The sequence below is a fragment of the Lithobates pipiens genome, unplaced genomic scaffold (genome assembly GCF_037356315.1).
Source record: "Lithobates pipiens isolate NorthernLeopardFrog02 unplaced genomic scaffold, aLitPip1_a1.2 Scaffold_10, whole genome shotgun sequence".
Taxonomy (NCBI): Eukaryota; Metazoa; Chordata; class Amphibia; order Anura; family Ranidae; genus Lithobates; species Lithobates pipiens.
The window spans coordinates 101,192,619-101,319,002 of NW_027507686.1; the positions used below are offsets into that span (position 1 = coordinate 101,192,619).

Here is a 126,384-nt window from a genome sequence, read left to right on the forward strand (position 1 = left end):
ACAGAGAGAGAGAGCGAGGCTGGGTTACACAGAGAGGCAGGAGTATGCAGACTTGCTAGTGTATACAGATGGACTAGTGTATACAGTTGACCGGCTAGTTTACACAGAGAGGCTAATGTGTACAAAAGACAGGCTAGTGTATACAGATAGGCTAGATTATACAGAAGAAGGTCCTGGTTTATGTAAGAGATGGAGGCTAGGGTATGCAGAGAGAGAGGCTTGGTTACACAGACTTGCTAGTGTATACAGACGGACTAGTGTATACAGAGGACCGGCTAGTTTATACAGAGAGGCTAATGTGTACAAAAGACAGGCTAGTGTATACAGATAGGCTAGATTATACAGAAGAACGTCCTGGGTATGCAGAGATGGAGGCTAGGGTATACAGAGAGAGAGGCTAGAGTATGCATACTTGCTAGTTTATACAGGCGGACTAGTGTATACAGAAGACCGGTTAGTTTATACAGAGAGGCTAATGTATACAGAAGACCGGCTAGTGTATACACATAGGCTAGATTATAGAGAAGAACGTCCTGGGTATGCAGAGATGGAGGCTAAGGTATACAGAGAGAGAAGTTGAGTTACAAAGAGAGGCTAGTGTATGCAGACTTGCTAGTGTATACCGGTGGACTAGTGTATACAGAGAGGCTTGGGTATACAGAGAGCTAATGTATAAAGAGATGCTAGTGTATACAAAAGACAACCAAGAGTAGACAGTGAGGCTCGTGTATACAGAAGACCGGCTACAGAGAAGCTAATTTGTACAAAAGACAGGCTAGTGTATACAGATAGGCTAGATTATACAGAGGAAGGTCCTGGGTATGCAGAGATGTAGGCTAGGGAATCCAGAGAGAGACTGTGTTACACAGAGAGGCTAGAGTATGCAGAAGACCGGCTATTTTTTTTTAAAGATAGGCTTGTGTATACAGAAGACAGTCTGGGGAATTCAGTGAGGCTAGTGTATGCAGAGAGGCTGGGACACCGAGAATATTGTAAAAAGAAGGCAGGCTAGTGTATATAGATTATACAGAAGACAGAGAGGCTAGTCTATATTGAGTGGCTGGTGTACACAGAGAGATTATATATACAGAAAAGTATACAGAAAAGCTAGCGTGTAAGGTGGAGAAAAAGAAGTAATACAGTACATGACAGCTGATACTGGTTGAGCAATAAAACTGTTTTATTAAGATGTAAGACTAGTTTTATTCTCTACATATAGGCTTTTCAGAGAGTTGTATAATATAGGCGACCAATAGGAAATTTAAATGGCTTAATATTGTAGGGAGGAAGTATGGCTGTTCAAAGGTAAGAGATTGAAAGCTTAGTTTAAAAATGGCCGAGAAATAGTTGCGTTAGTCTAAATTTAAAGGATATGCCGGTACCAATAAGAAAGCTTATTGATTGACTAGTTGATCTTTGCATTACACAATCCTATTATTATTATTAAGATCATAGTGCAGAGAGATACTCAGTTAATGTCAGAGATACTCGGTCAATGTCAGAAAAGCAATAAAACTGTTTATATCGTTAGAGAGCGATAGTTACATTACTCTTAGTATGTGCAGCATGTCTGGAAGCAAATGGATGGTTTTGTGAACATTTTGCATTAAGGTACAATTAGCGCTAGAACTCATGGAAGTGAATAGATTTAAGTGGATTTTGAGATAGTACTCTCCATTTCTAATAAGAAATAAAGAAAAATAAGTCAGGATGGTGTGTCAGGACTGTCACATACTCACAGTTCCGGTACAAATATGCAAAATAGAGCAAAAGAGTACATGGTTTATTTTGATGTATGATAGTTTTATTGCATGCTTGATGTGGATGATTAAAATCGTGTAGTGATCTATATTTAGCATAAGAATGAAAAGGCATAACATGGCAATGAGACAAACTCCATTAGAGATGTGAGCTAGATGAAATGATGAGATGTCTCTGTATAGCCCAGATTGTCTTCTGTTATCACTTAGCCTACCCTCTAAATTCACTAGCCTCTCTATATACACCAGTATGTTTACACTAGCCGGTCTTCTGCATACAATAGCCTGTCTTCGATATACACTAGCCTATGTTCTGAATACACTAGCCCGTCTTCTGTATGCCCTAGCCTGTCGTCTGTATACATTAGTCTCTCTGTATAAACTAGCATCTCTGTATACCCCAAACTGTCTTCTGTAAAAACTTATCTCTCTTTATAGCCTGTCTAGCCTTTCTTCTGTACACACTAGCTTCTCTGTATACACTAACCAGGCTTCTATATACAATAGCTTCACTCTATGCACTAGCCTTTCTGTATAATCTAGCCTCTCTATATACCCTAGATAGTGTTCTGCATCTCCGTAGTGGTAGCCTCTCCGTAGAAGCCAGCCTTTATTCTGTATTCACTAGCCTTTCTTCTGTATGCTGTAGTCTTCTATATATACTAGCTTCTCTGTACACCCTTGCATCTCTGTAATACACTAAACCCTCTGTATACCACAGCCTGTCTTCTGTATACACTAGACTGTAAACACTAGCTAGAATACACCAGCCTGTCTTCTGTACCCACTAGAATCTCTGTATACACTACCCAGTCTTCTGTATACACTGTCAGCTTGGATGTATACCCAAGCCTGTCTTCTGTATACACTAGTCTCTCTATATGCACTGTCCTATCTGTATACACGCGACTCTCTCTATACACTAACCTCTCTATATACACTAACATCTTTGTATATACTAGCCTCTCTTTAAATTAGACTCTCTGTGTACCCCAGCCTCATTGTTTACTCTAGCATCTCTGTATACTCAAGCCTATCTGCATACACGAGTCTGTATTCTGTATTCACTAGCCTGTATTCACTAGCCTTATATATACTAGCTTCTCGCTTCTCTGTACACCCTTGCATCTCTGTACACTAGACTCTCTGAATACACTAAACCCTCAAGTATACCACAGCCTGTCTTCTGTATACATTAGACTGTAAAAACTAGCTAGAATACACCAGCCTGTCTTCTTTTTTTTTTTTTCAAATATAAATTTTATTAATTTTCAAACAATGCCCAACATGGGCATGGACATGTAATACAACATAGAAGTGGGATACAAAAGAAAAGGGGAGGGAAGAAAAGGGAAACATACATCAAACATATTGCCGAGTTCACGGGAGGGACAGGGTCATAAAAAAAAACATTGTACGTGGCCCATCCATAGCACCTCCAGTGCCAAAGCGTGTTTGGGAGTCTAGATCCCTTCAGTTCCCCCATCTCCGGCTCTCATCCGAACCTCGATACCCCGGTAAAAAACCCAGAACCAAGGCAGGGACCATTAAGTGTAGGGGAAGGGACACTGACAGGGAAGTCTGAGAGGGGAAGGAGAGGGGGGTGAGGTGAGGGGGGGGGGAAGGAGAGGGGGGGGGGGAAGGAGAGGGGGGGGGAAGAAGAGGGGGGGGAGAGGTGAGGGGGGAGGGAGGGGGGGATTTCTGGTTGATTCAGGACTGCCCTACCCCCCATGTAGTATATATCGCCGAACATATTACAGGGTCCTCAGAGATACCCCTTCGGGCGAGAAGATAAATTGGTGCCAGGGTGCCCATGTTTTCCTAAATCTTTCCTGCTGTTGCCTCCCCGTAAGCACCAGGTCCTCCAGTCTACTAATTTCCTCCACCTTACGAACCCAGGACGCCACCGATGGAGGGGCCTGGCTTTTCCAGTGGAGCGGTATACATGCTCTTGCGGCATTCACCAGAGGACATAGAATGGATTTTTTGTACTTTTTAGTGGACATGGCGTTCACGTGCAGGAGGAAGAAGGCCGGGTCATTGGGGACATTATACTCCGTAAATTTTTGAATAACGGTCCTAACAGTGGACCAAAAGTGAGACAACTTCGAACATGACCAAAACACATGCAACAAAGTGCCCTGTTCCAGTCCGCATCTCCAACAAAGCGCAGAGGTAGTCGGATAAAAAGAATGCAAAGCCTGAGGAGTTAAGTACCATCTCGTCAGGATTTTATAGTTCGTTTCCTGTATGGTCGTACAGATGGTAGATTTCAGGGCCAATGCTACAATGTTTTGAGTCTGGCTCGGAGTAAACGTACAGTTCAAGTCCCTCTCCCATTTTGTCAGGAAGGTCAAGTGAGTATCATCCCCGGGTGTGATAAGGAGATTGTACATTGTGGACAGCGTTCTTGGAAGCACCCCGTTGCCAGAGCAACATTCCTCAAAGGCAGTCAACGGTCCGTCAAATCGGAGGGGGGATGGGAGGGTTCGAAGAAAGTGTCTAAGTTGGACAGCAGTCCAGAAGGCTAATTTATAGGGTCCCGATGTATTACAGAGCGCCTCTATAGACGGCCAGTCCCCACCTGTCCGGAAACATCGTGCTTGTGTGCACCCGCTACTGGACATGGCCTGCAGAAGATGGGGGTCCATACCAGGGGAGAATTGTGGGTTCCCCATAATAGGAAATAGCGGGGAGTTAGGCGTAGATAGCGACCCCTTTGAGTAAATCTGTGACCCCACCCGTAGCGTCGTCCCTATCAGGGGATGCCTCTTCATGTGGGCCGGGAGGTGTCTATAACACCAGGCAGCCCCTGATAACGGCACCCGGACCTGGGCCTGCTCCAACCGGATCCACAGTTTCAGATCCCGGTGCCGGCACCAGTCTACAATTCTACCGAGGTGTACCGCCTGATAGTATTTCTTTACATCAGGAACGGCAAGGCCGCCGAAGAGTTTGGGCATGGAGAGTAAATTCCGGGCCAATCTCTGCTTCCTATATGCCCAAATAAAGCCAGTAAACAAACCATGAACCTGTCGAAAATATGGCATGGGTACCGAAATAGGGAGTGCCTGCAGCAGATATAAAAATTTGGGCAGGATGCACATCTTAAGCAGGTTACACCTGCCAAACCATGAATGAAGGCCTTTATTCCAGGATTCCAGAAGAGTCCTGGTTCTGGTCAGCAGGGGAGGGAAATTGAGTTTAAAGACGTGATTTAGATTTGCCGGGACAAAAGTCCCCAGGTACGACAGCGCCGTGGACGTCCATTTAAAATTAAAGCTGGACCGAAGCCCCTGCATGGTCGCTTGCGACAGTGCCACTCCCATGGCTTCCGATTTAGTGTAATTAATCTTTAGGTTAGAGACTTGCCCATATTCCTCGAATTCCCGGAGGAGATTCGGGAGGGATATCACTGGATTGGAGAGGGAGAACAGCAAGTCATCCGCATACGCAGAGACCTTGAAGTGAGCATCACCCACAACTATACCTTGGATATCGGGGTTATTCCTAACCCTACATAGAAAGGGCTCCAAGGAGAGGGCAAAAAGAAGCGGCGACAACGGGCAGCCCTGCCTGGTTCCATTTTTAATCAGCAGGGGCTCCGACAGTATCCCATTCACCTTAATTTGTGCCGTCGGAGTAGCGTATAATTGGGCTATCCACCTAAGCATTTTCTCGCCTAAGCCTATGTGGTGGAGGACAGTGGACATATACTCCCAGTTAACCCGGTCGAAGGCTTTTTCCGCGTCTGTATTAAGGAAAATGGAAGGAGTGGGGCCCTGGTTCGCAACGTGGATCAGATTCAATACCTTGATTGTACTGTCTCTGGCTTCCCTCGTGGGAATGAAGCCCACCTGATCCTGATGGACTAGGGACTGCACATGTCTGGCCAATCGTGTTGCTAATATCTTGGTAAATAATTTAAGATCCGTATTTAACAATGAGATTGGTCTGTAGCTACTACAGGCCAAGGGGTCTTTGCCTTCTTTGGGGATGACCGTGATATGAGCCCGAGTAGTATCAGTGACGAAGGTGGCCGTGTTCCCTATGTCATTAAAAAAGGTCACCATATGAGGGCTAAGGATGGGGAATAACATCTTATAATACGGGAGGGTGAAGCCATCCGGTCCAGGCGCCCTCCCAGGTTTAGCCGTGTTAAACGCCGACTCCAACTCCTCAGGAGTTATCGGGGCCTCCAATTCAGCTACACTGTCAGGTAATAATGTGGGAATCTGACTAGAACTCACATACGCCTCCATCAGAGGTCGTCCTCCCGGAGGGGGCGGTAGATTGTAAAGGGTATTGTAAAAGTTTTTGAATGCAGCCGCTATCTGGTGCGGGAGGCCGACATCCACATTCGCTTCCGACCTAATTCGAGGGACATAGGTCTGTGTCTTAGTGTCTCGGACCGCCCGCGCCAGACTACGCCCGCACTTATTACCCGATTCATAGGCCACGAGTCTGCATTTTTGTAACGCCGCCTTGGCTTTGTAGCCAAGGAGGTCATTGACCTGGCTTCGAAGAGAGGAAAGTTCAGCCTCCACGGATGGATCCAGGGAGGCCTTGTGTTTTGACTCCAGAACCTGGAGTTTGGCCAGAAGCGAGTCCAATTGTTTCCCAGTCTCTTTTTTGATGCGCGAGCCATGTTTAATCAGGACACCCCGAATGACCGTTTTGTGTGCTTCCCACACCGCCCCCGGGGAGGAGTCAGCCGTCGTGTTCGTCTGAAAGTAAAAAGTAAGCTCCCTAGTCACCTCCTCCAGTATCTCAGGTCGCTGTAACAAGCTGTCATTGAGACGCCAAAAACGTGTCCGCCGAAAAGAAGTGGCAGACAGCTTGTAAGTCAGCATAATGGGGGCATGATCCGACCATGTCTTTTGACCTATTGAGGAGGCCCTGACCGCATGTAATTGGCTATGGGGTATAAGAAAGTAATCAATTCTTGTGTAAATTTTGTGTGGAGGAGAGTAGAAGGTATAGTCCCTGTCACCCGGGTGCTGTAAGCGCCAGATATCGACTAGTTGTGACTCATGGAGACACGCGACGATACGCTTACGGGCACTAATAGGTAAGGAGGACGAACCCGCCGAGGTATCCACGTGGGGGGCCAGGGGTACATTCCAGTCTCCGCCCAGGATCAGTTGGCCCTCCTGGAAGGCAGTCAACTTGGTCAAAAGACGCCGCACAAACGCGTCCTGGCCCTCGTTAGGGGCGTAGACATTCGCTAGTGTCAACCGTGCACCTCCCACCAGTCCTTTGAGGAAGACATAACGTCCTTCCAGGTCTATCTCGGAGTCCGTGAGAGTCCAAGGTACATTACAGGAGATGAGGATAGAGGCACCTCGAGATTTAGTTTTATTAGTGGAGTGGTACGTCAGAGGAAAGAATCTGTTCTTGAGGACCGGCAACCGATCCTCTTTAAAGTGAGTTTCCTGGATATAAGCTATATCAATTTTCGCCCTTTTTAGGTCATGCATTAACATACGGCGTTTCTCTGGGGTGTTAAGCCCTTTCGCGTTTAAGGAGTACAGTGACAGGCTGTCCATCCTCAACCAGAAGGGGAGAGAGACCGGGAAGAGAAAGAGGGGGGGGGGGGGAAGGAAGGGGGGAAAGAAGAGAAGGGGGGGTTAAAAGTGGGAGAGGGAAGGACTCACAGCAGGGTGTCCCTTAAGTCCAAAAAAAAAAAAAAAAAAAAAAAAAAAAAAAGGTATTGTCAGGAGAGGTATAGGAAGGTAAGGGCGGGACAACAGGGAACAAGGGGAAGGTACAGAAAAAAAAAAAAAAAAAAAAAAAAAACCTAAGGACAAGCAAAATGCTTGCGTGGCACGTCTCTACCAAAAAGTGGCCGAGAGCGTGCCGGCCTATGTGGGGAAGTGACCTGGGACAGCCAAGGAGTGGGAGCCCTCGACTCCCCCCGACCTCACGGAACCCATGGAGCTGTACGAGCGTGGGTCGTCAGCAGCCACACGCTCCCCCCATCCCGCCCCCCCGACCCCAAGAGGGGTCAACGGGGGGGGGGAGGGGAGGGCACACATCAGGAGCCCAGCAGAAACTCATGCAGGCAAAATTAAAACAGAGAGGTCAAACATAACATAAGAACAGAAAGAATGCAACCCTAACAGCCAGGCGACCATGGTAGCATCAGCAGCAAAACATCCGCGACCCCCACCAGCCGGGGGGGGCACTACCCCAGCCATAACAAGGGGGAGGAGGGCATGGGTGACCCTCTCCTCATCACCCCAGGAGGGCAGCATCCCCACCCCGGGTACCCCACACAAACAGGTAGAAAGTCAAGGCGACCCCTCAGTGGAATCGCAAAACCAGCATGTGGAGCGGCACCTCAATCACATGTAGTCCAGCAGACCCCTGAAGCGCTGGATGCGGGGGGACAACATCCCACAGTCATGGGGGGCCCCCTAGGACAATCCCCGGGGCCGAAAAAAAAGGGAAGGGAAACCAACCCACCCTCCCGGGAAGCCACTCCAAGTCAGCCGGCACCATATATCGGAGTATTTATAAGTCCCCATCAGATTCCCCAGGACTCCCCGGGCAGGCAAATCAAAGATAAAAGTACATTAGCCCACCCCACCACCCCATAGCAGTCCGCCACCTTTACCAGTCTAGAGGGCAGTCAAGGAGGGTCGCCTCTCCGGTCATCAACTTGCGGGGCCCAGAGGGGTAGAGCAAAACCGGGTAGAGAGCAGCAGGAGCATACCAGAAGTCAGGCTGATAAAGTGCTGGAGGCCCACCTCACAATTCACGCACTCCCTCCCTCCGGCGTGGGTGTTCGGGATCCGCGGCGGCGTCTCTGAGGCCTCGGCGGGGCCGACCTCCATGAGGACTGCAGCCCGGACCTTCCCCCCGTTGGAGGGAGAAACATCAGCCAGTTCGGGAGAAGAACAGGGTCAGCGTCCAGGAAAGTAAATAGAGCCGGGAGATCGCCTGGGGAACGGAGGTGGAACGACCGCTGATCTCTCCTGAAGATCACCGTTAGGGGGTACCCCCAGCGGTAAGTAACCCCCCGCCGGCGGGCAGCCTCCAACACAGGGCGGAGCATGGCTCTTCTCTGTAGGGTAGCTCTGGAAACATCAGGTAGAATCTTAACGGGCGCCCCATCAAAATCCACATCACCCGCCTCCCACGCTCTACGCAAGATCAGTTCCTTGTGGGAGTAATGGTGGAGACGGCAGATAACATCTCGCGGTCTATTAATGTCCTGCGACCGTGGCCCCAGAGCCCTATGTATCCTGTCAAATTCCAGGGTCTGCGGCAGCGGAGAGCCAGGCAGCCTGCGGAAGATGGCGGTGGCCGTAGCGGCCAGGTCCTCAGATCCGGTCGCCTCCGGGATGCCTCGCAGCCGGAGATTGTTTCGCCTACACCTGTCTTCAATTTCTTCCTGGTGGAGCTGAAGCAGGGTAGCGGCATCAATGTGGGCGTCCTGCAATCTCTCCAGCGCACTAACTCTGGATTCCAAGTCCGTCGCTGAGTTTTCCCCCGCCACCAGGCGCTCCGTGATGGAGCTCAGTTCACCTCTCACCTCCTGTAGCTCCTTGCGGTGTTGTGTCTCCAGGCGGCCGATAAGAGCTTCGATGTCCGTCCGGGTAGGGAGTGCTCTAAGGAGCGCCCACAACTCCGCATTTCCCTCGGTACCCGCCGCAGACACTAGCGGGGGTGTAGTACATGACCGCAGGGCAGGCGGGACATCAGAGAGCGAGTCCGCACCAAGCGAGACAGCCGGCGATGACGGGCCACTCTCCAGGACTTCCTCTCCCTCTGCACGTGCGGCCGCCATCTCAGGGGTAGCGTGAGGCAGTCGGGGCTGTGTCAGGAATTGATTAATCGGCCCGCCGGAATCCCGCGGTCTAGCCTGGCTGGGCTTCCCCTTCGTCTTCTGCTTCCTTACAGGCATACCACGGTCAGGCGGTGGGTGAGGATATCAACGTAGGCTCCGATAGCAGGGAGGAGAGCGGGAGCTCGGATAGCACACAACCTCACTCCGCCATGTCCAGGCCACGCCCTCTATATACCCTCTCTCTATATATACAGTGGACTGTATCCACTGTCCTATCTGTATACACGCGACTCTCTCTATACACTAACCTCTCTATATACACTAACATCTTTGTATATACGAGCCTCTCTTTAAATTAGCCTCTCTGTGTACCCCAGCCTCATTGTTTACTCTAGCATCTCTGTATACTCAAGCCTATCTGCATTCACTAGCCTGTATTCACTAGCCTTATATATACTAGCTTCCTGCTTCTCTGTACACCCTTGCATCTCTGTACACTAGACTCTCTGAATACACTAAACCCTCAGTATACCACAGCCTGTCTTCTGTATACATTAGACTGTAAAAACTAGCTAGAATACACCAGCCTGTCTTCTTTACCCAATAGACTCTCTGTATGCACTACCCAGTCTTCTGTATACACTGTCAGCTTTGATGTATACCCAAGCCTGTCTTCTGTATACACTAGTTTCTCTATATGCACTGTCCTTTCTGTATACTCTCGACCCTCTATATACATTAACCTCTCTATATACACTAACATCTTTGTATATACTAGCCTCTCTTTAAATTAGCCTCTCTGTGTACCCCAGCCTCACTGTTTACTCTAGCATCTCTGTATACTCAAGCCTATCTACATACACGTGTCTTCTGTATTGTGTATTAACTAGCCTTTCTTCTGTATGCTGTAGTCTTCTATATATACCAGCTTCTCTGTACACCCTTGCATCTCTGTAAACACTGTGTAAACTAGCCAGTCTTATGTATACACTCGCCGACTGTATACGCTAGACTCTCTGAATACACTAAACTCTCTGTATACCACAGCCTGTCTTCTGTATACACTAGACTGTAAAAACTAGCTAGAATACACCAGCCTGTCTTCTGTACCCACTAGACTCTCTGTATACACTACCCAGTCTTCTGTATAGAATGTCAGCTTTCATGTATACCCTTTCTGTATACACTAGCTTCTCTATATGCACTGTCCTTTCTGTATACACTCGACTCTCTCTATACACTAACCTCTCTATATACACTAACATCTTTGTATTTGTCTTTAAACTAGCCTCTCTGTGTACCCCAGCCTCACTGTTTACTCTAGCATCTCTGTATACTCAAGCCTATCTACATACACGAAACCTGTATTCTGTATTCACTAGCCTTTCTTCTGTATGCTGTAGTCTTCTATATATACCAGCTTCTCTGTACACCCTAGCACTGTAACAGTGCTAGGTTCCTGTATTACAGAAACAGAACACCAGCAATAAGGTGTATACTGTGCAGGAGGCACACAACACCGACTCTAACTTCTGCACTGCAGATGCATGTATTGCAGAAATTGAACACCAGTAATAAAGGGTAGCTTCAGCTGTGTACTGTGCAGGAGGCACATAACACCCACTGTAACAGTGCTAGGTTCCCTAGCAGTAAAGACGCTGTCCCTGCCTATCGTCCTCTTTCCCTGACCACCGCAACACACTATACAAGGCCGCCGCGCTGGCGGCCTTATATTGTGTGGGGTGTGTACTAAACCCCCCTGAGCTATAATTGGCCACAGGAATCCTGCCTGTGGTGAATTGTGGCTCTCCTCACAGAGGATGTCACATCTGTTCTTATTATATAGAACCTATTATGCTCCTCGTAAACTTTTTCAGTTTGGCCGAACGGCCGGACGCAAGTTGCCCCCGGTGCGGGAACATGGGGGGAGACATGATGCACATGTTTTGGAGATGCCCGAAGTTGATCCGCTACTGGACAGAGGTGACAGGAACCATTGATCGGGTGGTTGGAACCTCCACCAGGATGGAGGCGAAGTATTGTCTCCTGGGATTAGTTGAAGGAGTTGGAAACCCGGGAAGTAGCCAGATGGCAGTTCTGAGATGCCTATTTCAGGCAAGGAAACTGATTGCTCAACCCTGCTTAGCCTCCAATGTTGGCAATGACTTGGTTTTTTTCGCTTGTTTCCCAAGATGACCATGTTGGCGTTTGTCAAGATGGTTGAGAGTGCCCGAAGAGATTGCCTATGGCCCCATCACCTTGAAAGTGCCTGATCTTGTCTGATCTCGGAGGCTAAGCATTGTCGGGCCTGATTAGTAACTGGATGGGAGACCAACTGGGAATACCAGGTGCCGTAGGATTCTTTTTATGTTGTTGGCGTTGACATGGTTTTTTTTTTCCGCTTGTTTCCCAAGGTGATCATCCTGGCATTTGTCAAGAGGGCTGAGAGAGCCCAAAGAAATCTCCTACGGCCACATCCCCCTGAAAGCGCCCGATCTCATCTGATCTCAGAGGCTAAGCAGGGTCCGGCCTGGATAGTACCTAATTAAAGGTGCCGTAGGAATCTTTTTATATTAATGGCTTTGACCTGTTTTTCTTTCGCTTGTTTCCCAAGGTGACCATTTTAGCATCAGTCAAGAGTTTTGAGTATGTCCCAAAGCGTTCGCCTGAGGTCACATCACCCTGAAAGCGCCCGATCTCAGAGGCTAAGCAGGGTCTGGGTCAGATGGGAGACCGGCAGGGTCTATGTTGTTGGCGTTGACCTTTTTTTTTTCACTTGTTTCCCAAGATAACCATCTTGGTATTTGTCAAGAGGGTTGAGAGTGTCTAAATAGAACACCTATGGCCACATCACCCTGAAAGCGCACAATCTCATCTGATCTCGGAGGCCTAGCAGTGTACGGCCTGGTTAATACCTGTATGGGAGACCATCTGTGAATACCAGGTGCCGTAGGCTTCTTTTTATGTTGTTGGCGTTTACCTGTTTATTTTCGCTTGTTTCCCAAGGTGACCATCTTGGCGCTTAACAAGAGGGTTGAGAGTGCCCAAAGAGATCACCTACGGCCCCATCACCCTGAAAGCGCCCAATCTCATCTGATCTCAGAGGCTAAACAGTGTCGGGCCTGGTTAGTACCTGGATGGGAGACCGCCTGGAAATACCAGGTGCCATAGGCTTCTTTTTTTGTTGTTGGCTTTGAACTGTTTTTTTCGCTTGTTTCTCAAGGCGACCATCTTGGCGTTTGTCAAGAGGGTTGGGCGTGTCTTGAAGAGAACACTTACGGCCACATCACCCTGAAAGCACCCGATCTCGTCTGATTTCAGAGGCTTAGCAGCATCAGGCCTGGTTAGTACCTGGATGGGAGACTGCCTGGGAAGACCAGGTGGCATAGAAGGATCTGGTCTGGTTAGTATCTTGATTGGGAGATCGCCTGGGAATACCGGATACCGTAGGATTCTTTTTATGTTGTTGGCTTTGACCTGTTTTTTTTCCCTTGTTTCCCAAGGTGACCATCTTGGCATTTGTCAAAAGGGTTGAGAGTGCACAAAGAAATTGCCTACGGGCACAACACCCTGAAAGCGCCCAATCTCGCTTGGTCTCAGAGGCTAAGCAGGGTTGGGCCTGGTTTGTACCTGGATGGGAGACCGCCTGGGTTTTCCAGATGCCGCAGGCTTCTTTTTATGTTGTTGGCGTTGACTTGTTTTTTTTGTTTGTTTCCCAAGGTGACCATCTTGGCGTTTGTCAAGAGGGTTGAGCGTGCATTTTATCTCAGAGGCTAAGCAGGGTTGGGACATGGTTAGTACCTGGATGGGAGACTGCCTGGGATTTCTCGATGCCATAGGCTTTAGTTTTAAGCTGTTGGCATTGACTTATTTTTTTTATTTTTATTATTCTTTTATTAAGTAGAACAACATAAATATAACAGTCAACCATACAGCATGACCCAGGGTCACAATTACATGCTAACAAAAAATAGGCAGCCAAATAACTCTGGGTTCTCAGAGGGGAGTCCTACAGTTTCATGCAGAAAATAGAGAAACCCCACCTCCGACATGTAGTACAGTATAACTAGTGCAGCTCCGTTCAGACAAATGTAATCATGGAGAACAACTGGGACCACAGCGAGCCAGCTTATCATGACCTACGTGAACCAGAGTAAAATATGAGCCGGTCATGTCCAGAACCCTGGGGTTCTTCTGGGTCCCGAAGGCTAGTAAGGAGACAAGGCATAGTTAAAAGGGAGGACGGGGGAAGAAGAGAGTGCAAAGACGGAGAGAGAGGAGGTGGGGGGATGGCGGCGGGGAAAAAAGGAAAAATAAAGACAAAAAGGGAGGGGTGGAATGCCACCCAGGGCAGACATGGCCTACGTAGGTAAACGTTAGATGTTCAGTCGTTTTCTGGGACGGAGGCACTGCTCACCTCCCGAATGTAGTCTCGAGTACCAGTAAAGTACCTCCAGGGCCTCCATGTAACACTAAATGCCTCTTCAGTGTTGTGAAGGGTGGCGGTCAATTCTTCCATCCGGAGAATATGATTGACTTTGGAATACCACAGCACCTTGGATGGGGGCTGAGGCTGCCTCCACAGTGCGGGAATGCAGGCCCGGGCGGCATTCAGGAGTTGCATCGTGGGGTTTTTATTGTATTTTCGAACAGGCTGTTCGGTCAAGTGTAGAAGGCACGCTACTGGGAAGCCAAAAGTTCCTCAAGGTTGGGCATGCCCAGAAAAGGTGTCCCATGGTCCCCATATCTGAATTTCACCTCCAACAAACATCCGGGATCGATCTATCCATTTTATTCAGAAGGTATGGGACTCTATACCAGCGTGAGACTATCTTGTATCTTGATATTGGTTTGCGATGGAAGCTTTATGTACTAAGGTCAGGATCTTCCCTATCTGTTGTGGGGTAAATGTGATGCCTAAGTCCCTCTCCCATTTGTGGATAAATGGTGGGGGTCGACTCCTCCTCCTGACTACTCAATAGGTTGTACAGGAGGGAGAGGGTGTGTCGCACAGGTTCCCTTTTGTGACAGATGGATTTATAGGGTGTCAGGTCTCTAGGAGTGTAGGGGGCCCTTTGTATGGCCAGAAGAAAGTGACGAAGTTGATAAGCACTAAACAAGTCAAGCGGAGGGTCAGAAAGCTCGACGACAGTTTGCGTGGTCGGGAGCCCTCCCGTGGACCACACCTCTCCCAGACGCTGTTTCCCCACCACTGTCAACTGTCGCAGATTCTTGTTGGTAAATCCCGGTGGGAAGTCTGGATTACCTATAACCGGAGTCATTGGTGATGGCAGGGGAGCAATGTGTGTGCAGCGGAACAACCTCCGCACAACAGCCAACGTAGCTCCCACTACGGGGTGACCTCTGAGGTCTTTTGGTAGGGAGGATAGGAGCCACGGGGAGGTCAATAGGGGAATGGAACCATCCTCAATCTCCATCTCCACCCACTGCTTGTGTGGGCCATTACAATGCCAATCAACGACTCTCGCTAGCAGAGTCACTCTGTAGTATTGTCTCAGATCTGGGAGACCCAGACCCCCCTTGTCCTTTGGTCTGGCAAGCAATTGCAAATGGGCTCTGGGCGGTTTGCGCGCCCAAATAAAGTCCCGGAGCAGCACCTGCAGTTGTCTGAAAAAAATTGGGGGTAACCGGATCGGTAATGTCTGGAACATGTATAAGATCCGAGGGAGGGCCATCATTTTGAATGCATTACAGCGCCCGAACCAGATCAGTGTTAAAGCATGCCAGTTTCCCAAATCAGATTTCAGTCTATCCAGGAGAGGGACAAAATTAAGCAGGTACAATTGCGCTAAATCCGCTGCGATGTCAATGCCCAGTTAACGTATAGATTTTTCAGCCCAGTAGAATGGAAAAGCGGACCGGAGCCTCTTGGCCTCACCATCCGGGACCGATATATTCAATACAGCCGACTTGGCGCAATTGTTTTTATAGTTTGATAGGCTGCCGTGTCGCTGTAGAGACGCAAGTATTTTGGGAAGCAAAATGTGTGGATTGGAGACGGAAAAAATTAGATCGTCAGCGTACGCCGCAATTTTGTGGTGTGCCGAGGGTTTGGATATGCCAGTAATATTCAGGTCATTCCAAACGTGACACATAAGTGGTTCCAGTGTCAGAATTAAAATTAGGGGAGACAGAGGGCACCCCTGCCTCGTCCCATTAGTGATGGGGAAAGAGTCCGAGCACCCCTCGGTCACCCGTACCGCTGCCGACGGCGTGGAGTAAAGCGACATTACCCAGCTCATCATGTTGGGGCCAAGACCTATATGTTCCAGGGTGGCCTGCATAAAGTGCCAGGCCACCCTGTCAAAGGCCTTCTCCGCGTCCGTTGACAACATAAGCAAGGGCCTTCCCTGTACATGCGCCGCATGGATTAAATTGAGGACTCGGGCCGTATTGTCTCTAGCTTCCGACTTATTTATATTTTTTTGCTTGTTTCCCAAGGTGACCATCTTGGCGTTTGTCAAGAGGGTTGAAAGTGCCTGAAGAGATTGCCTACGGGCACATCACCCTGAAAGCACCCGATCTTGTTTGATGTTGGAGGCTAATAGAGTCGGGCCTTGTTAGTACCTGGATGGGAGACCGCCTGGGAATACCAGGTGTCGTAGACTTCTTTTTATGTTGTTGGCGTTGACCTGTTTTTTTTTCGCTTATTTCCCAAAGTGACCATCTTGGTGTTTGTCAAGAGGGTTGAGAGTGCCTGAAGAGATTGCCTATGGCCACATCACTCTGAAAGCACCCAATCTCGTCTGATCTTGGAGGCTAAGAACAGTCGGGCTGGTTAGTACCTGGATGGGAGACCACCTGGGATTACCAGTTATTGTAGGCTTCTTTTTATGTTGTTGGCGTTGATTCGTTTTTTTTTTTTGCTTGTTTCCCAAGGTGACCATCTTGGCATTTGTCAAGAGGGTTGAGAGTGCCCAAAGAGATCGCTTACAGCAGCATCACCCTGAAAGAGCCCTATCTCTTCTCTTCTCTGAGGCTAAGAAGGGTTGGGCCTAGTTAGTACCTGGATGGGAGATGGCGTTGGAATACCAGGTGCCGTATTCTTCTTTTTATGTTGTTGACATTGACCTGTTTTTTTTTTTCACTTGTTTCCCAAGGTGACCATCTTGGCATTTGTCAAGAGGGTTGAGAGTGCCCGAAGAGATCACCTATGGCCCCATCACCCTGAAAGCGCCCAATCTCGTCTGATCTCGGATGCTAAACAGTGTCGGGCCTGGTTAGTACCTGGATGGGAGACCGCCTGGGAATACCAGGTGCCATAGGCTTCTGTTTTTTTATTTTTTTATTTAGTAGTATATAAATGATCATATTGCATGGATATCAGAGCCAATGGTAAGAAGTCTGATGAGAATAGCACGTGTACAGCTTTGCGGTCATATCAAGATGAGATTAAAGCTCCATCTCGTTGGGATCCTCTACCACTTAAAATATTATTGATACTAGCCCTGCTACCCTCGAAGAGTTTAGATATCCATAGATAGAGGAAGAGTATTGTGTAGTAGTCAAATGGGGTCGGAACATACCATTTTCTTTTCCCTTTTTTGAGTTAAGAAGGGAAATAGTAGAACTGAAAGGAGGGAGAAGGGTAAAGAGAAGATTGGGGAAGGAAATGGCAGAAAAGGAAAAGAAGGGGTAAGGGGGTGTCGTGGGTAGAGTGGATAGGATGGGGTCCCCTACCAGGGAGCAAGAGACGCCCTCGGCTCACCAGCTCATCAGCTGTCCAACGTTTGGAACAGCGATCTCCAACGATCACCATGAGCTTACTATGTCTCGCGGAGGTATTCTTCCGAAAAGCGAAACTGGGTCCAGTAGAACCATCTGTTCCCATGCTCCTCCGTTTTATCCCTCATTGTGGCAGTCAGGTCTTCCATTCGTTCAATATCATTTACCCTTGCGAACCACTGGGTCACCATTGGAGCAGATTGCTCTTTCCACTGACTTGGGATGCAGGCCCTAGCTGCCTTGAGGAGATGTTTAAGTAAGGACTTATGATAACGCTTTCTCGACATAGGAGTTAGATTGAGAAGAACTGCTGCGGGATCATTGGCTAAGGAAATGTCTGTGAACTTGTGGATGAGTCTCAGGACAGGCTGCCCGAATGTTTGTAATTTAGGGCATTCCCAGAAAATGTGGAGAATGGTGCCAGCCTGTTGCCCACAGCGACAGCAGCGGTCAGATTGACCGGGGAATATTTTGGCCAACACCACCGGTGTACGATACCAGCGTGTGATCAGCTTATATGAGATCTCCTGATATTTACTGCAGAGTGACGACTTATGGGCGAAAAAGAGTATTCTGTCCTTCTGTAGTTTGGAGAATGTAGTTTGTAAGTCCCTTTTCCATTTAGCTAGGAAGGGTGGATCCGTGGAGGATTGTGCGTCTGTCAGGATTTGGAGGGAACCACGAATTGGGCCATCATCCAGGCAAAGTTCCTCGAAGGGGTGGAATTGTCTAGAGAAGAACGAATGGTTAGGTAGTGATCCGAGGAAATGGATTAGCTGTCTAGCTCTCCAGCTATCCAATGCAACAGGTACTTGCTCTAGCAGTATGGTCCCCGTGGGAATCAAGCCCGTGGGTCCAAGAAATAGGGCTGCTCTCAGAAGCCCTTTCGGGGCTTGCCTGGTAAAGGCCTGGTCAGACAGGCCCGGAGGGAATCTAGGATGTCCAATAATTGGGGTCATAGGAGAAGGGAAGTTAGTCAGGTGGGAAAGGTGAAAAAAACTATCCATCTCGGCGAGCGAGGGGCCAATTAACGGGTGAGTAGTCACACAGGGCTCCAATGGCCTCCCCGCCCAAGGCAGACCAGCCAGTGGAACCCGCGCCATCTCCTGCTCTAGCTTGACCCATAGCTTCAGTTCCCCATGCCGGTGTCTTATCACATATGGTCCCCCATCGGATAGTGTCCGCTGTGTACTGCGCATGCGCAGTACACAGCAACACAGATTCCGAAAATTGCCGAGCATGAACGGCGCCTGCGCACTGAGTCCAGGTTCTATCCCCACTATCCAAGTGGACATAGAGTAAGAATATAAAAGAGCCGAGCGCAGCGAGGCCGAGCCCGAAGCGTGGCGAGCAAAGCTCGCCTGCGAGGGGCCCTCTAATATTCACAACCCTATGTCCGCTTGGATGGTGGGGCTACCACCTCCACTCACCGCGCAGGCGCCGTTCAGCTTCGGAGATTTTCTGAAGCTTCGTCTGCTCCGTACTGCGCATGCGCAGTACGGCGCGGACACTATATCATGGCCGGACAGTATATGGCAGAACACCGGCACCAGTCAACCACCGGTGTCATGTGCGTCGCTGTGTAATATAGAGCAGGGTCCGGGAAGCCAATACCTCCCCGCAATTTCGGTCGCAATAGCATTGCCCTACCAATACGCATATGTTTTCCGCGCCAGAGGAACTTGATAAAGATTGAGCGAACCGCATGAAAGAAAGTCTGGGGTATTTTGATAGGTAAGGCTTGTAGTAGATACAGAAGTCGTGGCATCGCGTTCATCTTCAACACATTACAGCGTCCGAACCATGACAGAGCTAGTGGGTCCCATCTTTTAAGGTCCGCTGTAAGCCCATAGGCTTCTTTTTATGTTGTTGGCTTTGACCTGTTTTTTTTGCTTGTTTCTCAAGGCGACTATCTTGGCGTTTGTCAAGAGGGTTGGGCGTGTCTTGAAGAGAACGCTTACGGCCACATCAACCTGAAAGCACCCGATCTCGTCTGATTTCAGAGGCTAAGCAGCGTCAGGCCTGGTTAGTACCTGGATGGGAGACTCCCTGGGAAGACCAGGTGCCATAGAAGGATCTGGTCTGGTTAGTGTCTTGATTGGGAGATCGCCTGGGAATACTGGATGCCGTAGGCTTCTTTTTATGTTGTTGGCTTTGACCTGTTTTTTTTAGCTTGTTTCCCAAGGTGACCATCTTGGCGTTTGTCAAGAGGCTTCAGAGTGCCCAAAGAGAGTGCCTACGGCCAAATCACTATACTATATATCTATATCTATAATAATAAATAATATTTTTAGTTATTATATATAAGATACTATATAGGTGATTTGGCCGTAGGCACTCTCTTTGGGCACTCTGAAGCCTCTTGACAAAGGCCAAGATGGTCACCTTGGGAAACAAGCTAAAAAAAACAGGTCAAAGCCAACAACATAAAAAGAAGCCTACGGCATCCAGTATTCCCAGGCGATCTCCCAATCAAGACACTAACCAGGGGGGGCGTGGCCTAGGCATGAAGGAGTGAGGACGCTCTTTTCCGGAGCTCCCGGTCCCTGACCCCTCCGCACCCCTTTACCACAGTCTGGTCGCATATTTCGGCATCGCCGACATCCCCGCGCTTTGGCGGAACACAGCCAGCCGAGCGGGGTCCGCCGCTGCTGCCATGGACAGGTACTTGGTCTCGCTGCAGCCTCCGGCCTCCACGCCGGATCCAGCCAAGATGGCGCCCGCGGCCTCCGGCGCTCCAGGACACGCGGCACAGAGGGAAGGTGAGCAGACTGCTATGCAGGGACACGACATGCCCCCGTTCTCCCCGCCTAGTGACTTGTCCCCGTGTCTCCCCCGCTCACTGTCCATGGCCTCGCTTGACAGCCCGGACCATAGCGGCCTGCCACCCTGGTTCCCTCACAACTCCCAACTGTCCCAGAGACCCTCCTGCAGTGGAAGCCTCATCCCAGGACCGAATGGCCAGGCTGCTCTCGCCTCAGACACACAGGGGGAACCACCGCTGCCACCAACACCGGAATTATTGGGGGACAAGGCCATCCTAGCTTTACTCCAAAACCTTCCCACTAAAGCAGACTTTAGCTGTATGGCAGCCAGGGTAGAAACGACCTTGCGACATGAAATCGCAGGGGTCAAACGTGACGTGTCGGCTACGAACGAGCGGGTGACCACCCTGGCATCGGATGTGACCTCCCTGACCACTGATGTTTCTGGCCTGCAAGCCGCACATGATACCCTTGCTGACAGAGTCGCACAGTTGCAACTCCTAGTGGATGACCTTGAGAATCGCAACCGCAGACGCAACATCAGGATCAGAGACTTGCCCGAAGCCACTGGCCAGGCAGACCTCAAAGCCACAGTTACAGCTATATTTAACGCCTGTCTGGACCGCGCTGTTGACACAGTAACAGCCATTGATAGAGTCCACAGGACCCTGGGCCCCAGGAGCCCCACAGAGAACCGGCCACGTGACGTTTTATGCTGTCTCCACAATTACTCAGTTAGGGAGGATGTCCTGCAAGCGGCGTGGCGCAAAGGCAGCATTGATTTTGACGGGGCCCAAGTCACCCTTCTGCCAGATGTATCCCGCAAGACCCTCCAGATGAGACGCTGTCTGCGACCCCTTCTGGAACACCTAACTGAACGGAGGATTCCATACAAGTGGGGCCATCCGTTTCACCTTATAGTGCGCAAAAATGGGAGGCCCCTTGCGCTACGACACCCTTCGGAGGTCCCGTCCTTTCTGGAGGCTTTGGGCCTGCCCTCGGTTCAGGTCACCGACTGGTTGGCTCCTGTTGTCCCCCAGGGAGCAGTGGCCCCGACGAACAACCCCTCAACCAGGCCACAGAGAGTGAGACGCCACCGTCGATCCCAACTTCAGAGATCGCAGGCCCCTCAAGATCGTGAACCCTGAGAGAGTACAGTAATTTTCCGTTATTCCTGTGTTATACCCTTTTTTTATTTTGTTTTGTTTTCTCTACCAACATGGATGGCTGGAGTATCCAGCTTTGTGTTATTTACCATTCCACGGGCCATTGTTCCCAGCGCCCCCGCTAGGGGAGAGGAAGGACATTGGAAGAACACAGTTGGACACTGCGCTTCCTGGACGAAGCCCTGAGTTATTGGCGGTACTGTTCACCATTCTCGTTACTGTTTATCTACAGGTGCCCTAGTCTCGGCGCTCTTTGTGTTTTTGGACTGCCTGGTGGTGCCCCCCGGGTGCCCCTGGGCGGCGTTCCTGCTCCCTCCCCCTCTCCTCCCCCCCCCCCCTTTTTTCCTTTTTTTTTTTTCCTTTTTTTTGGGGGGGGGGGGGGGGGGAGGGGTGGGTGCCTGGGTGGTATAAAGTTATCTATACTCTGTGTTGAAAAGTTTAATATGTTGGTCTAATTATGCACTGTTCTACTGTTGTTAACTGCCCGATACCTGCTGCAGTGATGTTCTATAATGCGTTTGATGTCGTAGTTAAGATGCCAAAGAAGCTCCGTGCACGCCCGATTGCGACTGCCAGACCCCAGACGACGTGAATTTTTCACGAAACGCGTTGGGTGGCGTGACACGCTGACTTGCCTCATGTGAACTGGTACCAGAAGGGATATCGATTGGTGTTCGCGATCGGCCGACGCTTGCCCAGTTTGATGATATGCCCGATGTTCTTTCATGTTTGTAAGTGCATCTCTTGTTTTATATTTTTGTTTTAATAAATGATTTTACACTATTTGGAGCATCTTTTCTCTTCTTTTTCTTTCTCTCCGATAGGAGCTTTAGCAATTCCCCGATCTATCCCCACCCCTCCTACCCTCCTCCTCCCTACTAACTCCGGACCTTCTCCGCTTCGTTACTGCTTTTCCTTTTTCTCCTCCTCTTCCTCTGTGCTTGAACTCTATTTCTACTACTGACTCTGGTGGGGACCGCCGGCCGGGTACCACTGCCGTCATGGCCCTGAAGCTGGTTTCCTGGAATGTGAAAGGGCTGAATGTACCTGAAAAAAGGTCCAGCTGCCTGACATAATTGTGGCGGATGAAGCCCCAAATAGTTTTCCTCCAGGAGACCCATTTCAGGACAGACCAAATACCACGGCTTTATAGTAAGCACTTCCCCCTGGCCCACCACAGCACGTCCCCTACTTCCAAATCGAGAGGAGTGTGTGTTCTTGCTAAAAACTTGCCGTGGCGCCTGTTAGCTGTCCAAGCCGATAGTGAAGGGAGATATCTCTTCATTAAGGGAACTCTCCACTCGCAAACTTTTACTCTTGCCAACCTATACATGCCGAATGTGGACCAGCTGCCGGCCTTAGAAGCATGCTTGGATGCCCTGGCTGCATTCTCGGAGGGTACTTTGATCGTTGGGGGGGACTTTAACCTCACCTTGGACCCCCGCAGAGACTCATCATTGGGCACCTCTGCGATTTCTGCGAGAACGCGTTCACACATAAGAGAACTGCTACACTCCCACCGACTGATCGATGTGTGGCGTACGCTTCACCCACAGGATAGGGACTATACGTTCTTTTTCACCGCTCATGGTTCTTACTCACGTATAGATATGTTTTTAGTCACCCACAATGCTATCCCGGCGGTTTACAGACGCTCAGATAGGCCACATAGCCCTGTCTGACCATGCCCCGATTTCTTTGATGCTGAAGCTACAACAGGAGTCGCGTGGTCAGTCCTGGTGGAGACTGAACGAGTCTCTCCTGAAGGACCCTGAGACCCACGCAGACCTGCTTAGGGAATTAGAAAGTTACTTTGATCATAACCGTGATTCTGTTTCCAACCCCCTCATGTTATGGGCGGCTCATAAATGCTACATTAGGGGCATTCTTATTAAACATGGTCATAGACTCAAAGTGGCCAAAACTGAGGCTCTCTCCAAACTTATTGCCAAGTTGCATGCGTGTGAACAACGACACAAATCCCAGCCGACTGCTGCGCTGGAGGTGGAGGTGAGAGATCTTAGAGAACAAATCAGAGATTTCTCTCTCTTTCAGGCTAGAACCAGACTCATGTGGGTCCGCAGGACGTATTATGAATATGGAGACAAGTGTAGTAGGTCCCTAGCGAACTCCCTGCGTGCCCAACGCAACGCGTCCTTCATTCCAACCATAACCTCCCCTTCGGGTGCCAAGCTTCATGATTCACGGGAGATAGCGGAGTGTTTCCGATCTTTCTATGAAGCCCTTTATAACTTGCACCCCCGGGACTCAGGAGACGCCCTCCAGGCCGGCACAGCGGCCATTGACGAGTACCTAGCTTCGGCAAACCTCCCGTCGCTGACACAGGAAGAGATAGAGCTTCTCTCGCAACCTATCTCCCCGGAGGAATTGTCGGCAGCGTTAAGAGACTCACCCAAGGGCAAGGCACCAGGCCCAGATGGGTTTACGGTCCCTTATTATAAGGCCTTCCTCTCCCTGTTGTCCACGCCGTTTGTGTCAGCTTTTAACGCCCTATTGGAGGGCCAGACCTTTCCACCGGAGCTGTTGCAGGCAAGCATCTCGGTCATACCCAAGCCGGAGAAGGATCCGCTTCTCTGTGCGAACTACAGGCCCATCTCCTTATTAAACAGCGACCTTAAGCTCTTCACTGAGATACTGGCGGAGCGGTTGGCGCCCATTCTCCAACGCCTGATACCTCTGGATCAGGTGGGGTTTATTCGTAACAGGGAAGCCCGAGACAACACTACCAGGACAATCAATGTTATAGAACGCGCCAGACGCCTTAAACTACTGATTATGTTGCTCTCTGTGGACGCAGAAAAAGCGTTTGACAGGGTGAGCTGGCCTTTTTTGCTAGCCACCCTGCGAAGCTTGGGTGTACCCCCCCCCATGCTTTCATGGGTTACAGCTCTTTACTCGTCACCGATGGCGATGGTTAGGGTCAATGGGTTTGCCTCGTCGCTTTTCACTATTGGCAATGGAACGAGGCAGGGATGCCCGTTGTCCCCCCTTTTGTTTGTCCTATCGCTTGAACCCTTGCAGCACCACATCAGGCAGAACATAGACATCAAGGGACTGGACACCCCCTCACACCACCATAAGGTCGCAGCCTTTGCAGATGACCTCTTGTTCTATGTCTCGGAGCCTCACATTACATTGCCGAATCTCTTAGCGGAAATAAGACGATATGGCACCCTGTCAAATTTTAAAATTAACTTACAGAAATCGGAAGCACTCAACATCTCCCTGTCTACCAACGCCAAGACGAGCCTAAGCACTAATTTTCCCTTTCGTTGGGCAAATGGGGCTATACAATATCTGGGTACCAAGGTTCCCCCGGACCCACATCTGATTTTCCAATTGAATTTCCAGCCGCTTCTAAAATTTTTTGCCGTAGATCTAGAGAGGTGGTCAAAGTTGGCGACCTCTTGGTTTGGGAGATGCAATGTGCTCAAAATGAATGTAATGCCCAGACTCTTGTACCTATTACAAGCCTTACCGATAAAAATCCCCCAATCATTTTTTAAAGCCATGCGCTCCATCTTTATTTGATACGTATGGCAGGGCAGGCCTCCAAGACTCAGCCGAACATTACTGCTCAGATCAAAAGACAAGGGAGGGATTGGCCTCCCAGATCCGGCATGGTACTATACGGCGGTGCACATGAACAGAGTAGTTGACTGGTGCAGACACCTGAAGGATAAGCTGTGGGTTCGTCTGGAGCGTGAATCCGTACCATTTCCAGGTTTGCCCTGGAGTGGACCGGGCTGGTCGGGAGCGACGCAGGCACACCCACTCAGTGAGCCAACGTTACAAGAGCTAGACAGATATTTTACCCTGACGGGCGTGCCCAGTTTCCCTTCGCCCATGACTCCTATTATTGGACACCCACGCTTTGAACCCGGCATGACGGAAAAGTCTTTCCGCCTCGACCCTGACCGGGACCTTGTGCGGGCCTCTTCTTTTCTTGGCCCTAGGACGTGGACAGCGGTCTCCACTATGTACGAGGCGTTAGCAACCACGGCCCTGGGACAGTGGAAGCTTGCCCAACTCTCCCACTTCTTGAAATCTTTGCCAAACAGTGGCGAATTCCGCAGACCCCTAACATCGTTTGAGGAGGTATGCTCAGGAGAGGGACCGACCCGAGGGTCTCTTTCCCTGTCATATCGCATCCTACTGGACCAACTCTCCCAGGGTAACCTGGTGTTCGTGGAAAAATGGGAGCGAGACCTGCATGTCCGGCTCTCGCCAGACCAGAAGAACCGCGCGCTTCTTTTTGCGCACAAGTCATCCCTATGTAGTAAATACCAGGAAATAGCTTATAAAATTTTGACCCGATGGTACAGGACCCCCACTGTCCTGGCGGCTATGTTTCCCGGTCACAGCCCTTTGTGCTGGAGATGCGGTGAACAAGCCGGCACGTTACTACATATCTTCTGGGAATGCCCTCAACTGGCCCATTTCTGGAGACAGGTTCTCAATATCATTTATGACCTCACGGCTATTGATCTCCAGAACAACCCAGCTGCGATCTTCCTCAATCTGACCCCACTCTCGAGCAAGAAGTACCATAAATCTCTCTTAAAACATCTTCTGAGTGGGGCCAGGGCATGTATACCTAGCATGTGGAAACAGCAGGCCGCTCCACTGGTGTCTCACTGGTTTGCAAGAGTTTGCGACATCTACCGTATGGAACAGCTCACATCAGCGTTAGGCGACAGGCAGGAAGAGCACACTGCTCGTTGGTTGTCTTGGAGCCTGTTCAGGTTTTCCGACGCATACAGATCCTATCTGTAGGCTCTGGCACGTGTATAGAGGGAAGGGTCCGGCCGTGGGAACCTATCGGAGTCCTCTTTCTTTCTCTCCCTTCTCGTATACCACCCTGGTTCACTCTCTCCCCCGTCTGCCTCGTAGCACTGTTAGCCCCCTATAACTTTCATTCTTTCTACCCCCATCCCCTTCTCCTGCCCATTTGCTCCCCCCTCTTTCCCTACCCCCTAACTCCCAAGTATAATTAAAATACATGGTGATTGCAAGGATCTTTTCGTCTTGTTCCCTCGATTTCCCAGCCAGGGGTTTGGCGGCCCTCGGGGTGGTCCCGGCTGAGCTCTTTGACCAATAGAATGAAGGTGACCGATGTTAGAGGCCCCTCAGTCTGGGCCTTGAGGGGGATCGCCCCGGGGACTGCCCTGGTTTATAAGTAGACACTGGGGTGCCAGATCATTAGAGTGGGATAATGTGGTGGCCTAGCCACGGCTGGGGCTGCTGCTGACATAAGTTGTTAGGTTTCCCCCGGTCCCCCACGAAGTATTAACTATGTATTTTTGTTAACCTGGAAAACTGAGGGATCTATGTCTTTTACAGTTTGTCTTTGTATTACCTGCAATCCGTAAATAAAGAATAAAAAAAAAAAAAAGAGACTAACCAGACCAGACCAGATCCTTCTATGGCACCTGGTCTTCCCAGGGAGTCTCCCATCCAGGTACTAACCAGGCCTGATGCTGCTTAGCCTCTGAAATCAGACGACATCGGGTGCTTTCAGGTTGATGTGGCCGTAAGCGTTCTCTTCAAGACACGCCTAACCCTCTTGACAAACGCCAAGATGGTCGCCTTGAGAAACAAGCAAAAAAAATTGGTCAAAGCCAACAACATAAAAAGAAGCCTATGGGCTTACAGCGGACCTTAAAAGATGGGACCCACTAGCTCTGTCATGGTTCGGACACTGTAATGTGTTGAAGATGAACGCGATGCCACGACTTCTGTATCTACTACAAGCCTTACCTATCAAAATACCCCAGACTTTCTTTCATGCGGTTCGCTCAATCTTTATCAAGTTCCTCTGGCGCAGAAAACATATGCGTATTGGTAGGGCAATGCTATTGCGACCGAAATTGCGGGGAGGTATTGGCTTCCCGGACCCTGCTCTATATTACACAGCGACGCACATGACACCGGTGGTTGACTGGTGCCGGTGTTCTGCCATATACTGTCCGGCCATGATATAGTGTCCGCGCCGTACTGCGCATACGCAGTACGGAGCAGACGAAGCTTCGGAAAATCTCCGAAGCTGAACGGCAATTTTCGGAATCTGCGTTGCTGTGTACTGCGCATGCGCAGTACACAGCGGACACTATCCGATGGGGGACCATATGCGATAAGACACCGGCATGGGGAACTGAAGCTATGGGTCAAGCTAGAGCAGGAGATGGCGCGGGTTCCACTGGCTGGTCTGCCTTGGGCGGGGAGGCCATTGGAGCCCTGTGTGACTACTCACCCGTTAATTGGCCCCTCGCTCGCCGAGATGGATAGTTTTTTTCACCTTTCCCACCTGACTAACTTCCCTTCTCCTATGACCCCAATTATTGCACATCCTAGATTCCCTCCGGGCCTGTCTGACCAGGCCTTTACCAGGCAAGCCCCGAAAGGGCTTCTGAGAGCAGCCCTATTTCTTGGACCCACGGGCTTGATTCCCATGGGGACCATACTGCTAGAGCAAGTACCTGTTGCATTGGATAGCTGGAGAGCTAGACAGCTAATCCATTTCCTCGGATCACTACCTAACCATTCGTTCTTCTCTAGACAATTCCACCCCTTCGAGGAACTTTGCCTGGATGATGGCCCAATTCATGGTTCCCTCTCTAGGTCCTACCAAATCCTGACAGACGCACAATCCTCCACGGATCCACCCTTCCTAGCTAAATGGAAAAGGGACTTACAAACTACATTCTCCAAAACCACAGAAGGACAGAATACTATTTTTCGCCCATAAGTCGTCACTCTGCAGTAAATATCAGGAGATCTCATATAAGCTGATCACACGCTGGTATCGTACACCGGTGGTGTTGGCCAAAATATTCCCCGGTCAATCTGACCGCTGCTGTCGCTGTGGGCAACAGACTGGCACCATTCTCCACATTTTCTGGGAATGTCCTAAATTACAAACATTCTGGCAGCCTGTCCTGAGACTCATCCACAAGTTCACAGACATTTACTTAGCCAATGATCCCGCAGCAGTTCTTCTCAATCTAACTCCTATGTCCAGAAAGCGTTATCATAAGTCCTTACTTAAACATCTCCTCAATGCAGCTAGGGCCTGCATCCCAAGTCAGTGGAAAGAGCAATCTGCTCCAATGGTGACCCAGTGGTTCGCAAGGGTAAATGATATTGAACGAATGGAAGACCTGACTGCCACAATGAGGGATAAAACGGAGGAGCATGGGAACAGATGGTTCTACTGGACCCAGTTTCGCTTTTCGGAAGAATACCTCCGCGAGACATAGTAAGCTCATGGTGATCGTTGGAGATCGCTGTTCCAAACGTTGGACAGCTGATGAGCTGGTGAGCCGAGCGCGTCTCTTGCTCCCTGGGAGGGGACCCCATCCTATCCACTCTACCCACGACACCCCCTTACCCCTTCTTTTCCTTTTCTGCCATTTCCTTCCCCAATCTTCTCTTTACCCTTCTCCCTCCTTTCAGTTCTACAATTTCCCTTCTTAACTCAAAAAAGGGAAAAGAAAATGGTATGTTCCGACCCCATTTGACTACTACACAATACTCTTCCCCTATCTATGGATATCTAAACTCTTCGAGGGTAGCAGGGCTAGTATCAATAATATTTTAAGTGGTAGAGGATCCCAACGAGATGGAGCTTTAATCTCATCTTGATATGACCGCAAAGCTGTACACGTGCTATTCTCCTCAGACTTCTTACCATTGGCTCTGATATCCATGCAATATGATCGTTTGTTTGTAACTATTTGTATCACACATTCTGTGAAGTTGCCTTTGCATTGTATGTCGCATACTACTAAATAAAAAAACAAAAAAAACAGAAGCCTATGGCACCTGGTATTCCCAGGCGGTCTCCCATGCAGGTACTAACCAGGCCCGACACTGTTTAGCATCCGAGATCAGACGAGATTGGGCGCTTTCAGGGTGATGGGGCCGTAGGTGATCTCTTCGGGCACTCTCAACCCTCTTGACAAATGCCAAGATGGTCACCTTGGGAAACAAGTGAAAAAAAAACAGGTCAATGTCAACAACATAAAAAGAAGAATACGGCACCTGGTATTCCAACGCCATCTCCCATCCAGGTACTAACTAGGCCCAACCCTTCTTAGCCTCAGAAAAGAGAAGAGATAGGGCTCTTTCAGGGTGATGCTGCTGTAAGCGATCTCTTTGGGCACTCTCAACCCTCTTGACAAATGCCAAGATGGTCACCTTGGGAAACAAGCAAAAAAAAAAAAAACGAATCAACGCCAACAACATAAAAAGAAGCCTACAATAACTGGTAATCCCAGGTGGTCTCCCATCCAGGTACTAACCAGGCCCGACTCTTCTTAGCCTCCAAGATCAGACGAGATTGGGTGCTTTCAGAGTGATGTGGCCATAGGCAATCTCTTCAGGCACTCTCAACCCTCTTGACAAACACCAAGATGGTCACTTTGGGAAATAAGCGAAAAAAAAACAGGTCAACGCCAACAACATAAAAAGAAGTCTACGACACCTGGTATTCCCAGGCGGTCTCCCATCCAGGTACTAACAAGGCCCGACTCTATTAGCCTCCAACATCAAACGAGATCGGGTGCTTTCAGGGTGATGTGCCCGTAGGCAATCTCTTCAGGCACTTTCAACCCTCTTGACAAACGCCAAGATGGTCACCTTGGGAAACAAGCAAAAAAATAAAAATAAGTCGGAAGCTAGAGACAATACGGCCCGAGTCCTCAATTTAATCCATGCGGCGCATGTACAGGGAAGGCCCTTGCTTATGTTGTCAACGGACGCGGAGAAGGCCTTTGACAGGGTGGCCTGGCACTTTATGCAGGCCACCTTGGAACATATAGGCCTTGGCCCCAACATGATGAGCTGGGTAATGTCGCTTTACTCCACGCCGTCGGCAGCGGTACGGGTGACCGAGGGGTGCTCGGACTCTTTCCCCATCACTAATGGGACGAGGCAGGGGTGCCCTCTGTCTCCCCTAATTTTAATTCTGACACTGGAACCACTTATGTGTCACGTTCGGAATGACCCGAATATTACTGGCATATCCAAACCCTCGGCACACCACAAAATTGCGGCGTACGCTGACGATCTAATTTTTTCCGTCTCCAATCCACACATTTTGCTTCCCAAAATACTTGCGTCTCTACAGCGACACGGCAGCCTATCAAACTATAAAAACAAATGCGCCAAGTCGGCTGTATTGAATATATCGGTCCCGGATGGTGAGGCCAAGAGGCTCCGCTCCTCTTTTCCATTCTACTGGGCTGAAAAATCTATACGTTAACTGGGCGTTGACATCGCAGCGGATTTAGCGCAATTGTACCTGCTTGATTTTGTCCCTCTCCTGGATAGACTGAAATCTGATTTGGGAAACTGGCATGCTTTAACACTGACCTGGTTCGGGCGCTGTAATGCATTCAAAATGATGGCCCTCCCTCGGATCTTATACATGTTCCAGACATTACCGATCCGGTTCCCCCAATTTTTTTCAGACAACTGCAGGTGCTGCTCCGGGACTTTATTTGGGCGCGCAAACCACCCAGAGCCCGTTTGCAATTGTTTGCCAGACCAAAGGACAAGGGGGGTCTGGGTCTCCCAGATCTCAGACAATACTACAGAGTGACTCTGCTAGCGAGAGTCGTTGATTGGCATTGTAATGGCCCACACATGCAGTGGGTGGAGATGGAGATTGAGGATGGATCCATTCCCCTATTGACCTCCCCGTGGCTCCTGTCCTCCCTACCAAAAGACCTCAGAGGTCACCCCGTAGTGGGAGCTACGTTGGCTGTTGTGCGGAGGTTGTTCTGCTGCACACACATTGCTCCCCTGCCATCACCAATGACTCCGGTTATAGGTAATCCAGACTTCCCATCGGGATTTACCAACAAGAAACTGCGACAGTTGACAGTGGTGGGGAAACAGCGTCTGGGAGAGGTGTGGCCCACGGGAGGGCTCCCGACCACGTAAACTGTCGCCGAGCTTTCTGACCCTCCGCTTGACTTGTTTAGTGCTTATCAACTTCGTCACTTTCTTCTGGCCATACAAAGGGCCCCCTACACTCCTAGAGACCTGACACCCTATAAATCCATCTGTCACAAAAGGGAACCTGTGCGACACACCCTCTCCCTAATGTACAACCTATTGAGTAGTCAGGAGGAGGAGTCGACCCCCACCATTTATCCACAAATGGGAGAGGGACTTAGGCATCACATTTACCCCACAACAGATAGGGAAGATCCTGACCTTAGTACATAAAGCTTCCATCGCAAACCAATATCAAGATACAAGATAGTCTCACGCTGGTATAGAGTCCCATACCTTCTGAATAAAATGGATAGATCGATCCCGGATGTTTGTTGGAGGTGAAATTCAGATATGGGGACCATGGGACACCTTTTCTGGGCATGCCCGACCTTGAGGAACTTTTGGCTTCCCAGTAGCGTGCCTTCTACACTTGACCGAACAGCCTGTTCGAAAATACAAAAAAACCCTCACGATGCAACTCCTGAATGCCGCCCGGGCCTGCATTCCCGCACTGTGGAGGCAGCCTCAGCCCCCATCCAAGGTGCTGTGGTATTCCAAAGTCAATCATATTCTCCGGATGGAAGAATTGACCGCCACCCTTCACAACACTGAAGAGGCATTTAGTGTTACATGGAGGCCCTGGACGTATTTTACTGGTACTCGAGACTACATTTGGGAGGTGAGCAGTGCCTCCGTCCCAGAAAACGACTGAACATCTAACGTTTACCTACGTAGGCCATGTCTGCCCTGGGTGGCATTCCCCCCCTCCTTTTTGTCTTTATTTTTCTTTTTTTCCCCGTCGCCATCCCCCCACCTCCTCTCTCTCCGTCTTTGCACTCTCTTCTTCCCCCGTCCTCCCTTTTGACTATGCCTTGTCTCCTTACTAGCCTTCGGGACCCAGAAGAACCCCAGGGTTCTGGACATGACCGGCTCATATTTTGCTCTGGTTCACGTAGGTCATGATAAGCTGGCTCACTGTGGTCCCAGTTGTTCTCCATGATTACATTTGTCCGAACGGAGCTGCACTAGTTATACTGTACTACATGTCGGAGGTGGGGTTTCTCTATTTTCTGCATGAAACTGTAGGACTCCCCTCTGAGAACAAAGAGTTATTTGGCTGCCTATTTTTTGTTAGCATGTAATTGTGACCCTGGGTCATGCTGTATGGTTGACTGTTATATTTATATTGTTCTACTTATACTTAATAAAATAAAATAAAAATAAGTCAATGCCAACAACTTAAAAAAAAGCCTATGGCATCGAGAAATCCCAGGCGGTCTCCCATCCCGGTACTAACCAGGTCCCAACCCTGCTTAGCCTCTGAGATCAAATGCACGCTCAACCCTCTTGACAAACGCCAAGATGGTCACCTTGGGAAACAAACAAAAAAAACAAGTCAACGCCAACAACATAAAAAGAAGCCTGCAGCATTTAGAAAAACCAGGCGGTCTCCCATCCAGGTACAAACCAGGCCCAACCCTGCTTAGCCTCTGAGACCAAACGAGATTGGGCGCTTTCAGGGTGTTGTGCCCGTAGGCAATTTCTTTGTGCACTCTCAACCCTCTTGACAAATGCCAAGATGGTCACCTTGGGAAACAAGGGAAAAAAAACAGGTCAAAGCCAACAACATAAAAAGAATCCTACGGCATCCGGTATTCCCAGGCGATCTCCCAATCAAGACACTAACCAGACCAGATCCTTCTATGTCACCTGGTCTTCCCAGGCAGTCTCCCATCCAGGTACTAACCAGGCCTGATGCTGCTAAGCCTCTGAAATCAGACGAGATCGGGTGCTTTCAGTGTGATGTGGCCGTAAGCGTTCTCTTCAAGACACGGCCAACCCTCTTGACAAACGCCAAGATGGTCGCCTTGAGAAACAAGCGAAAAAAACAGTTCAAAGCCAACAACAAAAAAAGAAGTCTATGGCACCTGGTATTTCCAGGCGGTCTCCCATCCAGGTACTAACCAGGCCCGACACTGTTTAGCCTCTGAGATCAGATGAGATTGGGCGCTTTCAGGGTGATGGGGCCGTAGATGATCTCTTTGGGCACTCTCAACCCTCTTGTTAAACACCAAGATGGTCACCTTGGGAAACAAGCGAAAATAAACAGGTAAACGCCAAAAACATAAAAAGAAGCCTACGGCACCTGGTATTCACAGATGGTCTCCCATACAGGTATTAACCAGGCCGTACACTGCTAGGCCTCTGAGATCAGATGAGATTGTGCACTTTCAGGGTGATGTGGCCATAGGTGTTCTATTTAGACACTCTCAACCCTCTTGACAAATACCAAGATGGTTATCTTGGGAAACAAGTGAAAAAAAAAAGGTCAACGCCAACAACATAGACCCTGGCGGTCTCCCATCTGACCCAGACCCTGCTTAGCCTCTGAGATCGGGTGCTTTCAGGGTGATGTGACCTCAGGCGAACGCTTTGGGACATACTCAAAACTCTTGACTGATGCTAAAATGGTCAACTTGGGAAACAAGCGAAAGAAAAACAGGTCAAAGCCAACAATATAAAAAGATTCCTACGGCACCTTTAATTAGGTACTATCCAGGCCGGACCCTGCTTAGCCTCTGAGATCAGATGAGATCGGGCGCTTTCAGGGGGATGTGGCCGTAGGAGATTTCTTTGGGCTCTCTCAGCCCTCTTGACAAATGCCAAGATGATCACCTTGGGAAACAAGCGGAAAAAAAAAACATGTCAACGCCAACAACATAAAAAGAATGCTACGGCACCTGGTATTCCCAGTTGGTCTCCCATCCAGTTACTAATCAGGCCCGACAATGCTTAGCCTCCGAGATCAGACAAGATCAGGCACTTTCAAGGTGATGGGGCCATAGGCGATCTCTTCGGGCACTCTCAACCATCTTGACAAACGCCAACATGGTCATCTTGGGAAACAAGCGAAAAAAACAAAGTCATTGCCAACATTGGAGGCTAAGCAGGGTTGGGCAATCAGTTTCCTTGCCTGAAATAGGCATCTCAGAACTGCCATCTGGCTACTTCCCGGGTTTCCAACTCCTTCAACTAATCCCAGGAGACAATACTTCGCCTCCATCCTGGTGGAGGTTCCAACCACCCGATCAATGGTTCCTGTCACCTCTGTCCAGTAGCGGATCAACTTCGGGCATCTCCAAAACATGTGCATCATGTCTCCCCCCATGTTCCCGCACCGGGGGCAACTTGCGTCCGGCCGTTCGGCCAAACTGAAAAAGTTTACGAGGAGCATAATAGGTTCTATATAATAAGAACAGATGTGACATCCTGTGTGAGGAGAGCCAAAATTCACCACAGGCAGGATTCCTGTGGCCAATTATAGCTCAGGGGGGTTTAGTACACACCCCACACTATATAAGGCCGCCAGCATGGCGGCCTTGTATAGTGTGTTGCGGTGGTCAGGGAAAGAGGACGATAGGCAGGGACAGTGTCTTTACTGCTTGGGAACCTAGCACTGTTACAGTGGGTGTTATGTGCCTCCTGCACAGTACACACCTGAAGCTACCCTTTATTACTGGTGTTCAATTTCTGCAATACATGCATCTGCAGTGCAGAAGTTAGAGTCGGTGTTGTGTGCCTCCTGCACAGTATACACCTTATTGCTGGTGTTCTGTTTCTGTAATACAGGAACCTAGTACTGTTACAGTGCTAGGGTGTACAGAGAAGCTGGTATATATAGAAGACTACAGCATACAGAAGAAAGGCTAGTGAATACAGAATACAGGTTTCGTGTATGTAGATAGGCTTGAGTATACAGAGATGCTAGAGTAAACAGTGAGGCTGGGGTACACAGAGAGGCTAGTTTAAAGACAAATACAAAAAGATGTTAGTGTATATAGAGAGGTTAGTGTATAGAGAGAGTCGAGTGTATACAGAAAGGACAGTGCATATAGAGAAGCTAGTGTATACAGAAAGGGTATACATGAAAGCTGACATTCTATACAGAAGACTGGGTAGTGTATACAGAGAGTCTAGTGGGTACAGAAGACAGGCTGGTGTATTCTAACTAGTTTTTACAGTCTAGTGTATACAGAAGACAGGCTGTGGTATACAGAGAGTTTAGTGTATTCAGAGAGTCTAGTGTATACAGTCGGCGAGTGTATACATAAGACTGGCTAGTTTACACAGTGTTTACAGAGATGCAAGGGTGTACAGAGAAGCTGGTATATATAGAAGACTACAGCATACAGAAGAAAGGCTAGTTAATACACAATACAGAAGACTCGTGTATGTAGATAGGCTTGAGTATACAGAGATGCTAGAGTAAACAGTGAGGCTGGGGTACACAGAGAGGCTAATTTAAAGAGAGGCTAGTATATACAAAGATGTTAGTGTATATAGAGAGGTTAATGTATAGAGAGGGTCGAGAGTATACAGAAAGGACAGTGCATATAGAGAAACTAGTGTATACAGAAGACAGGCTTGGGTATACATCAAAGCTGACAGTGTATACAGAAGACTGGGTAGTGCATACAGAGAGTCTATTGGGTAAAGAAGACAGGCTGGTGTATTCTAGCTAGTTTTTACAGTCTAATGTATACAGAAGACAGGCTGTGGTATACTGAGGGTTTAGTGTATTCAGAGAGTCTAGTGTACAGAGATGCAAGGGTGTACAGAGAAGCAGGAAGCTAGTATATATAAGGCTAGTGAATACAGGCTAGTGAATGCAGATAGGCTTGAGTATACAGAGATGCTAGAGTAAACAATGAGGCTGGGGTACACAGAGAGGCTAATTTAAAGAGAGGCTCGTATATACAAAGATGTTAGTGTATATAGAGAGGTTAGTGTAGAGAGAGAGTCGAGTGTATACAGATAGGACAGTGGATATAGAGAGACTAGTGTATACAGAAGACAGGCTTGGGTATACATCCAAGCTGACAGTGTATACAGAAGACTGGGTAGTGTATACAGAGATTCTAGTGGGTACAGAAGACAGGCTGGTGTATTCTAGCTAGTGTTTACAGTCTAGTGTATACAGAAGACAGGCTGTGGTATACAGAGGGTTTAGTGTATTACAGAGATGCAAGGGTGTATAGAGAAGCTAGTATATATAAAAGACTACAGCATACAGAAGAAAGGCTAGTGAATAAAAGGCTGGCTTCTACGGAGAGGCTACCACTACGGAGATGCAGAACACTATATATAGAGAGAGGGTATATAGAGAGGCTAGATTATACAGAGAGGCTAGTGGATAGAGTGAAGCTATTGTATATAGAAGCCTGGTTAGTGTATACAGAGAAGCTAGTGTGTACAGAAGAAAGGCTAGACAGGCTATAAAGAAAGACAGTTTGGGGTATACAGAGATGCTAGTTTATACAGAGAGACTAATGTATACAGAAGACAGGCTAGGGCATACAGAAGACAGAAGTCGGGCTAGTGTATTCAGAACATAGGCTAGTGTATATCGAAGACAGGCTATTGTATGCAGAAGACCGGCTAGTGTAAACATGCTGAAGAAAGGCTAGTGAATACAGAATAAAGGCTGGCTTCTACGGAGAGGCTACCACTACGGAGATGCAGAACACTATATATAGAGAGAGGGTATATAGAGAGGCTAGATTATACAGAGAGGCTAATGCATAGAGTGAAGCTATTGTATATAGAAGCCTGGTTAGTGTATACAGAGAAGCTAGTGTGTACAGAAGAAAGGCTAGACAGGCTATAAAGAAAGACAGTTTGAGGTATACAGAGATGCTAGTTTATACAGAGAGACTAATGTATACAGAAGACAGGCTAGGGCATACAGAAGACAGAAGACGGGCTAGTGTATTCAGAACATAGGCTAGTGTATATCGAAGACAGGCTATTGTATGCAGAAGACCGGCTAGTGTAAACATGCTGGCATGCAAAAGCTTCTGCATGCCAGTGTATATAGAGAGGCTAGTGAATTTAGAGGGTAGGCTAAGTGATAACAGAAGACAATCTGGGCTATACAGAGACATTTCATCATTTCATCTAGCTCACATCTCTAATGGAGTTTGTCTCATTGCCATGTTTTGCCTTTTCATTCTTATGCTAAATATAGATCACTACACGATTTTAATCATCCACATCAAGCATGCAATAAAACTATCATACATCAAAATAAACCATGTACTCTTTTGCTCTATTTTGCATATTTGTACCGGGACTGTGAGTATGTGACAGTCCTGACACACCATCCTGACTTATTTTTCTTTATTTCTTATTAGAAATGGAGAGTACTATCTCAAAATCCGCTTAAATCTATTCACTTCGATGAGTTCTACCGCTAATTGTACCTTAATGCAAAATGTTCACAAAACCATCCATTTGCTACCAGACATGCTGCACATACTAAGAGTAATGTAACTATCGCTCTCTAACGATTTAAACAGTTTTATTGCTTTTCTGACATTGACCGAGTATCTCTGACATTAACTGAGTATCTCTCTGCACTATGATCTTAATAATAATAATAATAATAGGATTGTGTAATGCAAACATCAACTAGTCTAATATAAGCTTTCTCATTGGTACCGGCATATCCTTTAAATTTAGACTAACGCAACTATTTCTCGGCCATTTTCAAGCTAAGCTTTAAATCTCTTACCTTTGAACAGCGATACTTCCTCCCTACAATATTAAGCCATTTAAATGTCCTATTGGTCGCCTATATTATACAACTCTCTGAAAAGCCTATATGTAGAGAATAAAACTATTCTTACATCTAAATAAAACAGTTTTATTGCTCAACCAAGTATCAGCTGTCATGACAAATAAACGTTTCCACTGTTTGACTCTATTTTCTGTATTACTTCTTTTTCTCCACCTTATCTGTCACAGTTAAAACACAGTGACAAAACATTTCTTTTTACCGCAGCAAAATGTGAGAAAAGCAGTGTAAGCCGTCTTTCTGCCATATGCAACCATCTCTCGCTACCTCTATGCAATAGGATTCTCTTTCCAGTGGAAACGGAAAACAGTCAGTGTAAGCCGTCTTCGTGCGTAACAAAATTAATGAAACGATTTACAAGTTGGAATTTGCAAGCTACGTCAATTTACTCTTAAATAATGTACCTTTGCATTTATTTGTGTATTCACTTTATCTCGACCTATATATACTGCCTCAATATTTTCCTAATTTGTTTTGCTATACTTATTATTATTATATTATAGAGATTACTAACTCTAAATCATTGTAAACCTAACCATAGTTATAATGTCTACAGCTAATTTTACGTTAAAGCAAAATTCACACAAAACCATCTTTTTAAAACCTTTACACATTAAGAGTAATGCAACCATCTCTCGCTACCTCTATGCAATAGGATTCTCTTTCCAGTGGAAACGGAAAACAGTCAGTGTAAGCCGTCTTCGTGCGCAGCAAAATTAATGGAACGATTTACACGTTGGAATTTGCAAGCTACGTCAATTTACTGTTAAATAGAGTACCTTTGCATTTATCCCTTGACTTTGCTACTATCAACCTAGCAACACTAGCAACCGGGATAACTTTTACATTTAGAGTAATGAAATGATTTCTCAGTCATTTTGGAGCTACTGCAACTAACGCTTCCGATCTCATTTCGACTGCAATACTTAATCTCTGCTATTGCAGAATATTTAGCGGCTTAGCTCACACTTTGCTGTACGTAGCCGTGGCGATTGGCATTTCAACTCTAATTCATATTCACATTTCTAATGCAGTTTGTCTTTTTGCCATGTCATCCTCTGTTAGTTATTATGCTTTCTCATCCTTGTGCTCCAATATTGGGGTATATTCACTACATGATTAAAGACACGTAATGAACTTGATTGATAAAAACCTACACACGTTGTTGCTGTTATTTCGTGTATTTCCACTTAAACCCGTTATAGTTATTTTGCTATATTTATTACTAGTATAAACAGATTACTATCTCTAAATCCTGGTAAACCAGCTCACACTAAACCATCTAATTTCTACCTTAGCACATATTAACATATTAACATTTAGATCACTCATCTAATATCGTCTTTTCAGTGCTGCCGGAACATATTTTAAATTTAGAGTAATGCAACGATTTCTCAGTTTTATGAAGCTACTGCAACTAACGCTTTGAATCTCTTTCCTGATAAATTACGCTCTGCAATATTAAGCCATGTAAATTGTCCTATTGGTCTGCTAACAATGCTATATATAATAATACAAATCTTTTAAAAGCAATATCGTCTCACTGCATAATATATATGAATAATGCGAATAATGCTAATAATAAAGTCGTCTAAAACTCGGCTATAAGTAGAGAATAAAACTATCTTACATCAAAATAAACCATGTACTGCCAAACCAATAACGGCCAATTACTTAACGTCTATCAGTCAATGACTTAACAAAATAAACTTAGCACTCTTTTGCTCTATTTTGAATAGTTGTAGTTCTCCACATTAACTGTCACATTGATATCACCACTGACAACACACCACTTTTTAACAGCACCAAAATATGAAAAAAGCACTTTATATGTTTCAAAAGTAGTTGCATTAGCAAAAAATAAAGTCCTGTCTTCTTTACACGCTAGCTTTTCTGTATACATGAATCTCTCTGTGTACACCAGCCACTCAATATAGACTAGCCTCTCTGTCTTCTGTATACAGGTGCCCGTAATCTATATACACTAGCCTGCCTTCTTTTTACAATAGTCTCGGTGTCCCAGCCTCTCTGCATACACTAGCCTCACTAAATTCCCCAGACTGTCTTCTGTATACACAAGCCTATCTGTAAAAAAAAATAGCCGGTCTTCTGCATACTCTAGCCTCTCTGTGTAACACAGTCTCTCTCTGGATTCCCTAGCCTACATCTCTGCATACCCAGGACCTTCCTCTGTATAATCTAGCCTATCTGTATACACTAGCCTGTCTTTTGTACAAATTGGCTTCTCTGTAGCTCTGTATACACGATCCTCACTGTCTACTCTTGGTTGTCTTTTGTATACACAAGCCTCTCTGTATACACTAGTCCACCGGTATACACTAGCAAGTCTGCATACACTAGCCTCTCTTTGCATACCCAGGACGTTTTTCTCTATAATCTAGCCTATGTGTATACACTAGCCGGTCTTCTGTAGACATTAGCCTCCCTGTATAAACTAGCTGGTCTACTGTATACACTAGTCCGTCTGTATACACTAGCAAGCTTGCATACACTAGCCTCTCTGTGTAACCCAGCCTCCATCTCTGCTTACCCAGGACGTTCTTCTCTATAATCTAGCCTATTTGTATACACTAGCCTCTCTGTATAAACTAGCCGGTCCTCTGTATACACTAGTCCATCTGTATACACTAGCAAGTATGCGTACTCTAGCCTCTCTCTCTGTATAACTTAGCCTCCATCTCTGCATACCCAGGACGTTCTTCTGTATAATCTAGCCTATCTGTATAATCTAGCCTATCTGTATACACTAGCCATCCATCTCTGCATACCCAGGACTTTCTTCTGTATAATCTAGCCTATCTGTATACACTAGCCTGTCTTTTGTACACATTAGCCTCTCTGTATAAACTAGCCGGTCCTCTGTATACACTAGTCCATCTGTATACACTAGCAAGTCTGTGTAACCAAGCCTCTCTCTCTGCATACCCTAGCCTCCATCTCTTGCATAAACCAGGACCTTCTTCTGTATAATCTAGCCTATCTGTATACACTAGCCTGTCTTTTGTACACATTAGCCTCTCTGTGTAAACTAGCCGGTCTACTGTATACACTAGTCCATCTGTATACACTAGCAAGTCTGCATACTCCTGCCTCTCTGTGTAACCCAGCCTCGCTCTCTCTCTCTGTATACCCTAGCCTCCATCTCTGCATACCCAGGACGTTCTTCTCTATAATCTAGCCTATTTGTATACACTAGCCTGTCTTTTGTACACATTAGCCTCTCTGTATAAACTAGCCGGTCCTCTGTATACACTAGTCCATCTGTATACACTAGCAAGTATGCGTACTCTAGCCTCTCTCTCTGTATACCTTAGCCTCCATCTCTGCATACCCAGGACGTTCTTCTGTATAATCTAGCCTATCTGTATAATCTAGCCTATCTGTATACACTAGCCATCCATCTCTGCATACCCAGGACGTTCTTCTCTATAATCTAGCCTATTTGTATACACTAGCCTGTCTTTTGTACACATTTGCCTCTCTGTATAAACTAACCGGTCTTCTGTATTACACTAGTCCCCCTGTATACACTAGCAAGTATGCATACTCTAGCCTCTCTCTCTGTATACCCTAACAAGTCTGCATACTCCTGCCTCTCTGTGTAACCCAGCCTCACTCTCTCTCTGTATACCCTAGCCTCCATCTCTGCACACCCAGGACGTTCTTTTGTATAATCTAGCCTATCTGTATAAACTAGCCTGTCTTTTGTACACATTAGCCTCTCTATATAAACTAGCCGGTCCTCTGTATACACTAGTCCGTCTGTATACATTAGCAAGTCAGTGTAACCAAGCCTCTCTCTCTGCATACCCTAGCCTCCATCTCTTGCATAACCAGGACCTTCTTATGTATAATCTAGCCTATCTGTATACACTAGCCTGTCTTTTGTACACATTAGCCTCTCTGTATAAACTAGCCGGTCTACTGTATACACTAGTCCATCTGTATACACTAGCAAGTCTGCATACTCCTGCCTCTCTGTGTAACACAGTCTCTCTCTCTCTGTATACCCTAGCCTCCATCTCTGCATACCCATGACGTTCTTCTGTATAATCTAGCCTGTGTTTTGTACACTTTAGCCTCTCTGTATAAACTAGCCGGTCTTCTGCATACACAAGTCTCTCTTTATACCCTTGGATGTCTTTTGTATACACTAGCTGCTCTTTATACATTAGCTCTCTGTATACCCAAGCCTCTCTATACACTAGTCCGTCTGTATACACTAGCAAGTCTGCATACACCAGCCTCTCTGTGTAACCCAGCCTCTCTCTCTGCATACCCAAGATGTTCTTCTCTATAATCTAGCCTATTTGTATACACTAGCCTGTCTTTTGCACACATTAGCCTCCCTATATAAACTAGCCGGTCTTCTGTATACACTAGTCCGCCTGTATACACTAGCAAGTATGCATACTCTAGCCTCTCTCTCTGTATACCCTAGCCTCCATCTCTGCATACCCAGGACGTTCTTCTGTATAATCTAGCTTATCTGTATACACTAGTGTATACAGACAGACTAGTGTATACAGAGGACCGACTAATGTGTACAAAAGACAGGCTAATGTATACAGATAGGCTAGATTATACAGAAGAACGTCCTGGGTATGCAGAGCGCTCAGCTTCAAGGTATGGCCAACGTGAGTAATATGAGGGACACTCCTCACCCCCGCCCCCACCTACCAGATCTGAGTTTCATCCCCTTGCCCTCTCTGCCCCGGTCATCTGGTGGCAGTTTTATGCACTCCCTGGCCCCCACCCATTCATAATCCTTACCGAACTTTCTTTCCGCTGCTCACAGGAACACACTGGATGACTTGTCTAATTAACCAACTTGTACAAGACACCGCTATCCTCCTGTCTGACACCGGTCCCCCTTGGAGGCTTTACCCCTCACTGTTTGGGTGGTCCCTGCCTCTCCCTGGATGCTCCACATATACCACAACGACATTGTCAGAGGGGCACCACTTGACAGGACACGGGGCTTTCATTCCGGTGGCATCTCCCATTGGAGGAAGGGATGATGGCCCCAACCCCTTGGCAGCAGGTTCTTTCATGTACAGACCAGGGCGGCTCATCTTCCCTTCTGGAGTCTTCACCTTAGATGGGGGAGTTGCACTTTGGGGGGTCTGAGTGATACCTAATGCGCTGTACTGGAAGGGCTTGACATTCCCGCATATGTGTCCCCTCCCCCTGGATGCGCCCCTTGTCCCCCCCTCTGGCTCCCACCTACTCTTTGCCGACATTGCCTTCTGCAGCTTTCGGGGACCCTGGATGACTTATTTATTGAGCCTATTGGTACGAGACACTGCTTCCCTCCAGGGTGACTCTGGACCGCCCTGGAGGATTTACCCCTTACTGTTTGGGCGGTCCCAGCCTCCCTCTGGATGCTCTACACAGCCCCCGATGGCGATGCAGGAGAGACACTAATTGGCGGGCCCCAGGACTGCTGCTCGGGTGAAGTCTCCCATTGGATGGAGGGATGGTGGCCCCAGCCCCTTGCCTGCCGGATTTTCCATGCACCGACCAGGGCTGCTCCTCTTTCATCTTGATGTGGTGACCATGGAGGGGAGGAGTTGAAATTTATGGGGTCCGGGTGTTTGCTGGTGGGAGTGCGCTAAAGGACTTGACATTTCTGCATGTTTGTCCCCTCTCCCCTGTTTCCCCCCTCCCTTCCCCCCCTTCCCACCCTTCCCTTCCCTCCTTTCCCTCCCCCTTTCCCCCTTCCACTCCCCCTTTCCCCCCTTCCACTCCCCCTTTCCCCCCTTCCCTGCCCCTTTTCCCCCCGGGGCGTGGACGGGGGAGAGGGGGTAAGGAGAGGACAATCTGCCAAAGGGAGAAATGCATTTGTTCGGGGACTGCATGTACTTTAGGGGTATGGGACGGGGGGTGGTGGATCCTATTCTGTGATGCCTTTTCTGTTGTGACGGGCTCCCTCGTGCATGCCTATGTTTAGGGCGAGCCGAGGAGACCCCTCAGTGCTGACAGTTATATGCTCTACCTCTGTTTTGGTTATACTATTGTTTTTTGTTTCTTTGATGTTACTGATTGTCTTTTATTTGCATACCGGTATCAGACGTGACATTTACCACTGCCGGGACTGGGGGGGACTAGGATTCGGGGGCTCCCTCTCCGACCTGTCTACCCAATAACCCAAGTAGGACAGGGCTTTAAACCCAGTGTACATCTGGTAAGCGCTATAGCATAATTGTGCTGTTTTAGTATACCCTTCCTGTACTGTTGAGTGCGGACAACCCTTAATTTCCCTCTCCCCCTGGGGTTGAGGTGCCCGGCCTCTTTTTCCCTTTACCTTTCCTTCCATTTGCCCTTCCTTTCTCCCCCTTAGTTCCCGCCATGCATTACCTACCCAAAACCTACCTTGGTTCAACTTTCTTTGCTTTTCTCTGACGTCCCCCTCCCCCTCCCCGAGGAGCGATGGGAGACTCAGTCAAGGTCACCTCTCTAAACGTTAAGGGACTGAACTCCCCTGAAAAACGGTGGATCCTCCTGGGAAAACTGAACACATCCTGTACTGATGTGGCCTTTATACAAGAAACACATTTTAAAAATACTAGCCTCCTCTTTCTATGGTCGAGATCCTTCCCTAAGGTCTACCACTCTACTAACCCCTCCTCTCCATTCTGATCTCTAGCAGGCTCCCCTGGGTTCTCCAGGATTCTCTGGTGGACCCTGGGGGCCAATATCTTTTTCTTAGGGGCCACATTGGAGAGCGCCTTTTTACATTTGCCACTGTGTACGCTCCCAATGATCACCAAGACACGTTCCTCAGAACTACCCTGCACAGATTATGTGACTTTCGGGAGGGCCAATTGATATTAGGTGGGGACTTTAATGTCCCCTTTCGCCATCGGTTGACACTTCTGCCTCTTGCTCCTCGCTCCCTACCCCTCACCTAGGTCTCTATTCTGGCACCTTAATGAGAGCCTCATCCAGATACCGGAAGTTTTAGCAGATGTGACCAGGAAATTGGACCTTTATTTCCAAGAAAACTAAAGCAGGACTGTGACCCGGGGATAATTTGGGAGGCTCACAAGTCAGTACTCCGCAGGGTACTTATCAGGAACAGCTTGCTAATCTGTTTCTTGAACTTGCCTCTGTGGAAGCGAAACATAAACATACCCCCTTACGGACCTTAGAGATTGAATTGGGGACACTCCATACCCATATTGCTGTCCTACTCCATTATAAAGCGAAAGCGGCACTCCAGTTTTGTCGTAAACTGACGTAGGAGTCAGAGGACAAATGACAGAGAAAAATCTTAGCCAGGTCGGTAAAGGAGTTGAAATCTGGCTCTTACATACCACAGTTGATAGATGAGAATGGCCAGAGGGCCTCTACCCCAACCCAAATAGTCGAAGTCTTTGAAAAATGTTACTCTGATCTCTACAACCCGCCCCGATTCAGGGTCTGGACAGGACAATATAGACAGATATGTAACCGGTTCTGGTCTACCAACCCTCTCATCGGAATCACGGGAGTACTTGGAGGACCCGATCACACTGGAAGAAGTCCAGACGGCCGTGGGACCTCCGAAGGTGGGCAAGGCTCCGGGCCCTGACGGATATACCGCACAATACTTTAAGACCTTCCTCCCTATTCTCGGCCTGCGCTTGGTGAATTTATTTAATACTCTGAGCTCAAATGGGGATTTTCCTGAGGATACCCTTAGAGCCCACATCTCGTTGATACCTAAGGAGGGCAAAGACCCGGGCCTATGTGGGAGCTACAGACCCATTTCCCTCCAAAATTCGGTCCTAAAACTATTCTCTAACTCCTCGCCACGTGATTGGCACATCACTTGTAGTCCCTTATACATATTGACCAGTTAGGTTTTATTCCCACCAGGGAAGATAGGGACAACACCACTAAGGTGCTTACCCTGATCCGTAAAGCAAAGTCATCTGGGACCCCTTGTCTTTTCATGAGTACTGATGCCGAGAAGGCTTTTGATCGGGTCAAATGGATATTAATGTTCTCGGTCCTTTGCCATATAGGTCTGAGTGAACGGATGCTGGCATGGATAAGTAAGATATACTCACGTACTTACATTCCACCGGACATCGCGCGTACGTTTATGTTGAACTTCCCCCCACCCCTTGTCACTAAGATCCGCAGTTTGCTTCACGGGTGGCATTCTGGCCTCCATTCCTGGTTCAGCAGATGCAATCTCATTAAAATGAACATACTCCCTAAATTTACTTATCTTTTCCAAGCTCTCCCGATCCAGATTCCAGTCCTGTTTTTTAAGCAAGCTCAATCCTTGCTCGCTCAATTTAACTGGGCCCACAAAAATCCCAGACTTAAGCGGTCACAGCTGACATTGTCTAAACAACAGGGAGGGTTGGTTCTCCCTAACTTGCGACGCTACTACCTGGCCTCCCATCTGGGCCGTGTATTGGACTGGAATCGAAACAAACTTTCTAAGCTCACTCCCGAATTCCGCTAAGAAGCGCCATGTGGTGCTATAAGTATTTACCCACAGAATTTATGTCACATCCCACTATAGGGGCTTAGTTGAAAGTCAGTCACCTGATCGCTACCCAAAACTTTGACTTCCCCCCTATTCCCTATACGTGGCCATCCAACCTTTGAACTGGGGACCCACTTAGAAATTCCAACCTAGACAATGCGTCTAAATTCGTCATTGATGGAAAATGGCCTTCTTTCTCAACCCTAACAGATCCGACAGGGCTTTTCCAACTGCCTTTTTGGAGAGCGGCGCAACGACATCATTTTCTCCATTCCATCCCCAATCCTCAAACGTTCGCCCGCCCTCAGACGGAGTTTGAGACTCTATGCAGGAGCGAAGGCCCTTTGGCCCACATTCTCTCTCAAACAGATTACCCACACTTAACCTGTCTGTCCAACTGGGAAAAGGACCTTAATTGCTAATTTTCCCCAGCACCTATCACTTTGGCTCTCAAAATGTCGCTGTGCATGAAGATACAGGAGACGAATTTTAAACTTCTCACCAGGTGGTATTTGACACCATCAAAGCTGCAGAAATGTTTCTCCTCTTCCTCGAACATATGCTGGAGGTGTGGAGAAGAAGAGGGCACGTTGCTGCACATTTTTTGGTCCTGTCTCAGCTTGGTGGACTTCTGGACAGAGATCCAATGCATAACACAAAAATTCACAGACTTCTCCATCCAGGAAGAGGCTGCATTCTTTCTCTTGCACCATTCACAGATTCCCATTAAGAAGTACAAAAAAATCTATTTTACGGCATGTGATAAATGCGGCGAAATCCTGCATCCCTCTCTAATGGAAAAAATGTTCCCCCCCTTTCATTACTCACTGGCTTAGGAAAATAGAGGACATTAAAAAAAATGGAGGACTTGATCCTCACATCACAAGGTATACAAGAATTTTTTAAACAAACCTGAGACATCTGGAATACCTTTATATTCTCGCTGGAAGGATGTCGGCTGCTATCGCCTTAGTGCTCTGAGCTTTCCTTGACTGGCCCCTTGGACAGTGGCTGCCATCGTGTCTCGTCCCCTCTTCTCCTTTTCTGATCTTTCAACCCTTCTCTTTTCTGCCTTCCTCCCCTATCTCTCACCCCCTCTACCCCCTCTCTCTTTTGGAAAGAGTGGAAAATTGGGAATGACGGCCCCACACCCCCCTCTGGATGGATTATGCCGGAGGGACCTGGGGTTTGTGTGACCCTGGATCTTGGTACAGTACTTTATCCGTGCCTCGAATCATTGTGATTGATGGAAGGCAGACTCACAGTTGCGAATATACCTGTATCAAGTATTGTTCAGCTGCTTTTTGCTCTGTATTTCTCTGTTGCATTATGTACTCGGGGGACCGTCTTCCCCTATTTGGAGAAAAAATTATATTTGAAAAAAAAAAGAAGCCTACGACACCTGGTATTCCCAGGCGGTTTTCCATCCAGGCATTAACCAGGCCCGACCCTGCTTAGCCTCCAAGATCAGACGAGATGGAACAGATTCAGGGTGATGTGGCCGTAGCCGATATCTTCAGGCACTCTCAACTCTCTTGACAAACACCAAGATGGTCACCTTGGAAACAAGCGGAAAAAAATAGGTCAACGGCCACAACATAAAAAGAAGCCTACGGCATCTGGAAATCCCAGGCGGTCTCCCATCCAGGTACTAAACTGGTCCCAACCCTGCTTAGCCTCTGAGATCAGATGAGATTGGGCTCTTTTAGGGTGGTGTGGCCGTAGGAGATTTCTTCAGGCACTCTCAACCTTGACTAACGCCAATATGGTCACCTTGGGAAACAAACAAAAAAATCAAGTCAACGCCAACAACATGAGAAGAAGTCTACAGCACCTAGTATTCCCAGGTGGTCTCCCATCCAGGTATTAACAAGGCCCGACCCTGTTTAGTCTCTGAGATCAGACGAGATCTGGTGCTTTCAGGGTTATGTGGCCATAGGCGAGCTCTTCAAGCACTCTCAACCCTCTTGACAAACACCAAGATGGTCACCTTGGTAAACAAACAAAAAAAAAAAACAAGTCAACGCCAACAACATAAAAATAAGCCTTCAGCACCTAGTATTCCCAGGTGGTCTCCAATCCAGGTACTAGCAAGGCCCGACCCTGTTTAGCCTCTGAGATCAGAGGAGATCGGGCGCTTTCAGGCTTATGTGCCCATAGGCAATCTCTTTGGGCACTCTCAACCCTCTTGACAAATGCCAAGATAGTCACCTTGGGAAACAAGCGAAAAAAAAACAGGTCAATGTCAACAACATAAAAAGAAGACTACGGCACCTGGTATTCCAAAGCCATCTCCCATCCAGGGACTAACTAGGCCCAACCCTTCTTAGCCTCAGAGATGAGAAGAGATAGGGCTCTTTCAGGGTGATGCTGCTGTAAGCGAACTCTTTGGGCACTCTCAACCCTCTTGACAAATGCCAAGATGGTCACCTTGGGAAACAAGCCAAAAAAAAACAAAACGAATCAAGGCCAACAACATAAAAAGAAGCCTACAATAACTGGTATTCCCAGGTGGTCTCCCATCCAGGTACTAACCAGGCCTGACTCTTCTTAGCCTCCAAGATCAGACGAGATTGGGTGCTTTCAGAGTGCTCGGACTCTTTCCCCATCACTAATGGGACGAGGCAGGGGTGCCCTCTGTCTCCCCTAATTTTTATTCTGACACTGGAACCACTTATGTGTCACGTTCGGAATGACCCGAATATTACTGGCATATCCAAACCCTCGGCACACCACAAAATTGCGGCGTACGCTAACGATCTAATTTCTTTCGTCTCCAATCCACACATTTCGCTTCCCAATATACTCGCGGCTCTCCGGCGATACGGCAGCCTATCAAACTATAAAATCAATTGCACCTTTGGCTGTATTGAATATATCGGTCCCGGATGGTGAGGCCAAGAGGCTCTGCTCCGCTTTTCCATTCTACTGAGCTGAAAAATCTATACGTTACCTGGGCGTTGACATCGCAGCGTATTTGGCGCAATTGTACCCGCTTAATTTTGTCCCTCTCCTGAATAGACTGAAATCTGATTTGGGAAACTGGCATGCTTTAACACTGACCTGGTTCAGGCGCTGTAATGCATTCAAAATGACGGCCCTCCAGCGGATTTTATACTTGTTCCAGACATTACCGATCCGGTTACCCCCAATTTTTTTCAGACAACTGCAGGTGCTGCTCCGGGACTTTATTTGGCCGCGCAAACCGCCCAGAGCCCGTTTGCAATTGCTTGCCAGACCAAAGGACAAGGGGGGTCTGGGTCTCCCAGATCTGAGACAATACTACAGAGTGACTCTGCTAGCGAGAGTCGTTGATTGGCATTGTAATGGCCCACACAAGCAGTGGGTGGAGATGGAGATTGAGGATGGATCCATTCCCCTATTGACCTCCCCGTGGCTCCTGTCCTCCCTACCAAAAGACCTCAGAGATCACCCCGTAGTGGGAGCTACGTTGGCTGTTGTGCGGAGGTTGTTCCGCTGCACACACATTGCTCCCCTGCCGTCACCAATGACTCCGGTTATAGGTAATCCAGACTTCCCACCGGGATTTACCAACAAGAAACTGCGACAGTTGACAGTGGTGGGGAAACAGCGTCTGGGAGAGGTGTGGCCCTCGGGAGGGCTCCCGACCACGCAAACTGTCGCCAAGCTTTCTGACCCTCCGCTTGACTTGTTTAGTGCTTATCAACTTCATCACTTTCTTCTGGCCATATAAAGGGCCCCCTACACTCCTAGAGACCTGACGCCCTATGAATCCATCTGTCACAAAAAGGAACCTGTGCGACACACCCTCTCCCTCCTGTACAACCTATTAAGTAGTCAGGAGGAGGAGTCGACCCCACCATTTATCCACAAATGGGAGAGGGACTTTGGCATCACATTTACCCCACAACAGATAGGCAAGATCCTGACATTAGTACATAAAGCTTCCATCGCAAACCAATATCAAGAATCAGGATACAAGATAGTCTCACGCTGGTATAGAGTCCCATACCTTCTGAATAAAATGAATAGATCGATCCCGGATGTTTGTTGGAGGTGCAATTCAGATACGGGGACCATGGGACACATTTTCTGGGCATGCCCGGCCTTGAGGAACTTTTGGGTGGAGGTGACCGAGACGATAAAAACTTTTAGAAATGTAGATATCGCAGACAACCCAGCAGCGTGCCTTCTACACTTGACCGAACAGCCTGTTCGAAAATACAAAAAAACCCTCCCGATGCAACTCCTGAACGCCGCCCGGGCCTGCATTCCCACACTGTGGAGGCAGCCTCAGCCCCCCATCCAAGGTGCTGTGGTATTCCAAAGTCAATCATATTCTCCGGATGGAAGAATTGACCGCCACCCTTCACAACACTGAAGACCCTTCACAACACTGAAGAGGCATTTAGTGTTACATGGAGGCCCTGGAGTTATTTTTCTGGTACTTGAGACTACATTCGGGAGGTGAGCAGCGCCCCTATCCCAGAAAAAGACTGAACATCTAACGTTTACCTACGTAGGCCATGTCTGCCCTGGGTGGCATCCCCCCCCTCCCTTTTTGTCTTTATTTTTCTATTTTTCCCCGCTGCCATCCCCCCCCCTCCTCTCTCTCCATCTTTGCACTCTCTTCTTCCCCCGTCCTCCCTTTTGACTATGCCTTGTCTCCTTACTAGCCTTTGGGACCCAGAAGAGCCCCAGGGTTCTGGACACGACCGGCTCATATTTTACTCTGGTTCACATAGGTCATGATAAGCTGACTCGCTGTGGTCCCAGTTGCTCTCCATGATTACATTTGTCCGAACAGGGCTGCATTAGTTATACTGTACTACATGTCCGAGGTGGGGTTTCTCTCTTTTCTGCATGAAACTCTAGGACTCCCCTCTGAGAACCCAGAGTTATTTGGCTGCCTATTTTTTGTTACCATGTAATTGTGACCCTGGGTCATGCTGTATGGTTGACTGTTATATTTATGTTGTTCTACTTATACTTAATAAAAGAATAAAACAAAAAAAAAAAAAATAAGTCAATGCCAACAACTTAAAAAAAGCCTATGGCATCGAGAAATCCCAGGCGTTCTCCCATCCAGGTACTAACCAGGTCCCAACCCTGCTTAGCCTCTGAGATCAACTGAGATTTGGCTCTTTCAGGGTGATGCAGCCATAGTAGACTTTTTCAGGCACGCTCAACCCTCTTGACAAACGCCAAGATGGTCACCTTGGGAAACAAAAAAAAAAAAACAAGTCAACGCCAACAACATAAAAAGAAGCCTACCGCACCTAGTATTTCCATACGGTCTCCCATCCAGGTATTAACAAGGCGCGACCCTTTCTAGTCTCTGAGATCAGCGGAGATTGGGCGCTTTCAGGGTGATGTGCCCATAGGCAATCTCTTTGGGCACTCTCATCCCTCTTGAAAAATGCCAAGATAGTCACCCTGGGAAACAAGCGAAAAATAACAGGTCAACGCCAACAACATAAAAAGAAGACTACGGCACCTAGTATTCCAAGGCCGTCTCCCATTCAAGTACTAACTAGGCCCAACCCTTCTTAGCCTCTGAAATCAGAAGAGATAGGGTGCTTTCAGGGTGATGCGGCTGTAAGCGATCTCTTTAGGCACTCTCAACCCTCTTGACAAATGCCAAGATGATCACTTTGGGAAACAAGCGAAAAAAACAGGTCAACACCAACAACATAAAAATAAGCCTGCGGCATCTGGAAAACCCAGGCGGTCTCCCATCCAGGTACAAACCAGGCCCAACCCTGCTTAGCCTCTGAGACCAAACGAGATTGGGCGCTTTCAGGGTGTTGTGCTCGTAGGCAATTTCTTTGTGCACTCTCAACCCTCTTGACACATGCCAAGATGGTTACCTTGGGAAACAAGGGAAAATAAAACAGGTCAACGCCGACAACATAATGAGAAGCCTATGGCACCTGGTATTCCCAAGCTGTCTCCCATCCAGGTACTAACCAGGCCCATCGCTGCTTAGCCTCCGAGATCAGATGAGATTGGGCTCTTTCAGGGTGATTTGGCCGTAGGCACTCTCTTTGGGCACTCTGAAGCCTCTTGACAAAGGCCAAGATGGTCACCTTGGGAAACAAGCTAAAAAAAACAGGTCAAAGCCAACAACATAAAAAGAAGCCTACGGCATCCAGTATTCCCAGGCGATCTCCCAATCAAGACACTAACCAGACCAGATCCTTCTATGGCACCTGGTCTTCCCAGGCAGTCTCCCATCCAGGTACAAACCAGGCCTGACGCTGCTTAGCCTCTGAAATCAGACGAGATCGGGTGCTTTCAGGTTGATGTGGCCGTAAGCATTCTCTTCAAGACACGCCCAACCCTCTTGACAAACGCCAAGATGGTCGCCTTGAGAAACAAGCAAAAAAAACAGGTCAAAGCCAACAACATAAAAAGAAGCCTATGGGCTTACAGGGGACCCTAAGAGATGGGACCCACTAGCTCTGTCATGGTTCGGATGCTGTAATATGAACGCAATGCCCGACTTCTGTATCTACTACAAGCCTTACCTATCAAAATACCCCAGACTTTCTTTCATGCGGTTCGCTCAATCTTTATCAAGTTCCTCTGGCGCGGAAAACATATGCGTATTGGTAGGGCAATGCTGTTGCGACCGAAATTGCGGGGAGGTATTGGCTTCCCGGACCCTGCTCTATATTACACAGCGACGCACATGACACCGGTGGTTGACTGGTGCTGGTGTTCTGCCATATACTGTCCGGCCATGATATAGTGTCTGCGCCGTACTGCGCATGAGCAGTACGGAGCAGACGAAGCTTTGGAAAATCTCCGAAGCCGAACGGCGCCTGCGCGGTGAGTGGAGGTGGTAGCCCCACCATCCAAGCGGACATAGGGTTGTGAATATTAGAGGGCCCCTCGCAGGCGAGCTTTGCTCGCCACGCTTCGGGCTCGGCCTCGCTGCGCTCGGCTCTTTTATATTCTTACTCTATGTCCACTTGGATAGTGGGGATAGAACCTGGACTCAGTGCGCAGGCGCCGTTCATGCTCGGCAATTTTCGGAATCTGTGTTGCTGTGTACTGCGCATGCGCAGCACACAGCGGACACTATCCGATTTGGGACCATATGTGATAAGACACCGGCATGGGGAACTGAAGCTATGGGTCAAGCTAGAGCAGGAGATGGTGCGGGTTCCACTGACTGGTCTGCCTTGGGCGGGGAGGCCATTGGAGCCCTGTGTGACTACTCACCCGTTAATTGGCCCCTCGCTCGCCGAGATGGATAGTTTTTTTCACCTTTCCCACCTGACTAACTTCCCTTCTCCTATGACCCCAATTATTGGACATCCTAGGTTCCCTCCGGGCCTGTCTGACCAGGCCTTTACCAGGCAAGCCCCGAAAGGGCTTCTGAGAGCATCCCTATTTCTTGGACCCACGGGCTTGATTCCCATCGGGACCATACTGCTAGAGCAAGTACCTGTTGCATTGGATAGCTGGAGAGCTAGACAGCTAATCCATTTCCTCGGATCACTACCTAACCATTCGTTCTTCTCTAGACAATTCCACCCCTTCGAGGAACTTTGCCTGGATGATGGCCCAGTTCGTGGTTTCCTCTCTAGGTCCTACCAAATCCTGACAGACGCAGAATCCTCCACGGATCCACCCTTCCTAGCTAAATGGAAAAGGGACTTACAAACTACATTCTCCAAACCACAGAAGGACAGAATACTCTTTTTCGCCCATAAGTCGTCACTCTGCAGTAAATATCAGGAGATCTCATATAAGCTGATCACACGCTGGTATCGTACACCGGTGGTGTTGGCCAAAATATTCCCCGCTCAATCTGACCGCTGCTGTCGCTGCGGGCAACAGGCTGGCACCATTCTCCACATTTTCTGGGAATGCCCTAAATTACAAACATTCTGGCAGCCTGTCCTGAGACTCACCCACAAGTTCACAGACATTTCCTTAGCCAATGATCCCGCAGCAGTTCTTCTCAATCTAACTCCTATGTCGAGAAAGCGTTATCATAAGTCCTTACTTAAACATCTCCTCAATGCAGCTAGGGCCTGTATCCCAAGTCAGTGGAAAGAGCAATCTGCTCCAATGGTGACCCAGTGGTTCGCAAGGGTAAATGATATTGAACGAATGGAAGACCTGACTGCCACAATGAGGGATAAAACGGAGGAGCATGGGAACAGATGGTTCTACTGGACCCAGTTTCGCTTTTCGGAAGAATACCTCCGCGAGACATAGTAAGCTCATGGTGATCGTTGGAGATCGCTGTTCCAAACGTTGGACAGCTGATGAGCTGGTGAGCCGAGGGCGTCTCTTGCTCCCTGGGAGGGGACCCCATCCTATCCACTCTACCCACGACACCCCCTTACCCCTTCTTTTCCTTTTCTGCCATTTCCTTCCCCAATCTTCTCTTTCCCCTTCTCCCTCCTTTCAGTTCTACTATTTCCCTTCTTAACTCAAAAAAGGGAAAAGAAAATGGTATGTTCCGACCCCATTTGACTACTACACAATACTCTTCCCCTATCTATGGATATCTAAACTCTTCGAGGATAGCAGGGCTAGTATCAATAATATTTTAAGTGGGGGGGGGGGGTGTGGCCGGATGTTGACGGGAGAGAGTGTGAGTGAGGAGTGAGAGCATGGTGCTGCTCTACCCCTCGGTATCCTGCTTAGTTCGATAACCCCGTCCTGCTCCTCCCCAAGCTACCTGATCCCATCGGATGCTGCCTAAAGGCCTCTCGCTATACCTTGTTCGTATGTCTCCCATGCTCGTTCAAGCTGCGGGCTGGTGACTCCGGGGTCGGGTGTGTGTGTGGTTGTTGCGTGGGGACTACCGCTCTCTGTGGGCTGCTGGCTGTCGGTCGGAGCGGGGGGCTGAGAGTCTCGCTGGGGATCTCGCGAGATCTCGAGCGGCCCCAGGGTTCCTGTAGCGCTGCGGTGCTTCTCCCTCCGCTCCGCTAGAGCTTGGCGTACAGACACGTGTGATGCCCTAGGCTCTGAGCGGCGGGCTGCCTGACACGCGTAGCGTAGGTGAGAGGGGACTCCTGTGTAGGGCTCCCTCTCCCCCGCTCACTCCCCTTCGCTCGTTGCTCTTTGCCCCCCCTCCGCTCGAGTTGTCACTGTGGCTGGTGAGACAGGAGGAAATGAACCGGAGAATACACTGACAGCGCTGACAGCTTAGTCTTTTGGGGAAGAGAGAGGAAGACCTGGACGATTTGGATGCCTTGCATATCTGCTTCGTATGGATCCATGGAAGGTTATGTGGACATGATCTGGCAACTAAGATAAGTGTCTCTCTTCCCTTTTTGATTGAAGTGAACTACTACTGATTAAAATTGATGGAAAATTGTTTTGAATATATGCAAATATACACCAACACAAAGATCTTGATTCAACGGTAGATCTGTCGCTGCAGGATTATTGCGGGGGTTGAAGGTTGGCTGCCAATTAGTATTGTCCCCTTTTGATAAGCGAGTAACTCTCATATACATAAGGAGAAAACCATATAACATTTCTGCCCCCCCCCCCCCCCCCCCCCACCCCTCTTTTTTTTTTTTTTTTTTTTTTTGAGTGTGCTACATTACCCTTTTCCTGCTGGATCAGCTAAATAAGTGGAAGCTAACCATTTGCGAGGTGGTTTTATAAGTGGCCAATTAAGATCAATTATGTCAAGAAAAAGATCCCCTGAGGAGCAAATACCCGTAGAGGGTCAACAAATCACCCGAGCCGCTAAGGACAAAACCAATCAAATGGCTGCAGTGTCGGCAGCGGCAAAATTGGAGCGCTATGCCCACTCTGGTCCACCATCACCCGGTAATTCAAGTTCTCAGCAGGGAAACCTACACAATAAAGATACCAAAAACTCTTCCGCGGATAGAAGGAGTCAAGGCCAGCCTCTGGCCAACCCTACTTTATCAGTGGCTAAACTGGGGGGAAATAAGGGAGGGGGGTAAACCAGCAATAGTTACAACAAATTTGGAAACAACACAAAGTAGCTCTTACCTACCGACGCCGGGCAACCAGGATGAGGAGCCCACATTAAGGGACATTTTGAATGCAATTAAGGAATGCAAAGATTCAATATCCAGGTTTGATGAACAGCTAAGATATATAAAGGAGGAACTATTGTCTATGAGGCAGGATTTGAATAGGACTATATTGAGAACTACCGAGCTCGAGGAACGCATGGGTGCGATGGAGGATGAGCTGAGGCCCGTGAGACTGGAAATTGATTCACTTAAAAAAACAGTTACTACACAAGCAGATAAACTCGACGAAATGGAGAATAGGAATCGAAGAAATAATATCAGGGTGCTAGGCCTCCCTGAACATTGCGAGGGGACTAATTTGATAGGCTTTTTTGAGGAGTGGTTCAGGGAACTTTTTGGGGCGACAACCTTCACCCCGACATTCGCAATAGAACGGGCACATCGTACCCCGGTAAAAACCCGCCATATGGGGGAGCGCCCTAGGCCTATAATGCTTAAGATCCTTAATTATCAGGACAAAGTGTCCCTACTGCGAGAGGCCAGAATGAGGGGAGACATTAGATTTAAAGGAGCTAGGATCTCTCTGTATCCTGATTTTTCCCCTGACCTTCAGAAAAGAAGAGCCGAATTTATCCCAGTCAAACGAGAAATGGTTAAATATAGGTTAGAGTATGCACTCCTCTATCCAGCCCGCCTAAGGGTGATTGCATCAGGAAAGACGTTTTTTTTCAATACGCCAGAGGAAGCATCCCAATGGCTAGATGAAACTAAAAAGGACCTATAAATACATATTATAGGGCAGTTAGGTGGATTTCAAGGGATGCGGGGGTACACATTTTTGGGGGGGGAGTGGGCAGGAACAGGGGGTATCCTTGTTGCAACTTTTTGTAGCTGGTATAGTGCACAATGCAGGTGGGGGGTAGGGGCTGAGCAATAAGGGTGTGTGGAGTACAAGTAGGTATTTGTAGTGGGGGACAAAGGGTTCCCATGAGTGGGTGTAGATTTTGGGTGAAAGCACCCAGTAGGATTGGTATGGGTGAGAGGTGGGAGTGCTGTGAGAAGGCCACAAATATACCCCTAGGGGGTAGCCCTATGGGGCGAGGGGGGTGGGGGAGGGAGTTTGGTAAGCGGGGAGGAGGGAGAGATGGGATGGCAAGGTGGGGTAAGGGAAGAATAATAAAAATAACACAAGGATACACAAATTTAGAGATGCACTATTTAGAAGGGGATGTGATAAAATATTATATAGTATATAGGATACACGTATGCACAGTCAAGGGGAAAAAGGGAAAAGATTTTTTGGTACTACTATTTTGTATATTTTTTCACTTCTTTTTTTGGTTAAAACTGCCCAATGTATGGGTCATTAAGTAGGGATGCAGGCGAAAAGGATTAAGATAATATCGTGGAATGTGTGGGGCCTGGGAGATCTGACTAAAAGAAAAGTGGTCTTGTCAGCCCTAGAGGGCAAAGGACCCGGATTATTGTGTCTCCAGGAGACGCATTTAACGGGTGAGACGACACGGTGTTTACAAAGCCGGAAATTCCAGACCCAGTTCCATTCCGTATTCTCAACATATGCAAGAGGGGTTAGCATTCTTGTTGATAAGGCTGTCCGGTTCTCCTGCTACAACAGTCTCATAGATGTAAAGGGTAGATACATTTTCCTATACTGCCAAATTGAAAATAATCCCTATGTGGTGGCCAATATATATGTCCCCCCTCCATTCAAACTGGAGATTCTATATGAGTTATTATCTTTTGTAATAGATAAACCCGGCATCCCTGTGATAGCAATAGGAGACTTTAATGAAGTCTTGGATAAAGCTTTGGACAGGTTCCCAACTGCAAATATACCAACAGGGAGAGATGAAACGAGGCTAGCCCGCTTCTTACAAGAAGTTGGTCTATGCGACGCATGGCGCATTCGGTATCGGGGGGAGCGACAGTATTCTTGCTACTCAGCATCTTTCTCTACACTATCGAGACTTGATATGGCTTTGGTGAATAGTAGTGCGTTGCCACGAGTGGATGAGGTGGAATATGCCCGAGAGGAGTCTCGGATCACTCCCCCCTAATATTGACACTCTGTGTAGGTAAGACACAATACTCTGGCCAATGGAAAATTGACCCTGTATGGTTGGAATTAATAAAGGATACTGACCGGGTGACAACTGAGTTAAAGGAGTTTATCTACGTTAACACGGGTACAGTATCAGCGGGTGTTGTGTGGGACTCCTTAAAGGCCTTTTTGAGGGGTCTCTTTATCCAACAAATTGCTAGAAACCGGGCCGAGACGAAAAAACAGGAAGAGGAAGCCATTAAGGCGGTGTCATTGTCAGAAAGACAATATATTATCAATCCGAATCCTATTACACAGAAGGCTTGGCTTGATAATCAGCAAGAGTATAGGACAATTACCAGGCGTAAGATGGATAATAGGCGTATATTGCAGAAACAAGTAAATTTTGGGGAGGGAGAGAAAGTGGGACGAATATTGTCCTTGCTAGTTAAAGCAAATACGGCCCCCCCAGTGATATTATCAATTAGGACGCCAGGGGGAGAGACGACTATTGAATCATCCACTATTAACAATACATTTTATCGCTATTATAGCTCATTATATAAATCCCAAGGGGGGAGTGAAGGGGGAGATATGGCTGCTTTTCTGGGGATCTTGGATATGCCAACAGTAACAGAGGAAGATTTGGCAATATTGGAGGCCCCAATTACTATTGAGGAACTCCAAAAAGCGGTGGCAGAGATGCCTAACTTAAAAGCACCAGGGCCCGATGGACTACCAATCGAGGTCTACAAGAAGTATGGAGAGGTTCTGCTCCCACAATTGTTGGAGACATTGAGACAGGCCTTGGAGTATGGAACCTTGCCGTCCTCGATGCTGGAAGCCACTATAGTGGTTATTCCCAAAGAGGATAAGGACCCTATGGACCCGGCCTCATATCGTCCGATCTCGCTCTTGGGGTCGGACGTAAAAATTTTAGCAAAAGTGCTCGCAACACGTTTAAAAAGAAGTGTCCATAAACTCGTTCACCCTGATCAGTCGGGCTTCATTCCGAATAGATCCACCAGTGTTAATATCCGTAGACTCTTCTTGAACACCCAGATTCCGGTAGATAACGGAGGCGCCAGAGCAGTTTTGACTCTGGACGCAGCCAAAGCATTTGACACCCTTGAATGGGTATATTTATTTAAAGCGCTTACTAGATTTGGGTTTGGCCCAAATTTCATCAAATGGGTAAAACTACTCTACACTGATCCAAGAGCGAAAATTAAAATTAATAATGAGCTCTCCGAGACGTTCCTGTTGGAACGAGGCACGAGACAGGGGTGCCCCCTTTCCCCTTTATTATTTGTTTTGGCAATGGAGCCGCTGGCTATTGCCATTAGGGCCTGCCCTAATATACAGGGATTTAGGAGAGGACAGTCGGAGGAAAAAATCGCATTGTTTGCCGACGACGTCTTGCTGTTCCTAGGGGATGTCCAAAACTCATTGAAAGTGGTAATGAAGATGATTGGAGAATTTGGTCTTATATCAGGATTAACCATCAATTGGGATAAGTCCGCCCTACTGCCATTGGTAAGGGGGTCTACTGGCGCTCCCCAGGATATTGTGAATCTGAAACAGGTAGAGAAGCTTAAATATCTGGGGGTGTGGATTGCTAGAGATGTAAATTCATACCTGGAAGATAACTTATCCCCTCTTTTAGTGAAGCTAAAACAAAAGGCTGATATCTGGAGCCGCCTTCCCCTCTCATTGGCGGGTCGCTGCAACCTGGTTAAGATGGTATGGCTCCCTCAAATTCTGTATTTTCTCCACAATTCACCATTATGGATTGGGGAAGGGTGGTTTAAGAAAATAGAATCCTTATTCAGACTTTTTATATGGAAAAGGGGTCCCTCGAGGATTAGCTTGCGGACCTTGCAGCTACCGCCGGAAGAGGGGGGGTTGGCGGTACCACATCCTAGACTCTATTATTTGGCGGCCCAGCTACAACATCTAGCTGGAGCAATAGTAATAAATGAAACCAATCCCTGCCATAAGTTATTAATGCTAGGATGTCCACATAACACGCTTTTGGAGGCGCTAGAGGCAAACTCGTTTAATATATACTGTCCAACGATTATTCAGGTTACTAAACTTTGGAAAACAGCCAAGGACCTATTGGGATATCAGAAGACATCTGTGTTGGCCCCCCTATGGGATAATAGGAATCTGGAGGAGCTATTTAAAGTCGAAAGATGTAAGGAGTGGGTAAATCAAGGGATATATAAACTAGCACAAATGTTCCAGGGTTCAGATATCAGGTCATTTGTCGACTTAAAGTCAGAATTTTCTCTATCAAACCGCTCATTTTATAAATACCTCCAGGTCAGACATGCAATCCAGGCTCAATTTAGATCACAGGAGGTGCAGCTGAATCAGATCCCGGTGCTGTCCCAAATTATGTCTCGGGACACACTTAAGGGCTTGATCTCATTCCTATATACTAGGCTGGGGGATAAAGTACTAGATCGAAGAGGTACGATCAAAAGTAAAAGGAAATGGGAGAGGGACGTGGGCCCACTGTCTGTACCCGACTGGGATTGGATAATGGAACAGGGAACTAAGGTCTCCATCTCTCCGTCACAGAAAGCCTCCCAACTCTTCTTCTTTCACGGGGTATATTATACACCTAGGAAAATGTTTAGAATAGGGTGGAGAGATAATGATCAGTGTCCTAGATGTGGCCGGGCCGGAGACTTCATTCATATGTTTTGGAGGTGTCCGAAACTCTTTAGATACTGGACACAGGTGATAGAGCATGTGAATGAAGTCTTCGGTTTGACATTGGATGCAACAGTGAGGACTTGCTTGTTGGCTATACCAGAGGGATATAAAATCCCTAAAAATATATTTATACCAGTGACTAGATGCCTTTTCCAGGCAAGGAAGCTAATTGCTCAAAATTGGCAGTCACATTCTAGCCCACTACCTGAAATATGGATGGCCAATATAAAGAAAATAATTAGTAACGAAAGGGTTTTTTTCGTTAAGCAGGGTAATAGTAGGAAGTTTGAAAGTATATGGAGCCTCGGATTGTTGAAATTGGGGATTCCCCTATAAGTAGTTGAGACAGAATGTGTGTTTTTTGGTGATATTTCCTTTAGCGACTTTTGTCAGGTAGTCTCTTATTTAGTGTGTGCTTTCATGCGCTGGGGGGTGGGGGTGGGATTGAGCGGAGGGGGGGAGGGGAGAATATACACACCTAGGTGTAATATAAGGTAAATAATTATGGTGGTTGGGCTAAAAATGAGTTGTAGGCAGTGGGGTTTTGTTATCTAGATTGTTTACCTATTTTCGGATATACATAAATTTTTTTTTAAATAGTAAAGAAAAGAGGAAAGAAATGAAAAAAGAGAAGAAAATATTTGAATAAATAAGCCACAATGATGTGCAAACTGGGAGGGGAGAAATATGAGCTTAAAGGTGAATCGAGTCTCCCGAATAAACTCACTGAGGTGGCAGAAAAAAAATAAAAAAGAAAAAAATAATAATATTTTAAGTGGTAGAGGATCCCAACGAGATGGAGCTTTAATCTCATCTTGATATGACCGCAAAGCTGTACACATGATATTCTCCTCGGACTTCTTACCATTGGCTCTGATATCCATGCAATATGATCGTTTGTTTGTAACTATTTGTATCACACATTCTGTGAAGTTGCCTTTGCATTGTATGTTGCATACTACTAAATAAAAAAAAATAAAAAAAAAGAAGCCTATGGCACCTGGTATTCCCAGGCGGTCTCCCATCCAGGTACTAACCAGGCCCGACACTGTTTAGCATCCGGAGTTCAGACGAGATTGGGTGCTTTCAGGGTGATGGGGCCGTAGGTAATCTCTTCGGGCACTCTCAACCCTCTTGACATACGCCAAGATGGTCACCTTGGGAAACAAGTGAAAAAAAAAACAGGTCAAGGCCAACAACATAAAAAGAAGCCTACAGCACCTAGTATTCCCAGGTGGTCTCCAAACCAGGTACTAGCAAGGCCCAACCCTGTTTAGCTTCTGAGATCAGAGGAGATCGGGTGCTTTCAGGGTTATGTGCCCATAGGCAATCTCTTTGGGCATTCTCAACCCTCTTGACAAATGCCAAGATAGTCACCTTGAGATACAAGCGATAAAAAACAGGTCAATGTCAACAACATAAAAAGAAGAATACGGCACCTGGTATTTCAACGCCATCTCCCATCCAGGTACTAACTAGGCCCAACCCTTCTTAGCCTCAGAGAAGAGAAGAGATAGGGCTCTTTCAGGGTGATGCTGCTGTAAGCGATCTCTTTGGGCACTCTCAACCCTCTTGACAAATGCCAAGATGGTCACCTTGGGAAACAAGCAAAAAAAAAAAAACGAATCAACGCCAACAACATAAAAAGAAGCCTACAATAACTGGTATTCCCTGGTGGTCTCCCATCCAGGTACTAACCTGGCCCGACTCTTCTTAGCCTCCAAGATCAGACAAGATTGGGTGCTTTCAGAGTGATGTGGCCATAGGCAATCTCTTCAGGCACTCTCAACCCTCTTGACAAACACCAAGATGGTCACTTTGGGAAACAAGCGAAAAAAAAACAGGTCAACGCCAACAACATAAAAAGAAGTCTACGACACCTGGTATTCCCAGGCGGTTTCCCATCCAGGTACTAACAAGGCCCGACTCTTCTTAGGCTCCAACATCAAACGAGATCGGGTGCTTTCAGGGTGATGTGCCCGTAGGCAATCTCTTCAGGCACTTTCAACCCTCTTGACAAAAGCCAAGATGGTCACCTTGGGAAACAAGTGGAAAAAAAAACAGGTCAAGGCCAACAACATAAAAGGAAGCCTACAGCACCTAGTATTCCCAGGTGGTCTCCAATCCAGGTACTAGCAAGGCCCAACCCTGTTTAGCTTCTGAGATCAGAGGAGATCAGGCGCTTTCAGGGTTATGTGCCCATAGGCAATCTCTTTGGGCATTCTCAACCCTCTTGACAAATGCCAAGATAATCACCTTGAGACACAAGCGAAAAAAAACAGGTCAATGTCAACAACATAAAAAGAAGAATACGGCACCTGGTATTCCAACGCCATCTCCCATCCAGGTACTAACTAGGCCCAACCCTTCTTAGCCTCAGAGAAGAGAAGAGATAGGGCTCTTTCAGGGTGATGCTGCTGTAAGCGATCTCTTTGGGCACTCTCAATAAATATAAAGTTATCTATACTCTGTGTTGAAAAGTTTAATATGTTGGTCTAATTATGCACTGTTCTACTGTTGTTAACTGCCCGATACCTGCTGCAGTGATGTTCTATAATGCGTTTGATGTCGTAGTTAAGATGCCAAAGAAGCTCCGTGCACGCCCGATTGCGACTGCATGGACCATGGGATGCTGGAGGGGTACTGCACCGACGAGTTCCTCTCTCTGCAGTGCCTTACCTCTTCCCCCACTAGGCCCCTCTGCCCTAACCGGCAGGTTCTCTCCGATAGGAGCTTTAGCAATTCCCCGATCTATCCCCACCCCTCCTACCCTCCTCCTCCCTACTAACTCCGGACCTTCTCCGCTTCGTTACTGCTTTTCCTTTTTCTCCTCCTCTTCCTCTGTGCTTGAACTCTATATCTACTACTGACTCTGGTGGGGACCGCCGGCCGGGTACCACTGCCGTCATGGCCCTGAAGCTGGTTTCCTGGAATGTGAAAGGGCTGAATGTACCTGAAAAAAGGTCCAGCTGCCTAACAGAATTGTGGCGGATGAAGCCCCAAATAGTTTTCCTCCAGGAGACCCATTTCAGGACAGACCAAATACCACAGCTTTATAGTAAGCACTTCCCCCTGGCCCACCACAGCACGTCCCCTACTTCCAAATCGAGAGGAGTGTGTGTTCTTCTTGCTAAAAACTTGCCGTGGCGCCTGTTAGCTGTCCAAGCCGATAGTGAAGGGAGATATCTCTTCATTAAGGGAACTCTCCACTCGCAAACTTTTACTCTTGCCAACCTATACATGCCGAATGTGGACCAGCTGCCGGCCTTAGAAGCATCTTTGGATGCCCTGGCTGCATTCTCGGAGGGTACTTTGATCGTTGGGGGGGACTTTAACCTCACCTTGGACCCCCGCAGAGACTCATCATCGGGCACCTCTGCGATTTCTGCGAGAACGCGTTCACACATAAGAGACCTGCTACACTCCCACCGACTGATCGATGTGTGGCGTACGCTTCACCCACGGGATAGGGACTATACGTTCTTTTCCACCGCTCATGGTTCTTACTCACGTATAGATATGTTTTTAGTCGCCCACAATGCTATCCCGGCGGTCACAGATGCTCAGATAGGCCACATAGCCCTGTCTGACCATGCCCCGATTTCTTTGATGCTGAAGCTACAACAGGAGTCGCGTGGTCAGTCCTGGTGGAGACTGAACGAGTCTCTCCTGAAGGACCCTGAGACCCACGCAGACCTGCTTAGGGAATTAGAAAGTTACTTTGATCATAACCGTGATTCTGTTTCCAACCCCCTCATGTTATGGGCGGCTCATAAATGCTACATTAGGGGCATTCTTATTAAACATGGTCATAGACTCAAAGTGGCCAAAACTGAGGCTCTCTCCAAACGTATTGCCAAGTTGCATGCGTGTGAACAACGACACAAATCCCAGCCGACTGCTGCGCTGGAGGTGGAGGTGAGAGATCTTAGAGAACAAATCAGAGATTTCTCTCTCTTTCAGGCTAGAACCAGACTCATGTGGGTCCGCAGGACGTATTATGAATATGGAGACAAGTGTAGTAGGTCCCTAGTGAACTCCCTGCGTGCCCAACGCAACGCGTCCTTCATTCCAACCATAACCTCCCCTTCGGGTGCCAAGCTTCATGATTCACGGGAGATAGCGGAGTGTTTCCGATCTTTCTATGAAGCCCTTTATAACTTGCACCCCCGGGACTCAGGAGACGCCCTCCAGGCCGGCACAGCGGCCATTGACGAGTACCTAGCTTCGGCAAACCTCCCGTCGCTGGTTCCCCCGGACCCACATCTGATTTTCCAATTGAATTTCCAGCCGCTTCTAAAAAAATTTGCCGTAGATCTAGAGAGGTGGTCAAAGTTGGCGACCTCTTGGTTTGGGAGATGCAATGTGCTCAAAATGAATGTAATGCCCAGACTCTTGTATCTATTACAAGCCTTACCGATAAAAATCCCCCAATCATTTTTTAAAGCCATGCGCTCCATCTTTATTCGATACGTATGGCAGGGCAGGCCTCCAAGACTCAGCCGAACATTACTGCTCAGACCAAAAGACAAGGGAGGGATTGGCCTCCCAGATCCGGCATGGTACTATACGGCGGTGCACATGACTGGTTGACTAGTTGACTGGTGCAGACACCTGAAGGATAAGCTGTGGGTTCGTCTGGAGCGTGAATCCGTACCATTTCCACTTGAGGGTTTGCCCTGGAGTGGACCGGGCTGGTCGGGAGCGACGTGGGCACACCCACTCATTGAGCCAACGTTACAAGAGCTAGACAGATATTTTACCCTGACGGGCGTGCCCAGTTTCCCTTCGCCCATGACTCCTATTATTGGACACCCACGCTTTGAACCCGGCATGACGGAAAAGTCTTTCCGCCTCGACCCTGACCGGGACCTTGTGCGGGCCTCTTCTTTTCTTGGCCCTAGGACGTGGACAGCGGTCTCCACTATGTACGAGGCGTTAGCAACCACGGCCCTGAGACAGTGGAAGCTTGCCCAACTCTCCCACTTCTTGAAATCTTTGCCAAACAGTGGCGAATTCCGCAGACCCCTAACATCGTTTGAGGAGGTATGCTCAGGAGAGGGACCGACCCGAGGGTCTCTTTCCCTGTCATATCGCATCCTACTGGACCAACTCTCCCAGGGTAACCTGGTGTTCGTGGAAAAATGGGAGCGAGACCTGCATGTCCGGCTCTCGCCAGACCAGAAGAACCGCGCGCTTCTTTTTGCGCACAAGTCATCCCTATGTAGTAAATACCAGGAAATAGCTTATAAAATTTTGACCCGATGGTACAGGACCCCCACTGTCCTGGCGGCTATGTTTCCCGGTCACAGCCCTTTGTGCTGGAGATGCGGTGAACAAGCCGGCACGTTACTACATATCTTCTGGGAATGCCCTCAACTGGCCCATTTCTGGAGACAGGTTCTCAATATCATTTATGACCTCACGGCTATTGATCTCCAGAACAACCCAGCTGTGATCTTCCTCAATCTGACCCCACTCTCGAGCAAGAAGCACCATAAATCTCTCTTAAAACATCTTCTGAGTGGGGCCAGGGCATGTATACCTAGCATGTGGAAACAGCAGTCCACTGGTGTCTCACTGGTTTGCAAGAGTTTGCGACATCTACCATATGGAACAGCTCACATCAGCGTTAGGCGACAGGGAGGAAGAGCACACTGCACGTTGGTTGTCTTGGAGCCAGTTCAGGTTTTCCGACGCATACAGATCCTATCTGTAGGCTCTGGCACGTGTATAGAGGGAAGGGTCCGGCCGTGGGAACCCATCGGAGTCCTCTTTCTTTCTCTCCCTTCTCGTATACCACCCTGGTTCACTCTCTCCCCCGTCTGCCTCGTAGCACTGTTAGCCCCCTATAACTTTCATTCTTTCTACCCCCATCCCCTTCTCCTGCCCATTTGCTCCCCCCTCTTTCCCTACCCCCTAACTCCCAAGTATAATTAAAATACATGGTGATTGCAAGGATCTTTTCGTTTTGTTCCCTCGATTTCCCAGCCAGGGGTTGGCGGCCCTTGGGGTGGTCCCGGCTGAGCTCTTTGATGTTAGAGGCCCCTCAGTCTGGGCCTTGAGGGGGATCGCCCCGGGGACTGCCCTGGTTTATAAGTAGACACTGGGGTGCCAGATCATTAGAGTGGGATAATGTGGTGGCCTAGCCACGGCTGGGGCTGCTGCTGACATAAGTTGTTAGGTTTCCCCCGGTCCCCCACGAAGTATTAACTACAGTGGTGTGAAAAAGTGTTTGGTCCCTTCCACATTTCCTGTTCCTTTGCATGTTTGTCACACTTAAGTGTTTCGGAACATCAAACCAATTTAAACAATAGTCAAGGACAACACAAGTAAACACAAAATGCAATTTGTAAATGAAGGTGTTTATTATTAAAGGTGAAAAAAAATCCAAACCATCATGGCCCTGTGTGAAAAAGTGATTGCCCCCCTTGTTAAAACATACTATAACTGTGGTTGTCCACACCTGAGTTCAATTTCTATAGCCACATCCAGGCCTGATTATTGCCACACCTGTTCACAATCAAGGCATCACTTAAATAGGAGCTGCTTGACACAGTAAGGTCCACCAGAAGATCCTTAAAAGCTACACATCATGCCGAGACCCAAAGAAATTCAGGAACAATTAAGAAAGAAAGTAATTGAGATCTATCAGTCTGGAAAGGGTTATAAAGCCATTTCCAAAGCTTTGGGAATCCAGCGAACCACAGTGAGAGCCATTATCCACAAATGGCGATGACATGGAACAGTGGTGAACCTTCCCAGGAGTGGCCGGCCGCCCAAAATTACCCCAAGAGCGCAGTGACGACTCATCCATGAGGTCACAAAAGACCCCACAACAACGTCCAAGGAACTGCAGGCCTCACTTGCCTCAGTTAAGGTCAGCGTTCATGCCTCCACCATCAGGAAAAGACTGGGCAAAAATGGCCTGCATGGCAGAGTTCCAAGGAGAAAACCACTGCTGAGCAAAAAGAACATCAAAGCTCGTCTCAATTTCTCCACAACACATCTTGATGATCCCCAAGACTTTTGGGACAACATTCTGTGGACCGATGAGACAAAAGTGGAACTCTTTGGAAGGTGTGTGTCCAAGTATATCTGGCGTAGAAGGAACACTGCATTTCATAAAAAGAACATTATACCAACAGTAAAATATGGTGGTGGTAGTGTGATGGTCTGGGGCTGTTTTGCTGCTTCAGGACCTGGAAGACTTGCCGTGATAAAAGAAACTATGAATTCTGCTGTCTACCAAGAGATCCTGAAGGAGAATGTCCGACCATCTGTTCGTGTACTCAAGCTGAAACGAACTTGGGTTCTGCAGCAGGACAATGATCCTAAACACACCAGCAAGTCCACCACCGAATGGCTGAAGAAAAACAAAATGAAGACTTTGGAGTGGCCTAGCCAAAGTCCTGACCTGAATCCTATTGAGATGTTGTGGTATGACCTTAAAAAGGCCGTTCATGCTCGAAAACCCTCTAATGTAACTGAATTAGGACAATTCTGCAAAGATGAGTGGGCCAAAATTCCTCCAGGATGCTGTAAAAGCCTCATTGCACGTTATCGCAAACGCTTGGTTGCAGTTGTTGCTGCTAAGGGTGGCCCAACCAGTTATTAGGTTTAGGGGGCAATCACTTTTTCACACAGGGCCATGATGGTTTGGATTTTTTTTCACCTTTAATAATAAACACCTTCATTTACAAATTGCATTTTGTGTTTACTTGTGTTGTCCTTGACTATTGTTTAAATTGGTTTGATGTTCCGAAACACTTAAGTGTGACAAACATGCAAAGGAACAGGAAATGAGGAAGGGGGCAAACACTTTTTCACACCACTGTATGTATTTTTGTTAACCTGGAAAACTGAGGGATCTATGTCTTTTACAGTTTGTCTCTGCATTACCTGCAATCCGTAAATAAAGAATAAAAAAAAAAAAAGTCACTAACCAGACCAGATCCTTCTATGGCACCTGGTCTTCCCAGGGAGTCTCCCATCCAGGTACTAACCAGGCCTGACGCTGCTTAGCCTCTGAAATCAGACGACATCAGGTGCTTTCAGGTTGATGTGGCCGTAAGCGTTCTCTTCAAGACACGCCCAACCCTCTTGACAAACGCCAAGATGGTCGCCTTGAGAAACAAGCAAAAAAAACAGGTCAAAGCCAACAACATAAAAAGAAGCCTATGGGCTTACAGCGGACCTTAAAAGATGGGACCCACTAGCTCTGTCATGGTTCGGACGCTGTAATGTGTTGAAGATGAACGCGATGCCACGACTTCTGTATCTACTACAAGCCTTACCTATCAAAATACCCCAGACTTTCTTTCATGCGGTTCGCTCAATCTTTATCAAGTTCCTCTGGCGCGGAAAACATATGCGTATTGGTAGGGCAATGCTATTGCGACCGAAATTGCGGGGAGGTATTGGCTTCCCGGACCCTGCTCTATATTACACAGCGACGCACATGACACCGGTGGTTGACTGGTGCCGGTGTTCTGCCATATACTGTCCGGCCATGATATAGTGTCCACGCCGTACTGCGCATGCGCAGTACGGAGCAGACGAAGCTTCGGAAAATCTCCGAAGCTGAACGGCGCCTGCGCGGTGAGTGGAGGTGGTAACCCCACCATCCAAGCGGACATAGGGTTGTGAATATTAGAGGGTCCCTCGCAGGCGAGCTTCGCTCGCCACGCTTCGGGCTCGGCCTCGCTGCGCTCGGCTCTTTTACATTCTTACTCTATGTCCACTTGGATAGTGGGGATAGAACCTGGACTCAGTGCGCAGGCGCCGTTCATGCTCGGCAATTTTCGGAATCTGTGTTGCTGTGTACTGCGCATGCGCAGTACACAGCGGACACTATCCAATGGGGGACCATATGTGATAAGACACCGGCATGGGGAACTGAAGCTATGGGTCAAGCTAGAGCAGGAGATGGCGCGGGTTCCACTGGCTGGTCTGCCTTGGGCGGGGAGGCCATTGGAGCCCTGTGTGACTACTCACCCGTTAATTGGCCCCTCGCTCGCCGAGATGGATAGTTTTTTTCACCTTTCCCACCTGACTAACTTCCCTTCTCCTTTGACCCCAATTATTGGACATCCTAGATTCCCTCCGGGCCTGTCTGACCAGGCCTTTACCAGGCAAGCCCCGAAAGGGCTTCTGAGAGCAGCCCTATTTCTTGGACCCACGGGCTTGATTCCCATGGGGACCATACTGCTAGAGCAAGTACCTGTTGCATTGGATAGCTGGAGAGCTAGACAGCTAATCCATTTCCTCGGATCACTACCTAACCATTCGTTCTTCTCTAGACAATTCCACCCCTTCGAGGAACTTTGCCTGGATGATGGCCCAATTCGTGGTTCCCTCTCTAGGTCCTACCAAATCCTGACAGACGCACAATCCTCCACGGATCCCCCCTTCCTAGCTAAATGGAAAAGGGACTTACAAACTACATTCTCCAAACCACAGAAGGACAGAATACTCTTTTTCGCCCATAAGTCGTCACTCTGCAGTAAATATCAGGAGATCTCATATAAGCTGATCACACGCTGGTATCGTACACCGGTGGTGTTGGCCAAAATATTCCCCGGTCAATCTGACCGCTGCTGTCGCTGTGGGCAACAGACTGGCACCATTCTCCACATTTTCTGGGAATGTCCTAAATTACAAACATTCTGGCAGCCTGTCCTGAGACTCATCCACAAGTTCACAGACATTTCCTTAGCCAATGATCCCGCAGCAGTTCTTCTCAATCTAACTCCTATGTCGAGAAAGCGTTATCATAAGTCCTTACTTAAACATCTCCTCAATGCAGCTAGGGCCTGCATCCCAAGTCAGTGGAAAGAGCAATCTGCTCCAATGGTGACCCAGTGGTTCGCAAGGGTAAATGATATTGAACGAATGGAAGACCTGACTGCCACAATGAGGGATAAAACGGAGGAGCATGGGAACAGATGGTTCTACTGGACCCAGTTTCGCTTTTCGGAAGAATACCTCCGCGAGACATAGTAAGCTCATGGTGATCGTTGGAGATCGCTGTTTCCAAACGTTGGACAGCTGATGAGCTGGTGAGCCGAGGGCGTCTCTTGCTCCCTGGGAGGGGACCCCATCCTATCCACTCTACCCACGACACCCCCTTACCCCTTCTTTTCCTTTTCTGCCATTTCCTTCCCCAATCTTCTCTTTCCCCTTCTCCCTCCTTTCAGTTCTACTATTTCCCTTCTTAACTCAAAAAAGGGAAAAGAAAATGGTATGTTCCGACCCCATTTGACTACTACACAATACTCTTCCCCTATCTATGGATATCTAAACTCTTCGAGGGTAGCAGGGCTAGTATCAATAATATTTTAAGTGGTAGAGGATCCCAACGAGATGGAGCTTTAATCTCATCTTGATATGACCGTAAAGCTGTACACGTGCTATTCTCCTCAGACTTCTTACCATTGGCTCTGATATCCATGCAATATGATCGTTTGTTTGTAACTATTTGTATCACACATTCTGTGAAGTTGCCTTTGCATTGTATGTCGCATACTACTAAATAAAAACAAAACAAAAAAGAAGCCTATGGCACCTGGTATTCCCAGTCGGTCTCCCATCCAGGTACTAACCAGGCCCGACACTGTTTAGCATCTGAGATCAGACGAGATTGGGAGCTTTCATGGTGATGGGGCCATAGGTGATCTCTTCGGGCACTCTCAACCCTCTTGACAAATGCCAAGATGGTCACCTTGGGAAACAAGTGAAAAAAAAAACAGGTCAATGTCAACAACATAAAAAGAAGAATACGGCACCTGGTATTCCAACGCCATCTCCCATCCAGGTACTAACTAGGCCCAACCCTTCTTAGCCTCATAAAAGAGAAGAGATAGGGCTCTTTCAGGGTGATGCTGCTGTAAGCGATCTCTTTGGGCACTCTCAACCCTCTTGACAAATGCCAAGATGGTCACCTTGGGAAACAAGCAAAAAAAAGAAAACGAATCAACGCCAACAACATAAAAAGAAGCCTACAATACCTGGTAATCCCAGGTGGTCTCCCATCCAGGTACTAACCAGGCCCGACTCTTCTTAGCCTCCAAGATCAGATGAGATTGGGTGCTTTCAGAGTGATGTGGCCATAGGCAATCTCTTCAGGCACTCTCAACCCTCTTGACAAACACCAAGATGGTCACTTTGGGAAATAAGCGAAAAAAAAACAGGTCAACGCCAACAACATAAAAAGAAGTCTACGACACCTGGTATTCCCAGGCGGTCTCCCATCCAGGTACTAACAAGGCCCGACTCTATTAGCCTCCAACATCAAACGAGATTGGATGCTTTCAGGGTGATGTGCCCGTAGGCAATCTCTTCAGGCACTTTCAACCCTCTTGACAAACGCCAACATGGTCACCTTGGGAAACAAGCAAAAAAATAAAAATAAGTCGGAAGCTAGAGACAATACGGCCCGAGTCCTCAATTTAATCCATGCGGCGCATGTACAGGGAAGGCCCTTGCTTATGTTGTCAACGGACGCGGAGAAGGCCTTTGACAGGGTGGCCTGGCAGTTTATGCAGGCCACCCTGGAACATATAGGTCTTGGCCCCAACATGATGAGCTGGGTAATGTCGCTTTACTCCACGCCATCGGCAGCGGTACGGGTGACCGAGTGGTGCTCGGACTCTTTCCCCATCACTAATGGGACGAGGCAGGGGTGCCCTCTGTCTCCCCTAATTTTTTTTTTTGCATAACCAAGTTTATTAAAACAAGAAAAAGTGCATACAAATTATTACATACAGCCAAGGTGTCATTGGTATCAGAAGGGTATAAGTAGAGTACAGCCGGTTCAAAACCGGTGTCATGAATAACAAACATTTGTAAGAGGGAACAAAAACCAGGGAGAGAGTGGTAGCTGGTCCCGACCATGTGGGTCAGCCAGACCCAAACCAGAACACACAGTTAGGGGCAAACCATCTAACTGGCAACATAGATTCAAAGTGCCTTACGTACAAGTATCGGAGTCTTGTAACCAACGATCCCATATTTTGTCATATTTGGCCGGGCATCCCCTGTTAATATACACAACCTTTTTATATGGTAAATTATTATTGACCTCCGCCTTCCACTCCGCCAGCCAAAAAATCGGAAGAGCATGTAGCTGGGGAGTGAGAATTCTTCTCTGAGCGTGGCAAAGGTTTTAAGGGTTCCGTCAACAAACAATTGATGCATATAGAGAATACCATGAGTAGACCAAATGTCTGCATCGGGAAGTTGTAAGAATTCTGACAGAGTTTTATTATGCCATAATGGAGTGTAATCATTATAGAGTGGTATCCCCAGCTTGACAGAAGCCAAGTCCCATATGCGTCTGTAATGGTATAACAAAGTCTGTCTGTTGTCCCCCAGGCCCGCCCCACCAAGGCCCATCGCCAGCGGGTAAATTGAATCTTCGGTGCGTCGAGCCCACCCCGGGCATAGCAGTTGGAGAAACCACCCTCTGTCCGTTTTGTCTATATGGTACAGTTGGGATAATTGTGCCGCAATGTAATAAAGATTAAAATCGGGAAGGGCCATGCCCCCCAGGTCCGTGGGGTTTTTAAGCACCTGCCAAGCTAATTTATGTCTGTTGTTACCCCATACAAAGGGTTTAAGAAGGGCCTCAAGGGATTTAAAATGCTTCCAGGGTAAGTAAGTCGGGGAGTGCCAGAGAACATAGAGGATCTTGGGTAGCAGAACCATTTTTATGAGGTTTACCCGGCCCCAAACCCCCAGTGGTAGACGGGCCCAGGCCCGTAGTTTGGATTTAACGTGGGAAATTAGAGGGCTTAAATTTAAATGTATATAATCCGTTGGTGATCTGGATACGTATATCCCTAGGTACTTGATAATGCTGACTCGTTGTAATGGCAAACTGCCCTGAAATTCGGTCGGTGGGAAGCTGTTAAGTGGAAGAATTTGTGGTGCCCTCTGTCTCCCCTAATTTTTATTCTGACACTGGAACCACTTATGTGTCACGTTCGGAATGACCCGAATATTACTGGCATATCCAAACCCTCGGCACACCACAAAATTGCGGCGTACGCTGACAATCTAAAGAATCCTACGGCACCTGGTATTCCCAGTTGGTCTCCCATCCAGGTACTAAGCAGGCCTGACTCTTCTTAGCCTCCAAGATCAGACAAGATTGGGTGCTTTCAGAGTGATGTGGCCATAGGCAATCTCTTCAGGCACTCTCAACCCTCTTGACAAACACCAAGATGGTCACTTTGGGAAACAAGCGGAAAAAAAACAGGTCAACGCCAACAACATAAAAAGAAGTCTACGACACCTGGTATTCCCAGGCGGTCTCCCCTCCAGGTACTAACAAGGCCTGACTCTTCTTAGCTTCCAACATCAAACGTGATCGGGTGCTTTCAGGGTGATGTGCCTGTAGGCAATTTCTTCAGGCACTTTCAACCCTCTTGACAAACGCCAAGATGGTCACCTTTGGGAAACAAGCAAAAAAAATAAAAATAAGTCGGAAGCTAGAGACAATACGGCCCGAGTCCTCAATTTAATCCATGCGGCGCATGTACAGGGAAGGCCCTTGCTTATGTTGTCAACGGACGTGGAGAAGGCCTTTGACAGGGTGGCCTGGCACTTTATGCAGGCCACCCTGAAACATATAGGTCCAATATATATGTATTTATGGTCCAGAGCCCTCAGACCGATACGGATAAGGATGACAAACAAGGTTAACATAAACTCGCTTACTTGAAATGGACCTGAAAGTGTGCCCTGGTCTAACGTACGGTATGCCAAAATAAGGGGGCATACCTTAAAATGAAATGAATATGAAATGGGTGAAATGAGTACTCACTTGAGGAGTATGCTTAGAGAAATGCCCTGATAAAGGGGATGGGTGGGCGGGTATCGCGCACCGGAACCGACGAGGAAGACGGGCGGACGGCTGGTTATATATTCCACCGGGCTCCTCCCATAATTTCAGGCCACCATACTGGCCTTTCTATTTATGGTCCAGAGCCCTCAGACCGATACGGATAAGGATGACAAACAAGGTTAACATAAACTCGCTTACTTGAAATGGACCTGAAAGTGTGCCCTGGTCTAACGTACGGTATGCCAAAATAAGGGGGCAAAACATCCAGGTAGGGGTTGCACTTTATTGAATCAAGACTGTCACTGGGTGAGTTTGACAAAGGCCTGGGCCATCTCTATTTGCAGATTGGGTATGTAACGGGCAAAACAGGAGGACTTCCATCTACCCAATTTCTTGATAACATGGACCGGGACCCCTTGGCGGGAGGCCGTAGAAGCTGCTTCGATACGGAATGAATGTCCGGAGTAGTGAGCAGGATTGAGGTGAAAGATGCCCAGGAGTATCCTGACATGCTCCATGCACTGGGCTGCGTTGAGAGGTTTCGTGTGAAAAGGCAGAAGCGGGCCAGTTCCTGGTTGGTTGGCCAAAAGGGGCAACAAGCGGATGAGAACAGTGGCCGGGCACCAGCGGTTGTTGGTTTTATAGAAGTGTATGTCCATACCCGAGCCAAGCTGCTGCGTCTTGGAGACTGCTAAGTGTAAGATGAAATGGTCTTCGTATCGGACCAGGTGGTGCTTGTACAGCATGCGTGCTGTGAGGCTACTACAAGTAAACTGGCTTGGCCGTAAGAAGCCGTAGAAGGCCAGGTGTATGGCTGCTTGTAAATGCCACTCATGTGGAGACCGAAAGGTGAAGTGGCCAGGATATCTGACATAGTTCTAGAACGTCTCCTGTGAAAGGCGGTGGTTTGGTGCCGGCCATCGGCTGGCGCTTCTGGACACTGCGCATAACAGCCCGAACGGTGTGGTAAGAAAATAAGGAGGGTACGGTAGGGTCCTGGAGGGACGTGAAATGTTGTACACCGGTCAGGTATAGCCGGATCGTATTAACGGATAACACCAACTGCGAGTGGCAGTAGGAAATGAAGTCACTGTGCTGTGATACGTGATGAAGCGGTTAAAGGCCCTCCAGGCTGACTGATAGGCCTTGAGGGTATTGCGGGAAAGGGAGTGATCGATAAGTTGGGTAGCCGCTAGGAGGTGAGGGGCTAATCCAGGGTTAGTTGAGACCAGTCCGGGATAGCTGCTGATGTTGGTCCGGCTCCGGGTACCTGATCGGAAAAGAGACAAGGTTAAAGCGGGAGAGGGCGTCCGCTGCCTGATTGAACTTACCGTGGATAAAGGAACAATGGATGTTGAACTGAAACTACAACAAGAGCTGGACCAGTTGACGTAGGAAGGACATAATCAACAGAGAGGACGCCTTGGCGCAGCCAGGAATTGCCAGTAACTGGGGAGGCCGGGGAGCTGCGAGCCGGAGGTGGCCAAAAAACAGCCGCAAGCCCGTGGAGGCCGCTGCGTCGGTCATCACCTGGGGCGAAAGGGAAGACACGGAGGGAATGAACAGGGAGACGCCATTCCCAGACGATAGGAATTCCTCCCGCATAGCAAGGACTGCTATTGCCGCGGGATCCAGGCTGAGGACTTGCTCTGGATCCTGTGAGAGGGACAGTAAGACCAATAGGCATGACACAAGGCGCGACCCTGAGGGATGATGCGCATAGCGAGCTCAACATGCCGTGTAGGGACTGTAGGTGTCTTTTGGACGACTAGACTGGAGAATATGCGAGGATATAATATGCCCCTAAAGATGGCAGTTGTGATGGCGAGCGTTTGCCGTTGGCTATGGGCTGATGCCTCTGGATGCCTCGTGGTGGGGATCTTGCTGTATGGGCCGTAACGACAGATGGCTCTCCGTGCACTGTAAGGATAAGAAATGCTGAACGCTGGCTAGAAATAGCCTGGGCGTGCTACAGGAAGAAGCCAGTTGCGTGTGACAACATGATCCTGGTGCGGGACGGAAGCTGAACTCAACTGTCCTAAGGAAGAGACGGATAGACAGACAACAGTGAGTGGTTTGTAAGAAAAGCCACAGGAGACGAGTGGCCAATTAAGTGCTGCTGAAAATGACGTGTAGCCAGTTTGTGTGCCACTGAGAACGTGCTTGCCAACGAATGATTGCAAGAAGTTATGCTAAGTCGCGAGCCTTGGCATAACTAAAAGTTGTGTTTAAACATGTGCTTGCGACAATTGCCCGGGAGTTTGTCACTGGAGATGTATACGTAGTGACTGTGAGCAATTCGTGTTACCGCATGTGCACTGCGAAGACTACAGGAGTTGTGCTTGAATGCATGTTTGGATGCGTGCTTGCGATGATTGCAAGATGTTACCCAGGATGCGTGCTTGCCACGACTGCAAGATGTTATACTAGGATGCGTGCCTGCAACTAATGCAAGGAGTTGTGCCAGGACACGTGCCTGCAACGACTGCAAGGAATTATGGTAGGCTTCATGAGTAGCCAGGCCGGAAAAGACAGAAGTCCATCCGGTCCAACCAAATCAAAATAAATAAGGTATCACACAACCCGACACACCCAATTCTACGCCCACAGCTGATCCAGAGGAAGGCAAAAAACCCCCAACAGAGCATAGGCCAATTTGCTACAGCCGGGGAAAAAATTCCTTCCTGACCCCTCGAGAGGTAATCGGATTTTTTCCCTGGATCAACTATACCTATAAATATAAGTACCCCGTAATACAACGTACATTTAGGAAGGTATCCAGGTTTTCCCTAAAGCAATCTATTGAGCAAGCCAGAAGTGCCTGCCAGCAATGATTGCAACAAGTTGTGCCTGGACACCTGCTTGCAACGATTGCAAGAGGTCTATGCTCGAATGCGTGCTTGCCATGATTGCAAGAGGACTATGCTCGAATGCGTGCTTGTAATGAGTGCAAGAGGTCTATGCTCGAATGCGTGCTTGCAATGATCGCCAGAGGTCTATGCTCGAATGCGTGCATGCAACGATTGCAAGAGGTCTATGCTTGAATGCATGCTTGTAATGAGTGTAAGAGGTCTATGCTCGAATGCGTGCTTGTAATGATCGCGAGAGGTCTATGCTCGAATGCGTGCTTGCAGCGATTGCAAGAGGTCTATGCCCGAATGCGTGCTTGTAATGAGTGCAAGAGGTCTATGCTCGAATGCGTGCTTGCAATGATTGCAAGAGGTCTATGCTCGAATGCGTGCTTGCAACGATTGCAAGAGGTCTATGCTCGAATGCGTGCTAGTAATAAGTGCAAGAGGTCTATGCTCGAATGCGTGCTTGTAATGATTGCGAGAAGTCTATGTCTGGATGCGTGCTTGCAACGATTGCGAGAAGTCTACGCTTGGATGTGTGTTTGCAACGATTGCAAGAAGTCTACGCTTGTATGTGGAGAAAACAGCGAGACACGCCTAAAAAAAGCTGTGTTTTCCCTTTTGAGGCAATCTATAATGAAATGAGGCCGAGGAGCAAGGCCCCCGGCAGGCATCCAAACATTGAAGAATCAACTGGACCCAAGCCGGGAAGCGGTATGTGACAGTGAAATGAGAGAACCTGCCATGACAGAGATCCGGATCGCCATGCCACAACTTGCGACCGAGCACGAAACGGATCCTGGAGCATGTACTGAAATGAGGCCATTCCTGGGGCACGCCGAGACGAATTTGGTACACAGATGTGACTATTCGTACCGGAACGTGATAGGTGAAATGAAATGAAAAACCCATGTCAAAGACAAGAATCAGAGGACGAGCCCTTGAACCATGAAATTGGTACATAAGGAATGCGACAGGATTCGAATTGGAGCGTAATAAGTGACAGAAATGATATGCCATGACAGAGACAAGATTCAACGACTGGACTGATGGTTACAACAAAGAATCCGTCTCTGGAGCATGTACTGAAATGAGGCGTAGCAGCTGGGCACACCAGAACGAATCGGTGCATAAAAGAATGCGACAGGATTCGAATTGGAGTGTAATAAGTGACAGAAATGATATCCCATGACAGAGACCGGATTCAACGACTGGACTGCAGGTTACGAAAAAAGAATCCGTCTCTGGAGCATGTACCGAAATGAGGCGTAGCAGCTGGGCACACCAGGACGAATCGGTGCATAGAAGAATGCGACAGGATTCGAATTGGAGCGTAATAAGTGACAGAAATGGTATGCCATGACAAAGACAAGAATCAGGGACCGTGCGTGAACCTGCGAGTGACTCAGTCTCTGGAGCATGTACAGAAATGAGGCCGAACCCTGGGGCACTTCAAAGCGAATCGGTGCACCAGAGGTGCGACAGGATTCGCGCCGGAGCGCGGCTAGTGACAGAAATGATTTGAAACGGTAGAAATGAGTGGGACTGAAATGACTTGAAATGAGATGAAATGAGATACATAACACAACTGCATGAATGATGAGATATATTCGAACTGGAGCAGACCAACCGATACGTGAGGACTGCTTGCTTTGTCGTAACAAGCAGTCGGCTGTGAGTCGAACGATTCGACCGATACTAATAGAAATGCTCGGGGAGTCGAACGGTTTCGAATGTCGTACCTGCGAATAAATCGCCTGACGTGGCGTGATCGACCGAAGGTGATAACGACTACATCGAAAGTAGAAACAGTGACATGAGTACGAGAGCCACAGTAAAACATCCGAGCGGTTCGTGAGTTCAGGGAATGTTGATGGGACATCGTAATACATGAACCGAAAAGGGGGTGCCGAAGCCCTACCTGCGACAGCCGGCCCGACGTGTAACGACAAATTCGATGGGTAAGACGACACTCCGACGGCGAAACCCACGGACGCTGATGAACGGGAAGACGGTCAAGACGGAGACGAACAACGCGGGAACTCACGAACGGGCTCACTGCGTCTGGTCTAGGATAGTCGGCCCTTGATACCTGACGTATCAGGTATCGCGCACCGGAACCGACGAGGAAGACGGGCGGACGGCTGGTTATATATTCCACCGGGCTCCTCCCATAATTTCAGGCCACCATACTGGCCTTTCTATATATCCAATGCAACAGGTACTTGCTCTAGCAGTATGGTCCCCATGGGAATCAAGCCCGTGGGTCCAAGAAATAGGGCTTCTCTCAGAAGCCCTTTCGGGGCTTGCCTGGTAAAGGCCTGGTCAGACAGGCCCGGAGAGAATCTAGGATGTCCAATAATTGGGGTCATAGAAGAAGGGAAGTTAGTCAGGTGGGAAAGGTGAAAAAAACTATCCATCTCGGCGAGCGAGGGGCCAATTAACGGGTGAGTAGTCACACAGGGCTCCAATGGCCTCCCCGCCCAAGGCAGACCAGCCAGTGGAACCCGCGCCATCTCCTGCTCTAGCTTGACCCATAGCTTCAGTTCCCCATGCCGGTGTCTTATCACATATGGTCCCCCATCGGATAGTGTCCGCTGTGTACTGCGCATTCCGAAAATTGCCGAGCATGAACGGCGCCTGCGCACTGAGTCCAGGTTCTATCCCCACTATCCAAGTGGACATAGAGTAAGAATATAAAAGAGCCGAGCGCAGCGAGGCCGAGCCCGAAGCGTGGCGAGCGAAGCTCGCCTGCGAGGGACCCTCTAATATTCACAACCCTATGTCCGCTTGGATGGTGGGGTTACCACCTCCACTCACCGCGCAGGCGCCGTTCAGCTTCGGAGATTTTCCGAAGCTTCGTCTGCTCCGTACTGCGCATGCGCAGTACGGCGTGGACACTATATCATGGCCGGACAGTATATGGCAGAACACCGGCACCAGTCAACCACCGGTGTCATGTGCGTCGCTGTGTAATATAGAGCAGGGTCCGGGAAGCCAATACCTCCCCGCAATTTCGGTCGCAATAGCATTGCCCTACCAATACGCATATGTTTTCCGCGCCAGAGGAACTTGATAAAGATTGAGCGAACCGCATGAAAGAAAGTCTGGGGTATTTTGATAGGTAAGGCTTGTAGTAGATACAGAAGTCGTGGCATCGCGTTCATCTTCAACACATTACAGCGTCCGAACCATGACAGAGCTAGTGGGTCCCATCTTTTAAGGTCTGTAAGCCCATAGGCTTCTTTTTATGTTGTTGGCTTTGACCTGTTTTTTTTGCTTGTTTCTCAAGGCGACCATCTTGGCGTTTGTCAAGAGGGTTGGGCGTGTCTTGAAGAGAACGCTTACGGCCACATCAACCTGAAAGCACCTGATGTCGTCTGATTTCAGAGGCTAAGCAGCGTCAGGCCTGGTTAGTACCTGGATGGGAGACTCCCTGGGAAGACCAGGTGCCATAGAAGGATCTGGTCTGGTTAGTGACTTTTTTTTTTTTTATTCTTTATTTACGGATTGCAGGTAATGCAGAGACAAACTGTAAAAGACATAGATCCCTCAGTTTTCCAGGTTAACAAAAATACATACAGTGGTGTGAAAAAGTGTTTGCCCCCTTCCTCATTTCCTGTTCCTTTGCATGTTTGTCACACTTAAGTGTTTCGGAACATCAAACCAATTTAAACAATAGTCAAGGACAACACAAGTAAACACAAAATGCAATTTGTAAATGAAGGTGTTTATTATTAAAGGTGAAAAAAAATCCAAACCATCATGGCCCTGTGTGAAAAAGTGATTGCCCCCTAAACCTAATAACTGGTTGGGCCACCCTTAGCAGCAACAACTGCAACCAAGCGTTTGCGATAACGTGCAATGAGGCTTTTACAGCATCCTGGAGGAATTTTGGCCCACTCATCTTTGCAGAATTGTCCTAATTCAGTTACATTAGAGGGTTTTCGAGCATGAACGGCCTTTTTAAGGTCATACCACAACATCTCAATAGGATTCAGGTCAGGACTTTGGCTAGGCCACTCCAAAGTCTTCATTTTGTTTTTCTTCAGCCATTCGGTGGTGGACTTGCTGGTGTGTTTAGGATCATTGTCCTGCTGCAGAACCCAAGTTCGTTTCAGCTTGAGTACACGAACAGATGGTCGGACATTCTCCTTCAGGATCTCTTGGTAGACAGCAGAATTCATAGTTTCTTTTATCACGGCAAGTCTTCCAGGTCCTGAAGCAGCAAAACAGCCCCAGACCATCACACTACCACCACCATATTTTACTGTTGGTATAATGTTCTTTTTATGAAATGCAGTGTTCCTTCTACGCCAGATATACTTGGACACACACCTTCCAAAGAGTTCCACTTTTGTCTCATCGGTCCACAGAATGTTGTCCCAAAAGTCTTGGGGATCATCAAGATGTGTTGTGGAGAAATTGAGACGAGCTTTGATGTTCTTTTTGCTCAGCAGTGGTTTTCTCCTTGGAACTCTGCCATGCAGGCCATTTTTGCCCAGTCTTTTCCTGATGGTGGAGGCATGAACGCTGACCTTAACTGAGGCAAGTGAGGCCTGCAGTTCCTTGGACGTTGTTGTGGGGTCTTTTGTGACCTCATGGATGAGTCGTCACTGCGCTCTTGGGGTAATTTTGGGCGGCCGGCCACTCCTGGGAAGGTTCACCACTGTTCCATGTCATCGCCATTTGTGGATAATGGCTCTCACTGTGGTTCGCTGGATTCCCAAAGCTTTGGAAATGGCTTTATAACCCTTTCCAGACTGATAGATCTCAATTACTTTCTTTCTTAATTGTTCCTGAATTTCTTTGGGTCTCGGCATGATGTGTAGCTTTTAAGGATCTTCTGGTGGACCTCACTGTGTCAAGCAGCTCCTATTTAAGTGATGCCTTGATTGTGAACAGGTGTGGCAATAATCAGGCCTGGATGTGGCTATAGAAATTGAACTCAGGTGTGGACAACCACAGTTATAGTATGTTTTAACAAGGGGGGCAATCACTTTTTCACACAGGGCCATGATGGTTTGGATTTTTTTTCACCTTTAATAATAAACACCTTCATTTACAAATTGCATTTTGTGTTTACTTGTGTTGTCCTTGACTATTGTTTAAATTGGTTTGATGTTCCGAAACACTTAAGTGTGACAAACATGCAAAGGAACAGGAAATGTGGAAGGGACCAAACACTTTTTCACACCACTGTAGTTAATACTTCGTGGGGGACCGGGGGAAACCTAACAACTTATGTCAGCAGCAGCCCCAGCCGTGGCTAGGCCACCACATTATCCCACTCTAATGATCTGGCACCCCAGTGTCTACTTATAAACCAGGGCAGTCCCCGGGGCGATCCCCCTCAAGGCCCAGACTGAGGGGCCTCTAACATCAAAGAGCTCAGCCGGGACCACCCCAAGGGCCGCCAACCCCTGGCTGGGAAATCGAGGGAACAAAACGAAAAGATCCTTGCAATCACCATGTATTTTAATTATACTTGGGAGTTAGGGGGTAGGGAAAGAGGGGGGAGCAAATGGGCAGGAGAAGGGGATGGGGGTAGAAAGAATGAAAGTTATAGGGGGCTAACAGTGCTACGAGGCAGACGGGGGAGAGAGTGAACCAGGGTGGTATACGAGAAGGGAGAGAAAGAAAGAGGACTCCGATGGGTTCCCACGGCCGGACCCTTCCCTCTATACACGTGCCAGAGCCTACAGATAGGATCTGTATGCGTCGGAAAACCTGAACTGGCTCCAAGACAACCAACGTGCAGTGTGCTCTTCCTCCCTGTCGCCTAACGCTGATGTGAGCTGTTCCATATGGTAGATGTCGCAAACTCTTGCAAACCAGTGAGACACCAGTGGACTGCTGTTTCCACATGCTAGGTATACATGCCCTGGCCCCACTCAGAAGATGTTTTAAGAGAGATTTATGGTGCTTCTTGCTCGAGAGTGGGGTCAGATTGAGGAAGATCACAGCTGGGTTGTTCTGGAGATCAATAGCCGTGAGGTCATAAATGATATTGAGAACCTGTCTCCAGAAATGGGCCAGTTGAGGGCATTCCCAGAAGATATGTAGTAACGTGCCGGCTTGTTCACCGCATCTCCAGCACAAAGGGCTGTGACCGGGAAACATAGCCGCCAGGACAGTGGGGGTCCTGTACCATCGGGTCAAAATTTTATAAGCTATTTCCTGGTATTTACTACATAGGGATGACTTGTGCGCAAAAAGAAGCGCGCGGTTCTTCTGGTCTGGCGAGAGCCGGACATGCAGGTCTCGCTCCCATTTTTCCACGAACACCAGGTTACCCTGGGAGAGTTGGTCCAGTAGGATGCGATATGACAGGGAAAGAGACCCTCGGGTCGGTCCCTCTCCTGAGCATACCTCCTCAAACGATGTTAGGGGTCTGCGGAATTCGCCACTGTTTGGCAAAGATTTCAAGAAGTGGGAGAGTTGGGCAAGCTTCCACTGTCTCAGGGCCGTGGTTGCTAACGCCTCGTACATAGTGGAGACCGCTGTCCACGTCCTAGGGCCAAGAAAAGAAGAGGCCCGCACAAGGTCCCGGTCAGGGTCGAGGCGGAAAGACTTTTCCGTCATGCCGGGTTCAAAGCGTGGGTGTCCAATAATAGGAGTCATGGGCGAAGGGAAACTGGGCACGCCCGTCAGGGTAAAATATCTGTCTAGCTCTTGTAACGTTGGCTCAATGAGTGGGTGTGCCCACGTCGCTCCCGACCAGCCCGGTCCACTCCAGGGCAAACCCTCAAGTGGAAATGGTACGGATTCACGCTCCAGACGAACCCACAGCTTATCCTTCAGGTGTCTGCACCAGTCAACTAGTCAACCAGTCATGTGCACCGCCGTATAGTACCATGCCGGATCTGGGAGGCCAATCCCTCCCTTGTCTTTTGGTCTGAGCAGTAATGTTCGGCTGAGTCTTGGAGGCCTGCCCTGCCATACGTATCGAATAAAGATGGAGCGCATGGCTTTAAAAAATGATTGGGGGATTTTTATCGGTAAGGCTTGTAATAGATACAAGAGTCTGGGCATTACATTCATTTTGAGCACATTGCATCTCCCAAACCAAGAGGTCGCCAACTTTGACCACCTCTCTAGATCTACGGCAAATTTTTTTAGAAGCGGCTGGAAATTCAATTGGAAAATCAGATGTGGGTCCGGGGGAACCAGCGACGGGAGGTTTGCCGAAGCTAGGTACTCGTCAATGGCCGCTGTGCCGGCCTGGAGGGCGTCTCCTGAGTCCCGGGGGTGCAAGTTATAAAGGGCTTCATAGAAAGATCGGAAACACTCCGCTATCTCCCGTGAATCATGAAGCTTGGCACCCGAAGGGGAGGTTATGGTTGGAATGAAGGACGCGTTGCGTTGGGCACGCAGGGAGTTCACTAGGGACCTACTACACTTGTCTCCATATTCATAATACGTCCTGCGGACCCACATGAGTCTGGTTCTAGCCTGAAAGAGAGAGAAATCTCTGATTTGTTCTCTAAGATCTCTCACCTCCACCTCCAGCGCAGCAGTCGGCTGGGATTTGTGTCGTTGTTCACACGCATGCAACTTGGCAATACGTTTGGAGAGAGCCTCAGTTTTGGCCACTTTGAGTCTATGACCATGTTTAATAAGAATGCCCCTAATGTAGCATTTATGAGCCGCCCATAACATGAGGGGGTTGGAAACAGAATCACGGTTATGATCAAAGTAACTTTCTAATTCCCTAAGCAGGTCTGCGTGGGTCTCAGGGTCCTTCAGGAGAGACTCGTTCAGTCTCCACCAGGACTGACCACGCGACTCCTGTTGTAGCTTCAGCATCAAAGAAATCGGGGCATGGTCAGACAGGGCTATGTGGCCTATCTGAGCATCTGTGACCGCCGGGATAGCATTGTGGGCGACTAAAAACATATCTATACGTGAGTAAGAACCATGAGCGGTGGAAAAGAACGTATAGTCCCTATCCCGTGGGTGAAGCGTACGCCACACATCGATCAGTCGGTGGGAGTGTAGCAGGTCTCTTATGTGTGAACGCGTTCTCGCAGAAATCGCAGAGGTGCCCGATGATGAGTCTCTGCGGGGGTCCAAGGTGAGGTTAAAGTCCCCCCCAACGATCAAAGTACCCTCCGAGAATGCAGCCAGGGCATCCAAAGTTTGCGAGTGGAGAGTTCCCTTAATGAAGAGATATCTCCCTTCACTATCGGCTTGGACAGCTAACAGGCGCCACGGCAAGTTTTTAGCAAGAAGAACACACACTCCTCTCGATTTGAAAGTAGGGGACGTGCTGTGGTGGGCCAGGGGGAAGTGCTTACTATAAAGCCGTGGTATTTGGTCTGTCCTGAAATGGGTCTCCTGGAGGAAAACTATTTGGGGCTTCATCCGCCACAATTCTGTTAGGCAGCTGGACCTTTTTTCAGGTACATTCAGCCCTTTCACATTCCAGGAAACCAGCTTCAGGGCCATGACGGCAGTGGTACCCGGCCGGCGGTCCCCACCAGAGTCAGTAGTAGATATAGAGTTCAAGCACAGAGGAAGAGGAGGAGAAAAAGGAAAAGCAGTAACGAAGCGGAGAAGGTCCGGAGTTAGTAGGGAGGAGGAGGGTAGGAGGGGTGGGGATAGATCGGGGAATTGCTAAAGCTCCTACCGGAGAGAACCTGCCGGTTAGGGCAGAGGGGCCTAGTGGGGGAAGAGGTAAGGCACTGCAGAGAGAGGAACTCGTCGGTGCAGTACCCCTCCAGCATCCCATGGTCCATGCAGTCGCAATCGGGCGTGCACGGAGCTTCTTTGGCATCTTAACTACGACATCAAACGCATTATAGAACATCACTGCAGCAGGTATCGGGCAGTTAACAACAGTAGAACAGTGCATAATTAGACCAACATATTAAACTTTTCAACACAGAGTATAGATAACTTTATACCACCCAGGCACCCACCCCTCCCCCCCCCCCCCCCAAAAAAAAAGGAAAAAAAGGGGGGGGGGAGGAGAGGGGGAGGGAGCAGGAACGCCGCCCAGGGGCACCCGGGGGGCACCACCAGGCAGTCCAAAAACACAAAGAGCGCCGAGACTAGGGCACCTGTAGATAAACAGTAACGAGAATGGTGAACAGTACCGCCAATAACTCAGGGCTTCGTCCAGGAAGCGCAGTGTCCAACTCTGTTCTTCCAATGTCCTTCCTCTCCCCTAGCGGGGGCGCTGGGAACAATGGCCCGTGGCATGGTAAACAACACAAAGCTGGATACTCCAGCCGTCTATGTTGGTAGAGAAAAAGAAAACAAAAAAAAAAGGGTATAACACAGGAATAACGGAAAATTACTGTACTCTCTCAGGGTTCACGATCTTGAGGGGCCTGCGATCTCTGACGTTGGGATCGACGGTGGCGTCTCACTCTCTGTGGCCTGGTTGAGGGGTTGTTCATCGGGGCCACTGCTCCCTGGGGGACAACAGGAGCCAACCAGTCGGGGACCTGAACCGAGGGCAGGCCCAAAGCCTCCAGAAAGGACGGGACCTCCGAAGGGTGTCGTAGCGCAAGGGGCCTCCCATTTTTGCGCACTATAAGGTGAAACGGATGGCCCCACTTGTATGGAATCCTCCGTTCAGTTAGGTGTTCCAGAAGGGGTCGCAGACAGCGTCTCATCTGGAGGGTCTTGCGGGATACATCTGGCAGAAGGGTGACTTGGGCCCCGTCAAAATCAATGCTGCCTTTGCGCCACGACGCTTGCAGGACATCCTCCCTAACTGAGTAATTGTGGAGACAGCATAAAACGTCATACAGCTAAAGTCTGCTTTAGTGGGAAGGTTTTGGAGTAAAGCTAGGATGGCCGTGTCCCCCAATAATGCCGGTGCTGGTGGCAGCGGTGGGTCCCCCTGTGTGTCTGAGGTGAGAGCAGCCTGGCCATTCGGTCCTGGGATGAGGCTTCCACTGCGGGAGGGTCTCTGGGACAGTTGGGAGTTGTGAGGGAACCAGGGTGGCAGGCCGCTATGGTCCGGGCTGTCAAGCGAGGCCATGGACAGTGAGCGGGGGAGACACGGGGACAAGTCACTAGGCGGGGAGAACGGGGGCATGTCGTGTCCCTGCATAGCAGTCTGCTCACCTTCCCTCTGTACCGCGTGTCCTGGAGCGCCGGAGGCCGCGGGCGCCATCTTGGCTGGATCCGGCGTGGAGGCCGGAGGCTGCAGCGGGACCAAGTACCTGTCCATGGCAGCAGCGGCGGACCCCGCTCGGCTGGCTGTGTTCCGCCGAAGCGCGGGGATGTCGGCGATGCCGAAATATGCGACCAGACTGTGGTAAAGGGGTGCGGAGGGGTCACGGACCGGGAGCTCCGGAAAAGAGCATCCTCACTCCTTCATGCCTAGGCCACGCCCCCCCTGGTTAGTGTCTTGATTGGGAGATCGCCTGGGAATACTGGATGCCGTAGGCTTCTTTTTATGTTGTTGGCTTTGACCTGTTTTTTTTAGCTTGTTTCCCAAGGTGACCATCTTGGCCTTTGTCAAGAGGCTTCAGAGTGCCCAAAGAGAGTGCCTACGGCCAAATCACCTATATAGTATCTTATATATAATAACTAAAAATATTATTTATTATTATAGATATAGATATATAGTATAGTGATTTGGCCATAGGCACTCTCTTTGGGCACTCTGAAGCCTCTTGACAAAGGCCAAGATGGGTTGAGAGTGCCTGAAGAGATTGCCTATGGCCACATCACTCTGAAAGCACCCAATCTCGTCTGATCTTGGAGGCTAAGAAGAGTCGGGCCTGGTTAGTACCTGGATGGGAGACCACCTGGGAATACCAGTTATTGTAGGCTTCTTTTTATGTTGTTGGCGTTGATTCGTTTTTTTTTTTTGCTTGTTTCCCAAGGTGACCATCTTGGCATTTGTCAAGAGGGTTGAGAGTGCCCAAAGAGATCGCTTACAGCAGCATCACCCTGAAAGAGCCCTATCTCTTCTCTTCTCTGAGGCTAAGAAGGGTTGGGCCTAGTGGGTACCTGGATGGGAGATGGCGTTGGAATACCAGGTGCCGTATTCTTCTTTTTATGTTGTTGACATTGACCTGTTTTTTTTCGCTTGTGTCTCAAGGTGATTATCTTGGCATTTGTCAAGAGGGTTGAGAATGCCCAAAGAGATTGCCTATGGGCACATAACCCTGAAAGCGCCCGATCTCCTCTGATCTCAGAAGCTAAACAGGGTTGGGCCTTGCTAGTACCTGGATTGGAGACCACCTGGGAATACTAGGTGCTGTAGGCTTCCTTTTATGTTGTTGGCCTTGACCTGTTTTTTTTTCCACTTGTTTCCCAAGGTGACCATCTTGGCTTTTGTCAAGAGGGTTGAAAGTGCCTGAAGAGATTGCCTACGGGCACATCACCCTGAAAGCACCCGATCTCGTTTGATGTTGGAGCCTAAGAAGAGTCGGGCCTTGTTAGTACCTGGATGGGAAACCGCCTGGGAATACCAGGTGTCGTAGACTTCTTTTTATGTTGTTGGCGTTGACCTGTTTTTTTTTCGCTTGTTTCCCAAAGTGACCATCTTGGTGTTTGTCAAGAGGGTTGAGAGTGCCTGAAGAGATTGCCTATGGCCACATCACTCTGAAAGCACCCAATCTCGTCTGATCTTGGAGGCTAAGAAGAGTCGGGCCAGGTTAGTACCTGGATGGGAGACCACCAGGGAATACCAGTTATTGTAGGCTTCTTTTTATGTTGTTGGCGTTGATTCGTTTTTTTTTTTTGCTTGTTTCCCAAGGTGACCATCTTGGCATTTGTCAAGAGGGTTGAGAGTGCCCAAAGAGATCGCTTACAGCAGCATCACCCTGAAAGAGCCCTATCTCTTCTCTTCTCTGAGGTTAAGAAGGGTTGGGCCTAGTTAGTACCTGGATGGGAGATGGCGTTGAAATACCAGGTGCCGTATTCTTCTTTTTATGTTGTTGACATTGACCTGTTTTTTATCGCTTGTATCTCAAGGTGACTATCTTGGCATTTGTCAAGAGGGTTGAGAATGCCCAAAGAGATTGCCTATGGGCACATAACCCTGAAAGCACCCGATCTCCTCTGATCTCAGAAGCTAAACAGGGTTGGGCCTTGCTAGTACCTGGTTTGGAGACCACCTGGGAATACTAGGTGCTGTAGGCTTCTTTTTATGTTGTTGGCCTTGACCTGTTTTTTTTTCACTTGTTTCCCAAGGTGACCATCTTGGCGTATGTCAAGAGGGTTGAGAGTGCCCGAAGAGATTACCTACGGCCCCATCACCCTGAAAGCACCCAATCTCGTCTGATCTCGGATGCTAAACAGTGTCGGGCCTGGTTAGTACCTGGATGGGAGACCGCCTGGGAATACCAGGTGCCATAGGCTTCTTTTTTTTTATTTTTTTTTATTTAGTAGTATGCAACATACAATGCAAAGGCAACTTCACAGAATGTGTGATACAAATAGTTACAAACAAACGATCATATTGCATGGATATCAGAGCCAATGGTAAGAAGTCCGAGGAGAATATCATGTGTACAGCTTTGCGGTCATATCAAGATGAGATTAAAGCTCCATCTCGTTGGGATCCTCTACCACTTAAAATATTATTTATTTTTTCTTTTTTTTTTTTTTTCTGCCACCTCAGTGAGTTTATTCGGGAGACTCGATTCACCTTTAAGCTCATATTTCTCCCCTCCCAGTTTGCACATCATTGTGGCTTATTTATTCAAATATTTTCTTCTCTTTTTTCATTTCTTTCCTCTTTTCTTTACTATTTAAAAAAAAATTTATGTATATCCGAAAATAGGTAAACAATCTAGATAACAAAACCCCACTGCCTACAACTCATTTTTAGCCCAACCACCATAATTATTTACCTTATATTACACCTAGGTGTGTATATTCTCCCCTCCCCCCCTCCGCTCAATCCCACCCCCACCCCCCAGCGCATGAAAGCACACACTAAATAAGAGACTACCTGACAAAAGTCGCTAAAGGAAATATCACCAAAAAACACACATTCTGTCTCAACTACTTATAGGGGAATCCCCAATTTCAACAATCCGAGGCTCCATATACCTCCAAACTTCCTACTATTACCCTGCTTAACGAAAAAAACCCTTTCGTTACTAATTATTTTCTTTATATTGGCCATCCATATTTCAGGTAGTGGGCTAGAATGTGACTGCCAATTTTGAGCAATTAGCTTCCTTGCCTGGAAAAGGCATCTAGTCACTGGTATAAATATATTTTTAGGGATTTTATATCCCTCTGGTATAGCCAACAAGCAAGTCCTCACTGTTGCATCCAATGTCAAACCGAAGACTTCATTCACATGCTCTATCACCCGTGTCCAGTATCTAAAGAGTTTCGGACACCTCCAAAACATATGAATGAAGTCTCCGGCCCGGCCACATCTAGGACACTGATCATTATCTCTCCACCCTATTCTAAACATTTTCCTAGGTGTATAATATACCCCGTGAAAGAAGAAGAGTTGGGAGGCTTTCTGTGACGGAGAGATGGAGACCTTAGTTCCCTGTTCCATTATCCAATCCCAGTCGGGTACAGACAGTGGGCCCACGTCCCTCTCCCATTTCCTTTTACTTTTGATCGTACCTCTTCGATCTAGTACTTTATCCCCCAGCCTAGTATATAGGAATGAGATCAAGCCCTTAAGTGTGTCCCGAGACATAATTTGGGACAGCACCGGGATCTGATTCAGCTGCACCTCCTGTGATCTAAATTGAGCCTGGATTGCATGTCTGACCTGGAGGTATTTATAAAATGAGCGGTTTGATAGAGAAAATTCTGACTTTAAGTCGACAAATGACCTGATATCTGAACCCTGGAACATTTGTGCTAGTTTATATATCCCTTGATTTACCCACTCCTTACATCTTTCGACTTTAAATAGCTCCTCCAGATTCCTATTATCCCATAGGGGGGCCAACACAGATGTCTTCTGATATCCCAATAGGTCCTTGGCTGTTTTCCAAAGTTTAGTAACCTGAATAATCGTTGGACAGTATATATTAAACGAGTTTGCCTCTAGCGCCTCCAAAAGCGTGTTATGTGGACATCCTAGCATTAATAACTTATTGCAGGGATTGGTTTCATTTATTGCTATTGCTCCAGCTAGATGTTGTAGCTGGGCCGCCAAATAATAGAGTCTAGGATGTGGTACCGCCAACCCCCCCTCTTCCGGCGGTAGCTGCAAGGTCCGCAAGCTAATCCTCGAGGGACCCCTTTTCCATATAAAAAGTCTGAATAAGGATTCTATTTTCTTAAACCACCCTTCCCCAATCCATAATGGTGAATTGTGGAGAAAATACAGAATTTGAGGGAGCCATACCATCTTAACCAGGTTGCAGCGACCCGCCAATGAGAGGGGAAGGCGGCTCCAGATATCAGCCTTTTGTTTTAGCTTCACTAAAAGAGGGGATAAGTTATCTTCCAGGTATGAATTTACATCTCTAGCAATCCACACCCCCAGATATTTAAGCTTCTCTACCTGTTTCAGATTCACAATATCCTGGGGAGCGCCAGTAGACCCCCTTACCAATGGCAGTAGGGCGGACTTATCCCAATTGATGGTTAATCCTGATATAAGACCAAATTCTCCAATCATCTTCATTACCACTTTCAATGAGTTTTGGACATCCCCTAGGAACAGCAAGACGTCGTCGGCAAACAATGCGATTTTTTCCTCCGACTGTCCTCTCCTAAATCCCTGTATATTAGGGCAGGCCCTAATGGCAATAGCCAGCAGCTCCATTGCCAAAACAAATAATAAAGGGGAAAGGGGGCACCCCTGTCTCGTGCCTCGTTCCAACAGGAACGTCTCGGAGAGCTCATTATTAATTTTAATTTTCGCTCTTGGATCAGTGTAGAGTAGTTTTACCCATTTGATGAAATTTGGGCCAAACCCAAATCTAGTAAGCGCTTTAAATAAATATACCCATTCAAGGGTGTCAAATGCTTTGGCTGCGTCCAGAGTCAAAACTGCTCTGGCGCCTCCGTTATCTACCGGAATCTGGGTGTTCAAGAAGAGTCTACGGATATTAACACTGGTGGATCTATTCGGAATGAAGCCCGACTGATCAGGGTGAACGAGTTTATGGACACTTCTTTTTAAACGTGTTGCGAGCACTTTTGCTAAAATTTTTACGTCCGACCCCAAGAACCACTATAGTGGCTTCCAGCATCGAGGACGGCAAGGTTCCATACTCCAAGGCCTGTCTCAATGTCTCCAACAATTGTGGGAGCAGAACCTCTCCATACTTCTTGTAGACCTCGATTGGTAGTCCATCGGGCCCTGGTGCTTTTAAGTTAGGCATCTCTGCCACCGCTTTTTGGAGTTCCTCAATAGTAATTGGGGCCTCCAATATTGCCAAATCTTCCTCTGTTACTGTTGGCATATCCAAGATCCCCAGAAAAGCAGACATATCTCCCCCTTCACTCCCCCCTTGGGATTTATATAATGAGCTATAATAGCGATAAAATGTATTGTTAATAGTGGATGATTCAGTAGTGGTCTCTCCCCCTGGCGTCCTAATTGATAATATCGCTGGGGGGGCCGTATTTGCTTTAACCAGCAAGGACAATATTCGTCCCACTTTCTCTCCCTCCCCAAAATTTACTTGTTTCTGCAATATACGCCTATTATCCATCTTACGCCTGGTAATTGTCCTATACTCTTGCTGATTATCAAGCCAAGCCTTCTGTGTAATAGGATTCGGATTGATAATATATTGTCTTTCTGACAATGACACCGCCTTAATGGCTTCCTCTTCCTGTTTTTTCGTCTCGGCCCGGTTTCTAGCAATTTGTTGGATAAAGAGACCCCTCAAAAAGGCCTTTAAGGAGTCCCACACAACACCCGCTGATACTGTACCCGTGTTAACGTAGATAAACTCCTTTAACTCAGTTGTCACCCGGTCAGTATCCTTTATTAATTCCAACCATACAGGGTCAATTTTCCATTGGCCAGAGTATTGTGTCTTACCTACACAGAGTGTCAATATTAGGGGGGAGTGATCCGAGACTCCTCTCGGGGCATATTCCACCTCATCCACTCGTGGCAACGCACTACTATTCACCAAAGCCATATCAAGTCTCGATAGTGTAGAGAAAGATGCTGAGTAGCAAGAATACTGTCGCTCCCCCCGATACCGAATGCGCCATGCGTCGCATAGACCAACTTCTTGTAAGAAGCGGGCTAGCCTCGTTTCATCTCTCCCTGTTGGTATATTTGCAGTTGGGAACCTGTCCAAAGCTTTATCCAAGACTTCATTAAAGTCTCCTATTGCTATCACAGGGATGCCGGGTTTATCTATTACAAAAGATAATAACTCATATAGAATCTCCAGTTTGAATGGAGGGGGGACATATATATTGGCCACCACATAGGGATTATTTTCAATTTGGCAGTATAGGAAAATGTATCTACCCTTTACATCTATGAGACTGTTGTAGCAGGAGAACCGGACAGCCTTATCAACAAGAATGCTAACCCCTCTTGCATATGTTGAGAATACGGAATGGAACTGGGTCTGGAATTTCCGGCTTTGTAAACACCGTGTCGTCTCACCCGTTAAATGCGTCTCCTGGAGACACAATAATCCGGGTCCTTTGCCCTCTAGGGCTGACAAGACCACTTTTCTTTTAGTCAGATCTCCCAGGCCCCGCACATTCCACGATATTATCTTAATCCTTTTCGCCTGCATCCCTACTTAACCACTTGCCGACCGCCTCACGCCGATGTACGTCGGCAGAATGGCACGGGCAGGCATAAGCACGTACATGTACGTGATTTGCCTCCCGCGGGTCGGGGGCCCGATCGGGCCCCCGCCCGGTGCCTGCGGCGGTCGGTTTTCGTTCGGGAGCGATCCCGGACGAGGGGACGGCCATTCATTCATGGCCACCCCCTCGCGATCGCTCCCGACGAATGGAAATCCCCGGTGACATCACTTCCTCTCCTGTAATGTAAACACAGGAGAGGAAGTGATGTATTCTCTCCTCCGTGTCGGTATTTTTCGTTCCGACACGGAGGAGAGCGGATCAGTGAGTTGCACCAACACATCCCACACACAGTAGAACATGCCAGGCACACTCACACCCCCCCTTTACCCCCCGATCACCCCCCCAATTACCCCTGCCCCCCCAGTCACAGTGACACCAATGTCATTTTTTTTTTTTTTTTTTTTTTTTTTGCATTGGTGTCATTTGTGACTGTAATAACTGTTAGGGCAGTTAGGGTTAGCCCCCTTTAGTTCTAATGTACCCCCCTAACCCCCCCAATAAAGGTTTAACCCCGTGATCACCCCCCGTCGCCAGTGTCACTAAGGCTGGGTTCACATTGCAGCGGTTTATGAGAACGAATGTGATTCGCACCGCACTGCAGTGCAAATCACATCCGATCTCTGTGCGATTCGAGTTCAGCCATTCGCCGCACCCGCCGCACCCGCCACACCCGCCGCACCCGCCGCAAATTCGCACGGGACCCTTTTTTTGGCCCGCAGCAGAATCGGATCGCATGGGTGTTCACACCATGCGATCCGAGTTTGCAGATCGCACTGCGATATGCGAACTGATCTGGGGGTGTCAGTAACATTTCACTGACACTCCCAGCAGTTCGCATAGGGCAGTGTGAACTGCCGCCGGGAGGCATGCGATGCGGGAACCCGCCGCGGATTCGCGGCGTTTCCGCATCGCTCCAGTGTGAACCCAGCCTAATAAGCGATCATTTTTCTGATCGCCGTATTAGTGTCACAGGTGACGCTAGTTAGGCAGGTAGGTATTTAGGTTCGCCGCAGCTTTTTATAGCGCTAGGGACCCCCATATACTACCGCATAAAGCCCCCTGATTGCCCCCTAGTTAACCCTTTCACCAGTGATCACCATATAACTGTTACAGGTGACGCTGGTTGGTTAGTTATTTTTTTATAGTTTCAGGGCACCCGCCATTTATTACCTAATAAAGGTTTAACCCCCTGATCACCCGGCAGGTGTCATTTGTGACTAATAACTGTTAGGGCAGTTAGGGTTAGCCCCCTTTAGTTCTAAGGTACCCCCCTAACCCCCCCAATAAAGGTTTAACCCCGTGATCACCCCCCGTCGCCAGTGTCACTAAGGCTGGGTTCACATTGCAGCGGTTTATGAGAACGGATGTGATTCGCACCGCACTGCAGTGCAAATCACATCCGATCTCTGTGCGATTCGAGTTCAGCTATACAGATAGTATGGCTGAATTCGTGTCGCACCCGCCGCACCCGCCGCAAACTCGCACGGGACCCTTTTTTTGGTCCGCAGCAGAATCGGATCGCATGGGTGTTCACACCATGCGATCCAAGTTTGCAGATCGCACTGCGATATGCGAACTGATCTGGGGGTGTCATTAACATTTCACTGACACTCCCAGCAGTTCGCATAGGGCAGTGTGAACTGCCGCCGGGAGGCATGCGATGCGGGAACCCGCCGCGCATTCGTGGCGTTCCCGCATCGCTCCAGTGTGAACCCAGCCTAATAAGCGATCGTTTTTCTGATCGCTGTATTAGTGTCACAGGTGACGCTAGTTAGGCAGGTAGGTATTTAGGTTCGCCGCAGCTTTTTATAGCGCCAGGGACCCCCATATACTACCGCATAAAGCCCCCTGATTGCCCCCTAGTTAACCCTTTCACCAGTGATCACCATATAACTGTTACAGGTGACGCTGGTTGGTTAGTTATTTTTTTATAGTTTCAGGGCACCCGCCATTTATTACCTAGTCTCACTAGTGTACCCCTAAATTTAGGGGTGTCTACTTTCTAAAATGGGGTCATTTGGGGGGGGGTTTGTGCCATCTTGGCATTTTATGGCCTTCAAAACTGTAACGCCCTTAGAAAGCCTGAAGGCGGTGCTTGGTTTTTGGGGCCCCGTACGCGGCTAGGCTCCCAAAAAGTCCCACATATGTGGTATCCCCGTACTCAGGAGAAGCAGCAGAATTTGTTTTGGGGTGTCATTTCACATATGCCCATGGCATGCGTGAGCAATATATCATTTAGTGACAACTTTGTGAAAAAAAAAAAAAGTTTGTAATTTTCCCGCAACTTGTGGCAAAATATAAAATATTCCATGGACTCAACATGCCTCTCAGCAAATAGCTTGGGGTGTCTACTTTCTAAAATGGGGTCATTTGTGGGGGTTTTGTGCCATCTTGGCATTTTATGGCCTTCAAAACTGTAATAGGTAGTGAGAAGTGAACTCAAAAAATTACGCCCTTAGAAAGCCTGAAGGCGGTGCTTGGTTTTCGGGGCCCCGTACGCGGCTAGGCTCCCAAAAAGTCCCACATATGTGGTATCCCCGTACTCAGGAGAAGCAGCAGAATTTATTTTGGGGTGTCATTTCACATATGCCCATGGCATGCATGAGCAATATATCATTTAGTGACAACTTTGTGAAAAAAAAAAAAAAAAAAAAAAGTTTGTAATTTTCCCGCAACTTGTGGCAAAATATAAAATATTCCATGGACTCAACATGCCTCTCAGCAAATAGCTTGGGGTGTCTACTTTCTAAAATGGGGTCATTTGTGGGGGTTTTGTGCCATCTTGGCATTTTATGGCCTTCAAAACTGTAATAGGTAGTGAGGCGTGAAATCAAAAATTTACGCCCTTAGAAAGCCTGAAGGCGGTGCTTGGTTTTCGGGGCCCTGTACGCGGCTAGGCTCCCAAAAAGTCCCACATATGTGGTATCCCCGTACTCAGGAGAAGCAGCAGAATTTATTTTGGGGTGTCATTTCACATACGCCCATAGCATGTGTGAGCAATATATCATTTAGTGACAACTTTGTGTAAAAAAAAAAAAAAAATTTTTTTTTTGTCATTATTCAATCGCTTGAGGCAAAAAAATAAAATATTCAATGGGCTCAACATGCCTCTTATCAATTTCCTTAGGGGGTCTACTTTCCAAAATGGGGTCATTTGGGGGGGTTTTGTACTGCCCTGTCATTTTAGCACCTCAAGAAATGAGATAGGCAGTCGTAAACTAAAAGCTGCGTAAATTCCAGAAAACGTACCTTAGTTTGTAGATGTGACAACTTTTGCGCAAACCAATAAATATACAATTATTGACTTTTTTTTTACCAAAGACATGTGGCTGAATACATTTTGGCCTAAATGTATGACTAAAATTGAGTTTATTGGATTTTTCTAATAACAAAAAGTAGAAAATATCATTTTTTTTCAAAATTTGCGGTCTTTTTACGTTTATATCGCAAAAAATAAAAATCGCAGAGGCAATCAAATACCATCAAAAGAAAGCTCTATTTGTGGGAAGAAAAGGACGCAAATTTTGTTTGGGTACAACATTGCATGACCGCGCAATTACCAGTTAAAGCAGCGCAGTGCCAAAGTGTAAAAAGACCTCTGGTCATTTACCAGCAAAATGGTCCGGTCTGAAAGTGGTTAATGACCCATACATTGGGCAGTTTTAACCAAAAAAAGAAGTGAAAAAATATACAAAATAGTAGTACCAAAAAATCTTTTCCCTTTTTCCCCTTGACTGTGCATACGTGTATCCTATATACTATATAATATTTTATCACATCCCCTTCTAAATAGTGCATCTCTAAATTTGTGTATCCTTGTGTTATTTTTATTGTTCTTCCCTTACCCCACCTTGCCATCCCATCTCTCCCTCCTCCCCGCTTACCAAACTCCCTCCCCCACCCCCCTCGCCCCATAGGGCTACCCCCTAGGGGTATATTTGTGGCCTTCTCACAGCACTCCCACCTCTCTCCCATACCAATCCTACTGGGTGCTTTCACCCAAAATCTACACCCACTCATGGGAACCCTTTGTCCCCCACTACAAATACCTACTTGTACTCCACACACCCTTATTGCTCAGCCCCTACCCCCCACCTGCATTGTGCACTATACCAGCTACAAAAAGTTGCAACAAGGATACCCCCTGTTCCTGCCCACTCCCCCCCCAAAAATGTGTACCCCCGCATCCCTTGAAATCCACCTAACTGCCCTATAATATGTATTTATAGGTCCTTTTTAGTTTCATCTAGCCATTGGGATGCTTCCTCTGGCGTATTGAAAAAAAACGTCTTTCCTGATGCAATCACCCTTAGGCGGGCTGGATAGAGGAGTGCATACTCTAACCTATATTTAACCATTTCTCGTTTGACTGGGATAAATTCGGCTCTTCTTTTCTGAAGGTCAGGGGAAAAATCAGGATACAGAGAGATCCTAGCTCCTTTAAATCTAATGTCTCCCCTCATTCTGGCCTCTCGCAGTAGGGACACTTTGTCCTGATAATTAAGGATCTTAAGCATTATAGGCCTAGGGCGCTCCCCCATATGGCGGGTTTTTACCGGGGTACGATGTGCCCGTTCTATTGCGAATGTCGGGGTGAAGGTTGTCGCCCCAAAAAGTTCCCTGAACCACTCCTCAAAAAAGCCTATCAAATTAGTCCCCTCGCAATGTTCAGGGAGGCCTAGCACCCTGATATTATTTCTTCGATTCCTATTCTCCATTTCGTCGAGTTTATCTGCTTGTGTAGTAACTGTTTTTTTAAGTGAATCAATTTCCAGTCTCACGGGCCTCAGCTCATCCTCCATCGCACCCATGCGTTCCTCGAGCTCGGTAGTTCTCAATATAGTCCTATTCAAATCCTGCCTCATAGACAATAGTTCCTCCTTTATATATCTTAGCTGTTCATCAAACCTGGATATTGAATCTTTGCATTCCTTAATTGCATTCAAAATGTCCCTTAATGTGGGCTCCTCATCCTGGTTGCCCGGCGTCGGTAGGTAAGAGCTACTTTGTGTTGTTTCCAAATTTGTTGTAACTATTGCTGGTTTACCCCCCTCCCTTATTTCCCCCCAGTTTAGCCACTGATAAAGTAGGGTTGGCCAGAGGCTGGCCTTGACTCCTTCTATCCGCGGAAGAGTTTTTGGTATCTTTATTGTGTAGGTTTCCCTGCTGAGAACTTGAATTACCGGGTGATGGTGGACCAGAGTGGGCATAGCGCTCCAATTTTGCCGCTGCCGACACTGCAGCCATTTGATTGGTTTTGTCCTTAGCGGCTCGGGTGATTTGTTGACCCTCTACGGGTATTTGCTCCTCAGGGGATCTTTTTCTTGACATAATTGATCTTAAATGGCCACTTATAAAACCACCTCGCAAATGGTTAGCTTCCACTTATTTAGCTGATCCAGCAGGAAAAGGGTAATGTAGCACACTCAAAAAAAAAAAAAAAAGAGGGGTGGGGGGGGGGGGCAGAAATGTTATATGGTTTTCTCCTTATGTATATGAGAGTTACTCGCTTATCAAAAGGGGACAATACTAATTGGCAGCCAACCTTCAACCCCCGCAATAATCCTGCAGCGACAGATCTACCGTTGAATCAAGATCTTTGTGTTGGTGTATATTTGCATATATTCAAAACAATTTTCCATCAATTTTAATCAGTAGTAGTTCACTTCAATCAAAAAGGGAAGAGAGACACTTATCTTAGTTGCCAGATCATGTCCACATAACCTTCCATGGATCCATACGAAGCAGATATGCAAGGCATCCAAATCGTCCAGGTCTTCCTCTCTCTTCCCCAAAAGACTAAGCTGTCAGCGCTGTCAGTGTATTCTCCGGTTCATTTCCTCCTGTCTCACCAGCCACAGTGACAACTCGAGCGGAGGGGGGGCAAAGAGCAACGAGCGAAGGGGAGTGAGCGGGGGAGAGGGAGCCCTACACAGGAGTCCCCTCTCACCTACGCTACGCGTGTCAGGCAGCCCGCCGCTCAGAGCCTAGGGCGTCACACGTGTCTGTACGCCAAGCTCTAGCGGAGCGGAGGGAGAAGCACCACAGCGCTACAGGAACCCTGGGGCCGCTCGAGATCTCGCGAGATCCCCAGCGAGACTCTCAGCCCCCCGCTCCGACCGACAGCCAGCAGCCCACAGAGAGCGGTAGTCCCCACGCAACAACCACACACACCCGACCCCGGAGTCACCAGCCCGCAGCTCGAACGAGCATGGGAGACATACGAACAAGGTATAGCGAGAGGCCTTTAGGCAGCATCCGATGGGATCAGGTAGCTTGAGGAGGAGCAGGACGGGGTTATCGAACTAAGCAGGATACCGAGGGGTAGAGCAGCACCATGCTCTCACTCCTCACTCACACTCTCTCCCGTCAACATCCGGCCACACCCCCCCCCCCCCACTTAAAAGAGATTGCCTATGGGCACATTACCCTGAAAGCGCCTGATCTCCTCTGATCTCAGAAGCTAAACAGGGTTGGGCCTTACTAGTACCTGGATTGGAGACCACCTGGGAATACTAGGTGCTGTAGGCTTCTTTTTATGTTGTTGGCCTTGACCTGTTTTTTTTTTCACTTGTTTCCCAAGGTGACCATCTTGGCGTTTGTCAAGAGGGTTGAGAGTGCCCGAAGAGATCACCTACGGCCCCATCACCCTGAAAGCGCCCAATCTCGTCTGATCTCGGATGCTAAACAGTGTCGGGCCTGGTTAGTACCTGGATGGGAGACCGCCTGGGAATACCAGGTGCCATAGGCTTTTTTTTTATTTTTATTTAGTAGTATGCGACATGCAATGCAAAGGCAACTTCACAGAATGTGTGATACAAATAGTTACAAACAAACGATCATATTGCATGGATATCAGAGCCAATGGTAAGAAGTCAGAGGAGAATAGCACGTGTACAGCTTTGCGGTCATATCAAGATGAGATTAAAGCTCCATCTCGTTGGGATCCTCTACCACTTAAAATATTATTGATACTAGCCCTGCTACCTTCGAAGAGTTTAGATAGCCATAGATAGAGGAAGAGTATTGTGTAGTAGTCAAATGGGGTCGGAACATACCATTTTCTTTTCCCTTTTTTGAGTTAAGAAGGGAAATAGTAGAACTGAAAGGAGGGAGAAGGGGAAAGAGAAGATTGGGGAAGGAAATGGCAGAAAAGGAAAAGAAGGGGTAAGGGGGTGTCGTGGGTAGAGTGGATAGGATGGGGTCCCCTCCCAGGGAGCAAGAGACGCCCTCGGCTCACCAGCTCATCAGCTGTCCAACGTTTGGAACAGCGATCTCCAACGATCACCATGAGCTTACTATGTCTCGCGGAGGTATTCTTCCGAAAAGCGAAACTGGGTCCAGTAGAACCATCTGTTCCCATGCTCCTCCGTTTTATCCCTCATTGTGGCAGTCAGGTCTTCCATTCGTTCAATATCATTTACCCTTGCGAACCACTGGGTCACCATTGGAGCAGATTGCTCTTTCCACTGACTTGGGATACAGGCCCTAGCTGCATTGAGGAGATGTTTAAGTAAGGACTTATGATAACGCTTTCTCGACATAGGAGTTAGATTGAGAAGAACTGCTGCGGGATCATTGGCTAAGGAAATGTCTGTGAACTTGTGGATGAGTCTCAGGACAGGCTGCCAGAATGTTTGTAATTTAGGGCATTCCCAGAAAATGTGGAGAATGGTGCCAGCCTGGTGCCCGCAGCGACAGCAGCGGTCAGATTGACCGGGGAATATTTTGGCCAACACCACCAGTGTACGATACCAGCGTGTGATCAGCTTATATGAGATCTCCTGATATTTACTGCAGAGTGACGACTTATGGGCGAAAAAGAGTATTCTGTCCTTCTGTGGTTTGGAGAATGTAGTTTGTAAGTCCCTTTTCCATTTAGCTAGGAAGGGTGGATCCGTGGAGGAATCTGCGTCTGTCAGGATTTGGTAGGACCTAGAGAGGAAACCACGAACTGGGCCATCATCCAGGCAAAGTTCCTCGAAGGGGTGGAATTGTCTAGAGAAGAACGAATGGTTAGGTAGTGATCCGAGGAAATGGATTAGCTGTCTAGCTCTCCAGCTATCCAATGCAACAGGTACTTGCTCTAGCAGTATGGTCCCGATGGGAATCAAGCCCGTGGGTCCAAGAAATAGGGATGCTCTCAGAAGCCCTTTCGGGGCTTGCCTGGTAAAGGCCTGGTCAGACAGGCCCGTAGGGAATCTAGGATGTCCAATAATTGGGGTCATAGGAGAAGGGAAGTTAGTCAGGTGGGAAAGGTGAAAAAAACTATCCATCTCGACGAGCGAGGGGCCAATTAACGGGTGAGTAGCCACACAGGGCTCCAATGGCCTCCCCGCCCAAGGCAGACCAGTCAGTGGAACCCGCACCATCTCCTGCTCTAGCTTGACCCATAGCTTCAGTTCCCCATGCTGGTGTCTTATCACATATGGTCCCAAATCGGATAGTGTCCGCTGTGTGCTGCGCATGCGCAGTACACAGCAACACAGATTCCGAAAATTGCCGAGCATGAACGGCGCCTGCGCACTGAGTCCAGGTTCTATCCCCACTATCCAAGTGGACATAGAGTAAGAATATAAAAGAGCCGAGCGCAGCGAGGCCGAGCCCGAAGCGTGGCAAGCGAAGCTCGCCTGCGAGGGGCCCTCTAATATTCACAACCCTATGTCCGCTTGGATGGTGGGGCTACCACCTCCACTCACCGCGCAGGCGCCGTTCGGCTTCGGAGATTTTCCAAAGCTTCGTCTGCTCCGTACTGCTCATGCGCAGTACGGCGCAGACACTATATCATGGCCGGACAGTATATGGCAGAACACCAGCACCAGTCAACCACCGGTGTCATGTGCGTCGCTGTGTAATATAGAGCAGGGTTCCGGAAGCCAATACCTCCCCGCAATTTCGGTCGCAACAGCATTGCCCTACCAATACGCCTATGTTTTCCGCGCCAGAGGAACTTGATAAAGATTGAGCGAACCGCATGAAAGAAAGTCTGGGGTATTTTGATAGGTAAGGCTTGTAGTAGATACAGAAGTCGGGGCATTGCGTTCATATTACAGCGTCCGAACCATGACAGAGCTAGTGGGTCCCATCTCTTAGGGTCCCCTGTAAGCCCATAGGCTTCTTTTTATGTTGTTGGCTTTGACCTGTTTTTTTTGCTTGTTTCTCAAGGCGACCATCTTGGCGTTTGTCAAGAGGGTTGGGCGTGTCTTGAAGAGAATGCTTACGGCCACATCAACCTGAAAGCACCCGATCTCGTCTGATTTCAGAGGCTAAGCAGCGTCAGGCCTGGTTTGTACCTGGATGGGAGACTGCCTGGGAAGACCAGGTGCCATAGAAGGATCTGGTCTGGTTAGTGTCTTGATTGGGAGATCGCCTGGGAATACTGGATGCCGTAGGCTTCTTTTTATGTTGTTGGCTTTGACCTGTTTTTTTTAGCTTGTTTCCCAAGGTGACCATCTTGGCCTTTGTCAAGAGGCTTCAGAGTGCCCAAAGAGAGTGCCTACGGCCAAATCACCCTGAAAGAGCCCAATCTCATCTGATCTCGGAGGCTAAGCAGCGATGGGCCTGGTTAGTACCTGGATGGGAGACAGCTTGGGAATACCAGGTGCCATAGGCTTCTCATTATGTTGTCGGCGTTGACCTGTTTTATTTTCCCTTGTTTCCCAAGGTGACCATCTTGGCATGTGTCAAGAGGGTTGAGAGTGCACAAAGAAATTGCCTACGAGCACAACACCCTGAAAGCGCCCAATCTCGTTTGGTCTCAGAGGCTAAGCTGGTTTGTACCTGGATGGGAGACCGCCTGGGTTTTCCAGATGCCGCAGGCTTATTTTTATGTTGTTGGTGTTGACCTGTTTTTTTCGCTTGTTTCCCAAAGTGATCATCTTGGCATTTGTCAAGAGGGTTGAGAGTGCCTAAAGAGATCGCTTACAGCCGCATCACCCTGAAAGAACCCTATCTCTTCTGATTTCAGAGGCTAAGAAGGGTTGGGCCTAGTTAGTACTTGAATGGGAGACGGCCTTGGAATACTAGGTGCCGTAGTCTTCTTTTTATGTTGTTGGCGTTGACCTGTTTTTTTTCGCTTGTTTCCCAGGGTGACTATCTTGGCATTTTTCAAGAGGGATGAGAGTGCCCAAAGAGATTGCCTATGGGCACATCACCCTGAAAGCGCCCAATCTCCGCTGATCTCAGAGACTAGAAAGGGTCGCGCCTTGTTAATACCTGGATGGGAGACCGTATGGAAATACTAGGTGCGGTAGGCTTCTTTTTATGTTGTTGGCGTTGACTTGTTTTTTTTTTTTTGTTTCCCAAGGTGACCATCTTGGCGTTTGTCAAGAGGGTTGAGCGTGCCTGAAAAAGTCTACTATGGCTGCATCACCCTGAAAGAGCCAAATCTCATTTGATCTCAGAGGCTAAGCAGGGTTGGGACCTGGTTAGTACCTGGATGGGAGAACGCCTGGGATTTCTCGATGCCATAGGCTTTTTTTAAGTTGTTGGCATTGACTTATTTTTTTATTTTTTTTTATTCTTTTATTAAGTATAAGTAGAACAACATAAATATAACAGTCAACCATACAGCATGACCCAGGGTCACAATTACATGGTAACAAAAAATAGGCAGCCAAATAACTCTGGGTTCTCAGAGGGGAGTCCTAGAGTTTCATGCAGAAAAGAGAGAAACCCCACCTCGGACATGTAGTACAGTATAACTAATGCAGCCCTGTTCGGACAAATGTAATCATGGAGAGCAACTGGGACCACAGCGAGTCAGCTTATCATGACCTATGTGAACCAGAGTAAAATATGAGCCGGTCGTGTCCAGAACCCTGGGGCTCTTCTGGGTCCCAAAGGCTAGTAAGGAGACAAGGCATAGTCAAAAGGGAGGACGGGGGAAGAAGAGAGTGCAAAGACGGAGAGAGAGGAGGGGGGGGATGGCAGCGGGGAAAAATAGAAAAATAAAGACAAAAAGGGAGGGGGGGGGGATCTCACCCAGGGCAGACATGGCCTACGTAGGTAAACGTTAGATGTTCAGTCTTTTTCTGGGATAGGGGCGCTGCTCACCTCCCGAATGTAGTCTCAAGTACCAGAAAAATACCTCCAGGGCCTCCATGTAACACTAAATGCCTCTTCAGTGTTGTGAAGGGTGGCGGTCAATTCTTCCATCCGGAGAATATGATTGACTTTGGAATACCACAGCACCTTGGATGGGGGGCTGAGGCTGCCTCCACAGTGTGGGAATGCAGGCCCGGGCGGCGTTCAGGAGTTGCATCGGGAGGGTTTTTTTGTATTTTCGAACAGGCTGTTCGGTCAAGTGTAGAAGGCACGCTGCTGGGTTGTCTGCGATATCTACATTTCTAAAAGTTTTTATCGTCTCGGTCACCTCCACCCAAAAGTTCCTCAAGGCCGGGCATGCCCAGAAAATGTGTCCCATGGTCCCCGTATCTGAATTGCACCTCCAACAAACATCCGGGATCGATCTATTCATTTTATTCAGAAGGTATGGGACTCTATACCAGCGTGAGACTATCTTGTATCCTGATTCTTGATATTGGTTTGCGATGGAAGCTTTATTTACTAATGTCAGGATCTTGCCTATCTGTTGTGGGGTAAATGTGATGCCAAAGTCCCTCTCCCATTTGTGGATAAATGGTGGGGTCGACTCCTCCTCCTGACTACTTAATAGGTTGTACAGGAGGGAGAGGGTGTGTCGCACAGGTTCCTTTTTGTGACAGATGGATTCATAGGGCGTCAGGTCTCTAGGAGTGTAGGGGGCCCTTTGTATGGCCAGAAGAAAGTGATGAAGTTGATAAGCACTAAACAAGTCAAGCGGAGGGTCAGAAAGCTTGGCGACAGTTTGCGTGGTCGGGAGCCCTCCCGAGGGCCACACCTCTCCCAGACGCTGTTTCCCCACCACTGTCAACTGTCGCAGTTTCTTGTTGGTAAATCCCGGTGGGAAGTCTGGATTACCTATAACCGGAGTCATTGGTGACGGCAGGGGAGCAATGTGTGTGCAGCGGAACAACCTCCGCACAACAGCCAACGTAGCTCCCACTACGGGGTGATCTCTGAGGTCTTTTGGTAGGGAGGACAGGAGCCACGGGGAGGTCAATAGGGGAATGGATCCATCCTCAATCTCCATCTCCACCCACTGCTTGTGTGGGCCATTACAATGCCAATCAACGACTCTCGCTAGCAGAGTCACTCTGTAGTATTGTCTCAGATCTGGGAGACCCAGACCCCCCTTGTCCTTTGGTCTGGCAAGCAATTGCAAACGGGCTCTGGGCGGTTTGCGCGGCCAAATAAAGTCCCGGAGCAGCACCTGCAGTTGTCTGAAAAAAATTGGGGGTAACCGGATCGGTAATGTCTGGAACAAGTATAAAATCCGCTGGAGGGCCGTCATTTTGAATGCATTACAGCGCCTGAACCAGGTCAGTGTTAAAGCATGCCAGTTTCCCAAATCAGATTTCAGTCTATTTAGGAGAGGGACAATTTAAGCGGGTACAATTGCGTCAAATACGCTGCGATGTCAACGCCCAGGTAACATATAGATTTTTCAGCTCAGTAGAATGGAAACGCGGAGCAGAGCCTCTTGGCCTCACCATCCGGGACCGATATATTCAATACAGCCAAAGGTGCAATTGATTTTATAGTTTGATAGGCTGCCGTATCGCCGGAGAGCCGCGAGTATATTGGGAAGCGAAATGTGTGGATTGGAGACGAAAGAAATTAGATCGTCAGCGTACGCCGCAATTTTGTGGTGTGCCGAGGGTTTGGATATGCCAGTAATATTCAGGTCATTCCGAACGTGACACATAAGTGGTTCCAGTGTCAGAATAAAAATTAGGGGAGACAGAGGGCACCCCTGCCTCGTCCCATTAGTGATGGGGAAAGAGTCCGAGCACTCTGAAAGCACCCAATCTCGTCTGATCTATCTACAGGTGCCCTAGTCTCGGCGCTCTTTGTGTTTTTGGACTGCCTGGTGGTGCCCCCCGGGTGCCCCTGGGCGGCGTTCCTGCTCCCTCCCCCTCTCCTCCTCCCCCCCCCCCTTTTTTCCCTTTTTTTTTTTTGGGGGGGGGGGGTGGGTGCCTGGGTGGTATAAAGTTATCTATACTCTGTGTTGAAAAGTTTAATATGTTGGTCTAATTATGCACTGTTCTACTGTTGTTAACTGCCCGATACCTGCTGCAGTGATGTTCTATAATGCGTTTGATGTCGTAGTTAAGATGCCAAAGAAGCTCCGTGCACGCCCGATTGCGACTGCATGGACCATGGGATGCTGGAGGGGTACTGCACCGACGAGTTCCTCTCTCTGCAGTGCCTTACCTCTTCCCCCGCTAGGCCCCTCTGCCCTAACCGGCAGGGTCTCTCCGATAGGAGCTTTAGCAATTCCCCGATCTATCCCCACCCCTCCTACCCTCCTCCTCCCTACTAACTCCGGACCTTCTCCGCTTCGTTACTGCTTTTCCTTTTTCTCCTCCTCTTCCTCTGTGCTTGAACTCTATATCTACTACTGACTCTGGTGGGGACCGCCGGCCGGGTACCACTGCCGTCATGGCCCTGAAGCTGGTTTCCTGGAATGTGAAAGGGCTGAATGTACCTGAAAAAAGGTCCAGCTGCCTAACAGAATTGTGGCGGATGAAGCCCCAAATAGTTTTCCTCCAGGAGACCCATTTCAGGACAGACCAAATACCACGGCTTTATAGTAAGCACTTCCCCCTGGCCCACCACAGCACGTCCCCTACTTCCAAATCGAGAGGAGTGTGTGTTCTTCTTGCTAAAAACTTGCCGTGGCGCCTGTTAGCTGTCCAAGCCGATAGTGAAGGGAGATATCTCTTCATTAAGGGAACTCTCCACTCGCAAACTTTTACTCTTGCCAACCTATACATGCCGAATGTGGACCAGCTGCCGGCCTTAGAAGCATCCTTGGATGCCCTGGCTGCATTCTCGGAGGGTACTTTGATCGTTGGGGGGGACTTTAACCTCACCTTGGACCCCCGCAGAGACTCATCATCGGGCACCTCTGCGATTTCTGCGAGAACGCGTTCACACATAAGAGACCTGCTACACTCCCACCGACTGATCGATGTGTGGCGTACGCTTCACCCACAGGATAGGGACTATACGTTCTTTTCCACCGCTCATGGTTCTTACTCACGTATAGATATGTTTTTAGTCGCCCACAATGCTATCCCGGTGGTCACAGACGCTCAGATAGGCCACATAGCCCTGTCTGACTATGCCCCGATTTCTTTGATGCTGAAGCTACAACAGGAGTCGCGTGGTCAGTCCTGGTGGAGACTGAAAGAGTCTCTCCTGAAGGACCCTGAGACCCACGCAGACCTGCTTAGGGAATTAGAAAGTTACTTTGATCATAACCGTGATTCTGTTTCCAACCCCCTCATGTTATGGGCGGCTCATAAATGCTACATTAGGGGCATTCTTATTAAACATGGTCATAGACTCAAAGTGGCCAAAACTGAGGCTCTCTCCAAACGTATTGCCAAGTTGCATGCGTGTGAACAACGACACAAATCCCAGCCGACTGCTGCGCTGGAGGTGGAGGTGAGAGATCTTAGAGAACAAATCAGAGATTTCTCTCTCTTTCAGGCTAGAACCAGACTCATGTGGGTCCGCAGGACGTATTATGAATATGGAGACAAGTGTAGTAGGTCCCTAGCGAACTCCCTGCGTGCCCAACGCAACGCGTCCTTCATTCCAACCATAACCTCCCCTTCGGGTGCCAAGCTTCATGATTCACGGGAGATAGCGGAGTGTTTCCGATCTTTCTATGAAGCCCTTTATAACTTGCACCCCCGGGACTCAGGAGACGCCCTCCAGGCCGGCACAGCGGCCATTGACGAGTACCTAGCTTCGGCAAACCTCCCGTCACTGGTTCCCCCGGACCCACATCTGATTTTCCAATTGAATTTCCAGCCGCTTCTAAAAAAATTTGCCGTAGATCTAGAGAGGTGGTCAAAGTTGGCGACCTCTTGGTTTGGGAGATGCAATGTGCTCAAAATGAATGTAATGCCCAGACTCTTGTATCTATTACAAGCCTTACCGATAAAAATCCCCCAATCATTTTTTAAAGCCATGCACTCCATCTTTATTCGATACGTATGGCAGGGCAGGCCTCCAAGACTCAGCCGAACATTACTGCTCAGACCAAAAGACAAGGGAGGGATTGGCCTCCCAGATACGGCGGTGCACATGAACAGAGTAGTTGACTGGTGCAGACACCTGAAGGATAAGCTGTGGGTTCGTCTGGAGCGTGAATCCGTACCATTTCCACTTGAGGGTTTGCCCTGGAGTGGACCGGGCTGGTCGGGAGCGACGTGGGCACACCCACTCATTAAGCCAACGTTACAAGAGCTAGACAGATATTTTACCCTGACGGGCGTGCCCAGTTTCCCTTCGCCCATGACTCCTATTATTGGACACCCACGCTTTGAACCCAGCATGACGGAAAAGTCTTTCCGCCTCGACCCTGACCGGGACCTTGTGCGGGCCTCTTCTTTTCTTGGCCCTAGGACGTGGACAGCGGTCTCCACTATGTACGAGGCGTTAGCAACCACGGCCCTGGGACAGTGGAAGCTTGCCCAACTCTCCCACTTCTTGAAATCTTTGCCAAACAGTGGCGAATTCCGCAGACCCCTAACATCGTTTGAGGAGGTATGCTCAGGAGAGGGACCGGCCCGAGGGTCTCTTTCCCTGTCATATCGCATCCTACTGGACCAACTCTCCCAGGGTAACCTGGTGTTCGTGGAAAAATGGGAGCGAGACCTGCATGTCCGGCTCTCGCCAGACCAGAAGAACCGCGCGCTTCTTTTTGCGCACAAGTCATCCCTATGTAGTAAATACCAGGAAATAGCTTATAAAATTTTGACCCGATGGTACAGGACCCCCACTGTCCTGGCGGCTATGTTTCCCGGTTACAGCCCTTTGTGCTGGAGATGCGGTGAACAAGCCGGCACGTTACTACATATCTTCTGGGAATGCCCTCAACTGGCCCATTTCTGGAGACAGGTTCTCAATATCATTTATGACCTCACGGCTATTGATCTCCAGAACAACCCAGCTGTGATCTTCCTCAATCTGACCCCACTCTCGAGCAAGAAGTACCATAAATCTCTCTTAAAACATCTTCTGAGTGGGGCCAGGGCATGTATACCTAGCATGTGGAAACAGCAGGCCGCTCCACTGGTGTCTCACTGGTTTGCAAGAGTTTGCAACATCTACCATATGGAACAGCTCACATCAGCGTTAGGCGACAGGGAGGAAGAGCACACTGCACGTTGGTTGTCTTGGAGCCTGTTCAGGTTTTCCGACGCATACAGATCCTATCTGTAGGCTCTGGCACGTGTATAGAGGGAAGGGTCCGGCCGTGGGAACCCATCGGAGTCCTCTTTCTTTCTCTCCCTTCTCGTATACCACCCTGGTTCACTCTCTCCCCCGTCTGCCTCGTAGCACTGTTAGCCCCCTATAACTTTCATTCTTTCTACCCCCATCCCCTTCTCCTGCCCATTTGCTCCCCCCTCTTTCCCTACCCCCTAACTCCCAAGTATAATTAAAATACATGGTGATTGCAAGGATCTTTTCGTTTTGTTCCCTCGATTTCCCAGCCAGGGGTTGGCGGCCCTTGGGGTGGTCCCGGCTGAGCTCTTTGACCAGTAGAATGAAGGTGACCGCTGTTAGAGGCCCCTCAGTCTGGGCCTTGAGGGGGATCGCCCCTAAGTCGTCACTCTGCAGTAAATATCAGGAGATCTCATATAAGCTGATCACACGCTGGTATCGTACACCGGTGGTGTTGGCCAAAATATTCCCCGGTCAATCTGACCGCTGCTGTCGCTGTGGACCAAATGTGGCACCATTCTCCACATTTTCTGGGAATGCCCTAAATTACAAACATTCTGGCAGCCTGTCCTGAGACCCATCCACAAGTTCACAGACATTTCCTTAGCCAATGATCCCGCAGCAGTTCTTCTCAATCTAACTCCTATGTCGAGAAAGCGTTATCATAAGTCCTTACTTAAACATCTCCTCAATGCAGCTAGGGCCTGCATCCCAAGTCAGTGGAAAGAGCAATCTGCTCCAATGGTGACCAAGTGGTTCGCAAGGGTAAATGATATTGAACGAATGGAAGACCTGACTGCCACAATGAGGGATAAAACGGAGGAGCATGGGAACAGATGGTTCTACTGGACCCAGTTTCGCTTTTCGGAAGAATACCTCCGCGAGACATAGTAAGCTCATGGTGATCGTTGGAGATCGCTGTTCCAAACGTTGGACAGCTGATGAGCTGGTGAGCCGAGGGCGTCTCTTGCTCCCTGGGAGGGGACCCCACCCTATCCACTCTACCCACGACACCCCCTTACCCCTTCTTTTCCTTTTCTGCCATTTCCTTCCCCAATCTTCTCTTTCCCCTTCTCCCTCCTTTCAGTTCTACTATTTCCCTTCTTAACTCAAAAAAGGGAAAAGAAAATGGTATGTTCCGACCCCATTTGACTACTACACAATACTCTTCCCCTATCTATGGATATCTAAACTCTTCGAGGGTAGAAGGGCTAGTATCAATAATATTTTAAGTGGTAGAGGATCCCAACGAGATGGAGCTTTAATCTCATCTTGATATGACCGCAAAGCTGTACACGTGCTATTCTCCTCAGACTTCTTACCATTGGCTCTGATATCCATGCAATATGATCGTTTGTTGTAACTATTTGTATCACACATTCTGTGAAGTTGCCTTTGCATTGTATGTCGCATACTACTAAATAAAAAAACAAAAAAAACAGAAGCCTATGGCACCTGGTATTCCCAGGCGGTCTCCCATCCAGGTACTAACCAGGCCCGACACTGTTTAGCATCCGAGATCAGACGAGATTGGGCGCTTTCAGGGTGATGGGGCCGTAGGTGATCTCTTCGGGCACTCTCAACCCTCTTGACAAACGCCAAGATGGTCACCTTGGGAAACAAGTGAAAAAAAAAACAGGTCAATGTCAACAACATAAAAAGAAGAATACGGCACCTGGTATTCCAACGCCATCTCCCATCCAGGTACTAACTAGGCCCAACCCTTCTTAGCCTCAGAAAAGAGAAGAGATAGGGCTCTTTCAGGGTGATGCTGCTGTAAGCGATCTCTTTGGGCACTCTCAACCCTCTTGACAAATGCCAAGATGGTCACCTTGGGAAACAAGCAAAAAAAAGAAAACGAATCAACGCCAACAACATAAAAAGAAGCCTACAATAACTGGTAATCCCAGGTGGTCTCCCATCCAGGTACTAACCAGGCCCGACTCTTCTTAGCCTCCAAGATCAGACGAGATTGGGTGCTTTCAGAGTGATGTGGCCATAGGCAATCTCTTCAGGCACTCTCAACCCTCTTGACAAACACCAAGATGGTCACTTTGGGAAATAAGCGGAAAAAAAACAGGTCAACGCCAACAACATAAAAAGAAGTCTACGACACCTGGTATTCCCAGGCGGTCTACCATCCAGGTACTAACAAGGCCCGACTCTATTAGCCTCCAACATCAAACGAGATCGGGTGCTTTCAGGGTGATGTGCCCGTAGGCAATCTCTTCAGGCACTTTCAACCCTCTTCACAAACATCAAGATGGTCACCTTGGGAAACAAGCAAAAAAATAAAAATAAGTCGGAAGCTAGAGACAATACGGCCCGAGTCCTCAATTTAATCCATGCGGCGCATGTACAGGGAAGGCCCTTGCTTATGTTGTCAACGGACGCGGAGAAGGCCTTTGACAAGGTGGTCTGGCACTTTATGCAGGCCACCCTGGAACATATAGGTCTTGGCCCCAACATGATGAGCTGGGTAATGTCGCTTTACTCCACGCCATCGGCAGCGGTACGGGTGACCGAGTGGTGCTCGGACTCTTTCCCCATCACTAATGGGACGAGGCAGGGGTGCTCTCTGTCTCCCCTAATTTTAATTCTGACACTGGAACCACTTATGTGTCACGTTCGGAATGACCCGAATATTACTGGCATATCCAAACCCTCGGCACACCACAAAATTGCGGCGTACGCTGACGATCTAATTTTTTCCGTCTCCAATCCACACATTTTGCTTCCCAAAATACTTGCGTCTCTACAGCGACACGGCAGCCTATCAAACTATAAAAACAATTGCGCCAAGTCGGCTGTATTGAATATATCGGTCCCGGATGGTGAGGCCAAGAGGCTCCGCTCCTCTTTTCCATTCTACTGGGCTGAAAAATCTATACGTTAACTGGGCGTTGACATCGCAGCGGATTTAGCGCAATTGTACCTGCTTAATTTTGTCCCTCTCCTGGATAGACTGAAATCTGATTTGGGAAACTGGCATGCTTTAACACTGACCTGGTTCGGGCGCTGTAATGCATTCAAAATGATGGCCCTCCCTCGGATCTTATACATGTTCCAGACATTACCGATCCGGTTACCCCCAATTTTTTTCAGACAACTGCAGGTGCTGCTCCGGGACTTTATTTGGGCGCGCAAACTGCCCAAAGCCTGTTTGCAATTGCTTGCCAGACCAAAGGACAAGGGGGGGTCTGGGTCTCCCAGATCTCAGACAATACTACAGAGTGACTCTGCTAGCGAGAGTCGTTGATTGGCATTGTAATGGCCCACACAAGCAGTGGGTGGAGATGGAGATTGAGGATGGATCCATTCCCCTATTGACCTCCCCGTGGCTCCTGTCCTCCCTACCAAAAGACCTCAGAGGTCACCCCGTAGTGGGAGCTACGTTGGCTGTTGTGCGGAGGTTGTTCCGCTGCACACACATTGCTCCCCTGCCATCACCAATGACTCCGGTTATAGGTAATCCAGACTTCCCATCGGGATTTACCAACAAGAAACTGCGACAGTTGACAGTGGTGGGGAAACAGCGTCTGGGAGAGGTGTGGCCCACGGGAGGGCTCCCGACCACGCAAACTGTCGCCGAGCTTTCTGACCCTCCGCTTGACTTGTTTAGTGCTTATCAACTTTGTCACTTTCTTCTGGCCATACAAAGGGCCCCCTACACTCCTAGAGACCTGACACCCTATGAATCCATCTGTCACAAAAGGGAACCTGTGCGACACACCCTCTCCCTCCTGTACAACCTATTGAGTAGTCAGGAGGAGGAGTCGACCCCCACCATTTATCCACAAATGGGAGAGGGACTTAGGCATCACATTTACCCCACAACAGATAGGGAAGATCCTGACCTTAGTACATAAAGCTTCCATCGCAAACCAATATCAAGATACAAGATAGTCTCACGCTGGTATAGAGTCCCATACCTTCTGAATAAAATGGATAGATCGATCCCGGATGTTTGTTGGAGGTGAAATTCAGATATGGGGACCATGGGACACCTTTTCTGGGCATGCCTGACCTTGAGGAACTTTTGGGTTCCCAGTAGCGTGCCTTCTACACTTGACCGAACAGCCTGTTCGAAAATACAAAAAAACCCTCACGATGCAACTCCTGAATGCCGCCCGGGCCTGCATTCCCGCACTGTGGAGGCAGCCTCAGCCCCCATCCAAGGTGCTGTGGTATTCCAAAGTCAATCATATTCTCCGGATGGAAGAATTGACCGCCACCCTTCACAACACTGAAGAGGCATTTAGTGTTACATGGAGGCCCTGGAGGTATTTTACTGGTACTCGAGACTACATTCGGGAGGTGAGCAGTGCCTCCGTCCCAGAAAACGACTGAACATCTAACGTTTACCTATGTAGGCCATGTCTGCCCTGGGTGGCATTCCCCCCCTCCCTTTTTGTCTTTATTTTTCTTTTTTTCCCCGTCGCCATCCCCCCACCTCCTCTCTCTCCATCTTTGCACTCTCTTCTTACCCCGTCATCCCTTTTGACTATGCCTTGTCTCCTTACTAGCCTTCGGGACCCAGAAGAACCCCAGGGTTCTGGACATGACCGGCTCATATTTTACTCTGGTTCACGTAGGTCATGATAAGCTGGCTCGCTGTGGTCCCAGTTGTTCTCCATGATTACATTTGTCCGAACGGAGCTGCACTACTTATACTGTACTACATGTCGGAGGTGGGGTTTCTCTATTTTCTGCATGAAACTGTAGGACTCCCCTCTGAGAACCCAGAGTTATTTGGCTGCCTATTTTTTGTTAGCATGTAATTGTGACCCTGGGTCATGCTGTATGGTTGACTGTTATATTTATGTTGTTCTACTTAATAAAAGAATAATAAAAATAAAAAAATAAGTCAATGCCAACAACTTAAAACGAAAGCCTATGGCATCGAGAAATCCCAGGCGGTCTCCCATCCAGGTACTAACCATGTCCCAACCCTGCTTAGCCTCTGAGATCAAATGCACGCTCAACCCTCTTGACAAACGCCAAGATGGTCACCTTGGGAAACAAACAAAAAAAACAAGTCAACGCCAACAACATAAAAAGAAGCCTGCGGCATCTGGAAAACCCAGGAGGTCTCTCATCCAGGTACAAACCAGGCCCAACCCTGCTTAGCCTCTGAGACCAAACGAGATTGGGCGCTTTCAGGGTGTTGTGCCCATAGGCAATTTCTTTGTGCACTCTCAACCCTCTTGACAAATGCCAAGATGGTCACCTTGGGAAACAAGGGAAAAAAAACAGGTCAAAGCCAACAACATAAAAAGAATCCTACGGCATCCGGAATTCCCAGGCGATCTCCCAATCAAGACACTAACCAGGCCAGATCCTTCTATGTCACCTGGTCTTCCCAGGCAGTCTCCCATCCAGGTACTAACCAGGCCTGATGCTGCTAAGCCTCTGAAATCAGATGAGATCGGGTGCTTTTAGGGTGATGTGGCCGTAAGCGTTCTCTTCAAGACACGCCCAACCCTCTTGACAAACGCCAAGATGGTCGCCTTGAGAAACAAGCGAAAAAAACAGTTCAAAGCCAACAACAAAAAAAGAAGCCTATGGCACCTGGTATTTCCAGGCAGTCTCCCATCCAGGTACTAACCAGGCCCGACACTGTTTAGCCTCTGAGATCAGATGAGATTGGGCGCTTTCAGGGTGATGGGGCCGTAGATGATCTCTTTGGGCACTCTCAACCCTCTTGTTAAACGCCAAGATGGTCACCTTGGGAAACAAGCGAAAATAAACAGGTAAACGCCAACAACATAAAAAGAAGCCTACGGCACCTGGTATTCACAGATGGTCTCCCATACAGGTATTAACCAGGCCGTACACTGCTAGGCCTCCGAGATCAGATGAGATTGTGCGCTTTCAGGGTGATGTGGCCATAGGTGTTCTATTTAGACACTCTCAACCCTCTTGACAAATACCAAGATGGTTATCTTGGGAAACAAGTGAAAAAAAAAGGTCAACGCCAACAACATAGACCCTGGCGGTCTCCCATCTGACCCAGACCCTGCTTAGCCTCTGAGATCGGGCGCTTTCAGGGTGATGTGACCTCAGGCGAACGCTTTGGGACATACTCAAAACTCTTGACTGATGCTAAAATGGTAACCTTGGGAAACAAGCGAAAGAAAAACAGGTCAAAGCCAACAATATAAAAAGATTCCTACGGCACCTTTAATTAGGTACTATCCAGGCCGGACCCTGCTTAGCCTCTGAGATCAGATGAGATTGGGCGCTTTCAGGGGGATGTGGCCGTAGGAGATTTCTTTAGGCTCTCTCAGCCCTCTTGACAAATGCCAAGATGATCACCTTGGGAAACAAGCGGAAAAAAAAAACCATGTCAACGCCAACAACATAAAAAGAATCCTACTGCACCTGGTATTCCCAGTTGGTCTCCCATCCAGTTACTAATCAGGCCCGACAATGCTTAGCCTCCGAGATCAGACAAGATCAGGCACTTTCAAGGTGATGGGGCCATAGGCGATCTCTTCGGGCACTCTCAACCATCTTGGCAAACGCCAACATGGTCATCTTAGGAAACAAGCGAAAAAAAACAAGTCATTGCCAACATTGGAGGCTAAGCAGGGTTGGGCAATCAGTTTCCTTGCCTGAAATAGGCATCTCAGAACTGCCATCTGGCTACTTCCCGGGTTTCCAACTCCTTCAACTAATCCCAGGAGACAATACTTCGCCCCCATCCTGGTGGAGGTTCCAACCACCCGATCAATGGTTCCTGTCACCTCTGTCCAGTAGCGGATCAACTTCGGGCATCTCCAAAACATGGGCATCATGTCTCCCCCCATGTTCCCGCACCGGGGGCAACTTGCGTCCGGCCGTTCGGCCAAACTGAAAAAGTTTACGAGGAGCATAATAGGTTCTATATAATAAGAACAGATGTGACATCCTCTGTGAGGAGAGCCACAATTCACCACAGGCAGGATTCCTGTGGCCAATTATAGCTCAGGGGGGTTTAGTACACACCCCACACTATATAAGGCCGCCAGCACGGTGGTCAGGGAAAGAGGACGATAGGCAGGGACAGTGTCTTTACTGCTTGGGAACCTAGCACTGTTACAGTGGGTGTTATGTGCCTCCTGCACAGTACACACCTGAAGCTACCCTTTATTACTGGTGTTCAATTTCTGCAATACATGCATCTGCATGTGTCGGTGTTGTGTGCCTCCTGCACAGTATACACCTTATTGCTGGTGTTCTGTTTCTGTAATACAGGAACCTAGCACTGTTACAGTGCTAGGGTGTACAGAGAAGCTGGTATATATAGAAGACTACAGCATACAGAAGAAAGGCTAGTGAATACAGAATACAGGTTTCGTGTATGTAGATAGGCTTGAGTATACAGAGATGCTAGAGTAAACAGTGAGGCTGGGGTACACAGAGAGGCTAGTTTAAAGACAAATACAAAGATGTTAGTGTATATAGAGAGGTTAGTGTATAGAGAGAGTCGAGTATATACAGAAAGGACAGTGCATATAGAGAAGCTAGTGTATACAGAAAGGGTATACATGAAAGCTGACATTCTATACAGAAGACTGGGTAGTGTATACAGAGAGTCTAGTGGGTACAGAAGACAGGCTGGTGTATTCTAGCTAGTTTTTACAGTCTAGTGTATACAGAAGACAGGCTGTGGTATACAGAGAGTTTAGTGTATTCAGAGAGTCTAGTGTATACAGTCGGCGAGTGTATACATAAGACTGGCTAGTTTACACAGTGTTTACAGAGATGCAAGGGTGTACAGAGAAGCTGGTATATATAGAAGACTACAGCATACAGAAGAAAGGCTAGTTAATACACAATACAGAAGACTCGTGTATGTAGATAGGCTTGAGTATACAGAGATGCTAGAGTAAACAGTGAGGCTGGGGTACACAGAGAGGCTAATTTAAAGAGAGGCTAGTATATACAAAGATGTTAGTGTATATAGAGAGGTTAATGTATAGAGAGGGTCGAGAGTATACAGAAAGGACAGTGCATATAGAGAAACTAGTGTATACAGAAGACAGGCTTGGGTATACATCAAAGCTGACAGTGTATACAGAAGACTGGGTAGTGCATACAGAGAGTCTATTGGGTAAAGAAGACAGGCTGGTGTATTCTAGCTAGTTTTTACAGTCTAATGTATACAGAAGACAGGCTGTGGTATACTGAGGGTTTAGTGTATTCAGAGAGTCTAGTGTACAGAGATGCAAGGGTGTACAGAGAAGCGAGAAGCTAGTATATATAAGGCTAGTGAATACAGGCTAGTGAATACAGAATACAGACTCGTGTATGCAGATAGGCTTGAGTATACAGAGATGCTAGAGTAAACAATGAGGCTGGGGTACACAGAGAGGCTAATTTAAAGAGGGGCTAGTATATACAAAGATGTTAGTGTATATAGAGAGGTTAATGTATAGAGAGGGTCGAGAGTATACAGAAAGGACAGTGCATATAGAGAAACTAGTGTATACAGAAGACAGGCTTGGGTATACATCAAAGCTGAGAGTGTATACAGAAGACTGGGTAGTGCATACAGAGAGTCTATTGGGTAAAGAAAACAGGCTGGTGTATTCTAGCTAGTTTTTACAGTCTAATGTATACAGAAGACAGGCTGTGGTATACTGAGGGTTTAGTGTATTTAGAGATGCAAGGGTGTACAGAGAAGCTAGTATATATAGAAGACTACAGCATACAGAAGAAAGGCTAGTGAATACAGAATAAAGGCTGGCTTCTATGGAGAGGCTACCACTACGGAGATGCAGAACACTATCTAGGGTATATAGAGAGGCTAGATTATACAGAGAGGCTAGTGCATAGAGTGAAGCTATTGTATATAGAAGCCTGGTTAGTGTATACAGAGAAGCTAGTGTGTACAGAAGAAAGGCTAGACAGGCTATAAAGAGAGACAAGTTTTTACAGAAGACAGTTTAGGGTATACAGAGATGCTAGTTTATACAGAGAGACTAATGTATACAGAAGACAGGCTAGGGCATACAGAAGGCAGAAGACGGGCTAGTGTATTCAGAACATAGGCTAGTGTATATCGAAGACAGGCTATTGTATGCAGAAGACCGGCTAGTGTAAACATGCTGGTGTATATAGAGAGGCTAGTGAATTTAGAGGGTAGGCTAAGTGATAACAGAAGACAATCTGAGCTATACAGAGACATTTCATCATTTCATCTAGCTCACATCTCTAATGGAGTTTGTCTCATTGCCATGTTTTGCCTTTTCATTCTTATGCTAAATATAGATCACTACACGATTTTAATCATCCACATCAAGCATGCAATAAAACTATCATACATCAAAATAAACCATGTACTCTTTTGCTCTATTTTGCATATTTGTACCGGGACTGTGAGTATGTGACAGTCCTGACACACCATCCTGACTTATTTTTCTTTATTTCTTATTAGAAATGGAGAGTACTATCTCAAAATCCGCTTAAATCTATTCACTTCGATGAGTTCTACCGCTAATTGTACCTTAATGCAAAATGTTCACAAAACCATCCATTTGCTACCAGACATGCTGCACATACTAAGAGTAATGTAACTATCGCTCTCTAACGATTTAAACAGTTTTATTGCTTTTCTGACATTGACCGAGTATCTCTGACATTAACTGAGTATCTCTCTGCACTATGATCTTAATAATAATAATAATAATAGGATTGTGTAATGCAAAGATCAACTAGTCAATCAATAAGCTTTCTTATTGGTACCGGCATATCCTTTAAATTTAGACTAACGCAACTATTTCTCGGCCATTTTCAAGCTAAGCTTTAAATCTCTTACCTTTGAACAGCGATACTTCCTCCCTACAATATTAAGCCATTTAAATGTCCTATTGGTCGCCTATATTATACAACTCTCTGAAAAGCCTATATGTAGAGAATAAAACTATACTTACATCTAAATAAAACAGTTTTATTGCTGAACCAAGTATCAGCTGTCATGACAAATAAACGTTTCCACTGTTTGACTCTATTTTCTGTATTACTTCTTTTTCTCCACCTTATCTGTCACAGTTAAAACACAGTGACAAAACATTACTTTTTACCGCAGCAATATCTGCCATATGCAACCATCTCTCGCTACCTCTATGCAATAGGATTCTCTTTCCAGTGGAAACGGAAAACAGTCAGTGTAAGCCGTCTTCGTGCGTAACAAAATTAATGAAACGATTTACAAGTTGGAATTTGCAAGCTACGTCAATTTACTCTTAAATAATGTACCTTTGCATTTATTTGTGTATTCACTTTATCTCGACCTATATATACTGCCTCAATATTTTCCTAATTTGTTTTGCTATACTTATTATTATTATATTATAGAGATTACTAACTCTAAATCATTGTAAACCTAACCATAGTTATAATGTCTACAGCTAATTTTACGTTAAAGCAAAATTCACACAAAACCATCTTTTTAAAACCTTTACACATTAAGAGTAATGCAACCATCTCTCGCTACCTCTATGCAATAGGATTCTCTTTCCAGTGGAAACGGAAAACAGTCAGTGTAAGCCGTCTTCGTGCGCAGCAAAATTAATGGAACGATTTACACGTTGGAATTTGCAAGCTACGTCAATTTACTGTTAAATAGAGTACCTTTGCATTTATCCCTTGACTTTGCTACTATCCCTTGATCCCTTTTATGTATTCACTATATCTCGACTATACATACTGCCTCAAAATTTTCCTAATTTGTTTTGCTCTACTTATTATTATTATTTTATAGAGATTACTATCTCTAAATCATTGTAACAAGTTATAATGTCTACAGCTAATTTTACGTTAAAGCAAAAGTCACACAAAACCATCTTTTTAAAACCTTTTACACACTGCACATTAAGATTAATGCAACCATCTCTCGCTACCTCTATGCAATAGGATTCTCTTTCTGACTCTATTTTGTGTATTACTTCTTCTCCACATTAACTGTCACACTGATAACCTTTTGTAACACATAACACTTGCAACACATTTTTTAACAGCAGCAAAATGTGAGAAAAGCAGTGGGACGGTTTACTTGATTGAGAAGTGGTTGCAGTAGCAAAGCATAGCAATACAGTTTGATTACATTAATAACACATAATGCAACTATTTTACATTCACATCATGCATACATCCTAATGTAAGCTGTCTATCACTATTAATGTTCATGGTTACTGATATATTATGCCGATAACCAGTGGAAACGGAAAACAGTCAGTGTAAGCCGTCTTCGTGCGTAACAAAATTAAATACCCTTTAGCTGCTTAGTTCACACTTTGCTGTATGTAGCCGCGTTTACATGTAAGTAACCAATGGGGATTGACATTTCATGTCCATCTCACATCTCTAATGCAATTTGTCTCTTTGCCATGTGATACTTTGTCAGTTATTACACTTTCTCATCCGATAGAAACCTAGTCGTTGCTGATATTTCATGATTACAGCAATCATCTCATCTAATTGCTATTCCGACATTCTGCCTTGGTATTACTTTGCAACGCTCTATTGAACAATGTAAAGGTAAGCTATATATTTTGTGTATTTCCACTTAAACTCGACCTGTATATACTGTCTCAATATTATCCTTTCTAATTTTGCTAAATTAGATTATAAAGTTTGCTATGTCTAAATCCAGGTTACCTACTCTCCTTTATTACGTATACTGCTAATTTTAGGATAATACAAAACCATCTTATTGCTTCTTTGAACGCTGCACATATTAAGAGTAATGCAATGCTACCGTGAACAGTTTAATTGCTCGTCTCACATATAGCTGGTATTTCTCTGCTATAGGAAACTGAATTTGTATCAGTCCACTCAGTGCTACCGGGATAACTTTTACATTTAGAGTAATGAAATGATTTCTCAGTCATTTTGGAGCTACTGCAACTAACGCTTGCGATCTCATTTCGACTGCAATACTTAATCTCTGCTATTGCAGAATATTTAGCTGCTTAGCTCACACTTTGCTGTACGTAGCCGTGGGGATTGGCATTTCATCTCTACTTCATATTCACATTTCTAATGCAGTTTGTCTTTTTGCCATGTCATCCTCTGTCAGTTATTATCCTTTCTCATCCTGATGCTATACACTTTTTAACAGCACCAAAATATGAAAAAAGCACTTTACATGTTTCAGAAGTAGTTGCATTAGCAAAAAATAAAGTCCTGTCTTCTTTACACGCTAGCTTTTCTGTATACATTAATCTCTCTGTGTACACCAGCCACTCTATATAGACTAGCCTCTCTGTCTTCTGTATACACGTGCCCGTAATCTATATACACTAGCCTGCCTTCTTTTTACAATAGTCTCGGTGTCCCAGCCTCTCTGCATACACTAGCCTCAATGAATTCCCCAGACTGTCTTCTGTATACACAAGCCTATCTGTAAAAAAAAAAATAGCCGGTCTTCTGCATACTCTAGCCTCTCTGTGTAACACAGTCTCTCTCTGGATTCCCTAGCCTCCATCTCTGCATTCCCAGGACCTTCCTCTGTATAATCTAGCCTATTTGTATACACTAGTCTTTTGTACAAATTAGCCTCTCCGTAGCCGGTCTTCTGTATACACGAGCCTCACTGTCTACTCTTGGTTGTCTTTTGTATACACTAGCATCTCTTTATACAGCTCTCTGTATACCCAAGCTTCTCTGTATACATTAGTCCACCGGTATACACTAGCAAGTCTGCATACACTAGCCTCTCTTTGTAACCCAACTTCTCTCTCTGTATACCTTAGCCTCCATCTCTGCATACCCAGGACGTTCTTCTCTATAATATAGCCTATGTGTATACACTAGCCGGTCTTCTGTAGACATTAGCCTCCCTGTATAAACTAGCTGGTCTACTGTATACACTAGTCCGTCTGTATACACTAGCAAGCTTGCATACACTAGCCTCTCTGTGTAACCCAGCCTCCATCTCTGCATACCCAGGACGTTCTTCTCTATAATCTAGCCTATTTGTATACACTAGCCTGTCTTTTGTACACATTAGCCTCTCTGTATAAACTAGCCGGTCCTCTGTATACACTAGTCCATCTGTATACACTAGCAAGTATGCGTACTCTAGCCTCTCTCTCTGTATACCTTAGCCTCCATCTCTGCATACCCAGGACGTTCTTCTGTATAATCTAGCCTATCTGTATAATCTAGCCTATCTGTATACACTAGCCTGTCTTTTGTACACATTTGCCTCTCTGTATAAACTAACCGGTCTTCTGTATACACTAGTCCATCTGTATACACTAGCAAGTATGTGTACTGTAGCCTCTCTCTCTGTATACCTTAGCCTCCATCTCTGCATACCCAGGACGTTCTTCTGAATAATCTAGCCTATCTGTATAATCTAGCCTATATGTATACACTAGCCTGTCTTTTGTACACATTTGCCTCTCTGTATAAACTAACCGGTGTTTTGTATACACTAGTCCGCCTGTATACGCTAGCAAGTATGCATACTCTAGCCTCTCTCTCTGTATACCCTAGCCTCCATCTCTGCATACCCAGGACGTTCTTCTGTATAATCTAGCCTATCTGTATACACTAGCCTGTCTTTTGTACACATTAGCCTCTCTGTATAAACTAGCCGGTCCTCTGTATACACTAGTCCGTCTGTATACACTAGCAAGTCTCTCTGCATACCCTAGCCTCCATCTCTTGCATAACCAGGACCTTCTTCGGTGTAATCTAGCCTATCTGTATACACTAGTCTGTCTTTTGTACACATTAGCCTCTCTGTATAAACTAGCCGGTCTACTGTATGCACTAGTCCATCTGTATACACTAGCAAGTCTGCATACTTCTGCCTCTCTGTGTAACCCAGCCTCTCTCTCTGCATACCCAAGATGTTCTTCTCTATAATCTAGCCTATTTGTATACACTAGCCTGTCTTTTGCACACATTAGCCTCCCTATAAAACTAGCCGGTCTTCTGTATACACTAGTCCGTCTGTATACACTAGCAAGTATGCATACTCTAGCCTCTCTCTCTGTATACCCTAGCCTCCATCTCTGCATACCCAGGACTTTCTTCTGTATAATCTAGCCTATCTGTATACACTAGTGTATACAGACAGACTAGTGTATACAGAGGACCGACTAATGTGTACAAAAGACAGGCTAATGTATACAGATAGGCTAGATTATACAGAAGAACGTCCTGGGTATGCAGAGTGCTCAGCTTCAAGGTATGGCCAACGTGAGTAATATGAGGGACACTCCTCACCCCCGCCCCCACCTACCAGATCTGACTTTCATCCCCTTGCCCTCTCTGCCCCGGTCATCTGGTGGCAGTTTTATGCACACCCGGGCCCCCACCCATTCATAATCCTTACCGACCTTTCCTTCCGCTGCTCACAGGAACACACTGGATGACTTGTCTAATTAACAAGACACCGCTATCCTCCTGTCTGACACCGGTCCCCCTTGGAGGCCCTCACTGTTTGGGTGGTCCCTGCCTCTCCCTGGATGCTCCGCATATACCACAACGACATTGTCAGAGGGGCACCACTTGACCGGACACGGGGCTGTCATGCTGGTGGCATCTCCCATTGGAGGAAGGGATGATGGCCCCAACCCCTTGGCAGCAGGTTCTTTCATGTACAGACCAGGGCGGCTCATCTTCCCTTCTGGAGTCTTGACCTTAGATGGGGGAGTTGCACTTTGGGGGGTCTGAGTGATACCTAGTGCGCTGCACTGGAAGGGCTTGACATTCCCGCATATGTGTCCCCTCCCCCTGGTTGCGCCCCTCGTCCCCCCCTCTGGCTCCCATCTACTCTTTGCCGACATTGCCTTCTGCAGCTTTCGGGGACCCTGGATGGCTTATTTATTGAGCCTATTGGTACGAGGCACTGCTTCCCTCCAGGGTGACTCTGGACCCCCCTGGAGGATTTACCCCTTACTGGATGCTCTACACAGCCCCCGATGGCGATGCAGGAGAGACACTAATTGGCGGGCCCCAGAACTGCTGCTCGGGTGAAGTCTCCCGTTGGATGGAGGGATGGTGGCCCCAGCCCCTTGCCTGACGGATTTTCCATGCACCGACCAGGGCTGCTCCTCTTTCATCTTGATGTGGTGACCATGGAGGGGAGGAGTTGAAATTTATGGGGTCCAGGTGTTTGCTGGTGGGAGTGCGCTAAAGGACTTGACATTTCCGCATGTTTGTCCCCTCTCCCCTGTTTCCCCCCTCCCTTCCCCCTTCCCACTTTTCCCTCCTTTCCCTCACCCTTTCCCCCCTTCCACTCCCCCTTTCCCCCCTTCCACTCCCCCTTTTCCCCCTTCCACTCCTCCTTCCCCCCTTCCCTGCCCCTTTTCCCCCCAGGGCGTGGGCGGGGGTGAGGGGGTAAGGAGAGGACAATCTGCCAAAGGGAGAAATGCATTTGTTCGGGGACTGCATGTACTTTAGGGGTATGGGATG

The 126,384-nt window shown here is 47.8% G+C and overlaps 28 pseudogenes; 12 read left to right on the forward strand and 16 right to left on the reverse strand.

Moving 5' to 3' along the window:
- The first annotated feature begins 11,796 nt into the window (after nt 1–11,796).
- Nucleotides 11,797–11,915, forward strand: LOC143948509 (5S ribosomal RNA; annotated as a pseudogene).
- Nucleotides 11,916–12,610: 695 nt separating this feature from the next.
- Nucleotides 12,611–12,729, forward strand: LOC143944071 (5S ribosomal RNA; annotated as a pseudogene).
- A 3,555-nt stretch (nt 12,730–16,284) lies between these two features.
- LOC143945680 (5S ribosomal RNA) lies at nt 16,285–16,402 on the forward strand (annotated as a pseudogene).
- Nucleotides 16,403–16,725: 323 nt separating this feature from the next.
- LOC143947469 (5S ribosomal RNA) lies at nt 16,726–16,844 on the forward strand (annotated as a pseudogene).
- Nucleotides 16,845–29,065: 12,221 nt separating this feature from the next.
- On the reverse strand, nt 29,066–29,184 carry LOC143956500 (5S ribosomal RNA; annotated as a pseudogene).
- Nucleotides 29,185–29,507: 323 nt separating this feature from the next.
- On the reverse strand, nt 29,508–29,626 carry LOC143955875 (5S ribosomal RNA; annotated as a pseudogene).
- Nucleotides 29,627–33,174: 3,548 nt separating this feature from the next.
- Nucleotides 33,175–33,293, reverse strand: LOC143944809 (5S ribosomal RNA; annotated as a pseudogene).
- Nucleotides 33,294–48,011: 14,718 nt separating this feature from the next.
- LOC143950388 (5S ribosomal RNA) lies at nt 48,012–48,131 on the reverse strand (annotated as a pseudogene).
- Nucleotides 48,132–48,226: 95 nt separating this feature from the next.
- Nucleotides 48,227–48,345, reverse strand: LOC143944479 (5S ribosomal RNA; annotated as a pseudogene).
- Nucleotides 48,346–52,307: 3,962 nt separating this feature from the next.
- Nucleotides 52,308–52,426, reverse strand: LOC143957105 (5S ribosomal RNA; annotated as a pseudogene).
- Nucleotides 52,427–62,149: 9,723 nt separating this feature from the next.
- On the reverse strand, nt 62,150–62,269 carry LOC143942883 (5S ribosomal RNA; annotated as a pseudogene).
- Nucleotides 62,270–62,370: 101 nt separating this feature from the next.
- On the reverse strand, nt 62,371–62,489 carry LOC143943319 (5S ribosomal RNA; annotated as a pseudogene).
- Nucleotides 62,490–62,810: 321 nt separating this feature from the next.
- LOC143956679 (5S ribosomal RNA) lies at nt 62,811–62,929 on the reverse strand (annotated as a pseudogene).
- A 320-nt stretch (nt 62,930–63,249) lies between these two features.
- On the reverse strand, nt 63,250–63,368 carry LOC143956435 (5S ribosomal RNA; annotated as a pseudogene).
- Nucleotides 63,369–71,716: 8,348 nt separating this feature from the next.
- LOC143945458 (5S ribosomal RNA) lies at nt 71,717–71,835 on the reverse strand (annotated as a pseudogene).
- Nucleotides 71,836–72,158: 323 nt separating this feature from the next.
- On the reverse strand, nt 72,159–72,277 carry LOC143955638 (5S ribosomal RNA; annotated as a pseudogene).
- Nucleotides 72,278–74,227: 1,950 nt separating this feature from the next.
- On the reverse strand, nt 74,228–74,346 carry LOC143957184 (5S ribosomal RNA; annotated as a pseudogene).
- A 14,194-nt stretch (nt 74,347–88,540) lies between these two features.
- Nucleotides 88,541–88,659, forward strand: LOC143943206 (5S ribosomal RNA; annotated as a pseudogene).
- Nucleotides 88,660–88,979: 320 nt separating this feature from the next.
- Nucleotides 88,980–89,098, forward strand: LOC143943372 (5S ribosomal RNA; annotated as a pseudogene).
- A 320-nt stretch (nt 89,099–89,418) lies between these two features.
- On the forward strand, nt 89,419–89,537 carry LOC143952987 (5S ribosomal RNA; annotated as a pseudogene).
- Nucleotides 89,538–89,857: 320 nt separating this feature from the next.
- LOC143943325 (5S ribosomal RNA) lies at nt 89,858–89,976 on the forward strand (annotated as a pseudogene).
- Nucleotides 89,977–90,076: 100 nt separating this feature from the next.
- Nucleotides 90,077–90,195, forward strand: LOC143949558 (5S ribosomal RNA; annotated as a pseudogene).
- Nucleotides 90,196–101,029: 10,834 nt separating this feature from the next.
- Nucleotides 101,030–101,148, forward strand: LOC143954651 (5S ribosomal RNA; annotated as a pseudogene).
- A 101-nt stretch (nt 101,149–101,249) lies between these two features.
- LOC143954188 (5S ribosomal RNA) lies at nt 101,250–101,368 on the forward strand (annotated as a pseudogene).
- A 2,743-nt stretch (nt 101,369–104,111) lies between these two features.
- Nucleotides 104,112–104,230, forward strand: LOC143957111 (5S ribosomal RNA; annotated as a pseudogene).
- Nucleotides 104,231–112,407: 8,177 nt separating this feature from the next.
- On the reverse strand, nt 112,408–112,526 carry LOC143954199 (5S ribosomal RNA; annotated as a pseudogene).
- A 323-nt stretch (nt 112,527–112,849) lies between these two features.
- On the reverse strand, nt 112,850–112,968 carry LOC143955880 (5S ribosomal RNA; annotated as a pseudogene).
- A 3,555-nt stretch (nt 112,969–116,523) lies between these two features.
- LOC143950222 (5S ribosomal RNA) lies at nt 116,524–116,642 on the reverse strand (annotated as a pseudogene).
- Nucleotides 116,643–126,384: the final 9,742 nt, after the last annotated feature.